At 41.2% G+C, this 144,179-nt stretch overlaps 3 protein-coding genes and 1 long non-coding RNA gene across 7 annotated transcripts in view; 2 read left to right on the plus strand and 2 right to left on the minus strand.

Moving 5' to 3' along the window:
• The first annotated feature begins 1,480 nt into the window (after nucleotides 1–1,480).
• LOC108639485 lies at nucleotides 1,481–114,607 on the plus strand. Of its 3 annotated transcripts, XR_003915776.1 has the most exons (6): nucleotides 1,481–1,706; nucleotides 4,729–4,887; nucleotides 7,094–7,162; nucleotides 11,063–11,155; nucleotides 12,074–12,170; nucleotides 114,319–114,607. It is a non-coding gene; the product is annotated as an uncharacterized LOC108639485 (long non-coding RNA). The 3 variants fall into 3 exon arrangements; XR_003915775.1 differs by lacking the exon at nucleotides 7,094–7,162; XR_001920540.2 differs by lacking the exons at nucleotides 7,094–7,162; nucleotides 114,319–114,607 and adding an exon at nucleotides 13,185–13,319.
• Nucleotides 13,490–17,704, minus strand: CTLA4 (cytotoxic T-lymphocyte associated protein 4). 2 transcript variants are annotated; one of them, XM_008931082.1, is made up of 4 exons: nucleotides 17,520–17,704; nucleotides 15,993–16,343; nucleotides 15,410–15,519; nucleotides 13,490–14,479 (listed from the first exon to the last, which is right to left on the minus strand). In XM_008931082.1, the coding sequence occupies exons 1-4, from the start codon at nucleotides 17,575–17,577 to the stop codon at nucleotides 14,309–14,311; spliced, it is 690 nt and encodes a 229-aa protein (XP_008929330.1). In that variant the 5' UTR covers nucleotides 17,578–17,704; the 3' UTR covers nucleotides 13,490–14,308. The 2 variants fall into 2 exon arrangements, with proteins under 2 accessions (XP_008929330.1, XP_008929331.1); XM_008931083.1 differs by lacking the exon at nucleotides 15,410–15,519 and having other exon boundaries at nucleotides 14,389–14,479; nucleotides 17,520–17,577.
• CD28 (CD28 molecule) lies at nucleotides 49,648–59,508 on the minus strand. The gene is made up of 4 exons (XM_008931081.1): nucleotides 59,454–59,508; nucleotides 52,881–53,234; nucleotides 52,514–52,632; nucleotides 49,648–49,788 (listed from the first exon to the last, which is right to left on the minus strand). Exons 1-4 carry the CDS (start codon nucleotides 59,506–59,508, stop codon nucleotides 49,648–49,650), a joined length of 669 nt encoding a protein of 222 aa, XP_008929329.1.
• Nucleotides 114,608–143,152: 28,545 nt separating the features above from the next.
• RAPH1 (Ras association (RalGDS/AF-6) and pleckstrin homology domains 1) overlaps nucleotides 143,153–144,179 on the plus strand; it is a 47,933-nt gene continuing 46,906 nt past the window's right edge. The window contains exon 1 of the mRNA XM_029959516.1: nucleotides 143,153–143,191. Within this exon, the coding sequence (XP_029815376.1) occupies nucleotides 143,168–143,191 (24 nt within the window). The 5' untranslated portion in view covers nucleotides 143,153–143,167. The remainder of the gene's footprint in view (nucleotides 143,192–144,179) is intronic.

The following is a 144,179-nucleotide window of genomic DNA, read 5'->3' on the forward strand; positions in this document are numbered from 1 at the left end:
TAGGTGGCCAAAAGGGTGTGCTTTCTGAAGCCATTGCAGTTCCCTGTGGCCAACAGGCTGCAGTGTGGGACTTTGTTACGGGGCCGCTTATATCTAGGTTTGGAAGGGAGGTCTTCCAGAATGGATAGTGAATATGTAAAACCCAAATGAAGTGCAAACCTAGGGACCCATACAGGTATTGTCTGGCACATGGCAGCAGTGCATGTGAGATACATGCTGATGAGCTGGGTGACCATGGAAGTTATTTGGCTTCTGAATGTAAATTTAACCGTCTTTTAGGTGTGACAGTGATGAATTATACACATTTGTAAAATTTTCACACCCCAACTCTTTCAAAGCTTGTAGTAGGGTGGGGACTCCTGTTATGTGGTTATCTGGTCAGCTGCCTTGAAGGAGTTAGGATAGAAAGAGCCACATTCTGCGGTGCTACTTGGGGTTTGTGGTGTGATTTTTATCTCAGCATTGTTGTGATTACTTTTTAAAGGTAAACTCTTACTACCACCGTGTTGACAAAGAGGATCTTTCTCCAGCAGAAACAGTCCCCAAAGTTATGATGCATTCTTGTAGATAAATCAAAAGTTATGCTGAAAATTGCAAGGACAGGGGAAGCAGCACAACCCTGGTTTGGACTTCCAGAAACACTGAAGTGGCTGAGGACACACACATGCTACTGTCTGTTCCCAGGTGACTTAAAGCGCTTTTGAAACCTCTGTTTCTCAAGTGTTTTCAAGCCAGGCTTCACTGTTGTTGGTGGTTAACTGAAGCAAGGCTTAGACAGCTGAGGCCTTGGTGGATTTGAAGGAGTGAAAACAATGAAATCACAGATATGTAGCTAAGTCTCCTCCGTTTTGTGTCTGTCATTCAGAATCTCACTGCCTTGGGAACAAAGGCAGCCCCGCGGCGGGAAAGCCCTGCGGGGTCTCCCGTGACCGCACGGGGGCGCTGCCGGCACGGCTCCGGCACGGCCGGGCCTGCGGGGAGCGCTGAGGGCGGGGGGCGCGAGATCGGGTATAGCCAGCGCAGGGAACCCTTAGCACGGGCACACCCAGCACCGGGCAGCCCTGAGGGCGGGGGGGCGTGAGCTCGGGCATACCCAGCGCAGGGAGCCCTGAGCACGGGCACACCCAGCGCAGGGGAGCGCTGAGGACGGGGGGCCGTGAGCTCGGGCACACCCAGCACGGGGAGCCCTGAGCACGGGCATACCCAGCGCGGGGCAGCCCTGAGCGCAGGCCTGGGAGGCCGCGCCGCGGGGCTGCGTGAGCTTCAGGAGGTGTTTCTAATGCCACACTGGGGGCTGTCGCTCACCCTGACCCCGGCCCAGCGTAGTGCCCGGCTTGCGGTGCAGCCCTTCAGGTGACCCCGCACGGCCCGGCGCCTGCCCTCGCGAAGGTGTGGCTGCTCCCTGCGGTTTCCTGGAATCCCGCACGAGTCTCTGCAGGTGCACGTGGCTTTATGTTTAAAAAAGGGTGGTTCTTTTTCATCAGAAAGAAACGTAGCGAGCAGAGCAATGTTTGTGTCTGCGATGCCTGTGCTTGGAGGGACAGAGCAGGTTTCTTAGGGATCCGGGGGTTTTGAAAGACCGTAGCCAAGAGGGAGGTTTGGTCTTCTGTGTAGGTATTTAACACTGCTCATCTGTTCTTGGTAATTTGATGAGAAAGAACAAGCTGTAAAAACAATCCTTCCAGCAGGCCAGGAAAGAGCAAGAGGTAATGGCATTTGAATAGAAGTCACGTCTCTGTGTCACTGTGTTTCGTTCTGGCTGTAGCACCCCCTCCTCAGGAGAGCAGGTGAGGATTGCTGATTCCAGACAAAGCCTGGGTTACCTTGTTAGTAAAATTGTGATTACACATATCCAGAGTAGAGAGGCTTCAGGTTGGAAGGTATCCCTTACTGTACAATCAGTAAAAATTTTTAGTTTAATTGCACTGGGTTGAAATAGGAGCAGTTCATAGATAAGGTTAAATATATGCTTATGATCAGCGCAGCTTGTGTGGCCATACAGGGTCTGGAAACATCTATCATGCCAAACGTGTTAAAGAAAGTATGTGGCACTGGCCTGCGTGTGTTAAATTGGAAAAGAGGACAAATTTCTCACTTGAAGACACACATCTTCAAGAGAATAGGAGACTGGATCATGCTTACACCTTTTTCTGATGTTGATACCAAGTCCAGGATCCAAAAGAAATGGAGAACAAAATGAATTCTGTCACAGCAATGGCCCTGTAAGGGAGGGGTCTAGGCACACTTCTTGCAACCAGCTTGGACGCTGTCACCACATGAAAAAGAATTTGCAGTAATAATTAGAGTGACAATGAGCAAAAAATAGAAATCAGATATCTATATTCTAGAGAGCATGTGATTGAAATGACTACTCTAAATCATTACTTTAACCACATTGATCACATTACAGATCACTATAGGATATTCTGGTGAATTGGCCTTTGTCATGTAAAGACTCCAGATTTCCTCACTGAAGTTCCCAGCCTCCATCCATGCACCTTTGTGCTCCTGGGAAACACGGCACTCAGAGCAAAAAGAACAAGCTCTGCAGCTGCCCAGCTGCAGTCTCAATTAGCTGTCCTGTGTCTCTAGTGCACTCTCAGTACAGTTCAGGGGGAACGTATCCAAATCAGCTCTTACCTAGATCACAGTGTCAGCCTGAATGCAGGAAGTATCCAGTTACCTTCGGGCAAGCTCCACAGTAGCTCATAGACCCCTGTGTTCAGAATAAAACCTCAGTAAGCTCTGCTCAGTCTAAACTGTTCCCAGCTACTATTAAGTTGGTCCAGGGAGATGTATATGCATTGTAAAGGAATCTGCAGTTCCCTGCTTGCCCATGACTGACTGAAAAAGAACATGCTTGGTCTCTTTGATCTCAGCTCTGTGGTTTCTGGTCATTAAAAGTGAATGTTGCTCAGGGGGCTTTTCTTGTCCTAGCCACACTGCTGCTTTGGTTTGGGTCTGTAGCCTTATGTGATCCTGACTGAACCACAGCAAAGCACACCCATACCCAGAGGAGAAGTCAGACAGCCTGCTGGAGCCTGCTGCAGCACAGTGAAGCTGGGGAAATAGAGGTGTCCATATTGTTTGTATTATGTTTGTATTATAGATACTACAGAATCCTGAATTTTCTGTCTTGTCATCAGAGTCAGCTGAGTTACGAAGACAAGTCCTCAACCTGCAAATTTCTGTAGGTTATGAGAGTCTTTCAGGATAGCATCACCCTGTTTTTCCTCTTGTTGCATTCCTCACTAAGCACCCGCTGTTGGGTAGCTATCTGTGAGGCAAGATACTTGACCTATGATTATTTTTTTTGTTCTCATCTGGTACAGCTCTTACATTTACACTCTCATGAACTTAGATAACTGTCAGAAAAGGTGAAAGTTGCTGTTCCTCTGTTCTCCCTGTGTTGGTACTGCTGCTAAACATTAATGTTGCATTAGCATCTGGGGCTAATGATAGCACTGTTCCTGAGCCTAACTTCAGAATTGCTCAGGAATCCCCCTCTGGCTGGAAGCTGCCTTGGTTTGCTGCCAGGCCAGGAATGGAACTATGTCTCATCAGATAGCCCTGGAAAATATGGTGTGGTAAATCTCAGTTTTCTCTCAGTAGATCTGTTTACAGATCAACTGCTTATTCTGCTGTTTCAGGTGACCACTGAAAAATCACATGCATATGTCCTATCTCTTTTTAAATCTTCTTGTTGCTTGCCCTGTTGGTTGCTTGAATTCTTTATCCTTTGTCTGCCTGCTGTACTCAGCAGAAGAGGCAAGGCATGGCCCTTGTGAAGCCATCAGCACTGAAGTTGTGCTCAGTACATACCATAGAGGTCAGCATCACAACTGATGCTTGTTTTTGTTAGCTGAACTAACCTCCCTTAGACAAAAGTGGTGCTGCTATGTAACTCTTCAGAGGTGCTGCTGGATGTGATTATTGGTTATATATATATAACTATTGGTTATCCCAGATGTTTTTTAAGACTTAGCTCTGTGCCTGATGTTAGGGGGTGTGTCCTGTGACCCAGGCATTTGTCAGCACTGTTTGTTTAGTTGGTGTTCACAGTATTGTGGTGAGGGTACCTGTGCTCCTTACACTGGGTGTCTTGCTGCACATGCAGTCAACAATATAGGGTTCTGTAGTTAGATCACTGATTCATGTTATGTAGATTTAAGCATGTACCTCTGCAGGCCATTGAGGTTTTTTCCTTCCGTGCTAGGTAAGAAAAAAGGTGTAAAAATAAAATAAAAAATAAAGTAAGCCAGTCATGCCAAGCTACTTCTCATTGGGTTGCTGTGGTTACACTGTGTTCTTAGTGACATCACTGAAAGCTCAGTAGTGTTTGCATGATGGACTGTTTTGGTGCTTCTTTTGCTTGAAGAAAAAAAATAGTTGAAGGGGGAAAAATTAATTTGGCCATTTGCATCTTTCCTTCTAGTTACATTTTTGTAACTAGGTCATTTACACTGGTGGTTTACAGAGGAGCAAGTGGTGACTTTATTATTAGCTTTATATCGTGCAGCTACATATTGTTCTAGTTGACATGGAAACATAACTAGTTTTCCGCTATGAAAAGAAACATTTAATTGTTTCCAAACTTTGAAAACTACCCCAGATATCCCCTTTGGTCTGTCTAGGTTTTCCCACTGTTTTCAAGGCTATTTGTGTTGTTTCGAGTTCTTCCATTTCTTCTGTAATACAGAACAGCTGATCATCCTTGTTTATCTGAAGTCCACAGGGTTTCAAAAAAGTGACAGGAAAAATCCATGGAAGAGAAATCTCTGAGGCTGTGAAATAGAAAGACACCACCCTCTGAAGCTCCTGAACTTTCATAGCATACTTTCCTTGATTTTTATGCTCTTCCCTGACATCTGCTCTTGGTCATTCTTGGTAAGTGCACAGGTGCTGCTGTGTCTTTTAGCATCATTCCTACCTTTTTTTTCTGTCTGGTCTTGAATGATGCCTCAGACACTGTAAAGCAGGTACTATTTTATTAGTGCTCATTTCTGTTGTACTCTTTCTGATCACTGTGAATAATAATATTACCATGTCTAACATAAAGAGTTACTGCTGCTGTGTTGTTCTGCTGCAGAACCGGGTGTCTTTGGGTGTTCCCACAGCCAGCGAGGTGACAGTGAGTGCAGCAGGGCTCAGAGCCAAGGACTATGTAGTTCACCAGTTTCAAAAAGAGGAGCTATGATATCTGATGCTTAAATAGCTACACACAGTACAAAAAAGAGGCATGACTGCAGCATGTGTGTGACTTGCAAAAAGGAAAAGAAAAATTAAACACAGTATTACCAGCACAATTCAAACTCCAGCTGGAGATGGATTCAAAAGGCTAATCCTTGGTAGGGGGCAGCACCTAAATTGTTGATAAGAGTCACAGATGAGTTTTTCATATTGGAGATCTTTCTTGCATATGAAAGAATGATACTTATTGTTTTTGAACCTTATACAACCTGTTCCTTCTGTCATAAAGATCTACTGGGTAAAGGATGTTTAAGTATCTGAAAATTGTTGAAAGCAGTGATTCCTAGTTCTGTTGTGAGACATGGACTCATAGACTCATTACTGAATCTGCTGCTGATCCATGCTGTAGCAGGACAGTGTTGGTAATAGCATATCCTCTTCTGCAATCTCCAAGACCTTTAATGCAACGAACAAATAAATCAGTACAATGTTTGGTATTAGACTTGTAAAGTTTCAAGATAAGAATTTCTCAGTCTTTATCAGTGCAAAATTGCCATCTCTCACAGATTTTTGAGTAGGAATCAGGAAGGCCTGCCAGCCCTCAAAGTTTCCACTGAAAGTGCAGAAGGTTAGGATAGTCAGTGGTCTAGGCAAGCTCCTGCCTGGTGTGGGGTTGAGCAGCAGCCATCTGTTGTCTCTCTTCCCAGCTGAGTACCACAGCCTTCAGGCAAGTGGCTCTGCCAGCGAATACAAAATGCTACTTTGACCCAAAGAATGTTTTGTCAAACATGGTTTAATTGCTGCATTCATGCATGTGCACACATGTACAGAGGCTTTTTAAATAAATGAGTGTTCTCTGTAGGAAATTTCTGGACAATTCTGGTTAAGCGAAGGTGACTAATTGGATCAATTCACCCACCACTGGAAAGTGTGAGCCTTGTACTTGTACTTACCCAAGTGAACAAATTAGTCCAGGAACTAAATGAACTCTGCATACCTTGTAAAATCTCTTGATTTGAGATTTTGCTGGGGTATTCTTTTTAACCACTTTATTACAAAAGTGACGTGGTATCTCTGGTGATCACATATCATCAGTGCATCAGTTTCGTGCTGAAAGAACTGAAAACAGCACTTCAGCAAAAAATGGAAATATTTTCTAGCAACAAGACAGAAACTGGCAACACTTCAATTTTCTGATAATTTATAGGTTTTATCTCAGAACAAAGTCAAGACAACATATTACTAAGTGACAGGTTTTGTTAAGGGTTTTTTATTATAATAAAGAGTGGGTTTAGGTACCATGGAAAGCCTTCAGGCATGCTCAGTATAGAGCAACGCATATTTCATATGCATGTTTTTATATTACTGTATTTCCTTGTATATATTTAACAGATTTAAATCCCAAGTCTACTTTCCCACACTACCTGTTTCACATGCAACAAGCTGTTTCCAGCTTCTTCTCCTCCAGTTCTGTTGCTGGGACAGCTTTCTGCAACCCCTAAACATATCACTAAACTTTACACTATTGTTACCATTACCTGATGAGTACGTTTTTGTGACTTAAAATCATATGGCTTAAAGCCACATGAACAACCTCTTTGTGCAAGTCTGATTAGTTAGCTACGGGTGTCAGTGCTTTTGTTCCATATACTGGCCTCCATTACAGTTAAATTAATAAAGTAAGGAAGGGATTAAGTTAAAAGGAAGTTGGGAAGACCCAGATAGGTGCAACTGACAGTTCTGTTTGTCATAATAATTAACTTAACTTGAATCACGTAATGGGAACTACCTATAGCATAACCAGAAAAACAAAAAGGCCGACTAGTTACTGAAAAATAATTGGATCTTCATTAGCCTCTGAAATGTCACAAATAACACAGAACACTTCTGGTTTTATTTTAAGGTGAGAAAGGAAGATCAAAAGAATAGTTTTCGCTACATTTGACCTCATCTGGATTTTGTGATATTAAAGGTTCGTTATCTTTTTTTCTTTGCGGGTTTGACACTCACATCCATTACTTCTGTTCTTTTGCAAAGATTAGATTTATGAGAATAAATAGTTTTAAATTCACTCCTAAACTGAAAATTTGAAATTTTAACAAACTAGGAAGTTGAGACAAAAATAATTTTATGCTTGACAAAAAGGACGTTTTTGTTATAAATTGGATAAAGTTAAATTTTTAGGTTAAACACTGTTCCAAAGCAGTCCAAGTATTTAATTTAAAAATACCAACAGATTTCATTTTTTCAGAATCTTTCTATACACAACAATTTGCCAAAGTAGACATATTTACTGTGAGTGGAAGAGGATATTAAATTCAAGTACTTCATTTCTCTAGAGCAGACCTAGGCACTGAGTGTTTCATGTTCTGCATGTCGAAAAGTAAGCCAAAACCAGCCATGTTGCCACATCTAAACCGACTTTTTAGGGAAAACCATTTCCCAAGGTGCCTGAATTAGAGCTGACATTCACACTGTGTGCAGCCAGGCTGACTTCCTCTCACCTCCCCCAGACTCCTCCCTTTGCCACCTGACTTCATCCAGGCGCTGTGCAGGTTGTTACCCTCCCCTGCGTGTCATCCACCAACTGAACAAGACATAGCCCATACTGCCTTCAAACTATTTCCCATATTTGTTGGATGAGACACGAGCAATCAGGTCCTCAGGAGCACCCAGCACTGACAAACACGTGTGCACAGTCAGCATCGTGCCTGCCCTCCTTCCAGGAGCCGGAAAGCAAGCGCAGAAGGTGCATTTCCAACCGAGGCATCTGAAACCTGAGAGTGAAGTGTCTTTGTCCACTCCCATGAAAGAACAACACCTTCCTTGTGATCAGTGATAGCAGAGCAATTGCTGTATTTAATGCAATATATGAAAGTCATAAAATAGGAAGTAAAAACATGAGAAACAATAATGGAAGTTAATCTGAAAATTGCAGTATAAATGATTACATTAATATGAGGAATTTTTACATCAGATGTGTGCCTGTGGCTTACGTATGGGAGGAGGAATAACACAAGTCTGGAATCTATTGGAGAAAATATTTTAATGATATTATATTATTGCAGAGAGATGACGAGAAAAAAGACCTTGAGATGTTTCATCTTAGTGAGAGAGTACTATAAAAAGAAGACTAGACCAATAGTCTAGTCATATAATAAAGTAAGATATAATGAATTAGTTTGGCATTGTAAGAGAAAGGAAAATATTATTAATTTGTGAAGCAGACAGTCATCTTTGCTGCAGAATTAAAAGTGAGAAAGCTTTTATAAATGCTACCCACACGATATAACACCTCAACAAAGCTCAGCTATGAAACCAACTTATTCTGCTGATTCTTGCTGTTCTAGCCATCTTTCCTGCATGTAAAACATTAAGTCAGCCAGTTATGAAGCTGTTGAATGTTTCCAGAGTGTCACTTACCAGAAGGATTTGATAACTTACAAAGAAATGAACTGTTTTGCTTTCTGGTCTAGATTAAGCACTGCTAAGGCACCACGCTTTGTGACAGTTTCAAATGTGCATTATTTTTGGTTCTTGTTTCCCCCTCCAAGTATTTTTACAATTTTTATCCAGCTCAATTCATCTACATTTTTAATCTGCATGATGCAAATCAATTAGACTGTAATACTGCCTAACACCTTTTGTAGCACAGAAGGCCTGTTTTTAATCACCGATTTGTTGTATTTGTTTGGGTTCAAACAAAGTAGAAAGATGACAGTTGCAAGAACTAGCAGCTCTGTCTAGCAGGTAAAAAGGCCAACTCTGAAAGCATACAAGACAAAAAGAAGTCTTATCAGAGTTTCTACAGAACTTCAAACACCTCAGCTTTCCTCACATACCAGCACATGGAGAGAGGTCTCTGGAGATCAGCTGAAGGCCAACAGGGTCCAACTTCAAAAAGAATTTTCACAGGGAGGAAGGAGGTTGAGATATTTCTTACAGTTGATGATGCTGCAAGTGCCCAGCACTAAGTGCTGTGGAAGGTAGGACATACCAATCCCTCACACCTTCTGGTTTGCAGAGGGAAGACTTCCTAGTTTGCACAAAAGTAAGCAGTGCTTCTGCTGACCCCTTTCATCACTAGTTCAAGGAAGCTAAAAATCCCCAAGGAGAAACTCTAAAAGGAGGACTAAGGTGTAGTAAATTAACAACAACACATTTAATGTAGAGCAAGATTCATTTATTGCCTGTCTATACTGAACTCTAGGAGTCTTTGGGGTCTGGTTACTCAGTTTCTAGTTTGAAAGAAACACAGACTATTTGCTCAGTGTAGGTGTTTTTATTCTTATAAAACCAGTGATCCTACATTTTTCATGTCAATGGCAATCTTGGTCCGAACATTAACGTTCATTTCCTGTGGAAAACCCACATCCTGGGCACTGATCCTGTCTAGGAAGAACAGAGCACCCTGGTGCTTGTTCCAGCTTTCAACACAAGTTGCTGCATCACAGGGAAGAGCATGAACGTGGATAAATCTCACCCAGAACATGTCAAAGTCCAGCCAAATGTTACCTAGTGTTTCATGTTTCCTGATTGTGTCACATTTCCCTTTACAGGAGGTGGTCATCTAAAAGTACTACCTAATGGAATCATATAATTGTGTGAGATATTCCATTTGCCTTAAAAACAAGGACTTGCATTTTGTTTAATGAAGCAGTTCAAACAGAAGTCAGAAAAGAATGAAGAAGAAAAACCAGCAATGAAGAAACAGAGAACTTTTTGTTCAACTGTAACTTCATAACCACTAAAAAATGTTCATTAAAATATAGAAACATGATTGTGGTTAAGACAGCTCACTATGGAAATAGAAGAAAAGCTACATTTGAAAAATTGAAAAAGAAAAGAATAGTGAAATTTTGACTAGTTAATAATCTCTTACGTCATGGAGGCATCTGCCACGTCACCTCAGCTGCAATTACTAATGATTCCCAATGAAGTTTTGTCCCTTGAACTCTTCCTTGCTCTGTCCCTCTAGTAAACAACAAAAACTTTTGAAATGGCTTCAGTGACAATTTTTACAGTGCTCCTCACCCCACCCCTGGTCTCTAAGATCTTTTATCAGTAACTGTTATTTGCTCAAACATACCACAGTTCCTCACCATTCCTTTTTTTCTACAGAATAGAAAAGTGCCCTCAAGTCAGACTGTTCTCTTATCAGTCACAAAAACATTCACAGAAAATGATAACAAAGTCATGTAAGTGCTGACTGTCTGTGTGTAGAAGTGCCCAGGTGATGCTCAGGAATCTGCAGGATCAACAGAGTGTGGTGCTGTGTATTTCTAATTATTTTCTCATTCCCTGCAGCTCAAAAATTTCCTGAATTTCACCTCTACCCCACACCTCCCTCCCAGCCATAAACCTGCATTCAAAATATACATTAACCTTCCTGGGAGTGCAGAGGCCTCACAGCCTAGCTGTGATAGAAGTTATCTCAAAGTATCTTTCACATGATCAAGCAAACATACAGTTTGCAAATGACAACAGTAGATTGGTTTTTGTAATGCATAAATCCATCTGCTATACACCGGCCTGCTTTGGTTTGGATTTCATGTTACAGCCCTTGGATATGTCATCTGATCCCTGTTTGTGCCTCTCCTAGAGGCAAAGCTATTTAGTCATGGTCCAGACTCTTCCCACCCCAGGGAAAATTGGTGCATTTTCTGGTTCATTTTTCAGAACTCACTCCCCATCACATTCCCAGCTTTTGTCTAGTGAAAGGAAGAAGCCTGCCATGTCTTACCTTCCAATGTACTTTGCCTCCAAATCTCCTCAGCCCCTCACACACATTCCTACACTTTAATGCAGACAAGTGCACCTGTGAATGCCCACTTGTGCAGCCAGAAACTCACCATCTCTGTTTCACAAACAGGCTGCCAGATCTCCTGACTGGGTGAAGAGAACATCAGAAGAGACTCTTCCTGAACCTCACCAAGCAGTGTGGCCTCATAATTTGGCTGTCCAGGTAACATACTCAGTCATGTTTTTAAACTCTCCATTCTAATGAGCAGAGTTCTGAAACCAAATCCTTTTGCCTTTGCTTTTTCCATTCTTCCCAGAAAGTGGCACAATTTCCTCTTTATTGCATTTTCTGGGTTGTACAGTGACTTAGAGTTTGCATCTTTCATTTTGGTACTGCTGTGATCTGACAGAACACTATAGTTGACTTGTATGGGTAAAATTTTTTGGAGTGCTGATCATGTAAAGGTGCTCTCCCAGTATCAGGGAAAAGCACAGACCTCAAGGTTCTGGAGGGCAGCACAGGACAATGGAAATTCCCTGAGGTCTGGGCTCTGCACTCATCAGAACTAGCTGCTATATGGACCATATGGAGATAGGTATAAATGCCATCTCTGCAGGCATTTAGTCTCCACTCCTCTCTGTAGTGCCAGATATAAATTATGAGAATATCATTGTCAGTAAAATCTGTACTGAAATCTCACTTTGGTCTTCACTGTATCACTATATCTGCTGATTTGAGTGCACCTATTACCCTGCCAGAAAATTCAAAAGGGGAATCTGGCTTAGAACAAAAAATGAAAAAGCATATTTATGTAACATTTAGCTCAGGAAAGGCTGCTACCTTGTTAAGGAAAGCCAGAGAAAATGAAGCACTGCACAAGTAAAAGAAGGTATGAAAAAGTAACTACTGAGAATTAAGAGAAGTTCATAATAGCCAGATAGTTTGGGCAAAATAATTTCTAATAGGATAATTAATAAACATCATACCAAGAATTACTTAAGTGTGGGAGCAAACACAAAATATTGCTATTTCCATACGTGAGATGATCGTTTCTGCTCTGCTCTCCCATAACCTTCACTACTCAGCTATTTTAGCAACTTGCTACTAATTTATGGCAGAATTCTGCTCTGGTCATTACAGGCTGAATGTCTCAAGGAAAGGCTCGTGTGCTAAGAGGAAATAGTCCAGGTAGATGCAGAAGGCCTAATTATGGTCAACCTAACTGCCAGAAATGGAGGTGAGTTGGAATGTCCACAGTGCAATGTTCTATGGTGACACAGATTCACAGCCAACTGTGGCCAGAGGTTGTTGATACAGGTCTAAAGCATCTCTTCACCCAGGAGGGATAAACTTGAGGAATAATTTACTTGAGCTGCTTTTAGATTGCTTAAGAAAAGTGAGTTCTTGGTCCCAGTATATAGGAATTGTCAAGGAAAGGAAAAAGGAGAAACAATTGATTCCTGATTAGGAGTCAGACATGTGATTCACAGGATATCTGAACTACTACTTACTATGGTGGAAAAAATTGCCCTGTATGATTATTCATGCTTTGTACAGCTTGTACAAGTGGATGTGTGGGTCAAATCTATTTTTCATCATGGAATCATGGAACATATTTCTCTGATCAGGCTGCACTTGATGGGCAGAAATTGGGTCATTTTGCAGTGACACCAGATGTGATCTTTGACCATTTTTTATCCCCAAAACACCAAGTAGTGAAAAATTAGGGGAAAAATCCTAGACAGATGTCTGAATACTAAAAACACCTTCAGAAAAAGGATATGTCATCAGATGCTACTTTTACTTAATGCAGTACAATTTTATGTCAACAAAGAGCAGTTAGAACCTGCAAACATTAGCAAACTGAGAATGGGAATATTTCTTTGCACCAGAAGAATGGGCAAGAGGGCAAAAGGTAACTAAAAGAGCTATGAGATTTGGTGTACTGGGAGCTGCTGCCACTGCAGGAACATGGATTAAAGGGCTGTGGGGTTTGACTTCACATCTGTGTAGCCCAGAAGATGGATTCACAGCTGTGAACCAGAGACACATGCTGCCAGGTGTTTGAGTTGCAAAGCGAAATTTTGATAGCAAAGAGTCAAAGTAGTAGGTAGTAGCTGAGAATGCTGAAATAGCTTTAATCTCCAGCAGCTTTGTGTGTTGACTAGCATTTAGTGAGTGAGAGTGTCGAAGTGGTGCAAAGAAAACAGGATTTGAAACTAGGACGAGTTTTTTGTTTAAACATGTACAGGAGATGCTGTCAAAGTCGTTACAGCTACCTTCTGCAAGTAAGTAACTTTGCTGGAAGTGAAAAAGTGATTGGCAGTGTCTCTGAGCGGCACCACAGCAGCTCTAACTAGAGAAACAGAAGAACTGTCAGACTGTGATGGTGGCCAGTGAGGAGCAGAGCTGCAAACGTAAGTGTTGGCGTGAGCACACAGGCTGTTTCTCAAGGGCAAAACACAGGGTCAGAGGGGAAGGGTTCATGTTGTCTTCACTGCTTTCTAACATGTAGCCACTTCCTGTTTCTTCTGAGAACAGTGAATAAGAAATGAATTTGGGCAAAGCTTCAAGGTTTTTATTGACTGGTACATAACTAATAAACAAGATTATACACTGTCAATATTTTCATGGAAAATAGAGTCAGTTAAACACAGCAACATACATCTGCCTTTTGGATAGATGCTAATTTAGCATTTGTAAAACACAAGGCCCCAGCAGAGCTGGAACATCCTCCCAGCACAGCGTAAGAGGGTTCCTGCTGGAGCCTCTTTTCCAACCAAACTGTCAGCACTGGCTTAGATATCATCAATGTCAGCTCCAGCACGGCACTGCTGGGACACAGTGCCAGTGAAGGGAGCTAAGATCAGGCTTTTAGAGCAGCAGTGTCATCAGTGCCAGCCTGTGGTGATGTCTCTGTGGAGTGCAGAGCACTAACGCCAGAAGTGGAACCAATAAATATCAATGCAGGGAAACAAGTCAACATTCCTTTGTACATTAGTGTGCTCTTCTGCCTCTGCCCCCCACACCTGTGGGATCAGCCTTGCAATGACACACAAGCCTCTGTCATAATAGTGTTTGGATTTCAGTTGATCAGTAGGCATGGTGAAATGTGACAGTAAGATGCTCAACTGGAACAGCAATAGCTCTTAATGCTATATATATATATATATATGTATATATATATATATGTATATATACTACATATTGGTACAATACATCTCAAAGATTCAATGGCCTAATGTAGCCATTTTTATGTGACAGGGTTAATCTTCTAATACTAGTGCATACAATAATTATTCTCCTCCAAACCATTGACGTTACAGGGAATATTCTCTCTCCTTCCCATACACCTTTGTAATAAGACAATTAATTTTATTTCTTTAACTTAAGTGAATTAGCAGACTCTCCATCCCAGCTAGGAAATGGTTTCTCTCCTTCCTTGTTACAGTTACCAGTGATGTGGAATGGAATCACTTTTTTCTCTAGCTTTTCAGAAGGCATTTTCACATAGACTCCAGTAGTAAGACATCGTCTTCTCTTTATCTGTCAAATATGGGAAGACAATAAAATAAACAAATGATAACGGCACAATCATTGACCAGCACATTTTAGAGAAAACTGATGGATGTTCTGCCTTTACTGAGTAGAAGGTGTTCGAGACCCCTTTCCCTGACATACCTCTTTATAGGAGATCTGTTGAGACCATTTGAGGGAGGATCAGGAGGTACAGAGGCTATTTAGATATACATATATATATATATTAAAGAGTTCTGCCCTTCATTTAGCCCTCTGAAGGTACTCCTGCTTCAGAGTTCAGTGTTGCTGCAAAACTAGGAGTGTTCACACCAAACAGCTTAATTTAGTCTCTAGGGACAAGGGCTAATTGAAAAATATGGGGCAGAGGTACTGTTTGGTTTTAAGCTTTGCCATCAGGTTCATTTCTGTGAGTACTACAGACTCCCATGGAAAGAGGCAACACAGGCTTACATTTTGCATGCCTTTGTGCAGAGATTTCTAGTTGTGAAGTTAAAAATTCTTTCAGTTACGATTCCCCACTATCCAAGGAGAAGCCTCTTTAAATTTGCTTTGCACGGAGGTGAATGGTGAGAAAAGGAAAAAACCAAATCCTGTGATTTTGTGTGAATCAGTTAAGAAATCAACAGATCTCCTGTTGCCTTTGATCCCCGAAGTGTCCAGGACTCTGACCCATTTCAAGCATCCAAGTCTAAGCCAGGCTCAGTCCAGCTGCTGAAAGCTGACTGCTTCCTAGTACTCTGGCAACACAAATGAGCTATAAACAAATATAAGTGGCAGCTCCAGGAAGTTCTCTTATCTTACAGTACTGTAATAGCATTGCACTAGTAAAATGGAACATCCCAGTGCGTTTGTTCCTGGTGTTCTCCTTTCTTTCTCCTTGTCCTCATCACACAAAGGGCATTATTAGCAGAATGAGGCTGAATTGATGGCACTTACCGCTTTGGCCACAAGAACAGCTGAGATGATGATACTGTAAAGAAAAAATCCTGAGGCAGTAGCTCCTAATACCCAGAGATATATGGCAGTGTCTGGACAAGGTTCTGGATCTAAAACATAGGATATCACACAAGTCATGTCACACATGAGCCTCCTAAGGATGGCCCTATAGTCAGTAAATCAGCCTCCACTCTGTTTTTCTCTAGCATGTGCTATTCCAGGATACTACCAGGACTGACCTCTGAGTCCCTGCCCACTCAACCTCCAGTGAAAATAGGCTTTGTCTGTAGAAGAACATACATCTTACTCTGCTATTTACTTCTGTATCTAACTGTCCAGATATACATGGTGTTGCTTATGCTATCAAACATCCCTAAGTTGCTAAATAGATTGCATGACTCTGACTATGCTTGCTTTAGGTGTGTGGAGGGAGGCATGAAAGGAGTAAGAGCTAATCATGATTTTCAGAGCTCAAACCAGTATTCGCCCTCACTTCTTACAAACAGAACTCTAAAGACCTTTGAGACATAATAGCAACTCCCTTAGCTTGGAAATATCACGGTGCTGTAAAGCTGTGGCTTACCAATGACATAGAGATGTGTCCCCTTTCCCATGTTCGTGAAGTAGGGAGGGGGGTACATCCGCTCCATCTTGCAGACGTACAGGCCGGTGTCGTTGGCCTGCAGGCCAGCGAGGGTGAGGGTCACGTTGTTTCGGCCGGGGCTGACGCGGCACTGAATGACCGCTTGCACACGGAACGTTCGGAACTCCGAGGTGTAGGTTGAGGCACAGATTTCAGTGAGCCCGTCCCCCGTCTGTTTGAGCAGCGTCACTCGAATTTCCTGTGCGTTCCCGATGTGCTTGTATTTACACACCAAGCTGGCAACTCCTTGCCTGTTGGCCAACACCATTGCTGGCTGAGTCACTTCCATTACTGTAAGGAAGTAAAGAGCATGATGGTAAGTGAACTGTCAAGAAATGATCTGCAGTCATTTACTTGAAACCTGCATTGTAGGAAGGGAGTCCTACCACCTCCTATTATCCATGGGTACTTCCTAGAAATGCTGCTTTCAAAAAAAGGACTCCAAGGCCACAATTCCCATTAGCATTGCACTTAATATTCTATCTTCTTTAAAAAGCTCAAGAAATACTTTGATTACTAAAAATTATATTATGAATCTCAGCAATTACTTGCTACTTAAATAATAGGTTGTTTGGCCCACTTACTGGAGCAATGAATGACCTGTATGCTTTGGTTTCCCTCAACAGAAATTTTTTAATATATATAAGAAAACGGAAAAAAATAGACTTCAGATGGTAAGACTGAAAATTTAATTTTAAAATTGGGCATGTAAACCACAATTTCTGCATAGTAGAAGTAAGCATGTTCACATTTAGAAACAACCTGTATGGAACATGGAACAGAACCATTAGGGTTACAGTAAAACAGAATGGAAAACCCGTTTGCAAATTTTTGTTTCTGAACTTTTTTCTCCTTATTTTTAACCAGCTATTCCCAAGCCACAATATAGCAGCACACAGCAAAGCCTGATAAACATACTGTAAAAAAGACATTATAAATCTTAAGGGGAAATTAGTGTATCATGTACATCCCCACTGACAGTTTTCTACAACTTGTATGCTCTATCCTGCTACACAATGAGAAGGCTCTGACTTTTGCTCTAATAAGCTGTGAAGACTCAGTGTTATTTGTTCAATCTCATTTTGTATCAGTCCATAATGGGGCAGGGCTTATCTTCTTCAATTCTGCAGTGCAAGAATTTGAGATGAAGAAGAGTAGAATTTTTCCATCCATTCAAACCTCTATACCCATGTTATCAGCTGCCATAACTTCACTTGCAGGGCCTGGTTTGTCAAAATCTGTCTTCCTTCTTGAGGTGCTCTGAATCCTGCCCAGCGTCCCCGCAGATGGTACTGCTCTAAAGTCTCTATGTGGTTTTCCAGATACCTTGCAGTGCCCCAAGACCTTGCTCCCATCCGGTCCTGTGTCACCTCCCTCTCCCTGTTGTACCAAATCCATCACCTGCAAAGATGTGAAACTGAAAAGAGGCAGACTCCCCCAGATACCTTGCCTCCTTCATCTACCCACCTTCAGCACTGGCAGTGGCTGTGTAGAGAAAGCCCATGGTGACCAATATTGAGAGCATTCCTGTGCTGGGACAGATGCTGGAGGGGCTGAAGGTATCTGATGCCTTGAGACGTTAAGACAGACTGGAACTCTCAGGACTGGAAAAGAGATGACACCTTTCAGGATACTGAATCTTCGAAATGTTTGAACCCACACAGAGCCAGTGTGTATATATAGCTTTGATCCAAGATGCTGTACCTGAAAGTAATATGAAGCTTTGTTTTGGTTTTACGAGAAAGGAAGTAGTGGGTTTGATTAGTACGTGCACAGTTAACCTCAAACAGCACGAACAAAAACAACTATTCAGCAGATGGAAAATATATATTCAATCTGAAACTGCCGTCCATTCTGCTTGAAGAATTGTGGGAGGAAAGGTAATCATCCACTAGAGCAATTCAGCCCTTTGGTGCTGCCAGCTTGCAGAATCATAGCACTTAATATTTTAGAAATAATCAGGTATTTCCTTCTAGGACAACACAGAGAGAACTATACTTCTGCCTAATGTGGCACAGTGAATCACTGCAAGCTGGTTTTTTTGTGAAGGACTTTCCTCCACCCCCAATATCTTTGCTTGCTTTAATGTTAGTGCTTTTGATGTTAAAAAATTGCTGCCCCCTCCAAAATACTGACTACACTTGCAATTACTTAATTTTTTCATATCAGCAATGTGACTTGAATCATAAGGGTTAAACCTCTTTAAGCTTTCCTGTTCCCAAGAAAAAATTATCTAGGTTTATAGCTAATGACTTCCACATCTGTACAGAATTTTCCCTACCGACGGACTTTACTGTCTAACTACCTTGACATCAACAGATGAAAAACGCTGCAGGAGCTTTGATTATTGCAATCTCTGCTTAGAGCACCTGTGTCATTTCAAATCTCAGTGAAACACTTTTCACCCATGGGCCTTTTGGAAGTCATGTAAGGTCTGAAAATCATTTTGCTTTTTTTGTATGTTAGGCTGTCATATCCATGAATCATTGCCTAAAGAATTCCATAAAAATGGTTCACTTCAGTTATACTGAAGGTCAGCACTCTTTTTTTTTACACAGACTTTGAGAAGTTCTTTTAGAAGGTGCTTCATCACTTATATATGTAGATATAGTAAATTGCAAAGACCTGCTTTTGGACTGTGACCTAGAAAAACTAACAGCATTAGCTCTTGAACAGTAGCCTGCCCAATCCGAAGATCCAGGATAAGAATCTGATCTTGAAATCACATAAATACCTAATGATATAAATAAGTTTACTGCTTCCATACTTAAGCGATGCAACAATTGTTTGTAATTACAGATTCACATTCAGTTTAATCTCAACTAGCATTCAAAACAGAACTGATAAATAAAAATACAGCTATGGGAAAATGAAATGCACCCTAATAATGAGTCAGGCACATATTGTATTACTGGTTAGACAAGCTTAAATCAATTTTAATATTAAATATAATCTTAAATAAATGCTATTGCAACATCACATACCAGAATATCTGTGAGATTTATGACATGAAATTACCAGGTTATGACTGGCATTTTCATATCCAGAGTAGTAACTAAATTATCTGTCCTTTGTATCTTTTGGGCTTGGGTTTGGTATGCAGTTAAACAAATGATGCATTTGACCCTCGTCAACTATAATATCACCTGATAATTGATTGAGACCCCAAATTGATGGTGCAATTAGCCATGAAACACTGGCAAAGGATTGCCAGGCAAAACTCCATGCTCGTGCCCCACATATTCACAGCATCTTATACACCAAGAGTGAGAGTGCTCTGGCACTCCTCTCTCTGGTGTTTGAGACTGCTTTGGCAAGCATTGTTTCCAGTGGCACTCATTTCATTTCCTGGATATTTTTTCTCAGTGTACCTTTTCAGCTCCACAAGTTTTTAATTCTTTCCTTTGTTCCTCCTTAAAAGTCCCATGTTATGATAATTGCTCTTTTAGGTAAAGCACAATGTGTTTTCCTCTGGAGTCTGGAAGTCATGTCTGTCTTCACAGCCAGGGCAGCCTGAGGTGAGCCCAGGCTGCCCTGGGTTATCCCTTCTAATTATTAGAGCACCTTGCTATGGTGCCCTCTATCCTTGCTAATCAGGCTTTGGATCTTGAGTTAATGTATGCAGATAGCAGATGGATGATGCAGTAAAAGAGATCTTGTTCCAAATAAGATCTCACCTTCAGTGTTCCCATCCTTCCTAGCTGTTGTAGCATGGAACAAGGTATTGGTAACTGAACGAGTTTTCCCCTAAAATAAAATCCATAAGAGTTTCTGGGGACACCTTTTCTCTCTGCTGTGCCCCTTTTCTAACTACTCTTCAGCTGATCAAGAATCTCTGGACTTCTGCTTGATCCACCTGTGTATCACAGCCATGCTGTGTGGGCTACAGCCATAGGATCTATCTTACCTACTTACTGCACCTTCTTGTCTGTATAGTCTGGTATCTTCCTGCCCTGACTATCTTATCTTGAGAACTCTTTTTCTTTTACCTTTTTCCATAAATGGAACTTTACACGTGGCCTAGGGCCAGAGCAAGGTAATGGGTGAAAGAAGAGCCCTACTTTTGAGATTCAGGTTATTCCTCAGGCTGTTTGAAACACCCTGTGCTTTGTGCTTGCTGTGTCCAAAAGCTCGGTGCACATACTTACACTATAGTACTCTTTTTCCTAAGGGGTGATATTAATTCCCAGATCACAGGAAACCTTTATCCTCTACATATGCTACCATAGCAAAGGGTCAGAGCACGGGAGAGGACTGAGGGCCTCACAGAGCTAAACTGCAGAGCCTTGAAGAGAGGGATCAGCTTAGGAGTGGTTTGGGTCTCACGGCCTCCTTGAACTTAACTGAGGGAGGGACATGTGATTTACCCTGAACGCTGGACGGCACTCCAGTGATTAGTCACATTGTTAGGAAGTTAAATAACCAGGTTTCTCATGTAAGTTTCTTGCTCAGTTGGGGTTAGTCTCTTGCATTCTAGTGATTTGCTTTTCTTCATTGAATGCTTGTTAGGGCAAAACTTCCTCCTGACACCCTGTCAGAATTCCCATTGTAAAATGTTATTATTCACAAAATTATTTTCAGACTTTAAAGCCTGTCTCATGCTGCCCGTGTTTTTTTCTTCTGTGACAGGAACTTACTTGGTGAATTACTTGAGATGTAATGGAGAGAAGAGATTCTTATAATTTGCATAAGTATCTAGTTTCAGGATATTTTGTTAAACTCAAAATGTGAGATCATGTCTTATGTTAAACAGTTCACGTTTTTACCATGTTAGTTTGCCACAAACCTATTGGGGTTTTGAAATGCATTGTCATTTGAAAAAAATCCAGACCTCTAAGTGGCATGGCTGAAAAAATCTTTTCTACAAAACAATAGGTAAAGAGAAAAGGAAATAACACAGTGACTGGAAAAATATTGTTTCATTACCATGAAAGGACTAAAACCTGATTAGTGTAAGTAAAGGCCTAGATATGACCAAGTTTGGTGGATCAGTCTTAGTCTCTAAAGGGACCTCAATTCATATCACAAAAACACTGATTTTTAAGTCTCTCAGAAATGTTGCCTTTTTGTCAGCTTCTAACCTGGTTTTGTAGATGCTGCTCTCCAGTCCTAAGGCTGTGCCCTCAGTTCAGCCTCAGCAGAAGTGAGGACAGCAGTAGTTGAGGAGTTCTCCTTTCACTGCTTCTCAGAGCACATTTCTTGTGCAGTTTTGCTGACCAGCAGATTGTCCAGAAGGATTTGAGGTGTGGGTGGATGTGTGAGCTTTTCTTTGTGCTACAATTATTGGCATTTCTTTTTAGAATGTAGGCTTTGTTTGCCCTACTGTAAAGCTAATTATATCTAACAAACTTTCCTGATATTCAGGGCATCTATAGTTATCCAATACAGAGGGCAAATTGCCTCTCAACTGTTCATGCTACCAGTTCTAAATTAGCCTGGTAGGTCTGCATTGTAGCCCTTACCCAGCTGGGTTTGCTATATGTTCTTTGTCACAGTCCATATGTGCCCCAGCAGCAACCAGGCCCCCTGCCCATGGGACTGTATTGCCCCCACCCTGTGCCCCATGCAGCTTGCAGTCAAAATGTAAGACCTGAGCTGTATGGAAAGAGATACAGAAATAAAGAGACAGGGCTGAAAAGGTCTATACACACAGACTTCCTTGCTCTTCTTCAGGGTTGTGGCAAGGGAGAGATTTTAGAAGGAATTTGAATAGAGATCCTGAAGTACATTGGCAGATGTTTAAGGACCTTCCTTTACTGGAAGGAACTTTCCAAAGCAGGGCTCCACATATCTGTTGTTCCTAGACCAGTCACTTGTGAGTGGACACAGAGTAAAGCAGACATGTTCACCCCGGAGTGAACACTGAAAGCTGCTCTGTTTTCATGAATAAGCAAAGAACCAAAGGAACCCCCCCAAATTTAAAATGAAACAGTTAAGTAGACCCTGTGACTGGAGAAATAGTGGAGAAATGTTTTACTTCCACTTTCTTTAATTTCTTAAAGCATTGTAAAAGAAAAAAACAACAAAAGGTAGCTGTGTTCTTAGAGTCCCTGGCTCTGACAGTACAGAAGTTTGCATTTCATGAGGGACACAAGAATAAATCATAAAGCTTTGCTGAAAACGTATGAGGAGTGACGTTCTAATTAAAAATGAGATGTGTAAGAAATACTTTTAAAGGGTACAGATGGAGAGCATAATTAAGAGCCTACTTCCAGTTTGCACAGAGCTAATTTAGTTTCTGATTAAAAAAAATAAAAATTATGGCATTTCAAATTTCAGATCAAAGCAGGACTCATGGAAAACCTAGAATTAATCCTTTAAAAAGCAGAAGACTCAATGAAGTTTACATAAAGGAGAGAGTGCTCCAGCTCAGTAGATATACAGAGAATGCAAATATTTGAAAGACAGGAGACCTGACAAGGAAAGGCATTTTCCTAAGCTCACAGTGGGAAGTTCATCCAAGGAAAGGCACAGAGCACATTCTAAAGTACCTCTTTGAGTAATGAAGATCAGCTTTGTTTGCCAAAGTCTGGAGGCCATTTCTGAAGAGTGAATTTGAGCTGATAGAATGGGAAGGGCTGGGAAATGAAATGAAATTAAATTAAATGAAGGAAGGAAATGGTAATATAGCAGAAGGGGGAAATCACCAGACATGCACAAAAAGAATGACAAGGGGTTCAAACTGATGGATTCACACAAACATTTTGAATGGAGAGCAGTGAGCCAACCTTTGTCAAGACCAGCAAAGAGAGTGTTTCAGCAGTTGAGGTGAATAGTGATCATGGGCTAAGGCTTCTGAAGGTATTTTGTCACATTCAACCACATCCACATTTTGTCTGATTTGCCTTTGCAGGGACTAGATCTCAGAAGCACAGCACAGGTATATATCTCTTCCCAGGGGCACACCGAGTTTGGGAACACAAGCCACAAGCCTTGGACATCTTGGGGAAACAGTTTCTGTGTGAAAATCTCAGAGGGCTTGTCATGAGATAGAGATGAAATGAGAATACCAAAAGTGGAAAGGATGTTTGGATGACTGGGAAGAAATATGAGTGGCTGCATCAGTGATGGTTATATGTAGCTTTTCGGTGCTTTCAGATGTCACTGTTAGGCTGTGAGTGAAATATATTCCCAGACAAAACCTGCCCAGAAGCCTCTTGTGAATGAAAAAAAAACATTTTATTGAAGACCAGATAATGCACCACCTGCATCCCTGTCAGTAATGCTCTTTAAATTTTGCATGACAGAGCAAGGTGGTATGGAAACACAGCACTGAGGGATGGGGATCACTTCAGAATCCCTCCTTGATATAACCTCACCTCACTTTTCTGCTTCCCACACCTTCTCCTTGCCTCTTTCCCTGCAGTTTTACTTACAGAAAGCATAGAATGCACAGTGGCTATATCACAGATTGTTCTTTCAGGGCTTGTCAGAGAATCTGTTCCTGGGAATTATGTCTAAGATCTGTTGGGTTTATGCCCTGATGTAAGGAAGTTATATGCTCGATCTGTTTGCCTTTGGTCCATGCCACCACAGGTTACTAAAAGTTTACAGTGATGTATGCAAGGATTGGGAGTTTCCATTAGAATATGTATTAAATCATAGGCCAGAGGCTCTGGAAAACAATGATAAGGAATTTCTAGCAGAGGATTATAGAATAAATCCCAGACTTTGCAGGAATCTGTCTGGTTTTGAAGCGTAGCAGTTGCAAAAAAAATAGTTACCCCATAAAGCAGACCTCTCTGCAAATGGGATACTATAGCCAAGCGCTGGGTTTGTGGCTGGTATCAGGTGAGTCAGCAAAATAAAAGCAGGGCCTATGCCTTCCAAAATGTCTCAGCTGCAGGATTTGTTGTTCAGCCCACTCTTCACCACAGAACCTGATCTCATGTACAAAGCCTTACCCTTGCATTAGTGATAACTCAAACTTCCTTTGTCTTCCCTAGTTTACAAAGTATTTGAAACCACATTTCTAGGACTCAGCTATTCCCCTTTCCCACAGTGCCTACCAGGGCTAAGTATGAAAACAAAACCCTGAAATGTCAGAAAGGCCAGATGTGCAAGGAGGGGATGAAGTTTTTCATTAGTCAAAGTGACAGCTTGAAAAAGCTGACAAGGCTCTACCTCTGCTTGGAAGCTCTTTCTTACTATACTTGTTTGCTGACAGATATTAACGCTCCCTACAAGCTTTATCTTTCTCATATTCTTAAACAGTCACATCTATAGCAACTCTAAGAATATTAACTTGAATGTGTGAGTGTGACCAGTTTGCTCTCCTGGTTATTTAAGCTGAGCACTGATTAATGCCTGCTTTAAAGCCTCTGACTGCAGTGAGCATCCAACTTAAGTGCTTCTTCACAGCTCTAGCTGGCTCTTGCCACTATCACCACCTGAAAACCCAGCTAGGAAATCCTGCATTTTAAAATTCAGATCCATCCTCCAAAAGAATTCCTAATGTTTTGGCCACAGGGATAACAGATACTAAAAAGTATGGCAGTGAGCAGTTTGGTTGGCCTATATACTAGGGATGAAGAGGAGAATCAAGTTTTGTAAATGTGTTTCTAGAGGGGAAAGAGATTATGAAATAAGGCTGCAAAATCAGTAAGAGGGGTTATAAAAAGAAGGACAGGCTTGTGGGTAACACATCACTTGGGGAAATTTTTCTTTTACAGATCAGTGAGATTAACATCTGGTACATACAAAGAAAACAAATGTGTTGGATGGGGTCCAATAAAAAATCAAGTTCTATGCAAAATGGGAGGAAATGTTTTGAATTTTACAATTTTGATGAAATGTTGAAGGAAAAGGGGAAATTTTTCAGAAAATGCATGTACATATTTTCCTAAAACTTTTTTCAAGTTCCCAACAACAATTTTCCTTTTTAAATCATTAGCTCTTTTGCAAAGAAGACCCAAGGGTGTCTTACACACTTCCAACATACAATTTTGTCTTTTTTTCTATCTATAAGCAATAATGGGTGAAATGAGAAAAATGTGAAGGGAACCTTTTGCAGCAAGAGCAAGTGCTGTTACGCAAAACTTTCTTGAGAAAGTTTCACTTCCTAAGGTTTTTTGCTATGTTTGCTCATTTAAATGGCCATTGTATTAACCCACTTCTTATGATTTTCAAATGTCAGCGCCTAACTTATGTCTTTTAAAAGAAGTAGTATAAAGCAGACTGCCTGGTTCTCAGTACTCTAAAGACCTAACTTCATCAACAAATTTGGCTGCCACGGCCTTGTAAGCGGTATTGCTGCAGTACTGCCTGCCTGATATGTCAGCCTGTGTTGAGTTATTGCCAGGAGTCAAGATTCAGTGAAAATACATGGTATCTCTGTACCAAGGGCTTTGGGCTAGAGGTCCTGGGCAGGATTTGGTCTCTCGTCATTGCCATTCCTCCATTCCTTAACAGCTACCAAACTACAGCACCACCCATGCCTGACTTGAAGGGACTTGACTACGAAAGTTCTATAAGAGTGCTTTTGTTGTTGCTCTTTTAATACTGCGTCCAGAAACAGAGTAATTTAATTTCCAAGCTATGTCATGGTAGACTGTGTGTTATGTCATAACACACTGAGCTGGCAAATGCAGGCTCTGTAGAGAGTGCGGCTATAATTTCTCTCTGTGACTTTGCAGTTGCTGGTTAACTTTTAGTTAGAGTCCCTAGGCCCCTGAGGAGCTGGAGACACATGGACCTGCAGGCTCTGGAGTCTTGAGGAATCTGGATTTGCATGATGAACTGTCGAACCTTGGAATGGGGCTTTTGTTTTTGAAATTAACTTCTGCAGCCAAAAGTTCAGGACAGGAGATAGTAATACGTTTCAAGAGCTCGGCCAGTACAATCATATGCTTTAATATCAAGAAAAAAAACCCTCAGAATTTCCAATGCAATTCCTCTCAGTGTTTTTTCAAATTAAAGTGTTTGGTTTTTCTTTCAAAGCATCTTTTTTTTCTTTTCAAAAATCTCTGTATTTTGAAATATTCAAACAATATTTAAATAGCCACCATCAAAATCAAGCATTGAAATTTTTAGGAACAAATGTCTGAGTCGAAGGCTCCAAATTATTATTTGTTTTACTTCTCAGCTCACAAAAAAAATATCATTTTTTTCCCTTTCGGTCTGACTGAAATGAATCCTCTTGACTTTCCAAATTTGCCAATGAAACACAAAAAAATAATTATTCATTGAGTTCCAATGAATACCCTTCATAAAACTTCCAAATTATGCAAACTAATCACCTTCTGGGAAATAGGTAGAGATCGTTTTATAGTACAAGCTTGCAATGTGATTCAAATGCCTCTTCACTTGCACACTATAACCTTCCTCTCTCATCTGACTATTCAGACTTTTGCTTTGTCTATGGTTTTGAGCTCATTCCCCCCCACACCCCCAGTACCACCATGAATCTTCTCTAGCTTTTCCTTTGCTTACAACAAAATATTCTTTATCTTTTGAGATATCAAATGCTGCCATCCTGTGAGGCAAATGCAGCTGGGAGGACAGAACTGGTTACATGACTTGGCTCTTGAAGTTGTAAAGCTTGTTGCTACTCTGATGGTGTCAGCAGAAAGGGCGAGGAGCAACCACCTGCCCCTGTCCCAGATACAGGGACAGCAGGGATGGCAGGGATAGCAGGGATAGCAGGGATAGCAAGCCTGGCCTGCCAGCTGCTGTTGCTCAGGATCTCTAGCAGAGCAGGAGTTCTTTTTTGGCACAGTGTGGAAGGGATTCTCTTCACAGAGGTCTGCCCTTGCAGGTGAACCTCTAGGGAAAACAAACACCAAGAAACACAACAGAAATAAGACACAGAAGTTCAAACTGAGGGTCCAGAAGCAGAGGAGGGAAAGGAAGAAGCTTTGATCTCCCCCTCTACTTGCAGCCACCCCTATCTCTTCATTTCCCCCTTTTCTGTGCCCTGTGACTGCAGGCACTGCACCAGTGAGTGTGGTGGGAAGCAAAGGATACCAGCCTCCTCCTCACCATCAACCAACGCTCTCCTGAAGTGAATCACAGTCAGTTCCTCCCCAACAGCCTCTCTGAAGCAGGACCCTGGCCTCATTCACCCACATACTACCAGACTTTTCAGCTAGTTAAAGAGGAACACACCTGCCTCTTGGTTTTAGTATTATTGCTTGCAATTTTTGCACGAGAAATGTTCTCTTTCCTGCACTTTTCACTCATGCATGGGGCCGGTGGGGCCCCAGGGTGGTACTGTGGGTGCCCCAGGTGAGCACTGGTACTTCTCTTTGTGCTGAAATGGACAGCAGAACCGTGCATACCATGTGCATGGTAATCCATTTGCTCTGCATTTTCAGGGATTGCCTACATTTTTATTTAACTTGCATTTGCTGATATGGAGATCCACTTGATTAAGTGCTGCGGGTTTCTTCAAGGCTTTTGCTCGATTCCCTGGTTTAATAGCAAATGGCATAAAGGCCACAGTTAGCTTGTACACTCCAAACTGTGTAAATGCCTAACACAGTTGTCTGCATAATTTTGGGACATTTTTTCCCCTTGATAGCTGAAAGCTTTCTACAAGAGTGTGTGTTTACAGCAACCATCATTCATTTAGCAGGAAAGGGAAGGCAGATGCCAGGGTATTTTGTGATCAAAGACAGGTCAGTTCTTTAATCCCAATGCCACCAAGAGCTCCAGTCCTTGAAGATTGGGCAAGAGCAGTGCTTAGCTGATGGCACCTTATCTTTTAAGCTGCTTGTGTTCATTTCAGGGACATTGAAGCCCAGACAATCAACACGTTTTAGTGGCGAATCATGTTTCATGTGTCTTCTGGTGAAGACATGACGAAAAGTTTATCCTTGTGCTCCTAAAGCTCCAGGCTGCAGGCACCTCTACTTTGCATTGGCAATCATCAACCTTCAAGAGGAAATTCTCCTCAGGGAGCGGCACTGTTTACCAACAAACTGGGCCACCTTTGCTGTTACACTGTGGGCACTGTTGTGCTGCTTTTGAGGTGCCAAAACATTCTTCTTGTGACAGCAACCTTACACAAGGCAGCACTAAACCTTTCCCACCAAAAGAGGATTGGCTTGCAGTTAGTTCATGCTACTGCCAAGTATCAGCTCTTATCTCTTAAGCTAAAGTAGCTGTCAACCTTCCACCTCAGCATTTCTCTCAGGTAGGCCAAAACTGCCATCTTTTAATGATTAAACTGGTGGGGTTTTACTGTATAAATTACTGTGATCCGAGTGAGAAGACATTGCACAATGTCTGAATTGTCTCATCACATAGAGAAGAAGGAAGGGCCCCTGTCCTGCAAGTGTGGTTTCACTGACAGCCTGACCTCACCTAAGAGCAATTTCTACCCAAATGGGCAGGATCATTCCCTGCCCCCTATATCCCTATCCCCAGCCCAGTGTCTCTCTCTTCCTTGTAGCAGCACTAGCCCTTGTGCAACTGTGCAACCTAAATCCTATCTTTGTTCCAGTTCATCCCATAGCCAAAATAATCTCAGTACCACCACAACAGGGTGGGGTGGTGCAGCTGGAGGCCAAAGGGGCATTATGGATGGCGATGTCTTTTCTTGATGATGCTGATTGAGATCAGGTAAAACGGATCATGAAAACATGTCCTAAAATACTAACTAGCCCAAAACACTCCCAACAGTCAAGACAGGGCTGGAGAATTCCTCAAGGCTTTTTCCTCAACCACATACATTTTGTTTTTGTTTAAATCTTTCTGAGTCTTGACTCTCCAGTAGACCATATATAGTACCTCTAACATATAGTGAAGATAACTAAATCCTAATACAGTTGAGCAGTGTCAGACTGGAGGGTAAATTGGTGAAATGAAATTTATTTGAAATTTATTTCTGCACAGTTCCTGGTGAGGCACTTGAGGTTTTCTCACCTTTGACCTCAAAGGCCTCCTAAGCAGTGACTGCAGTAGCAAAATCCGTGAAAATGGCACAAAAAGGCTGAAGGAGGGCCTGATTTGAATGATGGCTGTGAGAAATAGAACAGACATTTAATTTGGGCAGGTGACTATCTTCCAGAAACACACAGTTCACTCCAGAGTCTAACAGACATGGCAAGTGAATGTTAAGGGCTTAAAGCAGGGCTGAGCTCTCCCTCCAAAGGATAAGGCGAATCTGGGCATATTAGGAACCTCAAGAGGGAGCTCAGGGAATAGGAGTTCTGGGTGCCCAGAATTTTACTGCAGTTCTCTGTATTTATAAGGTAAATCCTGTTGGATCAGCCACAGCCATAGGAATGATGCAGATGTGAGGAACCCTGCACGTATCTGTGTGAACAGCAGATGCTGCTCTGGGTGTTTGCCATAAGGTACTTTCTTCTGGAATGAAGAGCTCTGGGCTTCAGGAATACTCTGGCTGCTGCCATACTGTTCTCCCGCAGCTGTGCTTGAGTGTTGTAAGGTATTTAAACTCAAAGACCAAGTGTTAGTTACCAGCTCATGGTGCTGGCAAGAGAAGAGCCAACCCTTACCCCGGGGCAGCCAGCAGGTGCTGTCGCTGAAGGGCCCCACACATGTGGAGTGGGGATGTTCCAGTACCAGCTCCAGATAAGCAGTTTGGGTACAGTCACTCAGCTTTGCAGGGAGAGAGGTTTCCCCAGTAATTGTCACTGATTTACTAATAGACACAAGTCATACAGTCTAAAGCAAGATTTAGCTGCAGGAAAATGGTGCAAAGGGAACATTTTTGCAAGCTTTCTGAGCCGAAGTTCCTGTAACTCTGGAGGCTGGCACCCTGAGGCTTTATAAGTAACTCACAACGTTCCCCTTCTAGGAAGAACCTAAATTTTACATTAAAGAGTGGGCCTCAAATCTTAAAAACATTGTTAGTTTTACCCCTCCTCTGCCCTAAAATATGCCCACACCTTCAAGGAGCATTTGGACAACATTCTCAGGCACATGGTATGATGCTTGCTGTTGTCCTGTGCAGGGCCAGAAGTTGGACTTCGTTGATCCTTGTGGGTCCCTTCCAACTCAGGATATTCTGTGATTCTGTGATATACATGTTTAGCATTTATGGTGGGGTCATCCTCACCTTAGAGTCAGGTTTTGTAATTTTGTACCTAGTCCTTGCAAATAGGGGTGTGATTGTCATTTTAACAAGACATGACAGCTGCTGACTGCTGTAATTTGCCAGCCCCCCAAAAAAGAGGAAGAGAAAAAAGATGGGGAATCTCAGCTTAATTTTTCTATAATTCAGCATCCCTCCAAAGTATTCAAGCATAGACAATTAGGTAAAGACTCTGGTGTAAACAGATAATGAAAAAAATAACTTAAAAAGAAGTAAAAAATGAGCTGAGTATGCATTAATGTTCTTATCAGACCTCCTTGATAGATGGGCAGGGCAATATATATCCTTTGGCCTTTCCCCTTTGGCAAGTGTTGTGTGTTATCATGCAGTATATTCTTAGAAAAGCATCTGCCATACCTTTCAGAGGAATTCATTTCTCGCAAACCCTCCCCCTTTTCATTTTGAGAGCTGTGGGTTGGTACGAAGTGTCATTGTAAAATAGGTCTACCACAGCCAAATGTCACTTGACATGCTGTGTTCTCAGAACCAGCAATACCGTGCCCTCAGCACGAATGACGAAATACCGAGGGTAACTATGAAACACATGTGAGCCAGCAGGTCTTTCCTTTTGCATCCTCCTCAGCACTGCTGGTCTTTCCTTTGGCATCCTCCTCAGCACCGCTGGTCTTTGCTTTCACACTGAATGGCTGTCTAGCTGGTCCCCCCTCTCAGATGTCCTCAAGAAGGGAATGTGCTCCCTGCTTTTTCTACTTGGCATTGCTCGCAGTCGTGCTGGGTGGACACAGCTGAGAGCTCAGTGCCCTTCTGCAGGTGACAGACCATTCGTACTGAGGTCCAGCTGCAGAGATTCACATGGCCCCAGACAAGGCCCACAAGGCACATTGTGGCAGGTGCTGCATGAGCTAGGGAAAAGGCACTATCAGTATCACAGGGGTACAGCCCAAAGCTTGAACAAATCCAGTCCTTCAAGTTCATTTTTCACTGCACGGTCACTACGCCATTCCCCAGTCAGCAGGTGAAGCATTGCAGGTATAGCATCCTGGCAGTTGTTCTGGTGGGAACCACCACACAGGAAAAAAAATAGTGAAAGTCCTTTAGCCAAGTTTGTGCAGAGCCCAAATCTCCTGCTGGGAAATGTTTCATCATCACCCCACATTGCTCAGTGCTGCTGTCTTCTTAATTTACAAGCCTATAGGAATATTACCGCATGAGGATATCAGGCAAGAAGCCCAAAGTTTATCAGTAGTTTGGGAGCTCATGAGAAATGTAGGGAATATTTCCTGCTGCTCTGGGATGGAGTCATACTTTGTCTTGCACATATTTAAACTAGGAAGCACAAGCTTAAACCTGGAATAGTTGACTAGATCAAGTAAAGCTTATTCCTGGGGTTTGTATTATGAGGCTTTGTTTACCAAGTGAGACAAGTGAGCACTATGAAATGAACAGCGTAGTGAGAGCTGTGGTGAGCCTTCTGGAGCCTCCAGTTCCCTCATTTTGTTTTTCATTTGCTGAAATAATCAGCAAGCAGACCCCTGACCTCTTTCTTCCCTCCCCACATCCTCTCATGTGGGAATTGTCCAAGCCTGTCCTGGGAGACCTCTAGTACTCAGCACTGAATGTCACCACTTTCAAGAACATTCATTACTTTCGGAAATGCATCAAATTCCTCTGGACCCTGGGGAGAGGCTGAATGGAATCTCAGCAGAAGAGGCACCTCCAAGCTCCTTTTCCCACATGCAGTTTTCCTTGGCCCAGCTCACAAACAGTGTTGAACAGAGGACTGCAGCCCCTTGCGTGCAGCAGCCCATTGCAGTAGGTAGTTTCCAAGAAGAAACACGCGGCTTTCCCACCAGTTACCTAACTTAGCCTCTTCTGCTTGCAGCAGTTCAGTCAGATGCATGCAAAGCTGAGGTGAAGCACATCCCAAAATCTGTGGGGTGCTGAGAGTTAGCTCCCTGTAGGCCTTTAAAGGCAGAAGGAGAATTTTGGTCCGGATGGATCAGCAGGTAGAGAAACACTGCTTCTTGAGATACCAGGAACTGCCCCCTTTCCTCTCTGCCCTCCCGTTCCCAAGTGCGTGTGGCAGAAGGGCTGTGGGTCAGTGTGAATGTGAAGAGAGCCAGAGTGCAGCCCGCGGCTGAGCAGGGGGGAAGGTGGCTGCCGGCGGTTCGCAGACACTTGGTGCAGAAGAGCAGCTCGTGGCTTCCTCCAGCGGGCCTGGAGCGGGGAGCGGCGGGAGGGGACGCGGGACCGGGGCAGTCCATGGCCGCCGGCAGGACCCCCGCACCCCACACCCCTCCACCCTCGACCCCCGCCGCTCCTCCTGTGCTGCCCCCCTGCCGCCCAGAACGGGCCCCGGTGCGTGAACGCTGTGCCCGCGCACGGGGAATGACCGGCGGGGAGGAGGGTGCGCCTGTGTGCGGGAGAGGAGGAATGCGCGGGGCTTGGCGAGTGTGAGCTTCAGGGCAGCGCATGTCTCAGCCTGCTGTCACTGAGTGAGACCACAGCACGGGAACAGGAGATGACAGCGTGAATGCAGCTTTCTGGAAATTGTGGATGCTGCTGAAGCCCAGTGCTTTTCCATCAGCACACCCACAAGTAGACCTACAGCAAACAGGGGCAATGCTGAACCCACTTACTGGAGATCTCAGAGAAGTAAAATATGATCTCAACCACATTTGAGCTTTTCTTGTTTAATATCCATGACTCAGAGGCTCCTGTGCAAGAATGAAGCCTTTTTTTTTTTTTTTTTCAGTCCAGGGACAGCATTGATGTGCTGTACAAACGCTATAGGTTTAAAGGCAGGGAAATAGTTTGAAGAATTTTTTAATATCATTTAAGTAATTTAAAATCATTCTGCCTTGCACACTTGTATCACTTACAGTTAGTAAAGCAGTTGAATTTCCAAGTGTTGGGCACACACAATGATCTATTTCATATTATAATTGTTGCAATTTTATTCCGAAAGTAATAAAGCATAGGTGAGCATTAAATGTCCGGATCATATTCTGTATTTCCTCATTTCCTCTTTTAATGTTAGATGCTATTTTTAATTCTTGATTCATTTATTTCCTTCTCTTTTATTTATTTATCTCCTTCTAACTCAAAGGCTGCCCATGTCTTCAAGGGGAAAAGCTGAATTTCTTTGCAACCAAGTAAAAATTGAAAGAGCAAATAGAGCTGTTGCTCGTGCCTTTCCCGCTGTGAGACATGATTACTTCAGGCAGCACCTCAGGCCCATTTGACTATTGTAGCTCTTAGAAGGTGGCTGGGCTTAGATGAGCAGTGTACTCCCATTCCCCAGATCACCATGTACCACTAACATGGTTTGCTGAGCAGTCATGGTACAGAGTTTTGTGAGGTCACTTGAGCTAAGTAGCTCTTTTGCAGCTGTCTGCTTCTGTGAAGCTCTGGACATTACAGAGCCTTTTAATTCTTTTCCTCCTAGCAAGCACACAAGCCTACAGAGTTTTGCTTCTTAAATTCCCTTAACTGTGTCAAAGAATAAAAAAATCTGCACATGAAGGATTTTTCTTCTAATCTGAATTTTCTGCACCAGCTTGAGCAGTCTTGTTTGGAGGACTAGCAAGCAGTTTTCTACCCACCTGTGAGTGAACACCTGAGCTTCTACAGAGGGATTCCAGCGGTGATATCTTGCTACTCCCTGCCCAGATCACTTTTCCTTTCCAACTGATGTTTGTGGACTAGGCCAATGATATTATTCTCTTAGGATTTCTGGCAGAGTACCCAGCTCAAGCAGAAGATGAACCAAACAGAAGGTAGAGTGAAGTGCAAGAGGTGGGAAGTTTTTTTTCTGGGAACTGCCTAAGACAGGCTGCTAGCCAATGCAGGTGTCTGCACCTAAGGTAGTTCTCCAGAGCCCCTTCAATCAGCTTATTACTGATGTCAGATGTTAGATGAGATGAACTCTGTTTCTTTAGGCTCTGTCATTGGCCATGAATGGACTCACTGTAGTGTCAAGTATGGACCTACATAAAATGACCAAAATGACTGCAATACAGGTTATTTCAACCATGTGGTCTACCAACTTGTAGTCATGCCATTTTTGTGAATAAACAGCTAGGAAAATGGGGAAATGGGTCTCTACATAGTCCTGATAAGAAACAAAATCAACCTGATAGGAATAAAAGAACTGAGTTCAGAGAAAATCACAGAATCATAAAGTAGTTTGGGTTGGAAGGTACTCTAAAGGTCTCTCTAAAAGTCCCTGCAATGAGAAGGGACATCCTCAACAACAACAGGTTGCCCAGACCCTCTCCAACCTGACCTTGGATGTTTCCAGGGATGAGGCATCCTCTCTGGACAGCTTGTTCCAGTGTTTCACCACTCTTATTGTAAATAATTTCTTCCTTATATCTAGTCTAAATCTATTTAGTTTAAAACCATTGCCCCTTGTCCTATTGCATCAGGCCCTGCTAAAAAGTCTGTCCCCAGCTTTCTTATAGGCCCCCTTTAAGTACTGAGAGGGTGCAATACGGTTTCCCTGGAACCTCCTCTTCTCCAGGCTGAACAACCCCAATTTTCTCAGCTTTTCCTCATAAGGAGAAATGTTTATCCTTCTGATCATTTTTGTGGCCCTCCTCTGGACCCTCTCCCATAGGTACATGTGTTTCCTGTGCTGAGGATGCAGTACTCCAGGTGGAGTCCCATGTGAACAAAGTAGAGGGGCAGAATCCCCTCCCTTGACCCACTGCCCAGGCTGCTTTGGATGCAGCCCAGGACACGTTTGGCTTTCTGAGCTGTGAGTGCACTTTGCCAGCTCATGTCCAGCCTCTCATCCACCAGCATACCCAAGTCCCTCTCCCCAGGCTGCTTACTGTCTCTTCATCCTCCAGTCTATGTTGGTAACAAGGGTTGCCCTGACCCAGATGGATACAATGCTGCAGCCAAAACCTTGTACTTGGTTTTATTAAACCACTTGAGATTCCCATGGACCCACTTCCCAAGCTTGTCCAGGTCCCTCTGGATGGCATCCCATCCCTCAGTGTGCCAACTGCACTGCTCAGCTTGTTGGCTTCTGCAAACTTGCTGAGGGTGCGCTCAGTTCCACTGTCTGTGTAACCAGTGAAGATATGTACAGGTTCCAGCACAGACCTCTGAGGGACACCATTTCTCACTGCAGTCCACCCACTTGAGAGGTGTAGGAAAAGGAGTTTACACTGAAGACTCAGGCAATAAAAGTTGCTGAGTACCTCAGCCTTCTCCTCATCCATTGTTACTAGTTTGACAGCCCTGATTATTGGAGGCGGGTGGGCCGGGGGACAGTGTGCATTTTCTTTGACCTCCATGGAGATTTGGCAACAAATCAGGGCAGAACTATTTTTAGGGCAAACTATTCATGAATACAAAGTTCCCATGCTATTATGTAATATGACAATAGTATAATGAAATTGAGAAAAAAAGTAAATACATTATCTCCCATGAGTTTTATCAAGTGTTTGAGCTCCTTTACTGAGGACTCTTTCCCCATTTTCTTTTTTTTTTCCACATCAAATCTCTCAAATCTTCCACTAGGGTGTTACTTTATTCTGCACCAGAGGAGGGAGATACATATCCACAAACCTTCTGAGAAACACATTTACAGGAAATAAAACCCAACCAAGCAAGTCTTTCTGCCCCATTCTCTATGTGAAGAGAGTTCACTCTCACACATGCTAAATAGCTTAGTTCAGGATTAAATTAGAGCTAAGTACTGAAAATGTAGTGGGCTACATAGTGATCATCACATGGTCTTCAGGTGCTGGAATGCATGAGTATTATCTGAGGGAATCATAGCCCACTGAGTGTCACACACAAATGACAATCACTGTTGTTCTAAGAAGTCCATCTTTCTAATTGCTTTGCTGGCAGATGGATTCTGCAGAGGATCTCATTTTCTCACTGCAGGCTGCCTTTGTTTTTTCTCACTTTCTAATCAGATAATTCAATATGGTTTTGCAGACACATTATACTGTAGAGACATATACAGCACTAGAAAGTTCTCATGGGTTTTTTTCTACAGCACTGGAGTTGCTCCATACCAGTGATTTAACCCTTCAGAACCTGAAAAATCTCGATAGAAAAGGAAATAGAATTTACACAGGTAAGGGTTGCCATTTTAGTTTTGAGATAATGGAGCAATTTTTACTTTCTCTCCATCCTTCTTGCCATGCAAAATAAATAAAAGGTTGACAGTCAGGCCCTCCATTTAGATTCAAGCTTCAAGCTGTCTCTTGAAATACTTTTTCAGTAAGAGCATCCACAAAGTTTTTGAAAAATTGTTTGCTTTATTCACCAAGGAAAAGATAAAATAATCTGACATTTTGACTCATTCCTAGCATAAAAAGAACTCTAAGGCTTTAAAAAAAATCTATGTCCTAAAAACTTAATGGATTACTTAGGTGGCATGCATAGTTCAGCCTGAAATGGTTTCTGTACATCTGCTGGCTCAGGAGTTCCTGGTTTATTTAAACTACGTTCAGGTACTTGTCCATGGGGAATAGAGATCTCATATGGATTTGTGATTTTGTTCCTTCAGAGTATCTGATTCCTTGAAGAAGAGCTTCTCTTTGTCCTTCTTTTCCTAGTAACAACAGAAGGTTGTTCTGAATGTGCAGCTGTTCTTTGTCTCACTCTTCACAGCGAGACTTCACCTTCTCACGATCCAGGCTGTTGCCCAGTGAGTGGATGGCTGAATTTCTTCTGAGGTTTTGAAGGAATCCCTCTTCACATTGCTGTGCTCTCTGTGCACAGGACTCTCCAAGTCACATCAAGAGGTCTCTGCTTCAGTAGAGGGCAAAAGAACCATTAGATAGCCTCTGTGTATTCTTGTATTAGTTCTTCAAACCAGCTTATGTGCTACCATACTATTCCCCTAGGGTACAAGGTTCCTGCTCTACTGTAGACTTGCCTCTTCCTACAGTTGATGTCATCAGTGAGATTCAGTATTTGCTAAAGAAATACCAGTACATGCTGACACTGCAAAGGGGACAACAATGCTTTTGCTTTCATTCAGCATCATTGTAACCAATTTTCCTGTCCTATCGGTTAATATTTGCAAGTGCAGCTGGAACCTGGAGGCCAATGGGCTGCAGATGACAAATTGGTTTTGATGCAAGGAAGGAACAGTTCTTTTGAAATCAAAGTCATTGGTGTTGAAATTTAAATTAACATGACCCAATTGCCAAAGCTTCCTTGATGCAGAAGGAGGTTAATTAAGCAGCAATCTCTTCTCCTGAGCAGTGTCTGCTTTGGGAGAATGAATAACAACATGAACTGGAGTCTACACTACATAATACCATTAGGTTTATTACTCCGCTTTTACAGCTTGCAGTAAAGAGGACTGTAGCTATTAATGAATGAAGGGGATACAATGCTGCAGCCAAGGTCAGGGTGAGGCATAAAATACAGAACCCAGTTCTGCCAGAGTCACATGATGGCAGGAGTAAGCACCATAGTTTGTCAGGATAATGGGATCAGCTCGCCCTTTCAGTGCAAAGAAATCTCTCCCTCACATGTATTTGACAGCATCCTACGAAAACTCTCCAGGAATGATACATGAGAGCAGAGAGGAAGTTAATGAAGGCCTCAGAGCACAAAAAGAGAGAGATGATTCAACCAGTTAGCCAGAAACTGGAGACCCTGCGCTGCAGATTGCTGGCTGTGGCAGGCAGGTTATGTGGTTGGTTATGAAGAAAAAAGTGGCTCCAGTTCCAAATTCACCCTCTTACACCAGTGTAAATCCCAAACAGTCACCCCTGACAGTTCAGTGTTGTGTAGCATAGAGATGTAGATTGTGTTCCTCTTCTCAAGCATGAGAACTGGTGCTTGAGTAAAAACAAAGCCAGCTAAGCCTGAAAGGCAGTAACAATATATATTCCTCTCTTTTCATTCCTTATACACCCAGTTTAAAAGCAAACAGCCACACATGCCAATCACATTATAATTCCTTACATTTTCTTGTGTTCTATTTCCCAGGCAATGAGCTCTCACCTATTTTGCCTTTACTCTCTAAACTCTTCAGGGCACGGAATATCACTTTTCAGCTTGTACAGTATGAAAAAAATAAGTCTTTGATTAATGCTGTAATATAACTGCATATCTGTGATCACAATGATTGCAATTGCATAAAATGGGAATCATAAAGATTGTTTCTCAAAGCTCCTGTTAAAGGCCATGAGATGATTGCTAGCTAATGATAGAAACACATTTCTTTTAGGGCAAGCTAGGCTATCATGAAGGCTTAATATCTTCCACTGGTGCAGCTATTTTACTGGAAACAGGACACCATTGCCAGATGGAACATAGGTCTGTGTTTATGTTCTGATGCAAAAAGCCTCATGAGTTCTGGGTCCCCCAGGATGAGGGAAGAGGGTTAGTATAATATAGTTTGCAAAAGGACCAACTGATGCATTCAAATAGCAAGTTTCTTCAGGAATTTTTTTTTTTTCCATTAGAAAGGGCCACACTTTGCCAACCAGAGAACAGGGCAAGCAGCAGTCACTGAACAGTGTGGACTGTTGGTGCAAGGAGACCTTACATTGACCAGAGCTGGGGAAATAGTAACCCATGCTGGCATAACTGTAAAAGAAACGTTATATTCTCATAGAACTGAATAGATGTGTAAACGTTTACCCCCTCTCAACCATATACACATGTTCCACTTGTAATAAAGCATTTTCAACATGTTCTAATGGGGAAGAGGGGGTAGTAGAGAGGGGGCAAAGGGGATGTGAGGTGGGTATAGAGCTTCTTTCTACCCTTTGAAAAACATTCATTTGTCTTCTGGCTTGTGTATGTGCGCTTGAAATGCACTCTCTTCTTCCTCCTTGTGTGCCCCTAGTACTGTGATGTTGCAAATTTGTTGCAAGTCAAGCATCCGCAATTCTCTCCCTCTATGGAACTGCTTCAGAGCAGTGCTGTGCTTGAATTCAGTGTGAGGGGATCACCTGTGGTTTCTGGGTTGTGAAATGAGAGATAACACTTAAAGAACTCTCTGCTGATATTGTTTTCTTGGCTTCCCTTTGATGTTGATGTGTAGCCACATAAATAAGTGATAAAGTGAAAAATAAGCTCTGGAAAGACCACAGCTCTGATGGCCAGATGTGTTCCAAGTACATAAGAGAGGTGCCAGAAAGGAAGTTAAATGTGTGGGAGGAAGAAAAAGAAAGAACATTTTTGTGTTTCTGTCCCAGCCCCTGCGACTTTGCAGGTTTGTTTTTATAGTACTTTCTCCTCCATGGTTTTTAGTGATGACATTTGCTGTAGAAGGGATGAGGATCTGATATAACACCTTGTAAAGTTATCACTGTCATTTGTACAACAATATGAAGACCTTGACCAAGACTTGGAGTCCCAGGTACTGTACAAAAATGCACTAGTAGTCACTAGTAAAAATAACCCAAAGAGCTTGCAGTCTCAGTAAGGAATACGCATGGGAAGTGCCAATGAAAGCTCAGAGGCAGTGCTGACAGTGAAGCTTATCTGTGTGCTTCTCTGGGTCAGAGTCTAATGTAATCTCTACAGTACTCTGCTTCTGCCAAGTCTTTCTGATGAGCTCTCAGTCCAGTTGATCTTGGCCACCAAATTGTTGAACTGTGGGGAGAGCAGCTACCCAGAGCTTGAGGGCTTCTGTAGGAATAGATGCAGGAATAGATTTCAGTCTTTATTCTTGTTGTACATGAATATGCTCGCAATCTGCTCAAGAATATATTGCAGACTAACTTATCCTTGGTATGCAAAGCAAGTTCCACAGTTTGCAGAGAGAATGTATGCTGTGGATGCCTTGTCAATACCCTGACAATCTTCCTGAGGAATAGAAAATGTGAGTTAGTCTGAACCTCCTGCTCCCGTCAGACTCGTCACCTTCACTTACCGTCTTGCTGTGTAATGAGGTATATTCCTGATCTTTCCTGAAGAGCAGTGGATCAGATGACCTTCACAAGGCTCCAGCCTGGTGGCACAGACAAATTCTGACACAGAGCTTTGACTTTCTGCTGTCTTCAATTTGCTATACTCCATTACTACAGTGTACTGCCATGCCACTTTACCCCTTTACTCCCACAGCAGCCGATAGGCTGCCTCCTTTCTAAATGGACCTAAATGTTCCCCAGCCCTGTCTTCTGGTAACCAAAGGTTGTCATCTTCTGTCTGTAAGTAATAGGGGACGTGTTGGGTTATGGAAAGCCTGTGAGAGATGGGCAACTCTGTGACTACAGGAAAATAGGTGATCCCACAGCTTACAAATGATCAGCCACTAGCTCCTCTAGTTCCTGTGGAGCAGAGTCCTCCACAAGATACACATGCACACTTGGTGTGTGCAGTGGGTAGAGTTTACAAGTGGTGTGAAGAATGTCCTGGTTGTGCTTTCTGCCCTCATAACTGCTGAGCTTTGTACTTGTGCATGAGCACCCTGCCTCTGCTTCTCCCTTCACTTCCTTTTTTCATTTTTCATCTCCTCAAGCAGGGACTGGCACATCACTTCCGTGTGTGTCACATGTATATTCTGTATATCTCACAAGTACCATGTCTAGCCCATCATTGTGCCAGCCCAAGTGCTTTCCAGATGATACCCTAGCAGAGAAGAAACACAGAGCAACCAGGCAGGATGAGCCAGCTGGCTTCAGCTGGGGGAGGAGGGACATTTGAGTTCAAGGCAGCATCACAATGATGATGAGTCACCCAGGTATGCACAGTACTACAGTGGTGGCTCTTCCAACACCCGCAACATCCTTCGCACTGTCTCTTGGTTTCCTGTTCCCAGCACAAAAACATTTTGCCTTTAGCAAGTAAAATCTTTTGTTCCTCTGTATTTTCCCCTGTCTGGGATCCTTTAGGTTTTTGCTGTCTCTTTGCAATCTATATGTGTATATGAGATGTTAAAATTGTTACAGTGTGAACTCAGCCCTAACTGATCCGAGAATGCTACTCAGCTGCTAGTGCTCACGCCATTCAGCAAGAGGCAGCACTGCATTGATCAGTCCCTTAGATTTCACATTTTTACTTCTGATATTTTTCTTGTTCTCTTCAATAGTCAAAAGTGTGAAACATTAGTTTGCTGACCCAGATTGTAGCCCAGCATTTACATGAGGGAAGAAGACACTCCCACAGCGAGTTGCACAGATATGCAACTTCCTCACACAGCTAATGATACATCAGATGGATTCTTCCCCTCAGTAAATGGACACAAGAACTTGTTGTTTGCAAGAACAAGGAATTAATCTTTATTCACCAAACATTCATTATGGCAGCTATCAAGAAAAAGTGAGTTTAATTTTTGTGAAGAGGTCTGTTTAGTGGGTAAGGTGAATGTCATATTCTGCACCTGGGCAAGAAGGGTTAGTCAGGTCCTTGGTTTTCCTGGACTGTAGCTGGGGCATTGGAAGAGTGCAACAAGCACTCTTGATAATTAGAACAGCTAAAGCAGAGCCATAGGGAATCCACTCTCTGATCTGCAGCCAAAAAGGGATGGTCATCAGTGTTCTCACTGGGCTTAAGGATAAAAGTCTTATGAATATATCTCAAGTCCAGGACTACAGCAAATTACAGCAAATTTGGAGGTGTAGGAAAGTCTTACTTTTAAATACAGACAGTCTGAATTTAAAATTTTTCCAATACTTCTTATATTTCAGGGGCTGGTAGGCTGACCCAGACAAGTCAGCACACAGCCACATCAAACATCATTAGTCTAAAGATACCTCAGACGCAATGAGCATACTGTGCTTGATGTGCAATCCAAGACATATGTTCACTGGGTTTTTATTTTATTTTATTTTTATATATTTACATAATGATGGGGAGAAAAGACTAAAGGTGGCATCCGTGTTTGTACGGTTGTTTGCATGTCCATACATACAGTATCCCTCAGTAGTTCCAATGTATGAGATGCCTTTGCTTTAAGTCTCTTTTTTAAATAGTGATTTCTATGCAATGTATGCAGCAAGCAGTGTTTAACTGGGTGCAGAGATTCATTCTGTCACAGACACAAACGTGCAAGGACAGAAGAACCACATTTTCTACATCTACATAGACACTAACACTTGTGAGTTGGTTGGCGACCCAGGACTTCTAGTTTCTGTCAGCTTCCCTCAATAGCGGCCCAAACAAACTGTTATTCTGTAAATTGATCGCACAGCAGATAGCTTTTCTTGTTGCAAATCTCCATAGTTCAGCAGATGGGAGGAAGGGGGAGGGAAATCAAACTCCTTGCCTGGGAGCCAGGCTATCTTAGTGATTTACAAATGACCTCAGTGATTGCAGTCATTCTGGGCACTTAATATTGCTCAAGTCTCTCTGTCTCCCTCTCTCTTGCATTCTCTCCCAGCATAATAAAGCTGAGGAAATCCAGGAGACTAAATTCAGTGCTGCAGATTAGTGACAGGAAGGAAACTGGATATGCATGAATTAAACAAGACCATTTGCCTTTTCTGATCTGCAGATGTTTTTCTCGCAGAAATGCAGCTTCTCTTTTTTTTCTTTGCAGGTGACACCCACATGTCTCCTTCACTTACTGGCGATGATAAAAAAGGAGATAAACAACTGGAGTTCGTGCAGTTAGGCTTAATCTTTGTATGTCATCATCGCCGAGCAAAGCCACAGCAGTAGGAAAACAGAGCTGGTTTCTGCTGCTCGTTTCTAACTGACATTTTTTCGCCAGGTTGCTCATGTAACCTGTGGACTCTTTGAACTTCCCTTTGTACCTACTGTCTTTCACAGTGCGTGGGTGCTGCCACGCAGTACTGAGCTGCAGTACATATGTTCTTTGCCTGTACCCCAGTCCTCATTTTGCCTCTCTCCCTCGGCAGTTTGAAATCAGATTTCAAAACTATAACATTAATACAAAATATAAAAATTGAAAATTAAAAAAAAAAAGAGTAGCAACAAAGGAATGCTGGTTTTAAAAACCTTTAAAAACCTTTTTACTGTACAATTTGTAACTAATCCTATAGTACAGAAAGGAGAAAAGGAAGAAATAAGGGTATTTTTAAATCTTTTTTGTATATGTATGGTTATTTGGGCTTAAATCTTGTGAAATAACCACAGAACCTTCATCCTTCCAAAAGCAACTTTTATTGAAGGAAATTCATCAGAGCTGCAGTTCAAACCAATGCATCTCTAGCTGCTGGAAAAAAGCTCTGGAGTTGCTTAACTCCACTTTTTCTGCAGTCAGCCATTCAGCCATCCTTCCTTTCCAGCCAGTTTGCTTGTCCACTGCCCTTTGAATATAATTTGTGCTTTATCCCAAGGGTTTCTTGGGAGTTGACAGTGCACCCAAGTCCACACACAGGACCTAACCTGACTTTCACCATCAATGCAGTTTATTTCTCAATGATGCAGAGCAGCCTAAGCAGTAAAAAGTACTTCTTGAGGCAAGAAGGGCTAGGATGTTTTTAATAGTTGTTTCTAGTAGTTGGCTAGGGAGAGGCAGAAGTCTGGGTTGTGTAGTGAATCCTGCAGCTGGTTTGTTCATTTCCATTCCCTGAGGGACTGTTCCCGAGCTTCACTGAAGTGGTTTCAGAGTGGTTTCTCGTTTAACCCCTTTTGCTTCTCCCGTCCTTACTTGTGGATTGCTCCGTCACAGAACTGGACTTGAAAGAAGTGTCAACAGTGTGTGTCTGCAGCAGGGAGAGAGTTTATTCCCCTGCTGTCCAGTTCTGTATCTTCATAGTCTTATATTTTATTGTTGTTGTTAAGAAAAAGATTGGCATTACTTCAACATTCTTCTGAGAGAAAAGAGGTACAAGGAATAATGCTCCCAAAGGTGACATTCCACTCTGGATTTCAGCCTCTGTCCCTGAATATTAGGACCTAATGAGCTATGCAAAGACAGAAACAATTTCCTTTCTGCAGCCAGTTTTGATTTGTCTAGGGAAGCTTGAGAAGCTCAGGAAGAAATGCGAGCAACCTACTTCATCATTTTCATGAGAAAAAAAATTAATCGGCTCTTGACCACTGGTGTTTGAAGATTAAAGTAGCCCAAGGGCTGTCACAGGCAGCGAGCGTAGCACGAAAATTAGTTCGTTCTGACTCACGACAGAGTGATCTAATTTAATGGGGCACTGACAAGGCTATCGGGCATTAATTTAGCTGTTATCTAAGCCAGCCTGATTGCTGGTCGTGTCCTGCTGCAGCTCTCCACACGGGGGGCTCGAGCTGTCACTCCCAATCTGTAGCTGCAGCGTGGCCGGCCGAGCGCCTGCTCCGGCCGTGCCCGGAGCCTTCCTGAGCGGCGAGACAGCGGGGCCGGGCCCGCTCAGCGTGTGCTCGGATTTAAGGGGAAAATGCAGCTGTAATTAAAGAGCCACTCTGGTCACACAAGGGGGCAGAAGGGAGGCTGGAAAGGAAAGCTTCCTTCTGGCATTTCCTGCCTTTGATTTCTTAATTTTGCAACCTGATCTCTTGTCTTCTAAGGTACTTCAGTATGTAATTTCTTAAGCTTCTTTATTTTAGAGCAAAAGGATATTGTAAAAAGGCCATTTGATCCTCCTCCCAGACTGAAACCACTACGTTAATTTCCACGGAGCTGTATTGTTACTAATTTCTTGTTTGCGTCTTTGATTTTGCTGTTTAAGTAGTAATCTTTCCTGTCTGAAAAACTAGAGTTGTTCCAACCCATGAGAACATTTCAACCTAATCCAGAATAGTTCCCTTGAAGGAATAAAAAGTCAGTGAGGAAAAGGAATGATGTGGCCACATAGTGATGTAATGGCTAGGGAAATTGTGACATTTTAAAATTCCTCGTAATTTCGATGGTCAGCTGAATGGTCAGCTCCCCAAAAGTGAAGAGCTCCTGATAAGTTTATGGGACCTGAAAATAAAGTTACATTTCATTTTTATTTTTAAAAAGGGCCAAGGGTGGGAGGGTGGTGCAGAGGGGGGTGAAATTAGAAGCAGTGCCTTGATCGGTGGAGATCCACTGAGGAAAAAAAAAGGCAAACAAACAAACAAACAAAAAAACACCATGAATTTGAGACCATTCAACTTTCTGTTTCTTTGCAAATGGGTTTATATGAAATTGGCAGCCTCCTAATACTTTGTCAGCCAAATTGGCCACATCAGACTATCTGCATGCCCTTGAGGCTGGAATAGTAACATACTGTAATGTGATGCTCTAACAAAAGCACCTAATTGTGAAGAACAATCCATTTGCATCAAGATAAGCAGCTAGTTTCCCTCTCATAGCCACTTAAAGACACTGACTTGGGCTACAAATTACTGCCTATTGCTGTTTTCAGCATTTCCCCATCTTTACTGGACCTTAAAAAAGCTGATGCTGTACTCATCACCCCAACCTGTTTTCTGGTTAGTATGAGTGACTAACAAAATTATGTCTTGGTCTGTGATTCATCTTGAATAACATATTTTCCAGTCACCCAGCAAAAGCCTTGCTGAAAGTGGAAAGGTTTGATCTTTAGCACTGAAGCCGTTGCCTGTGTGCTCCTAAAACTCAAGCCTTTTGTACCATGTTTTTATTAGTCAAACATACCATCAGTAGCCAAAGTTGCTTCTGCTGTCAGGGCATGTCTGCAGGCATAATGACTTGGCAATAGTCAAAAGCCTGCTATGCACAGGAAATGAAATGTGCGGAAATTAAATGCACTGTTGGAAGCACGTGGTGTGTGGGATTCCCACGTGGCTGTTTGGCCCAACTGGAAATCTGAAGATGATGGGAAAAATCAAAGGGATGAAAGACCTCAAATCCTTCAAACAGAAAACAAGTACCTATCCAATCACCACATGGCTTCAATCTCCTGTGGCAACTCCTTACCCCAAACTGAGAAGGAATGTGGCATACAAGACAGTCTTTGTGAAGCAAATAACTAGGCAGGCAGGGGCACATATGGAAGGCTGCACAGTGGTGTTAGAGATTAGCAAACAGGATGGGTTCCTGAACTGCTGAATCTGGCATAGAAACCAAAGGAAAAAGACGAGTAAAAAAGCAGAGAAAGAAGATGGGATATTGTTTGGCAGAGATGCAGGGTTCACATTTAGAGCTGCAGAAGAAATGAGAGGCATTTGGAAAAAAATGTGATAGGGGAGAAGGATATTCAAACTAGAAGGAACATCTAAGACTTTTGGCTTTAGTAAACCTGACAACCCCAAGGGGGTCAGGACACTCCAAAGATAACACAGGCTACCTCCTCAGCATTTGTCTTCTAGGGGCTTGGTTCCTGGAAGCACAGAAGAGCCAGGCTGTTGTTTCGTGCTGTGCTGGAGACGTGCAGAACAGGAATCAGCATGCAGGGGGCTGGAGCTGCACAACCCTTGGTTGACCCCTTGCAACATATGTTGATTGCTGTTCAGATATGATGACTGTAGATCAGATGTTCACTTGACACTGAGATCCAAAAGTGGGGGAAAGGAGAATGAGAAATTAAATCACTCTTCAGCAGGATTTTATTTGCATTTGAATGAAAACCTGCGTGTAAGACAGAAAACCCTATTGCTCTACTGCTGCCCTCCATGAGGGCCAGTTTCCAAGTTCAGAGCAGCAGCAGAGGGAGGTTCCTCTTTACATCATCCCCTAAACAGCATATAGACCTCAAAGGCAGGGCCAGGAAGGGCCAGGGCTGTCCTGGCATGTTGCATTGCCTAAAACCAGATGGAATAAGTTAGAATTGCTGTTTGTCAAATATGCTAATCCACATACCAAGAGCCAGACTCCAGCCTTAACTGGGTTGTTTCTCTGCAAACATTTTATTTTAGTCCCTTACAGTGGTGGATAAAAGGTACTTACTGGTATCCCATCTCCAACAGTCTGTAATTCATGTCCCTACAGAGCTTTAATATGACAGCAATGTCCATTTTAACCCATGGCTGGGGCTTCTCCTGTCCTGATTGTCCCCATTTTCTCATTTTATGTCTAGGATGCTTCCCTGTATCTCCCTTTTTGGTCAGTCAAATGAATTAATACTTGTTCCAGATGCTCCAGGACTTACGTTCCAGTATCATGTCCTGGGAGCTATCAGTATGTTTTAAACATGGAAAGTAGAAAAATGTTAGGGGAAGGAAAGCAAATTATACCAACATTTGCTTTAGAAAGTAATACTTTCCTCTGACTAGCCTCAGGCCTAATACATTATTCAGGGTTTAATTAACCGTATCTATTTAATAATTTTAAAAGGAGATTGCAAAAAGTATGATAAAATTCTAAGGAATATAGGTATAATGAAATAGATACATCTATATCTAAAAATATATGTATGCAGTTTACACAAGGAATGTTTATCCTGTTTTGTGCTTTTGATACACTTTTGCCATCTCACCTTATATTTGCACTGTGAATTTTCACAGAGCATTGTAATTGGAGCACTCGTTAATGTTGTGTCACACAATGACAACACTGGAGCACGGCAAGACAGTGCCACACCCTGACAGGGGACTGTGCTCAGCCTGCTGCTCTCCAGTGGGAGTGGCTGGATGCCCCTGCACAGGATCATTCATATCTCCCTCCAAGTGAGGAGGGAGGTGACAAGGCGTTAGTGTCCCCCCAGTCAGTGCCAGCAAGGAGGACCAGGCTGGGACTGTGCAGGGACTGCCATGTGTCCACATGGCTCCCTCCCCTCTGCCCCCTGCACGAGTTCCTCGCTGCCTCAGCTGCAGTACAAAGGTGCAGTGAGGGGCTTTTCAGGAAGAGAGTAAAATCTGTATGTGGAAAAATGTCAGCCTTTGGGTGTTCGTGCATGTGATGAGGGGAAAGGAGAAGAAATAAATAATACTTCGTTTTTAATTTCTTCAGCCCAATCATAAGCTTTTGGGTTTGCTGAACTGAGCCAGAGCAAGGCTCTCAAGGCCTGCTGGGTCCATGGCTGCACTCCCATGCCAAACTCACAGCACTGCCTCTTGGATCTCTTGGGCCTCCCTTGCCATCGCCATCGGGGGCTCTGCGCCCAGAGCTGGGGCCCCACCTGTCCCTGGTCGGGGGGACAGCAGGCACCTCACCACTGCTCAGAGGTGGCACAGCACCCTCCAGGAACATGGTTCATGACGATATGACTCAGAATGAAAGGTTTGAGGCCCAGTCAGCAAGCTCAAATAAAACTTGCAATTTGGAAGAGCCAAAATTTTTTCTTTGATTAAGACATCAAAGCAGGTTGTTGCCATACTTCCACATCTCCACTTTTATTCTGTCCCCTCAAAGAGAGAAAGAATCTTCTTGTCCCAATTTGGAGGAAATTAAATGTTGTACAATCCCAATTTTATTTCAATGTGGGAATATGGATTTTTTTCTTTTAATTTTTTATTCAGTAGTCTCTATAAAATAAACCTTGTCTCCTCAGTATGAAAAGGGATTTTATGCCAAGACAACCCTAATTACAATTTTGGATGTCCTGTTATTGTAAATGTGCTAAATTGAAAGAATTAATCAGGTTTTGCTGAAGACTTTGTCCTACTCCAGCATGGAGCAGTCCTGAAGAACATCTTTAGATAGAAATGTAACCTCCAGTTAACACAAAGTGCACAGAGCACACCCAGAGCACTTGCAGGTCCAATTCACAATACTGGGAATGAAGAACCCTCTCACATCCCAAAAATTGGGTGCTGATGGGAAAAAAAATTCAAATGATCTTTAGTTTCTCATAAGTGGACCCAGAGTTTTGAAAGAGCTTTGGTACAACCTAGGTGCCAGAAGATGTGCATAAATTTTCAGGAGCACTCAGCAGAACACCTTTTGAATAGAAACAAAAATTCAAAAATGAAAGTAAAAATCTTCTCAAAATCTGACCTCTGTGTCTTCTAATGCTTCATGTATGACTTTGTGTTCTTTTGCTGTAGGCAAACAAAACCAAATTGGAGTTCTTCATGTCAAAGACAGATCTTTCTTCCTCTCCTGCTTGTCTTGCTTTTGTGTTCAGGTTGATTGCTTTCTCACTCTGTGAAGTTGGTTGGTCATGACTGCAGATGGCCTTATGAACGTTTACAAGTGTCCAACCTAAGGACTCGCATGACGGAGGTTCACTAGTTTTGTGTCAGCTTGATTTGTCCTGGTGGATCATTTGTGCCATAGCCGAATAGCTTGGAAGCCTTCTTACTGACCTTTCCCTCTTTCTTTTAAGCATGTGTTTTGAACTTCAAATTATGTCTTGTAGAGAAGAAAATATTTTTTTTTTACATTTTACTGGGTTTAACAGCAACAAGGGTTTCTGAGGATTAGACACACAGGAAAGGAGATTTAGGGTTACATCTAAGGCAGCAGTTATGGGAAAAGAACAGAAGTTCTGCTTCTCCCAAGAGCTGAGCAAGACCACAAGTGTCAGAAAGAGACCAGCTCTGAGGTCTGATGCCATCATCTTACCCACTGACAACCCTCAACACAAGTTGGGCCTCATTTTCAGCCATCATGGAGAACGATTCTTTTTTTACTTCCCCCCACCCCCCTTTTTATGTTTGTTTGTTGGTTTGTTTTTTTCTTTTAGTATATGATATCAAAGTTTAGCCAATATTTGCTATTGTGTAGGTGTCCATGATCAATAGCAACAAACATAATGAGAAAATGAGAGGCTATCCTTCCATGTCCAAGAGCAGGTGACTGCCTAGAAGTGCACAAGGCTACCGTGGGTCAGCTGGTGTGTCTTACGGCTGCCAGGACCGATAGGCAGTGTAGTCTCGTGTTGGGGCATAGGATGGGTAACCCTTGTTCTTCTGGTATGGTGGGTGCCGGGGAGTCATGTTCATGTAGTCACTCTGATGGTACATATTCCTTCTGGATTTTTGCTGTAGGAGAAGGGTGAAGAGAATCGTGAAAACTCTCATTTTAACTGCTGATGGTTCTGGCCTTAGGCCCTCCTTCAGGGAAGCAGGCATATTCATAAGGCAGCTTCAGGTTTAAATATATTTACAAAAGAATTAGAATACGTGTTCTCATAAAAGAATCTGTGGAATTTGCCCAACCTGAATGTAAGTCTCCATCTTATCTGCTGAGAGATTTACAGTGTAGTTCTCCAGGTAAAGGAATGCTACAAACCAAGGATACGAACTGATGCCTCTAACCATCACTTCTCATCTGTGGAATGATTCAGCAGAAATAATACAATCTGAGCTGTGAAGGCTGTCCTCATTTATTAGGAGGAAAAAAGAAATTAGCTTAACTCAAACATAATAAGAGCAGGAAAAATCAGCTCAGACTATGTGTACCATGGTTTGCCTACCATTTACACCAGTAACACGCAATGCATATGTTGTTCTGAACCTTCCTTCAAAGGGCAAAAGAATCAGAGCTGATGTCAGTCATTTATGTCTCCCTATCTGGGCCTCAAAAATCTCATTTCCACCATTGAATTCCTGCTTATAATGCCCTCGTGAGACATGGGAAGCATCAGTTCTTCGAGAAATAAGAGTACCAGAACACAGGTGAAATTTGCTTAAAATCACAGAGGATGTTTGTGGTTACAGCAGCACTTCAGCCTCTGACTGCTGCAGGCTGTGCACAAGGCTGGTGTTTTTTACATAGCTTATGGCTTTATTGATCAGGGGTAGGTAAAGTGCTTCCATGCTTTTTCCTTAATACTGATCATACCTTCTTTTGCAATCTCCTTGTTACTGAAATTTCCTTCCAATGTACAGAAATAGTTGCATATGCTGCAGTATACATGTGATACTGTGGAATTGGAGGAGGTTTGCATTAGAAAATCTGATGGCTGAGTTATGTTGTACTTGCAGAGTGGGGCAGTTACTATGAAATATGGTAAGCTTTTTATATTAATGTTATATATATGCAAAGTGTTGAATGTAAGTTACATACTGCTTAAGCCATGTAGTGCAGCCAATGCATATAAAGCATTAGATAGAAAAGCTTTATCTATGTGTGTTCATCTCCACAATACACATTACCTCACCTGAGAAGTAATTTTGCTTAAGAGAAAGGCATTTTGCTAGTATGAGTGAATGTTGGCCTGTTACAGGACCAAGGACTGCTACTCTTGGAGAAAGCGGTTTTCCTTCAGGGAAGGCAGAACAGTACAAAAACAGACAAATCTTTAGCTGCTTTCAGGAGCTCAAGTGATCAGGCTTAACATGTCTGTCAATTATCACATTTAGGACCTGTTTTTTCACAATTCATAATGTCTTTTAGGCAGCTGTGTTTACATTCAGCAACACTCTAAATGCATCCACAATCAGAGTACATATTATCCAAAGAATACAACCAGCAGTAATAACAGCAAGTAAAAACTGATGCAGCAAACAACACACAAGGCAATGCAGCCTTGTCACTCTTGCTGGGGGCAGACATGTTAGTAGCAAAGTGTGTAGCCATTAGGTACCAGCACAGAGAAAATGGTTCAGATGTAAATGATGGATTTGAAGCTATACTATCTCATCAGGCACAGACACAGTAGCACAGCACTGTAACACCAGCAGCTGTTCGCTCTAATCCTCTCAGCTCTCCTTGGAATCAGCCTCTACAATAGGGCACAAAGAAGGAGCACTTAACCTGCCTTTGCCTTTTCCTAGGCAATGCCCCCTTTGATTGTTTCCCGTTAGAAATAGCCATAGATTGAGAACGTGTATTTTTGTGAAACACTTAACAGATCTCAAGCTTCAGCTAGCAATGACAGTGGCTTTCTGTATACGTGCAAAATTCAACCGGTGAGGGACTCTGTACCCTTTATACAGGCTACCTCATAATGTTTGAAAATCGCTGTTCAACAAAATAGAGGGGCAAGTCAGAGTGCAAGGAATAGAGTTCTCTACGTTCAAGTCTTCCTCACATGGAGTACTCCATTGGCTCTGGAGATCACGGTCCTAAGGTTTGTCAAGGAAGATGTCCTGCTGCTGCCTCTGCACCATGCCTCACTCTCTCTTTACTCCAGCAGGCAGAACTGGACGTGACTTGGGCCAGCCAACTCTCCAGAGAGATTAGAAAGCAAAAATAATGAGCCATAAGGCTGTCTCAGCTTTCTTAGCAATAATGTACAGACAAGGGTACTGAGATCCAGGTGCTCCTATTCCCTTATGCTCAAGCTGCCAGAAATACTGGTTACTCAAGGGAATTTCTGGATAGGCACAAGTCACCAGTGCAGATGGTCTTGGGTCAACTGAGGGCTGTTTCATTGTGGGTGAGCTCCTGTCACTATAGCCTCAAAGGATTTTGCCAGAAATGCTTGTAGTTCTACACTTCCCTGACAGGGACAACTGGCAGAGGGTAGCGACAATGTCCCAGTATTTCTGGTGTGCAGGGCACTGCCAACACTATGGCATTACTGTTTGCTTTAGGACTCAGTGGCAGAGGCCTGACTGCCCCCCTGGAGTGCAGCTGGTGTTTCAGCTCTTTGGGGGTACATGTGGTAGTGTGGGTGTATATACATAGCTGGAGTGAAGAAACACTGTCATCCTGAACTGAAGAGCTATCAGTGAGTTCGGGGTAAACCTGGCAAGTGTAGCCTGAGAAATGAGCTAGGGACAAAGAGCATATAGAGCAAAGGGAAACAGAGTTTCTTACCCAGTAGTTAATAAAAACTGCGGTTATTAGCATGCTGTAGAAAGCAAGAACTCCAGTCACTGTTGCCATAATCCACAAAGGAATTGCAGACAGAGGCTCCTGTGTTCGGGTGGGTGTCTCTTTAAGGAGGAAAGAGCAAAGGAAACTTTAGATACATGAAAACAAAACCATCAATCTCTGCTTATTTACTCGTTGTTCCAATGTGTCATTTTTATTAATTATCATTTTAAGATGTCTTCTTCAGGACATCAGGAGCAGGAATGTAATTTTATTAGGCAATCCAACTTTTTTTTTTTAAGGGAACATACTGCCTCAAGCCATTATATAGGGAGTGTGTCTAGGGAGGATACTGGCCCTCAGAGCTTACCTTGCACATGAATGACAGTCCCATTGCTCTTCTCATTGTAGACATATGGGGGTGGATACATGACCTCAATTTTGCAGAAGTAGATGTCAGTTTGGCTGGCACTCATATTCCAAAGATTGAAGATGACTTTGTCTTTATCATGAGCCCCCTGGCAGTTGAATTGTTTATTTGAAGTACTGCTACTTTTGCTTGTGTTCCATGAAATAAAGCAAACTTCAATTGCACTGCCGGTTCCTTTGTGCAGTGAAGCTCGAAATTCCTTCCCCGTTCCATTGTATGTGTAGTTGCAAATTAGAGTTGCAGTCTTGTTATCTACCTTGAGCAAAGGACTCTGAGCCACTAAAATCTTGTTTTCTGGAAGGGAGGGGAGAAAAGTGAGAAAAGCACTTGTTTATGAAATACAGCATGAGACTTCAGAACCACACATCCTCCTGAGCAACTCTTCTCCATACCTCCTCTCCCCTGCTGACACTCCCTACTAGGGAGTACGTAACCAACAATCTGCAGAAGAAGCTTCTCACAGGAGCTGTTGTTGCAGCAATCCACCTCTATACAAATAATTACATAGTCACTAGGGGAGACTGTGCGGTCAAGAGTGTTTTTCTGCAGTCAGAACACTAGCACAGGGAGTGGCCCATGCGATTAAGATTTAACATCAGGGCTCAGAAGGCTGGTCTGCATCTGTGTGTATGTGTGAATATATATAAGGCCACCTAAGTCTAGCCTTTACTTAGCAAGCAGTTTCCCAGGGTACATTATGGAGTGAAAATACTATGAATTGAATGCTTAGTTTAGCAGTCAGATAAGAGATTATTTATACATTTGCTTTTTAATTCAAGGACTCCTGAAGAGTTTGCAGCTAGATTTGTAGAACCATTTCAAGGGTTTGGACCTTGAGCAATAAACACTAAAAGCATGAACTGCTATCATTTTAATGTAAAGTAAGTAATTTCTCTAGCTGGCAGCTGTAGCAGATTCTTAATTTCTCTAAGGACTCAGGAGCTGACTGATTTGACACTGCATTGGCACTTAGCACTTGAATGGCCTGCAAAAAAACATGTCACATTAAAGCATAATTCAATTTGAATTGACCAGACTGATACATAAACAGGAAATGTTTTCTGACATGTAGACCTCTGTGCTACCATCTGCCAAACAATGAAACACTGCAAGGACTATACAGGAAGAAAACTTCTTCCAAGAAAAGTCATCTCCTACAAATGACGCCCTACTTTTCAAAATATGACCCCTAAGAAATATGAGGGGAGTTTTGGCTTTTAAGCTAGGAACTTGCCAGCCCTTTTGTGTGTGTGTATGACTGTGTAAATTTTCATGCAAGCTCAGTTTATAAGAGGTTTGGATAGTCTTTTGTAGATCCCTGAGAATCGCTGTGGCTGTGAGAATGACAGTTGTACCTCTTGCCCTCAACATGTACTGCAAACCTATGTTCTTTCTACTTAATCCATGTGGTGAGACTTCGAAAGGGCTAGTAATGGAAATGAAGTAGGAAGGAGGCCAGATTCAGAATGCCCAGAAAATTAGCATTTCATCGTATTTAACAATGTTTAGGATCAAAAGACTCCATTTAGTGTGTTCACACCTGCACAAGAATATGGAGTACCCCAGCCTCTTGAGCAGGATGCTCCTTTGGGATAAATGTGGTCCAGGGAGTGAACACAAAGATTTGTGAGATGGACAAAGACTAGTAATAGGGTGTGGGCAGTAAAAACAATCCATTGGTAGCAGGTTCTCCAGTTACCAGCAGAACCCACAAAACTGCTGAAGTTGTTAATTTTCTCGTTGGAAGTCTCATTTACTAGCCCTTGCTTCTAATGAGAGCAGGAAGATGTGAGACAGGGAGTGCTCTGCTGCCTCAGCTTTAGCAAAGAAATATTGTGGTCCATCCTCTGTGTGTCTCTCTGTTCCATATCGTTAGCATGGAGGGTGGAGGACAGCTCATCACAGCTCTGAAATCTCATGTTTGCAGGGAATCCAAACACTGTGAAATTTTGGATGAAGGATGAGCATTTCCAGGCTTTCCAGCAGAAAGAGGCATGGACCTTGGAATCCTGGGACTGAGTGGCAAAGAGAGAACAGACAAGTCAAGTTTTTAAGCGAGGTGGTGCCTGTGGTGAATTTTCATCTAAATGAAGACATTTCAGCAAAACATTTCAGTTTCATCGAATCAGCATTTTCCGACAAAAGCTCTCACATAGGCTTATAAGGCATTCTAGTGAGGGGTGAGGTTTGGATTCCACCTCTTTAGACAAGCTATTTGATCATATTTTTGTTGGCCAGAAAAATTGAAACTTTGGCCTAAGTGGCAATTTGCAAGTCTGTGGTAGAATTGCTTTACCTTTAGCACAGCGGAATTCTACGCATCTCACTTGAGACAGAGTTATTCTTCTGATTTGTGCTGTAGGAGTTGCCCACCACTAAAACCCTGACTGTCACAGGGACTGAATACACCTTCAGAAGAGACCTCTTCTGTCTCACCTATTGACAACCAAAACAGGCGTCCCAGAACAGACCCCTGCAGAAGCATTACACTTCAGAGAAGTGCTCACCTGTTTTCATGCAAGTACTTACAGAAAACGAATGGATATTTATTGCTCAGCCTGATTGGATTTTCACTATGGCCAGAGGAAAGTCAAAGAACACTGAAAATCTTATCACTGAGGGACTACATTCAGGTGTTATTTAGACTCATCTGCAGACCCCTGTGACTTAACCCCACCTTTTGCTGTTGTCAGCTCATCTGGATTCCTGACATTTAGTATCTCACTTCATGCCTTGAGCTCTACTATTTAACTACAGCTTTGGACTATTTATGTCCCTGCCATGATATTGTGCTAATTGGCAACCAGTCTCTTTTGATACACCAGCCTAAAAGGAGAAGTTCCTTCAATTTATTTCCACCTCTTGGATTTATAGTCTGGTCTGTTTGCCCTGGTTTGCAGGCTGGGTGTGATAACCCAGCCCCATGCTGCTGATGCTGAGATGCAGGCTGGATGAGCAGTGGGAAAAAGTCATTGGTGGATCATTAATGAAGAATGCTCCTACGTGATTTAAGCTAAGCAACCAAATCCATTTTCACAAAATGGATTCTACTACCTCAAATCTAAGTTGAGGGAGATATTTTTGGCTTCATTTATAGGAACTAATTAGCACTGCATGAATTGGTTGGGTTTCAATGCCAACAGGGGCAAAGCAAGCTTACCCCACCAGTGTGTTAGGCAAGCCCTGCTGTCATCATCCTCCTCTGCACTTGAGGGTTTTTTTGGATCGAAGAAAGTCAATCATGCTGAAATGTGTATTAATTTCATGGGGAAAACAGAGTAACGCCAAACATCCCTCTCTTTGCTTGTGATCTGAATAGGATTTGACTACATTCTTAGTAGGATCGGGACCATTCTGAGAAAACATGGGCTAAGACTTCTTTTGCCTTCACAGAGCCAGTTTTTCTTATAAGTGTCACTTTGGGTTTGTTAAAATGGGGAAACTCGGAAACATTTAGTAGGTGTTTTCATTCCTCTAAATAGGGTTATGACTGCCACTTCTAGAGCTGTGCTCAGTCATATTGTATAGTAATAAATATCTATATCTTGGCCTTACCCAGACAGAAAAATGGCAGTTATGAAAAATTATTGTTTACAGTTTCAAAAAGCCATGATGTTTAAAAATGTAAAATCATTTAAGTCAGTGTGCACATGCTGAAAGCCTTAGGATCTTAGGATTTATATGCAATGGTGTGTAAGATGTCTGAATGTTTGTTAAAGCGTTTTGATAAACTTGTCACTCTAAACATTTCTTATAATCACATGTGAGGGGGTTTTGCATAATGAAAGAAAATACCATCCATATATAATATCTATAAAATACTGCCTCTCTGATCATGGACCCCTGATGTAAGCAAAACTTCACTGAAGGTTTTTTTTTCTTTCTTATTTGCCAAGAAAGTGGAGTCAACAAAGTACAGAAAATAACTGTTCTGAGGTGTTTTATTTTTTTTCCCAGAACTTTCCATGAATCATCATCAGCTATTTGAAAAAAATATTCTCCTAAAAATATTTAGTACTCTCCTTTCTTTCTTTTTCATGCCAGTTGACTTTCAAGGAGCTATTTTTCAGTGCAAGGAGTCTGAGATAAGTTGGTATTTCTGTAAGGAAAGAAACGGCCCACTTAATTCCCAGGGGGGAATAGGGAAAATCCTGAAATGAGTTTGTTTAACTCACAAACAGAATGTGATAAACAAAGCTATTCCACTTTTGCTGCTGTGGGTCCGTTCAGTTACATTTACTCTTCTTTTCTAGGTGCAAGAGTCTTTGGTTTGAGGCCACCCAGCTGTGTGTCTAATGTGCAGCTGGAGGGATCTGCCCATCCTGGCCATTACAGACTCGCTTTCTGCTCAACTTTCCTACTTTGCTGCCATGAGTACTGCAGGCAGCATAGTACTCCTGCTTTAACCAAACCCAGTGTGAGCACAGGGGTTTTTCTTGGCAGTTTGTGATTATTTTTTTTTAAACAAGAACTTGTTGATGTCATCCTAATCTCAGCTAACCTTGTCTCACCCATCTTCTGCATTTTGGTAACCTCAGTGGGTTAGAGGTTGATTTTAACCCCCAGAGACCATAAGCCAGAAGGTTATGTGGGTAGTAAGAAGATGAGGTCAGTTGTGGTACACTGCAGTGGGAACCTGCTTATATTACATATTTCATAAAATACCAGACACTCGATCTAACTGCCTCTGTGACAGACCACAGCAAGGTAATTATTTAGCCAACAAAAAGAGGAGGAGGACAAACTTAGTAAACATTAGTGTTTCTGCAGAAGAAAAAGGACCAAACTAATATTCTAAGTCCCTTTCTATGATTCAAACTCAACCTGCAGCAATTGTTGGGACATCTAACAACAGCAGAACACAACAAATTCTGCTGTTTTCCTCAAACCAAAATACCTTAGGCCTATAATACACTTTGTGGCTGGAGGAAGTCCTGCAGGGTTTTGACCTGCCTTAATATTTTCCAAGTACTAAGGATCACTCATCTTGATGAAAATGAAGAGAAGAGGTGGAGAAAATAGATGGGGAAAAAAGAAGGGAGCCCTGAGAAGCAAATGACCTCATGTGCTTCCCTTTAAGAAGTGGAACAGTCTTGGTGAGGCTGTCGGAGAAACTCAAGTTCTTCATGCAAAGCAAGTGTATAAATGTCTATAGTGTCATGGCATAACCCCTGTGTCTGATAACCAAACACTGTATTTTATTTTGTTGCAATTCAAAAGAGTTGCTTAAAAGCTGTTCACACCTGTTAACCCACTGCTGATACTTTTCCCCTCCTGGAATTAGTGTCTTCTCTGACAACCCAGGGGCCTGCTGTGGAAATAATTATGATATTGCAAACACAGAATTATAAAAATGGGAAAGGACAAGGACGAAAAAAACCTATGACATCTGAAAGAAATGTAGATCATGGTGTCATGCAAATTATAATGCCTTCACTGAGGAAAAGAGCTATGGAAAAAATAAGGCAGAAATAAGGGAAAAGTAGATTCAATTGTACCTCATACTAGAAAGAACAGTTTTTTAAAGATGTTCTATATGTTAAAAGTTTCATACTGGAAAACAGATTTTTATTCCTATCTATTACTTCCCTGTAAAATACAAAACACTGATATTTGGAGAAGACTCAATAACAACAGTTCTCAGGCAGAGGTTTGAAAAATTGTCTGTCTCAGGATTATCCTAGGAAAACCTAGCATCCCTTGCCTTGCTTTGCATTTTAATGTTCTTATTGGAAAGACATGTTAGCTCTGAACATACGAACAGTGGGTATCAGCAAGACAACACCAAGAAAAATACCCTCAGCCACAACAACTGAAGAGTCAGAAAGATTCACTAAGACTCAGGATTTCAAAATCACAAATAGACATATTTTTTTTGCTGAAGAAAGAAACTAGGTATCTAGTAAGTACAGTAATACACTTACCAATGCAAAAATCAGAAACTTGGCAATTCCATCCTCCCATCTTTGAGCTCAGTAAGCAACTCTGCAGTTGACCCTTTTATTTGCTAGTCCTGTGAGGATGTTGGTGGGCTCAGCTCTGAGCCCATCACACCAAGCCAGGCCATGAAGGGACCTGAAGCTTCACACAGGAGACTTGGAGGTGGTGGAGAGGCTGCCCCAAGAGAGGCACTGGCACCGGGTCTGCTCAGACCCGCTGCCGCCCAAGAGAAGGCACTTGTGAGCAAAACTTGTAAAGCCCAGGGGGAAGGTGAAATAAACCCCCCTCTACCTACACATGCAATTTCCAATTGGATCTAAAGAGAACTCAAATTAAAAGAAAGCGCTTGGGTCTTATCTCAGAGGGGTACTTGTGGCAGGAGAGCAATGGGTCTCTTGGCTATATCAAGTTGATCCATGTGCAGTCCTAGCAGCATGCTGTCTCTCCGCTTTCATCCAAACACAGAACAATTTGTGCAAAATTAATTCAAAGCTATACTAGACCTTCTACCCCTTGATGATCAAAGTGAGGAAAAATAGTGGAAAGGATTGAAATATGGGGGGTTTTTGTTACCTGTTACATCAGCAGTGGGGATGAAGCAGAGCACCACGAGGATCCCCAGGAGCATGGTGGTAATGGTGGGCCCTATGCCTTGTCCCCACCCCCTGCAGGCACTGCCACGTCTCCCAGGGTCCCACGCCAACAGCCTTCCTTCCCTGTGGGGCCAGTCTGCACCCTCGGTTGCTCACACAACTTCTCTCCTCCTCCCTCTGCAGCACATGATACACTGCCAGGTGAAACCACTGCAATTGCAATGCTTGAACAGGAAGTTAATTTGTTTGATGATTTTAGTCTTTGGAAGTTGCGTCTGCACAGCTCAGTAATGCTTAAAAGGTAATGGAAGTCTGCCTTTCAAAATAGGGACTATCGGCCCTGTATCGAGAGATGTGCTTGTGTTTGTGGCTCTGCAAGGCTGCTCCTGTTGGGGAGGAATGGACAGCCCTGGAGACGCAGTGCTCTTTCTCTACCAAGAGGACATACAGACTGTTTCCATCTGGTTCCATCACCATGGTAGAAGCAAACACCAGTGGCCGGACCTGACCCTTCAGGAAGTTGTGTGCTCAGAAAGCTCCATCTTTTCTCACTCTTAGGAGCAGAAATCTTCTTCTCTTGGCCTGCTGGCTTGCTTCTGCCTGCCTTCCCAGCCCCTGGGAACGCTGACGTATTTTGGCAGTAGTTTGTTCACATTCATTTTTCTGCATCTGGTTGCTGTCTGAGTGCAGAGCAAATAGTGCAAGAAACAGTGATCTGGTATACCTTCACATTTGAAAAATGTTATGAATTAGTGCAACTGTAATCCAATTAACATCTAAGTAGGGGCAGCATGCAGCAAACACACTTCTCAGTCAGTGCTTTCATAGAGGTCTTATTATGTGAAGTTTTTCTCTTCAACTTACTGGGTAAATGCTCACTCTTCTTCTTTGCCTTGCAAACTCGATGTCACCTCTTCCCTTGCAAGAGCAGGGTTGTGAGAGCCAGTTGATGTAATTTATAACTGGGAGGAGCTCAGGTTATTAACTATTTATTTTGGTCCACCAAAATAGAAATATTTAATGGTATCAATGCTATCATTATCTGAGATTTATTTGAGAGAAAAGGGAAGGTGTATAGCAGGAAGACTTTCAAGAAAATTGGACTGTTTTAAAAAGGGATGAAGAGCCATGCACTGTTCTTTCATTTCCCTTAGTATCTGAGGTCTTTAGGCCATGTTTTGTCAGAAATTACAAAAACAATTTAAAAGCAGCTTTAGCTGGTATATCCATTTGCAGTCTAGGAATTTTAACAATATTCTTTTGTTTTGTAACCTGTGTAAGTTGCCTGCAGTACTGAAAGTTTTGGAATTTCCTTGTGCTTAAAAAATAGAGAAAAAAGTCAGATTCTCTCTTTCTTAGCCCACTCTTGTGGCTTCTATATAAATGTCCTAACACATTTTTTGAGTCACATGAGTGTACCTGCAGTTATCAATGAGATAGTCTCAGCTTAACTTGAAGTGAGAACCCTTCAACAAAGTTACAAAATTCAGTATCTTTTTGCTGAACTGTCCTGTGTCAGATATGAAAACTCAGTGTTGTTACATCTTCTGGCTCAAGTAACTCAGCTTACACAGTCTGGATTCTGGCTGTCAGATCCTTTCCGTATTTGGGATATGGACTAGAAATGCACAAGGAGTACATTTTACCCTCACCACAGAATTAGCAGAATATATCGCAGAGACAGACCTACTGCCATTAATTTCACTGGCACATGTTGGCAAAGGGGCACCATTCACATGGAAACCTGATTATGGAAACAGTTGTGTAGGAGGAGATTCTGCCCTAAGAATACCACTAAGAAAGACCATGAGGAACAGTGTGCACTCCCTGAGTGAGGACCCATTTATTCCCTTCCCTCTCTTACTACTCCTCATGTGCCTCTCCCATCATGAGGACAGACCAAGGCACTGACTGAGAACAGGGACTGGACTGGTAGAATAAAGGAGAGGGAAAAGGAGCCACTGAGCAATTATCCAGTGTGACTCTAGAGACCAAGCTGTCATGTATCATTGCTCTCTGTGAATAGAGGTACCAGTATTGCCCTTTTCAGAGCCTCTTTTTTTCAATAGCGATTTCAGTTTTGCCTTTTTTCCCCCCAAAATAGCTCTTGGGTCGTCTGCATTTCTTGATTTTCTAGCATTTTAAAAGGGTACAAACCATCATTTTGTTTCTGAGGGTATGGCTCCATTCCTTCTCCAAACTGCAGCTCTTTCTCTCATTTAAACAGTTCATTTCCAATTACTTAGACACTTGACTTTGTCAGCTCACATGTATGATCTTTTTCTTTTACCAAAGCTATCATGGGGGTATGGGACGAGATATTATAGCTTTCAGCAAACCATCTTGCACTTAGGACAAACCACATAAAAGTTTATCTAAGATAAAAAGCATGAGAAAATTCCCCTCAGTATGTCCTCGCTCTTAAATTTTCATTATTCTCCTACCTCTCTAAGTGTCTCTCTTTCCATATGCTGAGCATTACCCAAGGGTATTCTGCCGGAACATTAATTCAGGCACTATTGACTTCTATTCTTACCCCATTTTGCATTAAGATTTCACTCTGTTGAGCCTATATGCATGCTGGCAGACAGGATCTGCTTGCTGTCACAGCAATGGAAATCCCAACTAACATTATAATTTCAGTGGAGCTAGAGATGTGAGAGCACTGCACGAGCTAAAAATGCAATTTGGCCATGTTTGGGAAAAAGGATGTTTCCATCCCATCACAAAATGGCTGAAATTGCAGTCCAAGAAAAGTAAAGTAAAAATTTGTAAATGAGTTTTCAGGGTGCACAAGAATCTAGACTACTGGGCTTGGGCTTTTTACTCATTGCGGTATGTAAATAAAACAACAGTCTAGGCATTTGATCACAGCTTTTCATGCTTACTATTAGAAAAACAAGCACTGACAGGAGCTATGACTGGAGTTTTAGAGAAATCTGACATGATCTAGAATAGTTTATCAAGGATTTTCTGGATATCTTTGAAAGAATCCCAAGAAATCCCAAGCAGGCTGCCAGGTTGCCTTCATGTTAAAGAATGAGGAAGTAATGACCTGCATATCCTGAGCCAAGTGCTCAGCTGTTAGTCAAGAAAGACATTCCAGATTTGTTATGATTAAACAAGTGAATAGTTTAGAAGTTAACTATAAAATAAATGAAGTCTTCCTTAAGTCACTGGGAGTTGTGTAGTACCATGATTGTTCCTGTTCTTAAGCAAATAAAAGTATATATGCATACTAGAAGAGCAATTGCATTGATATATTGTCATTCACTTATTTCTGAGGACTCCAATCTAATGGGAGAACTGTAGGTCACTAAAATTCCCTGTAACTACTATAGACAATTAACTTTTAAGTCCCTGGACTATCCTGCAACTACATACTAAGGTTAAATTTAACAGTTGCCTGAGAGAACCTTCCTCTTTTTCCCCTGCCATAAAGAATCACGACACAGACCCTGAGCGAGTAGTCTCAGTAGGCGTTTTGCTTGTTCTGCATTCTGGTGTGTTGTCAACTGCTAAAGTAAATGCTCTCTTTCCTAGAACAGTAATTCTTAAAACATCTTTATTCTTCCATCACTGCTGCAAGTAATGATTTGTTTTGAATAGTGGTATGCATCCTTGGTACAGATGAAAGGTTGATGCTTTCACATCTTTCTTACAAGGAAAGTGTGCTTTAACTAGCTGCTGTAGAACTACAGAAGTGGGGTGAGAGAAAAGGTGTAACAAATGGACATGCTATTTTTAACTAGGGGAACAATGAATGATCTGTGTTATTTACCTCCTACTGCATCCAGTAAGTTGGCCCTAAGGAGTTACATTGCATTTGTCATCTGAAGCACTTCATAGAGATGCGTGTTGCTATCTTCACTTTACAGATGGGGAATGGAATCACAGAAAGGCAAGAGACATGCCCAAGGACATACCTTAGGTTAGAGTCAGAGATAAGAACCTCTACAAGTAGCCCCAGTAAGCTCTTTACCTTCCATGGTCTGATTGGTTTCCACTCTATAGTGTCATTTCCCTTGCATACTGATGACTTTTTGCCAATGTTGTGTATTTTCACATCCTTCTTTCTGTGAATCCAGGTGTGGTGTCCTCATACTACAAGTACCACCATCACACTTAGAAAGGAAAATCAGTATACTCCTTCAGAGGGAATTTTAAGTTGGTTTTCTGTAATTTTAAATGTTACAACTGATGTCTGGTACATAGGAACCTTCCAGGGTCAGAATTTAATAAGACATGTCACAGTGGAAAGAGAGCTTTCTCTTTTGGAAAGACGTTACATTTTTGTTTCCAGGCCTCAAGATAGCGGCCCATAAATGTGTCACTAATGTAGGGCTAAGTGCTACCATCAAACATGTATAAATTTGAGAGAGAGCTTGAGAGAAGCCTTCCCTATTTGGGGAAAGAAACATTTCCTTGACAGTCTGATTATTTTTAATGCCAATAGCTGGAAGCTGTTCGTTAGTGTTTGTTGGGAAAGGGGCAGAAGTTCACACATATGTACATTCCTGGCTCTTTTCAAGTTAAAAAATCTCATCCAAGTTTCAAAGTTGTAACTGTTTCTTCTGGCTGTACCTATTCCTGGTTTGGACTGTTAGAACAAGTCTCAGAGGAGGTGGATTAATGGGTAGAGGGAGAATAGCTCAAAGCTGCGTGATTAACTCCATCTGTCAGACCTGCCTGTAATCTGACACATAGCTGCTGCTTCATTAGAGGCCACGTGTTTAGGTAGGAACACCTGAAATAAAGCCCACAGGTGAGTGCATATATGCTAAATGTACTGTGATACAAAAGTTTTCAGATTAAAGTTTAAAGAAGAATGATTTCTGTTTACTGCACTGCCTGCTCCTCTTTTCTCTTGGGTAAAGAAGGTGGAGACTCCTGCATATTACCACTGAAGATGTGGCAACAAAGCAATGTTGTCCTGCATAGGAGGGAGTTCAGAATGCCTCATTTTTTCAGAGGGAGACAATTTATTTCCCTCTTCTTTGCCCTGCTGAAGAAAAAAGATATGAATAAGCACTGCAGGAATATTACAAGCCATTTTAGATAAGAGGAAGCATGTTTCAAAGAACTTAAGGCCTAGAAATCTTAAGCAGACAAATTCTAGAGTCAGCTTTGTGAAAAAAGACAGCTTCCAGACCTGCCTGTTTACAGCTTGTCCAGACAAGTAACGTAGATCCCTAAATATCAGTAAGAAGATTTCTGACACTGTGGAGTGTCATGGGAGGTCCTGCAAGGTTTGAAGGTCTGTAGAGGGCTGCTGAGAGAGGAAGGCTTTCTGGGACTGTGCTGAATGGCAGTCCCATAAAGCAGGAGTCCAAGCCTGGGAGGTACACATCCAACATGATCTGCCTGGAGCTGGCTTCTCTGCCAGCAGTGCCAGCATTTCCTTTTGGAGGGAAATGATTGGCCAAAATTACTGCTGCCAAAAGCAGAACATGAATAGTATGGATGATCAGAAACCATACTGAGCCCTGGGGTGAAATAAGAATGAAATCAAACTGGTGGTGTAGACACTTGAGTCACTTGGCAAATGTTACCTCTAGTAAGGGAATGCTGTAGCTGGGGTTTTCAGGGAATTACCTGCATTCCCTTTATTAGTAGAGAACCACCTGTATAGCCTGTATTTATGGGTAAATCCTTAGCTAGAGAAAACACTTCCACCTCCACTGGCTGCATCAGAACTAGGAGAGCCCCGGCTCAGCTCAGTATATTAGGTTTTAGAGCTGTCATGTTCAGGCTCATTTTTAAACCTTTAACTCTTTTGCTTCCTCATTGTTATATGACTTTTTTTCTTGCCCTGCATTTCTTAATGATGGTAGTAGTGCTGTCAGCATGGTGCATGGATGGTAAAGCATCACACATTTGCTTTTCTTCCCATTTGCACAAACTTGGAAGGAAGCATTACTCATGCTTATGAACAATTGAAACTAGAATAGGGTGCTCCTTTGCGGAAGTGTCAGAGGGCTGCCCAGCAACCTCGCTCATACAATGGAATGTATTCTTTGAGATGACTTCATTCTGAGTAGCCCTCACAGGAAATAATTATTTTGGTAGACACTAGCGCTCTCTAACTTGTAGGATAAGCATTTCCAAATTACTCCTTTTCCTGAAGACAGTGGCTTCTTTACGCCTAGGCAAACCTAGCTTATGTCCAAATTCAACAGCTTTCTGCCTGAGAAGTGCCCTATTCTTAGAATGTGGTGCTGCCAACACCAGCCCACAGAGTTGTTTTCTGCCAAAATACTATGAGAAACAGACTTTTCATTGTATTTCTGCTACTTCAAAAAAGTACTGAGTCATAGCACACTGGAAATGTTTGTGCAGGGCTGTATAGGAAAGCACCATAAATACATTAGAAAGAGTCTTAAATATTTCTACATAGGAACCAAGGAGCAAAATTTCTGGTTCTTAACTGCAAAAAGTGCCTACAGCAAGAGGAAGCCCTTTTCAAATCACAGTAGGAAGCATCAGCTTACTCATTGGACATGCATGTGAATTCTGATAAGTGCTTATTAATTTTATAATGGATCCTTTTCTTAGAAAATAAATCCTGATTTTATTCAACATGTCAGCATTCCCTTAAACTATTCCTTAAACAGGAAATTGGAAATATTCATTTTGTTGTTTACAAAGACCTTGTGGGGTTGAGAGGATAGAAATAGTTGTTAGTTTAAAGAGGAGGAGGAGAAGGGTGAGAAAAAAATTCATATGACAGTTTATTAGAAATCACATCCACACAAGAAGCAGAAAACATTTCCATACTTTATTTCAGATGTGTCCACTCTGTCTACTGGTGCAAGACACAGAGCCCATTAGGGAGGCCCCTGGGTGCTGAATGTTTAGGTGTCTTTCCTAATCTATCTTGTGACTTAGGACCAAGTATTAGTCCCTCACCACAGGAGCAAGAGTGGCACACACAGCCTGTTTGTGCCAATGGGCATTGGCTGTCCTCTGGCTGGAGTATCCCAGGGCTGAAGGGCTCCTGGCAGACAGCACAACTGCACACTGGCTGTGTTACTCTTGCAAGCTAAACCTTAAACCAGAGACCATCCCAAAACTGACCAACAACCAAACTCCATGTGCCAGAACTACCTAGGAAAGTTACATCTGAGCCCATAAGCAACTATTAGGATGAGAAAGCTGGGGTTCACGTGGCTCGTATGCATATGTATTCCTTTCTAATAAAACCAGAATAACCTCATCTTTTCCTATACACAAAGTTTGACCCTGAAGAGGTCCTGCTACATATTGCTTATTGCAGCTGTTGGATAATCTTTCAGATGATATTAAAGTCCAATCAAATTTTAATATCTCCCTAAGCTTTGGAGGTTATTAAAAGCAATGTAAAACCTCTGGTTTTGCTGATTTCAGGACAGTGAGAGTTTATAAAAATTGAAGTACATTTTTGTAGCCAACTCTATTAAGGTTTTATGATAAAATTAGAGTTCATGATTAAATTTCTGAGGTTTTAGTTTTATGCCTCAGAAACCTGAAGTTTTCTGGTGTTATTTTTCTATGGCTTCAGCAGATTATTTTATTAACCTTAATTCTACATTCTACTTGCACGTGTTTTTTTTTAAGAAATATTCTCACAAGCCTACGAAGTGTCCTTGTGGCATATATATAAAAAAATCATTAATTCAGTCCTCCTTTCATAACTGGAAATAATTTTGTAAATGTTTTTTACAAAACAAATTATTCTATATAACATTTTACCTTTTCAGCCAAATTTCCCTTAGTTAGTATTACTCAAATTTCCATGATTACTCAAATTCATGCATGATTACCCATGCATGTGGGTTTTGTATTGTATATAATATCCTTGGAGGTTTTTACAGAGCAGCCCTGCAGGATAATGGACAAATTAGTAAGTAGCAGAGCTTTTGGAACTAGAAGAAAGCAATTCATTACTGTTCTCATGATTGCATCTCACTCCTAGTTCCCAAGGGTCACGTTTATTTAAGCTGTTAGTTTAACAATTTATTTGTAACTCCTAAATATTTTGTAAACAATTTTTAATACAGATTAATATTAATCGTTATTATCTGTTCAGTAGCTGATATGCTTCCATCCTTATTCTCCTATTTTAAAAGTTTTAGTTACTCTGTCAGAAAGGATGGCACGTGAATTAGGCAACCAGCCACATACCCTTTGGGGTAAAAAATAATTTGGGTATTTTCAGAGACATTGGGCTTCAAACAGCTCATCAATTGAAACATATTATTGTAATCTGTTTGGCAAATATTTACAATTAATCCTACAAACATAGGAGTCAGGATTATGTGATGGTCAAGCCACAAATAGGAAAAAATGGACTAAATTAAATTAATCGCTTATTACCATAAACAATTCATCCAGCTTCAGGTCTGGAAAAATTGCACTGCATTAATAAAGCTAGTAGGAATAGATTACTCTTTTTCTGAATGCCTAGAGGGGATTAACAGTGTGAGGACAGTAAACCTTTATAAAGAAGGTAAATATCTTGGATTGTGTCAGGGAAACTACTGGGAAAAGCCCAATCTCTAGTAATATTGTAGTGATGGGAAGGAGAAGGAGTGTTTAACTCCTAATCTGACCTTTATTGGAGTAAAAGAGCAACCTTCCTTTTCAGTCTTTCCACTTGACTGTTTTGTAAAGAGGTTTAACTGACATCATCACTTTGATATTTCAGCATTTGCTCTTGGCTCTTCCTTTCTTTTTCCTTGGTAAAACCTGGGGATAGGTTTTACTGGTTTTCATTTGTTCATTAGCTGAAAATAATGCACTGAACTTAAGCTGATATCAGAGCACTAGAGCCAACCTTGGTTCTGGGCAGGCAGAAGCCTACAAAAGCGTGGAGAGCCAGAGACAGCACAGGAGCTCTTGCATCCTCGCTGCAGCCTGGCTGTGAACACTGGCAGGAAGTGTGAAGAGCACACTCCATACACGAGTCAGGCTTGAACAGGCAGTCTAAGGTGGAGTGTATTGTTCAGCTGTAAGCAGCTGAAGTGGTGAAGTATTGCTTTAAGTTTAAGACAGCAGTGTAGACTGTAATGCAGAAGGAACAACCCCACAGTCAAGATCCAGGTTGCAGTCGTGTTAGGAATGCCTGGTTGTTATTGTCCTGTGCACTGAAGAAGTGCAGTGAGCAGGGGCTGAGCAGCTGGGAGAGAGCAGCTCAGCCGGGCCCGGGTGCTGGCACGCTGGAGTTCCAGAATACCCGGCTCAGCTCTTGCAAACAGCGTGGGCCTCTGCTAACCTGCACAATGGAAGACCTCCTCTGTTGCTGAGTAGCATTTGAGTTCATTGCATCTTGCTGAGAATAATATAATTCTCATGGACTTAGGGAGTTATAGACTCTCACACCAAAATCCATAGCTCCATCGTGCACACTCCTTGGCTACTACCTGCCTGCACTGCAGTGTATTTCTTTGTCCAGGCTTTCACCTACAGTGTATATACAGGAACAATAGCCCATTTTGACCTGACAGCAAAGTCACCTATGTATATTTCCTTGCCTAAAAACATTCCAGTTTGTCTGAATATGAATATATTAATGTAGAAAACACTGCATGACATTTGCTGCTTTTTAAAAAAGGTCAGCTTTTGGACACGATTCAACCAGACTGAAATCCTGGCCCCAGAAAAATCAATGGGATTTTTGCCATGGTTTTAATTGGGCCAAGATTTCATACCCACTTATTTTTTGACCTATTGAATTGTGTTAAACTGGTAAGCTTGGACTGTGGACCATGTCAGAAGACTGTCTTCCCATACTTTGACATTTTGGTTTCTGCTATATTACATCCTGGCCAGAAATATTCTACAGATTTTATGCTTTTTTGTTGGGTTGTTTTTTGGCTTGTAATAACTAGCTAGTCCTGACGGAACATGAAAATAAGACAAGAAATGTGTGTGTTCTTCAGTTAAATATACAAATTTTAACTTTATGTCCCCCCTCCCTAATGTTTGCAGGTACTCAGGTTTTGTGTGAGAGATAGAAGCTGCACGCTGTGGTATTGTTATGTGGTTATATCACATTTTAGGAAGTGTGCTGGAAGGATGTAGATTAGCTTGTTGATTTGTTATTCGGTTTTGGTTGTTCCGTCAGCATTTCATTGTTCAAGTAAGACAGATATGGGCTGAATTTTGAAGACTCTTGGACATATCATCTCACATGTTGTTGATAGAGAAACCAGCTGAAAGGCTGGAGATCAGTTTCTAATCCAAACAGTTCAGAACTTGAAAATGGTGCTAAGTTTGGCTCTTGAAACCATAAGGCCTAAAGCCTTCTAAATGTGCCCTCTCACCACAGAGCACATGTACAAGTTTTCTCTAGTTTGTCATCTAAATTTTCAAAACCATCCTTGCTATTAGGTATCAGATGTGTTTAAATGGGATACAATTTCAGGAAGATACAATTGTGCTACCTTGTGGGCAGTTGGCTTTGGTGATTTATACTGGGGTAAATACACTTTATTGGGTGTAGCTAAAAACCCATGGAGACAGTGGTATGCCCCCCTGCAAGACCAATTGTGTTTGAAGGTGACATAGTCACCTGTCTCTGTAGCATTTGTGAAAACCCTGATGACATGAGGCTGTTTTCTGTGGTGGGAACCAGAAGCATAAGAGACTTTAGCAGCTGTAGATGCTGCCGGTTTTTGAAAATTTTCACGAATCTTTCTCTGCACCTTGCATCAGATACCATGCACAGATAAGAATGCTTGAGAGTCATCTGCACATTAGTGCTGTCTGATATCTCTACGTGCTGAAGAAAGAGGAGGCCTAGAGCTCTTCTTGCTGTGCAGTTAAAATGCTGGCCTTGTGATCAGAATAATAAAAACATAGTCAAAGTCTTATTTTCAGAGGAGCTAAGTGCTTCCAGCTTCCATGACCTTCTTTTGGAAGTTGAAAGAGAAGGAAGACAACAAAATAAAGAGTATAGACCTCAAGAACACATCTTTTAAAATGTTCAGAGATTTGGTTGGGAAGATCCTGCTCTGGGCAGATGTAAGGGAAAGGCTACTAAGAAAGAGAAGACAGTATTAAGAAAGTAGAGGATTACTGAAGATGAGTATACAAGCATGGTACTGGCATATAGGATTGAAACACAAAAGCAAGAGCGAAATGAAGTAATATGAACAACTTGCATAAAGACTAGTAAGAAACACTTCTGCAGGTAAACTCAGAGTAAAAGAAATCCCAGGGAAATGGCTCGTTACTGAACAGAAAGGGGAAATGTTTCTCAGAAAGCCATGTGCTGTTTTTGACCCAGAGGCTTCAGGAACCAGCTGCTGGTGGGTAACCAGAACAACAGACACCACAGCAAAGCAGTATGATCTGCACCTAGGATAAGAGGAGAAAGGGCTGCAAAGGGCATAAAGAAGCCAACTATATTCAGTTTAACTGGTCTTGAGGAATTATAGCCCAGAATACTTGGAGAATTATCTGATGTAATTTCAGAATCATTTATGGTTCTCTCAAGAAAGGTGAGGTATCAAAGAAGGGAAGAGGGCAAATATAATATTTCTTTTTCTCTCTTTTTAAAGAAGAGCCTGAGCATTATAGAGCTCAGCTTATTTCAGTTCCTAAAAAAATACTGGAAAAATTAGTCAAGCCATTATTCATAAGTACTGAGAGGAAAAAATCATGGCTCTCTGAAGAACAAGCTGTGTCAAACCATCTAATTTCATCATTTGATGAGGTAATTCTTACCACACTGACAGGAAGAAGCAGTAAATGCCATATATCTTGATTTTCATAGGCTTTTGGCAGAGCTTTATGTAAGCAAGAAAGAGAAATATGGTGAGATGAAAAGTGAGTCTCACACTGGTTGGCAACAAGGCTGAGTAGTTACATAAAATTTGCTGTCAAAATAGAAGGATAAACTGAGCTCCTTAATTCTGAGTTCCACAGGAGTCTGGTCTGGCCCAGCACTGTTCATTATTTTCATTAATGACTTGGATGATGAATAGAGTCTGCTTTTCAAACCTCCACACAGCCCTGAGTGTGAGGGACTGCAGGCGTGTTGGGGGATAGGATTTGGATGGTAGACACTGAACAAGCTGTAGAACTGGTCTTACACAAAACAAGTAAAGTACAAGCTTCACCAGCCATGCAGGAACAGTCTGCAGCACAAATACACAGTGAGGAACAGCAGGTGAGATAACAGCTCTGCAGTGGAAAAGAAAAGGTTTGTGAGGATCAGTAGTGCCTTTAGCTAGAGCAGTGTTTGGGGCACTGTGTAGCCAGAAAGCTGTCCCCAGCTGGAAGGAGATGAGAGGAGTGCAGTAAGATCAGTCAGAAGTCTGGAAAGGATTGAAGGGGGTGTGTTGACTCAGAGAAGAGGAGACTGGGGAGAGAATACCAGTCATTGAAAACACGAAGGTTTGCTGCAAAGAGGAAGGAAATCACATGTCCTTCAGATCTGTCATAGGCAAGGCAAGTACTGATGGGATTGCACTGCAGCAAGTCGGACTGCAGCATTAGGAAGAACCCTCTAAAGGCAAGAGTACCCCGGCAGAGCAGCAGACTGACCACAGGTTTCCATCTCTAGTGCTGGAGGCTTTTAATGGTGGTTAACTGGAGTGGTTTTTACAAGTCCTGTTGTACAAGTCCTGCTTCAAATCACAATCACCTCATACTCCTTTTTCTTTAGCCATTAGTAAGCATATAACACATCACAGTGAGCAGATACGGCACTTGTAAAGCCTTGTGAATCTTTTGTAGGTGAGGTCTGTTCACCTTATTGCAAGATCATAAATGTAGGGAGAATATTTGCACACAGCATCTTGTCACCCACGGAACAAATGACCTGGTTTTCTTTGAAAGACTTCACGTGAAAGGAGGATCCTTGACTGACAGGTAAAATGAACATATTACATATCATATCACGTGTAGTTTTGGGCATCATACCAGTTGTTCACTACCTTGTCGAACCCATTAAACTTATAGTAAGGACTGGTTTGGAATTTTTTATTCAAGAACAGTCTATCCAGGGAAGGAAACCCTGCTAAAATATGTGGTCAGGTTCATGGTGGCCCTTCAATGAAATTCTTCACACTTTACACTTTTACCACCAAAACATGTGTTAATGTTCTCATGAGTTACTGGTATTTGGAAAATTGTTACATATTATTATAAATCAAATGGCAAGGGGCAGACATCAAAAGGGCAAGCTCGCTAGCCAAACATTGCTTGTTCACAGACACTCATGGTTCACATATCTAGAAGTTTCTTTTATGGGAAAAAGCTTTATTTGAAGATTTCCTGTACTCCTGGGCTTCAGTTCCATAAAATCCAACAAAACAGCTGTTGTTGTGGTATTTTTGTGTTATTCCTGCTTGCAGTCTCAGCTGAGACTGGGATGTGTACATAATTACACAAGAATGGGAGCACACAGATGCAAGGCATCTGACACTATCACATTCAGCCAAGTCATCCAGGAGAAAAGGTTGGCCAATGGCCTCACAGTCACCGTGGGATCACAGAATGTCCCTTATGTACAGAACTTTGTTCCTGGAAAGGGAAGCACTATTTGAAGCAATATGTCTTATTATATGTAGTGCTTATTCAGAACAAAAAATGCCCAACCCAACCCAAGAGGCAGTCTTAATCTCTCACATATCCTGTGATAGGAAGCTTTAGGAATAGAAGCAAGAAGAGCCTTAGCAAAGCCAGACAACTCAGATATTTATGATTTAGTGACCTAGCAGGGTTTACTCTGCTTTTTTCTGCCCCCAGTGGTTTCCTAAATGAATTCCTAAAGATGTAGTATCTTCAATTTACAGCTCTGTGGTCCCTGCTTCTTTTGCAGCTGCTACTATCTTTCGGAAGAACCTGATGTTTTCCAGACCATGGGCCTGGAAACCTTCTGAGAGGTTCTCTGGGAAGTTGTCCATGATTGTGTGGTCACATGACACACAAGGCACTGCAGTTGCCATCTGCAATATAATATGCATCCTCTTCTTGGTGCATAGAGAACACCACTCTCTCTGGTCTCCTCCATTTACCTCTGTTTTCTAATTCCCTTCTACCTTTCTGCACTGTACTGGACTGTGCACTGTAGGACACTTTTTTCCAGCCACTCTCCCCTCTCTCTCTTCCTTCATGGATGTTTATTTGCCTCATACCCTTTCCTCTAGACTTTGCAGAGGCCTTAGAAAAGGGATGCATCTCTACCAGTTTCTGTGGTTTCTTTTGCAAAGGACAGCCTGTCCCCAAGTCCAGCCAGATCCTTGCAGATGTTTATTCAAACTGCCAAACCCCTAGAGGTTTGCCCACTTAATATCTAGCTAGTGTGCTGGAGCTGTTTGCAGAATGCCATGGTAACTGCTGTGTCATTTCATGGTAAGGAACAGTCTGAGGAGCTGGACTTGAAAGTCTCAGTGGTCCTCACTCTCTCTCTTCCATTTTTCACAGCCCTTCGGGTAAGGATATTTCTGTGTCAAGAACTGGCCAGTCCAGAGGAACACAATCTGTGCCAGGTCACCTGGACATAATTGCAATACAAGTAATAGGACATGTCAAGATAAGCATAGGTAGCAGATGTATTTTAGTTATTCTGCAATTTCTGGAAGCTATATGGAAACAATATTGCCCTACAGCAATGCCAAGGAAGATTTTCCTTAGTGACTAACGTGATGAAAATGATTCCTAAATCTGCAAGGCATAAATAAAATATAGTTCACTGGCTTTTATCTACAAAGTTAATTAATCAAATGTCTTTTAAAAGAATGGGATTGTGCTACTGAGGTGAAAAATTAAAATCCCACAGGAAATGAACCCTGTTCTTCCTGTCTTTTTAATACTGCACCAAACAACAGCAATAACTTTACCAGAGGAATGAATGCTTGTCAGAGTGCAGAGGAGATCTTCAGGGTACTATTTTCTACCAGTTTTGGTTTAGATACAGTGTGACCTTTTCTTACTATTTGAGTGTACTGCTGTGTCACGCTACAATATCATCAGTCTCATGGTGCAAGAACACCTTTTAACACCTTAGTGGTTTGAGTCACAGCACCACAACAGCAAAGAACATATCTTTTAGTGCTGTGAACATGTACCATTCTTCATATGTCTTTAGTGTATTGCTTATTGTCAGTTCAGGTTTGTTTCACCATAATGCATTTTGAAGCCACTGAATTTTGTCTGTAAGACAGAGACAAATATACACTGCTTAGAAAACCTGCCCTGTACTCTATTTCTCATAATTAAAAACAGATAACTTATGACATACAGCTTGTTTCAGGTTTGCAGTGGGTTTTGTACAAAGATTCAACCCCATGTTTATTTTGTCTGGACAGATGACTTCTCTGTTCAAATTGCCACTATCAGTTTCCTGTAACATCTTGTTAGTAAATCCAGTAATTCTTGTGGCCATTAGACTGCAAGGGATCCTAGTTTAGAGGTTCACCTGCTCTCAGGACTGTAATGGCCATCAAGCTTGAAGGTATTAATGATTTTTGAGCAGCAAAAAGGCACTGTTTTCTAATCTGTATCCCACAGAATAAGCACAACTAGAGTACAGCCCTCAAATCATGCAGTGTAGGATGGGACTTTGGAAAGGGATAGAATCTCAGAAGTCACTGTTCAGTTTCAGGAGTCAAGTTTTTATTTTATTTGCTGCTACCTGAATGTGTCTGAATGTGCATTTTCTCTTTAATATAAAATACCCTCAACTGCCTGTCTGCCTCGCACAGATTAGTTCTGATTGGAAAATGAATCTAACCCATTCCACAGCAAATCCCTAGACACTGTGTTCTTGTACAACTGGAAAACCCCAATGAAGCAATATAAACTTTGTAATGATAACAAGTAATGACCATGGCTTAATGAAGGGTGGCAATCCTGCTCTGGGGAGATATTTAGTGGATGTGATTGTTCTGGTAGCTTGATCTTGTGCTAATTCTCTTCCCTTCATGTTTGTTCATCCCTATCCTGTTGTATAGATAAAGCCAGGAACTGCTTCAGTGTGGGGAAGAAGGCCAGCATCCAGATATGCTTGGACTGGACTCCTGTGCCAGCCTGGCCTCAGTCTCCTTTCTTTTGGGATGAGACAAAAAGTAGGTCTTTACCCCTGTATCAAGAAATGAGCTTTTTTTCTGCATATCTCTGAGCTGGAGCACTGCTTTTGAAGTATTGGTGTCCTGTTTAATTTGATATTCCAATTGCTGAGTGCAATAGGCTGCTCACTAAGGGAGCTGAACAATTGAATCTCTTACGTGTTTTTTAAAGTACCACCATAAAACAGTGAGGCTAGAAATCAAAACCCAGAACACACATGCACTCAGACTAATAGGCCTAAATACCAGAGCTGGAAAACAGAACAAAACTGAAAAAAAGCAATTGGTCTCTCCTTTTCCTCTTCATTTTAACTTACTGTTACTTGTCCTCCCCCAAGAGTAATCATTTAGGGGAGGCAAATGTTTTCTGCCTCTCCTTGCTTTTGAGACTAGTGCCTTCCAACCAAATTAACAGTACTGGAGATGCAGCTGTCTTGGAATTCAAAGATATCTCAGTAAAGAGCACATACCAGCCTCTGTGAAGGGCCTTGTTTCAGACCAAAAGTAAATAGCCAGTGTCACACAAATCTGCATAGTGATCGAACGCTGGAAAACATAACTGGATTTTTTTTTCCTTAGTCATAAAAGGTTAGACTTGTCTAAAATTGCCTTCTTTGTATGATGTTTTAAGGTGGTGAATTGAACCCGGAAGACAGATTTTACGCATTAACCAGTGAAAACACAAGCAACTTTTCATTTTAGAAATCTTTCTTGAGAGTAGCCTTTCCTGCTTAATACTGAAGAATTACACTTCAGAAGTAGGTGATCTTTGCTGCCATGCCTCCATTCAAACATGATAATAAGCAACAATCTTTCCAGGCTTATTTATTATTTCTTTTGTTATAATGTAATACCTTTTATAAACCTTGCAGAAGTTTTTACTACAGATTTAAAAAGCTCATCCTTTGCTCCTTCATTCTCCTTGTAGCATCATCTTTATTAGAGTGCAAAACACGCATATTTATTTATTTGTCTTGTAAATATCTGATTTATTGACCTAAGAAAGGTCCAGGTCAACAAACATTCACTAAGTGTCCCCTCCCAACTCCATTTCCTGAAATCCTTTCCCAGCTGGGAACAAGAATGAACTTATGGAGTTCTACTCCAGCAACACACCAAGGAAGAAAACAAATTTGCCATTTATACTACGCTTACTATGTATTGCCTCAGGTAATTAATTATCTTTTCCTGTCTATGCATATACTATTTTAGATATATACTTGAAAATCTAAGGCAGGCATCATTCAGATCTTTGACTTGTTGATGCTGCGTAGATTTCAACTTCTTGAATATTTAAGGAAAGAAGGATGGCTTCGTGGTTAAAGTACAAGTCTAGGAGTCAAGAGGTCTGGATTCTATTTCTGTGCTATGCCACAGGCTTCCTGTACACCCTTGAACCACTCACATGACCCCTTTCCATTTTTATACCCATCTTTATACCCATTTTTCCCCCTCAACGAAATGGAAAATAATCATTTCTTCATACATGCTGCTACTGTGAGGCTTAATTCATGTTTCTCTGAAACTGTTTCAGGTTCCTCAGAAGAAAAGCACTTCAGAAATAGAACCTCATCACAGATTTAATATTGTTTGAACTGTCTGGCTTAAATGTAACCTCACCCAAAGGGGATGGTATTTGTAAATGTCATCCTTAAAATGAAAAATCTGTTCTCTTTTTTCTGCACCTCCATGCTTTCTCCATTTCCCTTCTTTCTCTTCCAACAAGCTGCAGCATGGTTAAAATACCTCCTTATCCCCAGGGATACTCAGCTGATCACAACCTGGGTATGGGGTTTGTTTTACATGGAGATGTGCGTGCACTTAGTTGTGACATTGTTTTCTCTGTCTCTGAGCAGGCAAACAACTCTGCAGAAAGAATAGAGCATATCTATATTTGATTTAAACAAGCACTTGGAACAAGCTGAGCGTTTCAGGGAAATGATTGGTCTTTAGTTTCGTTTAAAACAAAGTGATTCCTGGACTCCAAGATTTCTGTGGACTTGGGGCTCTTTAATCATCTCTAGAGGGTTTCTGAAGGTGCAGAAATGAGCTACTATGCTGCTGTTGGACATGAGTGTTTCAGTTAACGAATGATTACTGAATATTCCATTACTGAAACAGCATAATGCAAAATTTAGAATGTTTCCATGTGTAGAGGAGAAGAGAGTGCTTTGTGGGAGCTGCATGTGTTGTCTACATCTGATAAACTAACCAGCAGCTTTTATTATTGCTATAACTGTTTAGTTAGTGTCATCTTTGTGCCAAGGCCAGCTCAGTCAAAGTGTGACCCTGCCCAAAGGCTCCATCAGTTTTAAGGCTGGGAAAGGATTGCAGATCTGCATGAGTTGTGAAATCCAGACCCTGATTCCGAGTGTGGTGGCTTGTGTGTACTGCATGTCCCAAAGGCAGAGCTGTGTCACCCTCACAGCAACTGCTCAGGCTGACCTTATGGAGTAAAGGCTGATGGTGAGCAGGGTGATGCAAAAATAGCATCAGGAGTGTGTGGGAGAGGAAGGCCTTTGCACCCAAACACAAAGCACCCTGATTGCTCTGGACCACTTGAGTAGCCCAGAGGACTCATAACAGTGATGCACTGGTGAAGTCACGATATAGTTGCTCACTTGTTCCCCTGAAAGCCCCATTGTGCATGGCTCAGGAAGCGGGTCCTTGCATTTCATCTGCACAGATACAGCACTCAGTGCTTTAAAAAGGCAGATTCCCTGAGCTGTGTGAGATAACCACTGACTTTCAAATTTGTAAGATCCTTCTGTTAAATAACAGAATGACTATTGAGCCTCTCAGTGTATTTGGGAGGGGGCATAATTGTTGTAATTCTTTGTCAAAGATTGCATTTCAAGCATAGTAAGCATAAAGAAGAGGTAGAAGTTTGGCATGTGAAGAAGAGAGTAGGAGCAAGGTCCTACCAGTAGATGTAAACGCTGGTGCTAAAAAAGACTTGACAGTTGTTTGAAAGACTTGACAGTTGTTTGAAAGACCTGGAGGAGCCTTCATTGGGAATGAGAAAAGAAAAACAGAGGAGCAAGCTTTGAAACATTGAGAAGAATTTGGAGCTTGCTGCAAAAAGGAGAGGAAACAGGAGGGAGGGGAAGGAGGAAGCCAGGATTAAGAGAGGACACAAACTTACTGGGAGGTGCCAGGGTATGACAAGTTCAGGGTCCCATATTCCCATGCATTGGGTGCCAAGTATCAGCTATCAATGGTTTATGTGGGGGGAGGCCAGTTATCAGATGAAGAACCTTTGCTTACTGCCCACTCTCTCCTTTTCTCTGTCAATGAGCAAGAGGAGGTGTTGAGGCACTCTCATTATGCATGCTGTGGATAAAGCTGCCAGAGCTGCAGCCCTCTAACCATGCAGAGTTTTCAGGAGACACAGGGCTCCTTTATCAGTAACTTTAAGAAGTTGCATTGATCAGTCGATAATTTATTAAAAGGCAACAGGGGTAAATTTATGGTATTTGGCCTGCCATAAATTGTCTCATACCAAACATTTTCATTTTCCAGCCAGCGTTCTCCTGAGGGTTAAAACATACAGCTCTCAAAATGACAGACTTGGAAGAGCCTGGGAAAGCAGTGATATTGCAAAAACTATGTTCTCCTCCTACACCTTCAGTACATTCTCCTCATTGCCACAAACTGTCCCCAGGAACACTTGATCTGAATTAACTACAAGCTCTGCAATATTTTAAAGATCTCTCTTGGCTGTTTCCTGCCCTCCCCATGCTCCCTCACTTGGGCAGATATCCCAGTGTAGGTCCATGGGAGTTTTGCTTGAGACATCTGTTCAGATTTCTCTTCCTTCTTTCTTTTTATCAGCCAGTATTTTGCTCCTTTCCTCTTACTCCTTTTTATTCTCCCCTTGCTCCTTAGTGCCAAGTGAGGAGAGGAAATGACTAGATTATACAAAGAGAAGAGACAAAGAAACCTGTCAGAAAGGAACAGTAAGGGCTAGGAATAATGGGAAAGACTGGAAACCGGTAAAAATTCATTTCCTAATACCTCCCAGCAATACTGGAGGCAGATGGTTTGCTGCAGACAGTTTGAGTTTGTCTATCCAATTTTTGTCCCAAAAAACACAACCCTTTTGTTTGTAAATGTAATTACCAGGCCAAAACTAGCTTAATTAAGTGTGATGGAAAAGGCAATCTGTTGACTGGGCACCTGCCCCTTGCATTATTTCAGGTCTAGGAAGGTTTGGTCTTAAAGCAACACTAGGCAGGGATTAGATTTCTGAAAGTCTGAAGTACCTCTTTAGTGTCCTCCCAGAAGGCCTTTGTGTATCACTGACTCACTGCATCAACTGAGTGGGGTAAATAGTCACTCAAAAAGAAGTGGCAGACAAAATAAAAATACAGTTAATTCTTCTCGATGATTTGAACCACCCAGAAAAACTTGCTTTCCTTTCCTCATCAGAAGAGACATGTTGCAGCTCTTCTGCCAGAAAGCAGCTGAAAGTCAGAGATGTAGTTATGCTTATTTCTTTTTTCTGTGTTGAATTACATGTCTTTGTGTAGACATGAAAGTGGATGTGCACAATTTTTTTCTCATTTAAACATATCTAGCAGCCACTTGGTTTTATTTTCCAAGATGGATCTGGTTTTATTTCCTCTTTCAATTTCAACATGAAAAATTCCAAACTAGCTTCTCGTGGCAAGTATTCTACTTCATGTTTGTCCTGCAGAGTAAGTGTTGCTTAAATATTTTAGGGATTCAATTGCCTCACTTAGGAATTTCTGTCTCCATGACAACCCTTCTGTGCTTTGTAATACCTTTGGTGAACACAGTGGAACTGACTATTATTTATTCCAAACTATGTTACATTTAGCAGTGGAGACACAGAAGGAAATTGAATAAAAAGCAAAATACCAAAAGAGCTAATTCACACCATTTTCTTTACAAGGAATGTTCAAAATGACCACATCATCTACAGTATTGGAAGCCCAGTAATGTTAAAAATGCCTAATTTCTGTCTCAAAAAAATCTGTTCTTGTTCTTATCTCTCTGCTGTGTCCTGATACAGACATGCTGCAGAGTCTGGCCTTTAGGGTTGTTCCCACCATCATTATTCTGTGAAAGAAAGTTAACTTCCTATTGGAAGTGCTTCACAAGTGTTATATAATATTTTTTTCCCCAGGCATCCAAACCAACTGCTCCCACACTACAAAAAACCAGAAGTCTGTTTCTGCCTGGGATGATGGATCTGCAACATCATGGAAGCTGTGGCAGGGTCACACAGTTCTTGTGAATCTCAAAAAAGATCCCATACTTCCATCATTTGGAAACTTCAGTTATACAAATAATATCATGTGTATGGAATTTCATTTCTCTGATTTCTAGCTGTGTTGGCATTCTAATAATAAGACACCACTTAAAGTAATTTGGCTAGATTTTTTTCCACTCCATTCTTAGGCACATTTTTGCCTTTCTTTTTCTTCCTGATGCTGTCCTGTATCCACCTCAATTTTCTAGTTTATAACTGCTTCATATGTGGAGTGGTTCACCTGCATATCTGCCAGATGTCAGACTTCTGACAGTTGCACTTTGCATAAGCTCTTTGTGAATAAAGCTCTTGTGAGTAGTGAATTGACTTCTGGATGCACCTGGAGATGCATCAAAAGAAGGCCTTATTTTCATGCACTGTTAAATGCCAGGGCGGTTTTAAATCAGACCACACAAGAGGGCTTAAAGTTGGCCATGCCATGACGAGGGGTTTGCTGTGCAGTGTCTTAGTGCTTTTACACCTTTGAAGAGCAGCAATAATGGGCAAAGACTGTTGCTGACCTGCTGCTCTGTCATACTGGAACCTTCTCAGAGAAATTAGGAGCCAGGAACTACATGTGGTCGAGCCATTTTGATGAGATATCCATATAGCTATGTTTGATATTAAAAGTATCATCTATCTGAGAAATCTTTCCCTTTTTTTCCCCCTCTATTTTGAAAACGAAGGCACATTTGAAGCTTAAAACTTCATGCTGAGTCCAAAAAACAGAAACACTGTGTATGTGGATGTTTTCTGTTGTCTAATCCACCCTCTTATTCTTAATGCATAATGTTGTTTCATAAAACCCACTAAGATGGAGCCCCAGAAGTCTCTTATGCTCTTCTGAGTCCTTCTGTCTTGATTCTAAAGCCACTCAGCTCTGTCTCCTCTTATTCATCAAGCACTGTAGTGCTCTGTCATGAGAAAACTACTATGATTTATAGTATTAATGACTCCAGGTGGTGCTACCTTGAATATAAAAGCAATCTAATTAGGCCACCTTCTGGCTGAATCTGCTTTAGTTTTTGACTCCAGAGAGACAAGGAAGACAAGTGAGCATGTGTATACAATACTGACTAAAAGAGCAGACGTTGCTGAACCCATCCTTTTAGGTTCCACTGCCTCCTTTCTCTTTTGTTTTTGTTGTTTCCTTGTTGTGCTTGAAGCATCTATTGAAAATCTTGGTGTAATATGATACAGCACTTAGGGCAAGCAGGATGATTATAAATGGCTCCTGCCTCACTTCTGGATTCAACAGATGTTACTACATGAGATTTGGTTCTCCCTGATTCTATAATTTGATTTTAATGGCTAGATACCATTGGAGCATGCAAGTCCTACAGACAATAGTGTCCTTTTACATTCAGAAACATCTGTTAGCTAACTGCTCTCAGAGAGCCTGAACTCTAAATGAGCAGATTTGTGTTTGAACACCAGCATTTATAACCTGGCAGACAGCATTCTCAGGAGAAACAAAGTCTAATATGTCTTTTCTCGTTTGGTAGAGCTCTTTTCATTTCACTGTCCTTCATGCTTCTCCTTGTATCATCCACTACTTTAAGAGATATGAAGTTTGAGTGCCTTTTCTAAGGGCTTAATGCAGCCTGAGGACCAAATGTGCAATTCAAATAATGGTGCTTTGCTGTTCCTTGAAGCACGGGATAGAACTGGCGCCACTCCGAGTAGTATTTTGGGCTGTCACTAGTCGATCAAAGACCTTGGACTGGATCTGCCAGTGCTAATGCTTTTAGGATGGATGACTCCTTTACTTTAGAAGGAGTTTCCAGTAACCGAGGGCAACACATAACATCTTTGAAATTTCTGTATTTGCAGAGTAGTGAACTCTCCATGGTAGTGCATTTCAAGGCCCCTCCAGGGAAGAAACAGGTTACAGAGCTCATTGGCACATCCCTCCTTTTCCTTTTCTAATTTGTGCTTCTTCCAGTTTGGTCTTGTTTCTGTAGATGTTATAGCTTTCCATAGCATGCAGCTTTGGGAACAAGCCTGAACTCAAACCCAGTGAACAAAGGCAGTTTACTCATAGCCATAGGCTATAAGGAAGAAGTTTTAGAGATGCCTGAGTTCTTCGGGGTTGGAACCACAGCACTGCTTTGGCAGTTGTGTACATGTTATACCCTAAGTGCTGCACAATAAGTGGTCTTTATAAAACAGCGTATCACATGTACTGCTAATGCCTGCAGATTAAAACAGCTGCCAGGCAGCAAAAATGTTGCATGGAGAAAAATCAGGCAGACATTCAAATCTGAAACTTGAATTAATTCCCTATTTGGGGGCTGCGAATCTTAAGGCAACTTCAAACAAAAAATCTTACAGGGATTTGGAAATTAAAATCACAGTGATTCTTCCTAACCTGTGTGTTGCTTAGAGGGCAGCTGCTTTTATTCTAGACTTGAGGAAAACTTGCCTGATTTTCCAATTATATTGGTCTAATAAAAGTCATTACTTCTCCTTAAAAACACTGCCTCATGTAATATGTAGTTAGGTCATAATAAAGCCACTACCACGTGTGCTTGGAACATAGCCATTTAACACTTTGTTCTTTGTATTCAGAGTATCTCACTGAGAAACAGCAGCAGTTACAGCTTTCCAGGGAAGTTAGCAAATACTGGGAAGGATCATTTGCTTCTGATAAACCAGCCAGATGCCCACTTACTTTTCAAGTAATTCACTGCATTCATTTGCCAGATTTCAAGCCTATTTAGGGTATCTATAAAGAGAATAATTGGACTTATTAACTTTATAAATTATCTATTTAACCATTAGTTAATGTAATTATACTGACTGAAATTTATGTTCCAAAGAGAAGTATATGTTCCCTGGAGCTAATTCTGAAAAACATATGTAAAAGTTTGCACAAAGATCTAACAAATTTAACTTCTCTGTCATCATGCTCAGAATCATTTCTTAGTATCACCTGCCCTCTGTATTGACAAAAAAAATATTGCTTCTCACTGGGCAATATATAGGTACATTTGGCAAACAAAATACACTACAAACTCTACAAAGTATAAAACACAAAAAAAACCCCAAAACAAACAAACAAACAAAAAAGTTAGTTCTCCAGAAGAACTAACCTCTTTGCAAAACTTCATTTCCATTTATGTCACATATGAGTGTGTTGCCATTATACATTGTTTTGCCTCTGATTCTCACTGTCACATAGGCAGTTCCCACAGTATCAATATTCAGTGTTTCTCCCTTGCTTCTCAACATATTAAATCAATCTGCTCCTACTCACCTTCCTGAGGCAGAAGTTATTTAATCTGTGGCTAACATACATTTCCCAGATAACATTTTAATGTAGACTCACTGGTCATGACTTTCATAAACTTGATTTACTGCTTGGTTTATTGACCTCACTTTGCAAAGCTTTGCCTCCCTTCATAACAGCTGTGAATACATTGCCATAAGAGGAGTTTGCCTTCTGTACACCAGCAATTTGCCTTTTCATGTTCTGAAATCTCCAGGGAAACCCTGGGGATGTTAATCTTTAATTCTTGGGAGCCTACCTCATACTTAAGACATTGGACATCTTAATAAAAATGTAACTAAGGAAATAATTTAGGATAAGTGAGCAGTGTTCACTAAACCACCAAGAATACAAATTATATTTTCCAAGTAAATTGTTTCTTGAGAGTAATATCCTTGGTCTCCAAATGAGTAGGGATTTAAAGTAGACAAGAGTATATTTGAGGACATACAGGGCATGTGCGATGCCACCTTTGACTAGTTTGCTTATGCCAATCTCAACCTTCGTATTCTCCCATGTCAGTAGGTTTCTATTCCACATGCCCATTGGAATAAAGAGGTACTGAAATTTCTGCCACTCAAGATCTCATTGAATATATATATATATACACACATATATATTTGTAAGCTCCCACTGTATATGTGGAAATAGCAGTAGGAGTCTACTGCATATGCAGGAAAATAGAGAGCTGGCAGCTAGGGATGAAGGGAAATGGGATTGCAAGGGGCAGGAGGAAATGACTAAGAACTGTAGCAGAGGTGAGATCACAGTAGTACACAAGCTGAGCAGTAGAAGCACAGAAAGGCAAATCAAAGGTATAGAGGATGTGGGAAGATAAGGAGAAGTCCAAAGGATATACAGAAGTAGAAGGCAGAGAAAATTCTTGTAGCTTAAATAGCTTTTATTTTTGAAAAGCACTTCTGCTTGTTGAAAGTTTTAGGAAAAGGAAGCCAAGGTAAAGCTGCAAAAATGCAAAGACAAAGGGAAAAAGTGGGCTGGAAATCGTCTCTTGTAATGCCAGTAGACAGTGGAACTAAGTAGCTTCTGTTTAAAAAAGAAAGATAAGACTGGATATCAGGAGCAATTTCACATCCAATGGTGTCCCTGGTAAGATCTCCTTTTCTGGAGAAAGGCCATGATTTGGTCCTAGATGACCAAACAAAACAAGGAATCAAACCAAGGAAAGTTACAGACATGGGTGTTATTGATTTGGAATGAGTATGAAGAAGCTTGCAAACAGGGGTTTAGTGCCAGACACAGTGGAAGAGAGGTTGAGTGTCAGGGGCAGAGCAAGGGGGAGACACCACCGAGGCAGCAGCTTCACAAACTGCAGTTTCCTGCCTACTGCTCACTCCATTCACCAGCAGACTGAGAAGCCCTTTAGCAGAAGTTCCCAAACTTCTTTTCTGTTGCTTCTTTATCAGCATTTTGATAAGCTGGTTTATTGGCACTCCTGACCTGAGGAGTGTTTCCGTGAAGTGCCTCTTTCCATGTAACTAAAAGTTACAGCCTTCCCCTGCTGTGGAATTAGCAGATGGACTTTCAAAACCCAATTAAAAGAAATATCTTGGAAGCATAGGAGGCCACTTCTTATCCAAGCCCTTATCCCAGCCCTACTGTTCTGTCACATGTGCTTAGCTGGACTACTCATGCAGAGCACAATGTCTCTTAGTTTGGTTTGCAGGGTAATACATTCTAAGGTGATAATATTTAACTGGGTCATGGCAAAAGGTTTGTGGTTGAAAAAAAAATCTTCAATTATTCATATTCTATCAGGGAAGAAAAAGCCATATAATATTGGATTATGCATATTTAATCATCAAGTTGTACAAGTGAGCTATTAAACTACATACAGTTCATGCAATTCTTTGTTTTATAGATTAGTTTTACAAAGCATTTTGTGTTCCTGCTGAACATAAACAGCCTCTCATATCTCCACCTACTACACCAAGTATTCTCCTGATTAATTCATGAAGTGTATAAAATTCAAAAGGAACTAGGGAGAAGAAGTATGTTTTTAAGCCCTGTCCTAGCTTTGGCAGAGCAAACTACCTGCGTTCAAGTCAGGAAAGCAGATTCCTCAATCATATTTCTTCAACACAGTGTGCATTGTTCTTTCATTAACATCACGTCTGGTCCTTGTCTCTGCAGCACACAGTAGTTCTGCAGCTACACAGGGGCCATGGTGGTGGCTCTCAGAGGTTATCATCATCTGGGCTAATGCTAGAAATGGAGGAAGCATCAGGACAAAATCACCCTCACTTGAACCTTCATGCACAACTAGGTGAAATCCCAAACCTCTTCTCTTCCCAGCTGGCACCCAGTGGTCCCAGCTGGGCCACTGGCACCCCTCAGTGCTCTGGTTCCCAAGAACCAGCCCAGGTATTGTGCTGAGGCAAGTTCTGTAGGAACTCTCATGGCCACTACTACAGTCACCTACAGCCACACCATGGCAGAGGGGAAGGACATTCAGTGAGGACACTGATAGTCTCCCTCCTAGGCAGGTGGGTAGAGTGCCATAGCAGACTGAGCTTCCTGAGTGCTCATTGCTCTGTCCTCTCTGGGGCTTTTGCCTCAGAGTCCCTCCACCTTGGAGCATGTTGGATGGCTGTAAGTTAATGCCCAGGCACAGAAAATAGTCCTGAAACTTCAAGGATGGGAAGGCAGAAACCGAAAACTTCCCTGGGAGAAATTATAGCTGCTTCACAACCACTTTATGACTAAATATAATATAATCTCAAATAGGTGTTCTCTTATCCATGGATGTCTTCCAGGGCCCAGAGCAAGGGATGCTCCATATGTAGTGCATTGTTTTTACAAAACAAATTAGCACTGGCTGAGCCTGGCGACCACAGGAATTCAACAGCCAGAACAGTAATCCCAGTATTTCTGACCAACCCACTGAAGGGAAGTACCAGCAGAAATGAGGGGAAAGCCCACTCTCCTGAGGCTTTGCAGGCTCCAAATTGCTGGCTGTCTCACAAAAGGCTGAGTATTGCACTCAGCCAAACAAACTCTCCTTGAAATTTCACTGCTTATTGGACAGCTCTCAGAAAACCTCTGTCTGAAGAAGAAGATGGAAAAACAGTCCCCAAAAGAGTTTTTGTGTGTACCTCATCCTGTATGTCTGTTTTTCTGATAGGCTGTATGTATAGTGCAACAGCAGGGCATCAAGGTAAACAGTATTGCTTTGGAAAGTGTCTGGGCAACAATGTTGGGATGTTTATACTGTCTATAGTCTGGCAGGAATGAGAAGGAGACAAGGAAAGGTTGGTTCAAGCTGTTTTACCCTCACCTACACATTGATTTCTGTAATGAACTAGGTATCTATGCTCTTGCACTAATGATTAGCTGGGCTTACTGAATGTTTTCAGAGCTCAGTTCAAAGCAGATGTCATTCTGCTAAAGTAAGGAGGCATTTAAAAAGAAATCACATGATGGTATTATTGATATTGTTATCCTTTGCCCCCGGAGGCTCCAGGTGCTCTCGATTCTCACTGGAGTGCTAAATAATCAATTCTTTCAGAAAAAAACCAAACCTGACAAATAAAGGTTAAGTATATTCGACTCATCATTTTTGGCAATGTCCCTTTAACCCAGGTGTCAGCTGGAGAGGTTCTTGCCACTGTTTCTTCTGTTACTCTCTTAAAATCCCACTAGATACCATAGCAACAGCTGGATCACATGCTCCTCAGTGTGCTCTCTGTAAGCAGATGTGAACAATGCTGGCTAATAAAGTCTCAGCAAGTGTTGGACAGGAAAAGGACTGAATTCAGCCTCTACATTTTTTTTAATAACTCTCAGAAAGGCTTTCCATCATTTCTTATGACACAGGTAAATCCAGATCTGGATGAAAACCAGATTCAAGTTACTTCCTCACTTAATAAAAAGACCATCAAGGTGGCCAGTATTTTACAGCCATTTTTTCCCCATCCTATGTAAGGAATTCATGGAAGTCTGAGGCTGAAATACATTTCCATATTCAAATATGTTTGCAGTGCCTGGATAAATACTATGTCTGCTTTGTTAATGGGTTAGTCCTGCTCCTAAATTAATTACATTTTTGATATTTTTTTAATCTTCATCCAAAGAGGGAAATCAGAGCTATTCATATATCAATTAATGATCCATATTCAATTATGCTCTAATTATTTTCTGTACATGTGACATTTCAAGTAACACAGGTCAGTTTTTAAATCACAGAATAAAGCTTCTCACATGTCAAATGAACATTTAATAATGCCATCGCTTAGAGGAAGTGTTCATAATCCTTTTCCTGTACTAATGCGGAAAATCTATGTACAGCCTTATTTATGTTCATATTTAGGCAAGCAAAAAATGATAATTCTCTCCTTTAATCTGATTTCTGCTTCCAAGTATCTCCCATAAATTCCTCCCATATAGCACCAAACCATATGCAGTCTCAGCTGTGTCATACTCCCTAGGTTCAAAACCAAATTGCAATGCACAGAGTCTGTAGCTATGTCAGACATTGTGTAATCGATCTGTACTTTAATTATGGGTTCTTACAAGGACAAATAAATCATACCTCCTTGCAGCATGATGGAAGGGCTAAAATCCAGAACAGGGGAAGAGAATATTAAATTTATTTTGTTATACAACTAGATTGAGGTTTAGTAAGAAATCAATGCTAATACTTCTAATGAAAATCTAGAGTAGATTCTGTGATTTGTAAAATTTGAAGTGTCTCTGAAATTGTAGGTGCCTGTGGAGTTCTTAGGCTAATACTTGTTTATAGTGTCTGCATCAATTTAGTTGCAAAAACTGAAGGGATCTAATTATTTTCCTTCTGTTTTACAAAGTCGCTTTTCATTACATACCATCAAGTTAGAAATCCAGGGAGGAAATCTTAAGCAGTAATGTCTGATGATGATTTTAGCTCTCTTTTGTATATGAAGACTAATGAAAATGTGTATGTGTGCCTTACAGAGGGTCAGCTTCTACCATCCCCTTGCAGGTGATGTAGGAAATTTTGCTGATTACTGGATGTGTTCACTGGTAAGGTCAGAATAAGGGAAACAGTCTCCAGTCAGGTAAAATGACATCCCCTGCTCCAAAGCCTGAGATCATCACACAGCACACTGCCTGACAGGCACCTGCATGCATGGCTTCCATGGGTCTGGAACAGGCTCTGAGCTCTGTAAAAAGGCACTGGTGCTTAAACAGGGTGGGCACGAAGGGTGGAAGGAACACAGGATATTAATAGCATCATAATGTTTACTTGGTTGGGCAGATGAAGATTTAGATGGGATTGTATCTGGCATTCACAGGGTCTGTGTCTGAGCCTCTCCCACATGTGTCCCTGGGAGAACATAAACGGGGGCATAAATGGAAAGGACCTTCCTAACAGGCAAAGAGGATAAACCGAAGTCAGAGAGTATCCTCATGCTCAGAGCAGCTCAGGTGTACTGCCAGTCTCCTCCTGAACTGCCTGATACTACCATAGGCTGCCGTGCAGCTCCTTACAGCAAGCAGTCTGGAGGGTGATCCACAGTGCCAGGTGGGCTAAGGGTGTTTGTCCTGCTGCTGGGAGGAGATGCAAGTGTTTGGTCCCCAGACTGTTGGTTCAGCATTTCTCACAGGAACAGCAGAGGAAGTTGGAACAGGGACGGTGCTCTATGAAAAACTAGAGCAGTTCAGGCTAGGAAGATGGGCTGTTTCATACAAGCTGGAGCAGCTGTTAGCCCCTGCCCTGCCATCAGGGACTGGTCTTCCCTGCCAAATCACCCAGCTCCAGGGAGGACGCAGGCGCAGGCCTGTAAATTGATACTGCACTTAAATGATTACAGGCTCTTCACCTTCAGCCCAACTGCAGCTGACTTGAGGAAAAGCAAGTCCAGAAATCTAGTTCTGTCTGTCTAAGGGTTGCTGAATAACTGGGCTAGTTAAACCAGGCTAAATAAGAAATTAACAGGCATTGCCCTGGGGATGGTCTTATAAGCCATGAGTGAAGGAAATAGGCAAGTAATCATCAGCGAGTCCTAGGAGGATGAATTGCATGCAGATAGATTTAAACTCAGGAATAACAATTGTGTTTATAAATGGAAGCAATTTACTTTATTGTTCTATCTATAGTCATTTACACAAGCATTTTTGCTCAAAACTCCTAGACAGACCATGTTTGTTAGGTTTGTGGAAGGACAAAATCATTCTTAAGCCATAACCATAATCACAAAGAGATTGTTTCATCTCGGATCTGTTTACTGACCTTTCACCACCATAAAATGCTTTTTTACTGCAGTCTGTGGCGAGAGAAATTCCCGAGAATTGTAATGTGTGCAATTAACGGAGGGTCAGCATTGTAGCTAGTATAAATCAGGGTGGCTACAGCTTGCAGATATAGCTGCTTACATCAACTGAGTGTCTGGCCCCAAGAATGTAAAATAAGATCTGCTCTGCAGAATGAGACCACTGTTACTGAGGACCCCATGACTAGCCTTTGTATGGTGAGAAAATGCATAGTTAATAGGATTTTGCTATTAGTGAATTTGATCTGATACTTATTTTATTCCAGAGCAGCCTGGCAGATATTTAGCATCAACAAATCCAAGACTGTTAAGAGCATTTCTTACCTATTGCGAGCATTGTCCTAAGCACACTGTTACACCTCAGAGATCAGGAGCTCCGGGCACAGGAGCCTACGAGCAGCTGGGCACAGGGTGGCCCTGGGCAGCCTCACCCAGTCAAGGGTGCCCTGGAGTTGAGGCTGCCACTTCAGCTCTGGCACCATCACACTCCTCACAAATGTGAAATGCAACCCAGAAAAAACAAGGTGCACCTCTTCATTTCTTGACAAGTACTTAAAATAGAAATACTCTGACCTATTTTTTTTAGCGCTACTCCTGTCTTGATGTTCCCGTGTAGAAAAAATCCGTGTGTCACTCTTTGCAGCAGCTTCTCAAAGACTTAGGGCTGGATTCAGCTGGGCAGCCTTGTACTGGGGAATAGCCACCCAGCCGCACTGAAAGCAGGGGTTATTTGACAATGGCTCAGAGCAACCCTTTTCAAGCCTTGAAGAGCATAACAACTCAAATAATAGTCACTACTTGCTTTGCTCTTTTCATGCTCTCTCCTAGCTTGGCACTGTAAGAATAAAAAGCCTCTTTCAGAAGATAATGCACACTCTGTGTTGCTCACCCTTCGTGTAGTTTACAGGAGTTAAGGACACCAGTAAGGTCCAAGAATAACAGGCATTCAAAGATACCTTGGCAAAGTCTTCCGATAGATTAGAAGAAAAAGTAAACAATTTTAATGCAATCCCTGGGCACCATCACCCACGTCTGGCTTAGAATGTCAATGAAGCCAATCTTGAAGAGGGCTTTGCTTGTACAGTGGCCAGTGCCTCTGTGCCTCAGGTCAGAGAAAGGAAACCCCATGGGGGCAAATGCCCAAGGGTCAGTGCTTAGCTGGCAAGAGCCTGTCCCAGGAGCACCCTCGATGCTGGCTGTGCGTGGGCAGAGCTCTCTCCTCATGTAATGGCCTGAGGACTGGACACAGCATCCAGCACAGCATCTCTCATGTTTTATGGAGACTCTGTTCTTGCTTCCCACCAGCTGCTGCATTCCCTCACACACAGTGCTTTCCTTGTTTCTCTGAAGCAAGGACAAGCCTTTCCTCTCACTAGTGTTGGGAAATCCATAGGCCAACACTGTAACACTCGTCATTACAAAATGGAAGCTTTTCTCCTGACTGAACTTCTTTACCTCTCTCTCATCTCAGAGATAGAAAGAAAGCTCTCTTTTCCCGATACCTTATCTGATGATGTGACAACCTGGACTATCATCACAGGGCAGATGTTTTCTGCAGCAGCTGGGGAAAAATAATTAGTACAGCAGAGCAATCCTGCATTGTCTGTTCCTCAGCAACAGAGGCCTTAGGCTTTGGTTGCCTGAGCAGCAACATGAAAAAGTGGTGTAGTCTGAGGGATCTATTACACTAACCTGAATTTATCTTGCAGCACAGTTTTATCATTCAGCTGATTGAGAACACCCATCTTTGACCTCACTTGCTTCTCAGTTAATGCCTTCTGCTTCTCCTTGGTACCAGCATGGGTAAAACAGAAGCCTTCTGGAGGGGAAAACAGAGATTCTTCATCTGCTGTGCAGACTGTAGTAGCTGGACTCAGAGGGCAGCTCCTTCACAGAATGGAATGGATTTTATTTTGATTTTCTTGGGCTACAGCTGCTACTGAGTAAACTTTTCTCTCCTTCTCTTGTTTGCATAGCAGATTGCAAACTTTTCAGGCTGCTTCAAGTAGCAGTCTGGTTGAACATGAAATCCTTGCCACCAAGTGGTCTGTCATTTGGCACATGAATAGCATAATTGCTAAAGTTTTAAAAGGAATAATAAATCTTCCACCCTCTGTGTCTTGCGGAGCTATCCTGAGTCTGTGGAGCTCACAGCTGTTTTTCAGGAGGGAGACAGATTTATGTAGAGAACTAATGTGCATGTAAATCTCTCCCCCATACATGCTGCCTCTGTCTGTGTTGAATCTTGGCCTTGGTATGAACTGTTATAATACTGAAAACTTTTTAGCACTGACTGAAGTGACTGCCCACTGTGAAGCCAGTCCTCTGTTGGGTCTCTCTGAATTGGGAAAGGAATAAAAACTAATTCAGTGATAGCATGACAATCAATAACAGATTCATACTGATCAGATTCAGGGACATTCATACTGAAAGTCTGCAGACTGTTACTCTCTCTTCATAACTCCTATTACATACAATGACAGAAGAGGACTTCTGTATCTGTGTGGGATCTTCCAGAGGTCCTTGTAATTCTACCAGACTCTCATCTCACTTATTTGAATATTGCCCCTTCTCTTGAGAAGCAGCATAAACCTGACATTGTTGTAAAAACTTATTTCTACCCCGTAGAGAAATTCCACTATATGTGATACAGAAGCTGCTCCAGGTTTACACACAGGGTTTCAAGATTCTAGAACAGATTGTAAGTACCACAAGAAGCAACTTCATGATAGAGCACAGCTCTAGGAAAAAAAAGGAATTACTGAGCCACATAAGGGTATAAATGCAGAGACTGAGGCAAACTGTCTGAATCTGGTGGTTACTTTCAGCCTGAATGTGGTCCTGTATGGTATCACCCTGTCCACGAGGTTTGCCTTGGAGGGGCTGCCACTCCCTGCTTCTGTAAAAGCAGAGAGGGGAAGGACTGAATCTGTCTCCTACTGCCCATCAGTGTCCAGCTTCTCAAATCAGGGGCTGCTGGCACTGCAGCAGAGCTCACGAGTGGATGAAACAGGATGCACTTGGAAGCATGTGCATCTTCTAGGAAGACCATGGAAATCTAGGACTCAGTGACTTTAGTTTTGGGTGTCTGGGAAGGATGGCAGAAGATGAGATTTGTAGTGCAGTGTGGCTTCAATTTCTCCAGCCATGCAGAAGCTGTCCCTTCACAGGACAGCACCATTCCTCTCTCATGAGTGCCGATTCAGGCCATGAAATTTCTTCCAGTACAAAAGGACCTGTTGTCTATTTACTTTTTCCCAGAGAGTTTCCTTCTGTGCTGAATGAATCCAGATGCAGTGCTCACTCAGACTAATACCTTGAATGTAAGCTTCATTTCATTTTCAAGAAAGCCATCACTATGGGCAGCCTATTTTCCAGTATCAGCACATCCCAAGAATGGCAAATACTTGCAGCTGGCTCACCAGTCTCTAGCACTGCCAAGTCAGAAACTATGCCCAACTCTAAATACACTGCAAATTACTCTGGACCTGAGGCCACAAGTATTCACTGTCTCAAACACCAAAGCAAGAAAGCTACTCCACCCTTCAAAAACAGTTTAGCCTGCTATGATGTGCATACTGAAAAGTGTCCTTTGGCATTGGCATGCTCATTTCAACATGGCAAGGCAAAGAAGCTGGCAACTAAAATTAAGATGTGTAGGGCACAGAGGAGTCCTGCTCTGCTTCTTTCTTCCTACTGGACCAAAAAAAGAGAGGGAGTAGATGACTTTTGTCTTTTTTGTTTGTTTGTTTGCTTGTTTTGGCTTTTTGTTATCACAGAATTGCATAGAAAAAACTAATCCCTTTCATTTAGCAAATCCATTTTGTTTCTTGGAGGGTTAAATCCTGCTTGCTGCAAACAAGTGAGTAATCCAATTGGCTTCAATGTGACAACTCCCAAAAGGCAAACAGGATTTGACTCCCTCCAGTATGTAGTACACAGAATGTAGATTTTTTGAATGAGCTATTTGAAATGCCAGATCCTCTGTGTGCTAGCTTGGGTGCTGCCCTATAAACCCATGATAACTCTGTCAGCCAGGTTTTCTTCTGTTGAAGGTTTAAATGGCTTCCTATGGCTCTAAATTTAAAAAACAGACTCTAGTTAGAAATCATAAATTTGACCATGTTGGTTTTGTAAGATGGAGAGAAGAGGGAGGAGAAGAAAGCAGTCTCTGAAAGCAGTAGTTAGGACTAATTTACTGGATGTTTTAATTTCTTGAGAACTACATAATCTCCTGGGATTCTTGCAAAACTGTAAGCTCTGTATCTATAACATGAGAGACCAAGAGTGATTGAGCCATATTGCATAAACTTTCCTAGTTTGCTGACACCAGGGGCTTTCTCAGCTCCTCGCTGACTGAATTTCTATGTACTTACTAAGCCCTTTCACAAGAAAGCAGACATCTGAGCTTACATTTGCTACTGACAGCGCAGGCTGTTTTCAGAGTAACCTGAATTTCTTTTCTTTGACACCTCCAGTGTGAAAGAAATGTTAACAAAAGACAATTAGACACCTCCCAGCACCCACCTGCAATGCCTGCACCACTACAGGAGTGAGCTCCCTTGACAAAAATATTCACACTGGCAGGAGACCAGATCAAGAAGGTAGTCAACAGTCCCTATGCATGAAACCCATCCAAGGAAAATAGCTTCAGTGATATGAGAGCTGAAAAAATGTGGAAAATCACCCATTGGCTACTTAAAAACAGTGAGCTGTGTGGAGGCACTGAGTCCAAACAGGAAGAAAAAGGAGAGAAAATCGCAACAAGTACTGTGCCAAACACATATTATGTTGATTTTACTATGCCAAAATACTGACTTAGTGCCATCAGACAGAACTTATATGCCCTAAGGTCCTCTTTACTTGCCCTGATTGGTCAAATTGCTGTCTCTCACTGACCCATATCCCTTAACAGGTAGCAGAGCTCAGACAACTTGAATTTTTAGAAGAATATTTGCAGTCTCTCTCTCTCTTTTTTTTTTTTTTTCTTTTTTTTTTTATGTTGTTAAAATAAAGCCTACAGAAGGAGAGGGGGAGAAGAGAAAGTTGTTATATAAGGAGTGAGGATAGGGAGTTCTGATTAGGCTTGTACTCTGGGCTGCAAAATAAATAATCAAAGAAAATGAGGATGTTAGTGCTTACACCAGGACGGAATACAGCTCAAGGTTTTGTTTCCTGGGCACTTCTTCCCTGATGATAGAGACAGTGTCATGGGGCTCATCTGTTCCATGGTAATCAATCTATATAACACCACTGTGTGCTGTACATCTCACTGGGAGGGAGGGGATTGCAAACCGGCTTTGTCATTTTTAACACGTGCTGTTCATTACTAAATTCGAGCATCGTATTTTAAAGAAAAGTCTTAGGATGGGCCTCAAACCAAAATGCTGGATGTGAATACCTCCTGTCTGCTTTACAAAGTTTGATTTAGGATCACTTTGGAGCAAGGGACTCTCTATTCCAGTGCTCTGCCCAGGCCGTGAGGCTGACAGCAACTATAGCCCTATGGCAGGAGGAGGGCACTGTGGCCAATCTTGTATCCTGCCCTTGGCAGAATGAAATGCTGGAAATTTAGGGCAAGTTTGCAGGCTGTGCTGGTCTCTCCAGAGAAATTTCACAGGCAGAACCATGCAATCCATGATTATTTGAAGAAAACTGTTGCACACCTTCTTAAATTACTTTCACGTACTTTGATTTCAGTAATGAACGTCTTTATTTTGGTAAATATGAAACAGACTCCCAAGCCTTCAAAGAGCAAATATCATTGGAAAAGAAGACAGAAGTCATCCATGAGCTAATTTGCTCTTTTGCCCAACTAAGATGAGCCTATTTTCCTAAGATTTTTTTTCCTCTGGTCTAGTCAAATGTCCTAATTAAAAGATCCCAGTAGAAAAACCCCCACAATATTAAAATAATCCAAATCTCATGGTATGATCTGAAGTGCTTTCCAGTTCCACTGTGTGAAATTTGCCTCCCAACAGCATGTGGAAGCCCTAAGAGCTTGGCTCCTGCAGGGGCTATATCAGCATAGAGGTGGACTGGGAAAGGTGAAGCTGTACAAAGCTGTACAAACCTTATCCATGTGAGTCTCCCAGATTTGGGGGGGCTCTGTGTCACATGGAGGACATTTCCAAACCACCTTCTGGGAAACTACTGCCTCAAATCTTGTTCATTGGAACTAGGTATTCCAAATCCCCTACTTATCCCTACAAATCTTTTTCTTTAATCTTATAAAAACATTTAAAATTTTTGTCTTAAAGGCCATAAGAGACAAAACTCAACTTCCTTCTCCTGAAATCCTGGTGATGTAAAGTGGAGTGAGATACCAGGCTGAGGGTGAGGGGAAGGGTCAAGGCAGGAGATTTACAGTTACAACCAAGATTGCTTTAAGGTTAAAAACTGCTTTGAGAACTTGCAGTGTAACATAGGAAGAGTGAAACAGTTGTAACCGCAAACCCAGCTAGTCAACCAGACTGCACTTAGAGAAATTTCAATTCAGTAGAAAACTGTTGATTTCTTTTCTGTGAAAGACAAATGTTTCTGTAAAAACTTCTCTCTTTTCAATAAATACAAGTCTAGATGTGTGGGTTTTTTCCAATGTCAACTATCAGTATGTGCTATAAACACATACAAGAACAAATACAGTTAGAGGAACAAAAAGCAATCTTTTTTCTGGGAGATACCATGAGTTCAGCCTAGATGTCTGAGCACATTTGATGGCCAGTGGTGCTGCTGAATTCATAATCCTTTCCAGATAACTCTTTGAAGAAAGAAAGCTTAACCCCGTTTGACCTATGCTTACTCAGGGTGTTTCTTCCACTTCAGCAGCTTGAGCCACATACAAAGGGCCTTGTTTTTGCAATGATTTTGATAGATTTTCAGGGAAACAAATGTGCCTGATACTGAGAGAGGGCTGATGTGGTTTGTGCCTCTGGAAGCCGACTTGCAGTTCGTTAACCCTAGTTGCAGCTGTTGAAATCTGTTGTGCCAAAATAATGAAATGCAGCCCTGATTTCCTTTCTTCTGGGTCAGGTCTTGACAGCGAGTGACGTTCTCAGCTCTGAGAGCAGCTGGGGTCACTGGCTCTCAGAGAATTAGGCTCTCTGTCTCCTATGAAAAGTCTTTGGTCTGTTGTGGTTGTTGCTTTGATTTTCTAGTGATGTGCATTTTTATACATGTCTGTAAAAACAAACACAGTTTACCCTACTGCCACAAAGATCCCTTGCGATCCTTTGTCAACAATGTCAAGCCAATGTTACACTCAAGCCCAGGAATGACTCATTTTTTACAACTGTGGTCTTCTGAGAACATTACAAAGGCTACAGCGGAATGGTTTAATTCAGAAGTATTTCCTGCATCACCATCAGTGGCTTATTTTTCCTGGGTCTCCATTTCCTCTGCTTTTCTAATAGTTTGGGTGTTCCATATTTAGCCAGTTCACTGAAGCACATGTGGGTAACTGAACTAAGTGCTTATACAAAAGCTTTTTGCCTTGAATTTCTGCCTTCATAGTAGAACCCCCTGTAATTTTACTGTCTTGTTACTCCCACTCATCCCTGCTGAATACAGCTGTATAAGATTTAGCAGTGCACATTGCATTTTTAATTTACTGTGTGCCTCTCCCTCAAACGAGAAGCAGATGACATGTGCTGCCAGGGTGACTCAGCATGAGAAGAACTGCAGTCGCAACTACCAGCCTGTGCTAAATAACCCGACCCATTTACACTTCGAAAGTCAGTCAAATCTAAATGCCAGGTACTAGATTAGGGTGCAGGTGGGTGGGGATTGGAATGAGCCTGGGAGAGGTGAGGGAAGGGACAGACGGTGTCCTTGAACTACATGGGCAAGCACCCATATAGGGACTGATGTGGCGATGGTGCCTGGACCCCTCCCCTGCCTCCTGGACAGGGGGTGTGCTGATTTGTAGCCCACCCAAACAAAAATAACAGGCAAAGGTATTACTGCAGTTGAAGGGGGAGAGAGAGAGATACGCAGGAGCAGACCAGGGGAGCCTGTATGAACCTGCCTTCTGCTGCAGGAAGTATAAGAGAAGGTAAAATGACTGGTTTCACAGGTGGCTCAGACAGTATGGCCTGAGGGCAGGAGAAGCTCACAGAAAGCAGTTGCTTCCTTTATCGCCAGCAGTATTTTGAGAGGGAGAAGAGAGGGCACAATCCTGCACAGGCTTTGGCATATGAACAAAAGACGTTAGGTAGCCAGCAGTTAATCCAGTGAAAAGGTGCTTCCCTGCCTTTTAACAATGGGGCTTCATTTCCAAGTGGACAAAATCTTTGAAGGGATAAGAAATTAACAATCTCATGGGTCTTGGTCTGCCTGATCAGGTGTAATTTTCCAGTAGTGCTTATCAGTGTCCAGGCTTGTTTTTCATAGGAATCTAAGCCTCAAAAGGACCTGTATGTGTGAAGATGTCATTGATTTTCGCAATCCAGTGGAAGGCGCTGATTGTTTAGAAGGCTGTTACAGGGGAGTTAGTGCTGCTTTTTTTGTGTGTATGACAACATTGTCATATACTTGTCATATTTTCCTTCAGAGTAGAAAGAGCTTTCCATGGATCTCTAAGCTAAGCCTCTCTCTGCAAAAGATTTCCTTATTCAGAGATGTGGAAACTAAAGCAAGAAATGATTCAGTGGTTTTCCCAAGTTCTCAGAATGATCTGGAACCTATTTCATGTCTCTGGTGGAAGATGGCAGGTTTTGTGGCTGAACCTAGTGCAGGAGTTCTTTACCCTTTCTGTGACCTAGATGTTATGTTACAGCTATGTATTTCCATGTCCTCATCTTTCTGTTTAAAGCAATCAGGATAAGTTCTAAATTTACAGTGATGGTGTTTGGAAGAATTAATGGCTGAGGTGAAATGCCCAGGAGCTCCTGCAGGAGTGAAAGCATAAAGAATTTTCAGGTTCTGTTCTTCAGTCAAAAGACACTTTGTCCTGTAGTAATGTGAATCCAGTTTCAGGGGACTCTTTTTTTAGGAGCAAAGGATTCTAGATGACTTTCCCCTGAGATCATTTGCAGAGCTCTCTGCAAGTCCTCGTGGCTTTGACTGTACAGCATTCAATGTGTGAGTGAGAAGATGTGGAGGCAGCTGGCATTCATTCCAGAAATACATGGGCACTGGACTTAGCCAGGGCCACGCCTGGGAATGTCTCAGCTCTTCCGCTGCAGGGATGCAAAAACACAGACGGTTTCTTCCTTAGAACTTGTTAGTTCAATCTGGCAAACTTACCTAACTTTCTTCTTGGAAAACAGTTTTGTGCTTTAAAGGTCCTTACCTTTCAAAGGTGTCTGAGTCTTTGTGCAGACTCAGTCAGAGAATGCTCTGGAAAAGGTGGGCTCTTGGCCACGATGTACGTGACAAAAAGACAGCCACAAAGAGAGTTTTAATTTCAAAATGCCACATCGCATGCATCATGAAATGATATAAAAAGCTACAGCTGCTCTGCTAATAATTCTCTACATGCTTTAAAATGAAACACTTTATGAACTTGCTATCTTTCTAAGACATCCTTTATCGCAATCTCTGAGCAGCCTCAAGCTAGCTACATTATCACATCAATAAACCAAGTGTCCATCTCGCTGTCTCTTCCATACAGACAGCCTTTATGAACACTAGCAGCCCCTCTGAAGTCAACTAAGCCACTTGCATGCATAATTATGTTTGCAGTGAAATTTCAAGGGTTAGTCCCAACTTTCATTTTGTTTGATTGTGTTCCATGGACAATATGCATTCAGCCATTTCCCACTCCTTATCTGTCAAGCATCCACCGCTCTAGTTACATGGGAAGAAATAAAGAAAAGAGCAAACTACAACATGAGGGTACTTCAAAGGCAGGGAACAGTGCTATCTGCAGAGAAACACATACACACAGCCTGCTGCCCATAAGGAGCAGGATGAAAAGACTAAAGCAGCACAGAGGGAAAAAATAACACAGAGAAGACCAGCTGTGTCTTGAGGCATGGTTTCGGTTGTCATGTCTACTGTAGTATAGATGATGCACCTTATTTTCATTAGGATGAAGCGAAGCTGAGCTGCCAGACAGTGCCTTTAGATCCTGAGTGCACTCTCCAAACACAACACAAATGCAGAATAACAGTTTTACTTGAATGGTGCAGCCATTCAAAGTGTACGGTGTGAGTACCCTGTGGTTTCATTGCCTGCTCTGATGCAGCTCTAATGTCTGAGCCCATGTCATCAGGGACTGGAAGGGATGTTCGCCACTGCCCGGACCTTCCAAACAGTATATAAGGATGACTGAGGACAAGAAGTGTGTAAGAACTCTAAGGTGAAACTTGAGATCTTTAAAGAAGAGCAGAGTAAAAATACAAAGTGTGTTAATTCAGTCGTATACCACAAAAACACTGTGCGAGCTCTGTTGTAAGTGATCAATACTTAATGTCACAGTCAGCGCTTCATGGTTTCAGAAATATCATCTTAAAGGTACAAAGCACTCAAAGGATTAAAAATAATCTTTACATGTCCTGCTAAGATAAATGGGGGATGTTTGCTGTGGGTTGATCCTGTTCTGTTACTCTCAGGGTGTAACACACAATACAGTGCTCAATTGTCTTATATTTCAAAAACCATCTTCTCCTCCACCAAAACAGGAATAATTCTCATTTGAAATGAGCAACCCCATCACCCTTTTAAGGTGGGAAAAAAAAGGAGTCATGCCACACATTCCTTTTTCTTCAAATAACAACTTCTTGTATTTATCTCTTAAGAAGTTGTTCTGCTGGGCAATAAACTGTACATCAGCACTGGAAGGCCAGTCATTAGGCACACATGAACTGATCACATTAACACATAATTAGCACATAATTTTCTGGAAAACCCATGTGGCTTCAATCATATCATTGCCAACAACAACACATCATATCATCCAAAAAGAGCAGGTCAAGCCCTGACCTTTTCCTAGCATACATGTCCTGATAATAATAGATATTATTTTTTGCTAGAAATAGATTTATGGTGTAATTTATGACTCGGCTTATTCTTTTTTTTCTTCTGAAGAGTGAGTGTTCTCTTTGATGATCTCGGTGGTGATGTCTGCTATCTTGCTGCTGTGGCCGACAGTAACATAACAAAGCCAACTAGATCACCAGTTCAGCCTTACAACTGAGTAAGAGTCTGGCATTTTACCAGCTCAAACAGTGCTGCACTGGCTGCAGGGCCCAGGAAAAAAATGCAAATATTTCAGCTGTGTAGACGGCTATACAAATAGCAGGGCAGACAAGGCAGCCTCATCTGGGAAGACAAAAGATGTGTGTGATGACCTCCTTCCTTGAAGTTAAACAAGTAAAATCTTATCCTGGGTCATTGTCGCAAGTTCCTCTCCCCTGTGAACGTGCACAAAGGGCAATGCACTATATTTGCAACTTGGCAGCATGACAGGAGCCCAGAGAGGATGTTCTGTGGTCAGGTCTCTCTGTGTGCCTGCTGTGTGTGTGTGGTCAAGGTGCCTGAGGCTGACTGAGGACACAAGACAGCAAACGCCAGTTCAAGCTGCCACGTTTTCTTCCAGTTTGTCACTGCTCCTCCACCAGCATCTTTGGTGCTGACATTCCATGTTGCCCTTCCACCATTTGCTCTACCTCCCTGTGGTGCCCTGCCTTTCTTGCACTCTGTTTTTTCTTGAGGGAGCACTGAAGTTTGTCAGGAAAACTGGAAGCTGCCTCCTCTCTGCTGAATGTCCAGCATCTTGGTCATTCTCCCTTTTTGGCACAATAGACTTGGATGTTGGGGTGTGACAGAGGTTTCTTTGCCCATTTCTGTCTATCAAGTCTGGCACAATGAGCAGTCTGAGCTGAGATATTTTTGGCTGATGGTGTCCCAACATGCAGTGCATGGCGCAATTTACTTGGCTTTGCTTCTTTCCACAGAAAGTAACCAAATCCATGTGATGCTTCTTGCCTGTCAGGAAGCTATACTCTGCATTAATCTCTCATTTTGGGAGACAGCCTGTGTGACTGACAAGATTAATCTTAGCCACAGATAACACTTCCTGTCTTTAAATAGTTTCGGTAGATAAATAACTTCTATAATGAAACACTATCCCACAGTGGGGTTTTAGTCTAAGCCAGGAACTTTTGAGTTTTAATTCTGGCCTTCAGACAAAATCTCTTTGTGGATAAAAGTAAGTAAAAGCCTGGTTTTGGTTTGGTTTGTTTTTTGTTGGTTTTTTTTCACAGAGAAGGTATACCATCAGCTTTTTTCACGCTCCTCAAGAGTTCCAGCTCTTCAGCACCTACAAATGCATCCCTGCTTCTCTTGCCACTTCTTTTCCTATAACACAGTCATAGAATTTTCCCTACAGTTGTATTGAAAGGATAAATTACTCAATGTCAGAAAGATTTCTGAAGATGCAGGTCATGGCTTGAGGCAGATTCAGTCATGCACAGTGCTCAGAGGTTGCTCTAGGGAGCCTGCATTGTCATCATGGTCCCCACCAGTACTCAGTCTTTACCTGGAAAATTTACCCAGCAGACCTCCTTCTTGAATCTGGGTCACATAGACATTCACGACTGCTCACAGGTAAGATCTGGTCCAAAGCCCATTAAAATCAGCAAGAGTCTTTCCTAAGTTGGAGTCAGGGCTTTGCAGGATACATGAACACCAGCCTTTCCCACCTCTGGATAGCATAGTGGTGATCTAACACACAGCTGCCTTCTGAGAGCCTCTTTACACAACTGGGTAAGTCTTGGCCTCTAGAACATAAAAGACTTTACCATGGGCACTATCCAAATGATATTTAAAAAATAGTGTTCAGACTCCTGCAATCTCTCTGCAGTACTTGCTACTTCAGTCCTTTTTCAAACCACACAAATAGAGCACGCATTGTAGGGATTTTCCTGCCTTTCCTTCCAACAGTCAAATCAGGGTGAGGGAGCTGTGACCACCATGTCTTGGGGCTGGGGCAGAAATAACTGGAAACAGCAAGTGCTGTGTGTAGGAATCTCATGCTTGCCAGGACATTTCAAAATATGGACTGCAATGAGATAAATTCTTTGAAAGAACTTGAATTTTTCTAAGGGATCTTTTCTTTCTACCATGCAAAATAAATGGGCTACATGCTGGAAGTTCATACTAAAGATAGCTGTGCAGATGCAAGAGCATTACTGAGACTCTAGAAAAGCTGTGACTGCAATTTTAACTTGAAATTATCTACAGATGACAACCTCCACATCCCCATGGCCGTGCTCCTGCTGCTGCTAGGCCCTGAGCTGGCTACACAGCACTGCAGAGACTTGCTCGTGATTTTACTGGTACCTACAGTATCATACTAAGCACAGGACAAAGTATTAAGCAAAAATTGGGTTTCTGCATCCATAAAGGCTGGCAGCTGTGAGCAGAGCTGTGTGTGAGCTCTGATCAGTGTTTGAAGTAATAACCCATTACTCTTCCCTAATGGTGGGAGAAGTGGTGACTGGCAAAGGAGTGCTGTGGCCACTAGCACTGTCTTTTAATGCCCCATGTGAGAAACACAAAGATGAAACCAGGTTCCACCCTGTGGCATAATGATTTTTCCTGGTGCAAATGCAGACACAAGGATCTCAAGGACTTAAGGGAAGTGACCCTTGATCTTTTTTTCAGAGAAAAGTGGGAAATCAGAACCAGGACTTTCCCTCTGTTCTTTCAAGAGGAGCCAGTCACTGTAGTAAATGGCCATACCTGTTGCTAAGAAATACTGTCATACTTTGTCGTGACTCCTGTTTAGCTCACCTGTTTAGCCTCCCAGGCCAAGCAGTGAGAAGCAAATAAAGTTTCTATTTCATGGATTAGACATAGGGAAAGTCTTTTACCTGTTTTTACTATTGGCTAGGCATTTACTGGAAAAGGACTTGAGCAATGTGACTGAATGACTGTGCCAGTTCAGTTCTACCTGTGAGCAGCTGTTAGAGGTGCTTTCCCCCACACCCTCAGCCTTCCCTCACTTGGAAGTCCAGACAACAGGTCTTCAGGGCACTGGGGCTCCAGGCACCCATCTCTTCTCAGAGGACAATGGTACCTCTGCCCAGGATGGAAACTACACAGCTAACTTTTCTGTCTTTTTGTTTTGTTTTAATCCAAATAGACCAGATAGCAAAATCTTCATTTTGTTAACAATTGCATTCAAATTGAATGAAAATGCTGACTGTTAGGGCTAGTGTGCATGAAGAACATTATTGTCAGAAGAGTTTCCAAGCAGAGTTCTCAAACCAAGTTTCTCTGCTAGTAGTCTAGGCTACAGCTAAGGTATCTCAGTATATGGGTAATGTTTTTGGAGGCAGTGGGAGGTCAGCACAGGAATCATTTATCTTAGTTAACTGTAACCTATATTATTAGATCAGACATCCTACTTAAAAACAGGCTTTAGATACTCTCAGTTAATATTTTAACCTTAGTCGATGAAATTTAAGCTCCAAATGTCATATTTAAACTCCTAAATATAAATGGCCTGATTTTCCAGGGTGTCAAGAGCATGCAATGCCTATTGATTTCAGTGAGAAATGTGTGTGCCTGTCAACCATTTTGGAAAACCAGGCCATTGTGTTTAGTCATTGATTCATAGATTCTTAACTCTAAGCAGCCAGGTTTGAGACCTTTTCTAGCTTCATGCAGTTCTGCTTCAGAGTTAGTAGAAACTCACTTCCATGAAGTGGAATCCTTAAGTACCCTTGGCTTACTTCCTTCCAGCCCTATCTTGCATGCTGTGTTAAGTATTCATTTAAGGCTGATTTTGAAGAAGCAAACAACAAAACCACATAAATTTAAAATATTATATTTTTTTAAATGTAGAATAAATAATTTCATAAACATTTTTAAAAAAAATGTTCCTTACAGAGAGTGACCTTATTTTTATACAACAATTACTACTGAGACAGAAGGGAATTTGTCCTGCAAAACTTTCTCTTTAGTATAGATGACACATTTCAGTGGGAAAGGCAAACTTAAATACATAGCAAAGCTGAATACAAACACTGGGTTCCAGCCACATTTGGACTGTATCACAAACTAAATAACATTAGAAAATTAAAAATGAGCACTGCTTCTCCTCTCTAGTCTAGATTTATTGCACTCAGCCTACCTGATGCATGATCCGAAAGGACCAGGAATGCATGTCGCAGGAGACTATGTGCCAAGTCTGTGCTAGATTGAATGTACCAACTGTTCAAACACAGTCCTACTGGAGGGACAACTAATACAAAGCAAAACAAATATGCTTCAACCCATATAGCTTACACTAGCTCAGCCATTAAATACAGTGACCAAAATACTTACCTCCTTGGACACTCACTTATACGTTAGAGCTATAAACGCTGCCAAAATTTCCTTTCTCTGATTGATACTCATATGATGGCACAGGCTTTTAGTGGACTTAAACTTAATCTTAGACTTTCAGAGAGAATTAGCAGCATGTGTTGCTTGCATACATCTCCTTGCCATCTGTGGATTCTTTAGGTTCAAAGGAGGCAGCAAGTATATCAACACTTAGGGAACCATTTGGATCTTGAAATCTTAAAGTGGGAAGCATTTATAGAAAGTTGCAAATAGTCTGAACCTTCACACTGTGGTTGATGCAGATTAATATGTCCAAAAAACAGGTCAACAGAAAACATGAAATTAATTAGACATACCTTTCAGAGAGCAAGGGTAAGATAGGGAGGGAGCAGGTGGGGTTAGGGAAATTTTGGAGACCTAAGGATGTAGCAGGGGGAGAATTGTCTGTTTTGAAAGATGGAGGCCATTTGTTTCCAAGGGATAGGTCTGAGCTTCAATAGGTTCAATACATAAACTGTTCTGCACACAACTTCCTGACCAGCAGCAATTCAGGCTCTGGGTACATTGCTGTGTGTAAGAGAAGTTATACTTCTTCCCTCAGTATGCCCCAGGGTTCTTGCGAGTCCCCTGTCACACACTGAAAGGTGGAACTGCACAGGAGCAGTCAGGTGATCAGGGAGCAGGTAACAGCAGTCCTGCTGTCAGCTGCTTAACTTGTGCAGTACCAGGTTACTCAGGGAAGTCTAGAACTACAGTGATGTGGGCTTAGCATGCTGAGAATCTGGTTGCAATTTGACACTTGTATTTAGTGGCAGGGTTTCTATTTAGCTAGCTAAAATTGTTTACAATGGTGTAAGAATAGCTCAGAACAGATCATACGCCCACTTTTCTGACTTTCCAGACACAACCATAATGTTTTAAACACAGGTGTTGGGCTCAGTCTCCCATCTTTGACAATGTACACAACAAACCCCATGACATAGTCATAGCTGGATCCTAAGTAAACCTGTACAATAAACATGACCAGGCAAACAAAAGACAAGGACCATATGGGGTGCTGCTGGGGCTGATTTCTGGTTGATTGTAAAACAAAAACCAAAGTGAGCACCACTCATAAACTATTTAAAGGAGATACAGCTGCAGTCATCCCCAGCCTGGTGCAGCTGCACTGCCCAGTCGCCACCATTTTTTGGCTGTGGTAGAGGAGAGTTCCTCAGGAAGCAGCCAGTGCATTAAGAGCCTTGCCACATCCAGTGCACTATGAACCCTGCCACATCCTCCTGCAGCTGCAAAGAGCCTGGCACTCCCCTGATGCTCAAGGTCCCATTTCTGGCTAAGACTGGAGCACAGCCCATCACTTTGAATGTTCTCCAATGCATTTTGCAAGTCACCAGGAGTAATTCCCTGAAAGAACAGACTTCTTTTGTACCATTTATTGTTTGTACTGCTGCAGAACTCAGGCTCCTGTCCAAAAATTTTGTCCTGGTGGAGAAAGATGGATGAGCTACTTGTCTGTAGCTGCTGACACAGCCCTGTGTGGTAACTGTCACTCTGTCCAGGTACCTCAACAGCTGAGGGTCTCCAGGCTGGCCACTTTAACCAGACCTGCTGTTCCCTGTGTCCAAGGGCACCAGGTGTGCTGCGTGCACACCAGCTGTTAGGGCAGCCAGTCTGTCGTACAGCTGAAGCAGCCTGGATCCGTGGGATTTGCTGCCTGCTGCCCGAGTCAGAATTGGCACCACAGGCAGCACTATAGGTGTGGTAAACCAGGTCCTACCTCTGCTCTCAGTGCTCTTTATTCACACATATGTGACAGGGAACATATGTTTTACTAAAGAGCTGACATGAGTTTTGACACAATACAAAAAGTGGAAGAATATCCTGTAGAGGAAACGGGAAAGGAAGGACAAGAATAGCAAAAATAAAAACAAGCAGTTGCACACGTAGATTTTGTGAACTGTAAGCATTGCCAGATTGCTACTTTGGACATTTGAGTTCTTACCGGTTGCTTTGGTGCTGTTATCAGTTTCACAGATGTCAAAATGGAGTGCATATGAAAGAGGTTTGTAAGGGACCATGCAGTGCTTCATATGTTTGTCCAGAGAGTTTATTTGAGGCCACAAAGGAGAAGATAGCTAGTAGTTATAGAGGGCAACTGATCACTAGAAGAGGAAGAGATGGTTCGACTTCAATGAGCTTTAAAAGGATTTGAAACTTATGTGAAGAGTGAGTACTGGGCTGGGCAAATTGCTTAACTCGAACGGACTTCTGGGAGGATCTGGAAGACGGCGCAGGACAAGGGAATAACCCAGTATATGTACAGGCTGAGAAAGAGGCTGTTAAGGTGGTTCCAAGGTGACTGAAAGAACTCACTGAGATTGCTAAACATGACTGGCTACACTAACTAAATGCAAAAGCATTGAGTTGCTGGGGGACAATGGGCTCTATCCTTTGAAGCTATTTTCACACCCTGATATCCAGTTTTTTACTGGTTGGTATATACAATAGATGTTGCAAGTTTTTTTGCAGCTGTTTCTAGCTTAGTTGTCAGGTAAATAATCAGGAAAGTCATGGGTTTTAAATCTAATTTCACAAATAACTTTTAAAAATGAATGTATAGATTTTTTCTGATTTAAAATCTGTCAATTTAGTGTAGGGTTATGAGCTTTCCAGTTACATTTATAAAAAGGCATTTAACAAGAAGGCAGCATCCAGTTATAACTGTAGTATGATTTACAGAAAACATACCTGAGACAATATGATAACATCTCAAAAGAATCCACTAGGTTCTCTCTTTCTCTACATGTACAGTACAAATGAAAAATGAGTTTCAAGATTCAAACAGAAGACAAAGTACCTTTCACCAAGACAGTATAATTTTGCAGGATTTCCCTCATAACCAGTACCAACCTGTGAAACTTTATGCCTGTCAGTTCCTTCCTCAGAAAGCTTGTCCACGCAGACCCAGAAATAATCCTCTAATGAGCAATATAAGTGTGGTAGAGTAAGATGGAGGGGGATTTTATTTTCAGCTTTCTTAACACCATATGTTCACTTAATCCCACTCTTCTTTTAGTTAAAGGTAATCCCTGAGTACTTGAGAACAAATTACATGCAAACATACATTATGTGTATGGGTGCATCTGCATATAACACTGCACATGTGTCTAAGACTAACAGAAATAACACTGATAACCAAGGCAGTTGAATTTTCCTGTATGGATGCTCCCACATCGTCTATCTCAAAAGTACATATTAAGATTCAAGAAGGAAATTTTCTCTGAAAGAATTACTATTGAGTATTGCTTGGATTTTAGCTCATCAAATCTTGAATAAAAATCTTCAGAGTTATTTTGAAGTGCCATTTAACCTTTCCTACCTCTTCACTAAATTTAATCAAAAAATCATCACAGCTCTTTCTGATAAGTCCAGTAACATCATACAGACCACACTAAACATGCCAAAATATTTATTTTCCACTTTTCACTTCAAAGTGGGAGTTTTAAAATAAATTGTAAAAGTTTCAAAGTACAATGATAAAAATGCTGAAAATTACTGTTCAAAAATCTACTGTCCAGTTATCTACAGCTGTTCAAAAAAAGAATCTGAAACTTCCCACAACTATTTTCAGTCGCTCACTGGAAGAACAACTGCACCAGTTCAAACTACTTCTTTTAAAAAATGTGAAAAGTCCAGCCAATGTCACTTTGCAGTCAAGACAGAAATTCCAGGAAATCCTAATGTATGATTTACAAGATACATGTCAAATATTTCACATATGCACGAAAATGACAGGAAGAAAATAGTTCTGCTCTGTAAACATTAGGTACAGTTAAATAACACAGAACTTCTGGAGAAAGCTGTACTTTCTAGCTGGTCTTGCAACTTGATTAGTGCCAGCTGGCTCCTGAAATGAAAAAAAGAGTCCACTTGAGCAGGTCACTTTCCAGAATGAGATCTGAGGACAAGACGTGGCTGCAGATACTTGGGAAAGAAGCGTTAATAGTAACTGGAAGAACAAACTCAGTACCATCACTGAGTATACCAGAGATGTGTCTATCCCTGCTGCTCCAGAAAATGTGACATTGCTGCAGTACATATACACAAAGCTCTCCCCTGCAATTATGGCCAGTGAATATATGGGTTTGACTGAATTTCCCTCTGTAAAAAAAAAAAAAGGGAATAAATGCAATCTTTTGGATTTTCACAGTGCAGCAGCAGAAGATTCAAAATTCAGTTCTCTCTCAGGCAGCAACTTGACTGATAACTCTATTTTTTTGCATACTGATAAAATCTCCTACACTTTAAGAATTATTAAATCATATCTAGCAGGTAATTATTCTATAATGAGCATTAACTGCATATAAGGTGTTTGGTCTGGAAGGACCTTTCAACATCTTCAATATTTACATTGAAATTCTCTTTTTCTAACTCAGTAACAAAAGACTTCAGAAGTGATGTGAGATGAAAGAACATTTTCAGTGTAAAATGAGAAATGTTGTCATAGAGGAAGTGAAAATAGGTTAAAAGCAATCTGAAAGGTAAATGACTAGTTATTGCTTCTTCTATGCCTTAGTCTGTAATGTTAACATAAATAACATGAAATCCAAAGACCTTCTGAGAAGTGTTTTCCAGCTTGACCCAGAGAAATGCCTAAGGCTGGCCCCTGGATTGTCCTGAGGCTCTTCCAGTTTGGTATCAGGCACAGCCTTTATACGTAAAGACTCAGTGAGTCATATCAAGAAGGTCATTGTAAAAAGAGAAGAACTTTTCAGGACAAATTTCAGTCACAAAGTAGAAGTACCAAGTAGAATCCAACCCAATTTCTTTTCCAACTCCGCTCTGCCACTCACCTCCTGCAGTATTTCAAACATATTGTGGAACTGATTTTTTTATGTAAAACAATGGTTCTCAAGACTGCAAAACTGGTAGACTTCTGTCATTTCCCTGTGATGTTCATAACCAAACCTCTGCCATTTCATTGTCGCAAATGGTATCTTTTAATGTTTTTGGAGTGCTGTGTGATGTTTGCTCCTATGCTTCAAATTCTAGTGTTGTTTGATTTAATGCGTGGAAAAGAATCACTGTGTATTTTAAGTGAATTATGTACCAGAACATCATAATTTTTATGAATGAGTGACCTCATAATTTTCAGAGACATCACTCGAAGAAATCAAAGATAAAGGCTGTATTTATTTGCAGAGTTGTTTGCAAAATTGTTGCCATAGCTTTGGCCTCTTTTTTAGACCACACTAAACCCCTGCAGTGACTTCTCCAGAAACTGATGTCCTCCACATTAGCATTTATTTACATTTGTTTACCTTGCTGTTGTTGGCACCTCATTCCGGTTCACGTCACCTTTTTTTTTCCTATGTTAATGGCCATTTTTCAATTCACCTTCAGCACTGAGATTTCTTTTCTTGGTTTTAAAGGTATGATCAAGTATGAGAAGTATTGGTTTCTCCTGTCTTCAAGAAGATGATGAAAAACCTTGCTTTATGAATGGCCAGTGCAACTGCTGTGATTGGGACCCACAGTGACATTATTTTCCCTCATAATCATATTAAGTCAGATGTAGGAAAAAGAAGGGCAGCTGGAGAGTATTAATAGATCTTGGGGGTGTTATAGATCTTAAGGCCTGTAACTGTGCTGCAGAAAATCACTAATTTATTTGCCTTTCAGTAAGAATCTCTAGAAATAGAAGTGTTTTATGTTATTTTTTTCCTAAAGAAATAAAAATACATACATGCTAATTGCACTTTGGAGAAGGAAAATTAATAAAGACAACTGCGCCATTCCCCATTAGTGGAAATGCCTGCAGTTAACCTGCCTCGAGCACTTTCAATATCACTGAATCCCTTGGGTGGGATTTTCCAAAGTGCCAGCATTAGCTCAGCCTTGCTCCCATTAAAATCAATTACTGACTTCAGCCTGGGAGGGGAGTCCAGAGAGTCCCTGTGGTGCCCTGTGTGTTGGAAGATCCTAATCTTTGTGTGTGCTCTTCCTTCCCTATTTTTACGTGCATGGCTGCACAGGTGCTCAGATACATTCGTGAGGGCCAGGATTTTCCTCAGAGGACCTAAAAAGGAGCCAGAAAATCAGCTGTGCGGAACAAAGAGTAATGGAGGGTAATACAGATCATGGAGGCAAGGGGAGCTTCACATGAGATGAAGCTTCATCAAGTGCCTAGTGAAGTCAGCTAACTGCAGCCTCTATGCCCCAATTCATAGAGCAAAACCTCCCAGAATATGTTTTCAATACTACTTCACACAGTATATTTTCTGTCTATGGAATCCAATTGTCATGGGCAGTCACCAAGGCAAAGAGTTTAGTAGAATTAAAAAAGGATTTAAGAAGCTTTGTGAGCAAAGACAACATTTGCAGCTGTATGCACTAGATTACAACAATGCAGGGGACAAACAAGCTTCCTGCTTCAGCAGCATAAGCCGAATGCTTTGAGGGTCAAGAAAAAATGGTTTTTTTGGCATATGTTAGCCATGCTGATTTATTGAGATGTGTGATGGGATGGTTTGAGTCTTCACTAAAAGGAGTGATAATGATAATGAATGCTATAGGTAGATTACTTGCTAGTCTGTAGTGCTGGTACTTCCACAAAAAGGGTATCAGTAATAATTTTGTGATGAAGTCTCCTCCCAAGCAAGGGACTGATTTGGCACTGATGAGAGCAGAATTCAGATCTTAGCTATGAATAAGGTTTCCTTTCTGACTCTGGGGGTGGCTTATTCTCTCATCACCTGAGAAATGGGAAGACAATGAATGCTTCTCTATTTCTTAGAGGTGGAATGAAGGGAAGGTGCATAAAGAAGAGAGTGTGCATAGTTTTATCCACAGCCTTTATGTGCTTTTAATTCAAAGCTGTCATCCCACTGTAATTCAGGAGTACTTTAGCTGGAATTAGCCAAGATTTTTCTGATTTACACTGATTAAATGAGTTCAGAAAATGGTGTTTTCACTCCACCATTCGTGGTGCTCCTCTGCACTTGTTCCTACACACAAATAGTAGCAGTCTTCCGTAAGAACAGTAGCCCTGGGAAAACTTAGTGGCCCTAACCCAGAACATGAGCAGTTTCTGCAATGGATTATGGATCATGCTGGCTGGCTTGAAACCCCAGGAGCTCCTGTCCAAGTCTGCATTCCTATTACGGGCTACTGTTGTCATTACACCACTTGCTGCAAGGTCAGATTCCCCTTCAAGACATTCTTGTTTATGAACAGTAGATAAGATCTGAGAAAAGACATTTTGAATGTATAGGCTGGATGAGCTGAATTATTTATGTTAATGGCTATGGGTGCTATACCTGTTGCTAAGAAATACTGTAATACTTTGTTGTGACCCCCATTTGGAAATGCCATTATAGTGAGCTGAGCAGCAATAGATACAGTATAGGCTGAGCAAGCTATTGATGAACAGAAAAAGGTTTTTAACGATTTTGTACCTTGAACACTGTAGTTGGCAAAAAAATTGATAAAGAAGCAGGTGAAAAGAGTCAGACTGCTCTGTTAGAGCTTGCAGGGGTCACAGGCGCTCCAGGTTCCATCAAACTATGATGGGATAGCTGCATATACAGAGAGATGTACCTATACATATATGCACATATATGTAGTTTTGACTGATAGGTCTTCACCAAAATACGAAATTTCCACTGCACAAGTAAGTGAGCTTTCTTAGGTCTAACAAAGCAATCAAAATGGGAGGTTTGTTTTGTCTTTTTTTAATTTTGAACTCTCATATTTCCAGCCTTTGCCTGGTGTGTCCTTTATGGAAATTGGCACAAATGTCTAATGATCAATATAACCTTTGTTTGTTTATGTTTTCTTATTCAGAATTATTTCAATACAAAAAATAAAACATTTAGGTATTCAAAATTAAGCTCTGCTGCCAACAGCGCCTAGCTATACTTAAAATTGAGATTCATAGACAGTATTTAGGGAGACGGTAGGGCCATGGAATTACTGCCTTGATTAAAAACAATGATTCATTTTATCCTTTCTTATTTGGATGCAGATATACATTTAAACCGACCTTTTAACCTACTCAGAAGGCTGCACTATTTTTATTAATTCATTAGCTATTAATTTTATTGGTAGATGTATGACTAAATCCCCTGTACTACTTTGAAAACCTTACACAATGTCTGCTGCAGGTATGTACTATTTCCCTGGCCTGGGGGATGATTTTACATTAGTAACTTATGTATATAATTGGATCGTGGTTCTGTAGGATGCACACAGATCCAATCTGGTCCTCAAGCTTAAAATGGTCTGACTCTGACTCTCCCCTACATTAAATTAACTGTGTTGACTATTGTCTGCTCAGACTCAGCAACTTAGCAAGTTCGATATAAAGGAACAACATTTCTAGCTGCCAAAAGCAGAGTTTGCCTCAGTCAGCTGCAGGGTCTTCTTCCTTTTGATAGAATTTTGTAGTTGAGGGTAAGAAGCTTTGCACACTTCATGGCAGTGCAGTTCCTGAGCTGCAGTGGTGCAGAACGTGACTTGGCAGTGCTTCTGTGCTGGGTTAGACGTAGCTGGAGCTGCCACAGAGCTACAGAAGGAACTTGGCCATGGCACACCCAAGTTGCTCCTTGTATTGCCCGTACACTCACTGTGATTTCTCCGTTCATCTTGAGTCTGCTTCTCAGGAGGTGTTGTCATTCTAATCCCTTCAGGGTCATGGAGGATCAGTAGGAAAGCATGGTGGGATTAATACAACCTGGAGACACGGCCTAAACCTGCTGATAACATAGATTCGTAGTCACTGCCAGCTCACTCTCACTGCTGATATGCAGCAAGTGCAGAACAGCACTGAAAATTGAAGTACTTATTACTTTTATTAAATAATGTGAGTCCAGACATTTTTTTAATTGTGCACCACTTGCACAAATTATGAAGCAATGTATCAATAATAGTCTACTATTTGGAATAGTTGGATTAAAAATATTTTATTTGCAACTCCATAAGGCTACTGTTGTTTCTTAGTGATTAATGCATGTATTTTTAGTCCACATTGAGAATTTATATACTTCTGCATCTGAAACTTTGATCTCAGCTTCTCTGGGGAGTTGTTAATTGGCAACATTTCATTATGTTGCCCAGAATTTGGAAGTGATTATGTGCTAAGGTGAATATATATAGCAAAGACTTTTTGCTAAATATGTTAGAATTATACATGTGAACTTTGTCTTTAAAATTACTTAATTGTATGCACACATGAAAATCCTATTTTAAAAGCTTCCTCTTCATGTTGCCGGTGACCTAGCATGTAACCTCGTCACTAAATTAGTATTTACAGAAATACAACAACTAGCGTCACTTTGCATAATTGTTCTCATTTATGGAAAACGCTGTGCTTTAGCCGACTGAAGTTTTCTCCCCGTCAGATGCTGACAGATAAAACCTGATGCAAACAAACATGCCTGTGTTCTGTCACGACACAGCAGCGGTTCCAGCACAGGGAGAGGCACGTTCCCGGCGGGAGGCAGCGTGGATGGCACCTCTCCTGCGCTGGAGCTTGGAGCCCCAGCAGCCCACGCAATGAACTGTATTTAAGCGAATCTCCTCTCCTATAGCCTTACTTGCAGTAGCGAGCAATGCGTTTTATTCCATTTTGTGAACAATTTAAAGAATGGCGATCTCGGCCCTGAAGCTGTGGTAGGATGAGAAACAGGGGCCAACTCCCGGCCGGGGCACAGCGGGGACGAGGCGGCGCGGTCCGGGGCTGGCCCGGGGACAGCGGGACACACCACCGAGGATTTCGGCAGGATTCCCAGGATTCGGTAACTGGCTGCCTACAGAACCCCTCGGTGACCGGAATGGGCAGCGTCACCGGCGCCTGCAGCTGCGGACGGACCGCCAGCCGCAACTGCCTGGGGCGGCGGCCACCGGCCCGCCCGATAGGCGCGCTGGCCGCCGCCCGGTGGCGGGCGGAGCCAGGGGATCGGCTTCCCCAGGGATCGGCTCACCCAGGGACGGACTCCCCCCAGGGATCGGCCCCACAGGCCCGATCGGCCCGGCCCTGCGCCCCCGCGCGCCCGCCGGTCCCGCGCGCCCTCGCTGCTCGCGGCGCTGCCCGCCCGGCTGGCGGCGGTCCGGGACGGCGGCGGGGGCGAGGCGCCCGCGCGCCGGAAGTGGCGAAGCGCGGGGGGCCGGGCAGGCGGCGCTGGGGCGCAGCGGCGCGCGGGGGCCGGGGTGTCTTCCCTCCGGCTCCGGGCAGGTACGCGCCTCGCCACCGGGGGAGGCGGGCTCCGGCTCGCGGAACAAGAGCGTTTGAAAGGATAGGGAGCGGCGGAGGGAAACCGGTATCGGCGGCCACCATTAGTGGCCGCGGGACGAGCAGCTACAGCAGAAGCGTGGAGGCCGTCGCTGCACGCCGCGGGGGTTGGCGGGCGGAGCGGGCCGGGCGCCGCCGCCGCCGGCAGCGAGCGGGAGCGAGCCCGCCGCCTCGCCCCTCTGTTCTTGCGGGGCGGTGCAGCTGCCCGCGGGGGCTGCCCGGAGCCGGGGCGAGGTGAGTGAGCGGAGGCCGCGTTCGCGTTCGAGTCTTGTCTGGTGAGAGGCTGGGCGGTCTGGCGAGCCGGCGGCGGCGTTTCCTTGCCAGGGCACCGCCGGGGGCTGGGCGAGAGACCGGCTGCGAAGGGGCTGCGTTCACCGGTCCCGCGCTAGTGCCCGGCAACCCCATGCAACGCCAGCGTGGTTTTTTTGCAGAGAGCTCGCGCTGTGCCGGTGTGATGACTGGTGGAGTTTGTGTGCCCTCGCGTTTTCCCCGGGAGAGGCATGGCTCGGGAGAGGCTGGGGAGCCAGCCGGGGATGCGCGAGGGATGTAGTGTGTGGCATGCAGACAATGTCAGCCTGGCTGAGTCTCCACCCTGTGGAGCCGCAGGCAGCGGGTCCCCGCACGGGCACCGCCGAGCCCAGCGCTCCCACCGCGGAACAAAACGCGCAAATCCTCCATCCTGCTGCCAGAAGGAAACATTTGTTTGGACTGCTCGTTACAACGTTTTGTTTTTATCACAAAAACCCGAACACGGAAACATCAAAGCTGAAGTCTTTTGAGCGCTTTAGCCGCACGGCTTGCTGAGGGCAGGCTGGTTTGTGAGGAGCCTCCCAAGCAAGGCTGGTTTCTGCATTGGGTTTCATGAAGGTGGGAGAGTGGGATATTATTTTTTCTTCATGGGGAAAATCACTGATGGTGGGAGGGAAAGGAGGAGTGTCTGTATACGTGAGTGTCACATGACCTTGTAAAATTCATACAGCTATACTTATTTTTCTCCTGCATTAATGCCGATCGTCTTAAGAAGCCAATGACTTACCTGTTCATTATAGAAGGTTTTATTTCTTCTGGATTTTTTTGTCTTGTGAGGCAGAAAATAGTCACCTGTGTGGACACTGTCTGTGTGTTTTATCATGCATTTTATAATTTTTACTAGTATTTTAAGGCTTCTTTTATTTTTAGTGGGTTATAGGTGTTCGGAAGGGAACAAACAGCGGTATGTGTAACATAATTTCTTTTTTACTGGAAGAGTACAGATACACTTCATCTGGCACAAGTATAGTGTTTCATATGGCTAATACCTTTACATTGCCATTCACGTGGTAGATGAATGTTTTGTGAGACTGTAGAATCACACCCACTCCATTTTGAACAAATTGCCTCTTTTTTATCTCTTCCCCTTCACTTCACTGTTCTCCAGACATCAGCTTGTAAAACACCTTTGAGCAGAAAAATTAATTTATGTTTATTGATGAACAAATTTAGATGTTTACTGAAACAGTTTGTCTAAACCAGCAAATTTTCCAATTTTATTGTCTTAAATCAGCTTTTCTCTGCTGAGAAGTTTCCTATTACAATAGAGGAACAGAAAAATTACTTGCTAAATCATCTTGAAGAACAAAAGCATAGGTCATAATCTAAGGAATACTTTACATATAAGTTATATAAAGATCTAGACACATCCGTGTTTAATATGCTGATATCCTCCTTGGGTGGATGTGGTGGATAGTGGAACATGGACTGGTTTTCTGCACCTAAGTTAGTATGTGGTTTTTCATATCACTGGATGATGCTCATATTACCTTACAGAAATCCATGTTACAGAAGCTTTTTGCTTTTATAGAACAAGAAGGTAAGTGGCACTCAGGAATTTATTTGTTACCCTCCTACAGATCTCATTTTTGGATAGATATTTTCCTAAAATGGCTTCGTTTTTAAACTCATATGACATGCAATGAAGTGTCCATCTACCACTGCTTCTCTGACTCAGCATGTGGTGACAGAGAAAAGTATTGCTAAGAGATAAACCACAGTTCAAGAAAGCAGTATAGTGTACCAGCTGTTAGTCTCTTGAAAGAATATAAAAAATAATGAAAAAAGGGACACTGACAAATTTTATATGATCTTCAATCTGCCTTCCTTGCATAGTGTCTTGAGACAGGTTTGAATTTAAAATAGTTTTGACATAAACTGTTTTGAACATCCTGTGTGTTGCAGCCTGTTCCTTTCTTAGGATGGTAAGCCATGGTGCAGGGAACACCTGTTGGTTTAAAGGAGTGTATGAGATTGCTGGGATACCTTTTGTAGGCAATGGTTGATGATTGATTTTAAGAGGCTTTATTTTTCAAAAATAAAATGACTTCTCGTAGTTATTTCGGTTGTTGTCTTCTTAGCTCTTCCAGTAGGAAGGAACAGTTTGCTCCCCAAAGAAAAGCTCCTAGTAGAGCTTGTTTTTTTCCAGGGATACATGGGTAGGCTTCATCTTGATGTGAATTCATTTGTTACACTTTTCTGCTTTAAGAGCAGGCATCATTAGCCCAGAAAAGGTAGTTAATTCATTCTATGTGATCGTAGTCTTAATGTCTGAACTTGGTTATAGACTCCTGGTAAAATTGCTCCCCCAAAATAAAACTGTGCGAAATTATACTTTATTTTCTGAAATCCAGTTGGTCATTGCAAGAGAAAAAATGTTTTCAGAAGTGTCCAAAAGACTTAATTGCTGACCTTACTGAAATTGTAATTGACAAATTTGCATCATCTACTTGTAAAATTGGGTTTTGAAGACTGTATCACTGAATAGTGTTAGAAGGGCAAATGGATATCTATCAAGCATTGATGATAAAATAGTCCTGTCTCAAGTTCTTATTCTGACATTACCTTTGCAATTAAATCCCTTCAATATGTGTAATAAAATTGTCTCCTAAGTGCAACGTTAAAAGGTGAGTGAGTTACTGCATACTGTGAAAAGTGCTACCTTAACAGCATAGAATTCATAACACGGTTTTTTGCATGGAATTTCATTCTTCTTGAAACTTATAGATGATGCTAAGACAGTTTTGCCCAACTACTGCTTCAATCAGTGATGAAAAAACCCTAGTGCTTTTTTGATGTCTGTGGATTTCCTTTAAGTAGTTCCATTGATTATTAAGGTGAAATATCTCTGTCTCAAATACTGATTTGATTGGTATTGGAAAAGTACACTGAAACTGTGTTTGGCAGATTTTTCTCTCTGTCAAGGGGCTTGTAGATTTGTAGTGGTGCTCTTATGTTTAACTATAAAGTTGCTGAATTGATCCTTGTGATACACCATTAGTGAAAAGGCGTCTCTTCATGATGAGGTGTCACTTATAGACTTTGACTTGCTAGAGGAGACAGCATTAGCAAAACAAATACACAGGTTCTTTGAAAGAAGTAAAGTTGCTCCACATGTTGTTTGTATACAGTCATTAATCTCTGTACAGATGCGTTTGCTGTGCCTGGAATAGCCACAAGTCCCTGCTTGCATCTCCGACAGTGCTGACCCAGTCTCAAGAACTGTATGTTCTGCTCTGTTGTTTGTTTTTTTTCTTGTAGGTCCCTTAATGAGGTGGTGTTAGTTAGAGCAGAAGAGAAGCAGTTGAGATCAGAGACAACTTTTTTCCCCTTTTTTCTTACGTAGCTTTAGAGATCACTGAACTATTGTGGATTAAAAATACTCAGAAAGAGATGGTGAGATTAAATCCATGTAAGTTCTGTGATCCAGTTTGCAGCATAATCCACAGCATCCAAATTGGTGAAATCAAAGGGGTGATGAGTGGGGAGCTGCTGAGAGGAGAGAAGCTACATCCTTATATACATCTTCCTAGATCATGATTATATAGTTTTGCAAAATTAAAGGTTCTTTTGCTTTTGGGATGTAAAAGGCATTTTTAAAAATAAAGACAAACTCCCAGGTTGCTGTTTGCATCTTATGAGTAGTAAAAGGCATCTCTCCAGAGTTTCAGAATCTGTTGTAGGAAATTCTTTGCCCCGTGATCTTGCAAATAATTTCATTTTTGTATCTAGATGACTAATGTTATCTATACTTATTCAGACAAGCTGCTTTGCAAAACTGGGTTGGGTTCTAGCTCAGTATTGAAAAAAGTAAGTTTTCAGCATGTTTTCAATCATGTCATGAATGGGACTGATTTTTGCAGCTTAATGATGATCTTCTGAAGGTGAGATTGGCATGGGAGGCTTATTAGTTTTGCAGAAATACTGATCTTGAATGCTAATTTCCTTAATTTTAATCCCATGGGGTTTTTTCCACTTTGTATCTGAACTCATTACTTGTTACTCTTTCATGGGTTAGAACAAGAAACATTGTATTAGGTGGGAAGAGAAGTACTCTAACAAATGTGAAGCCATTTCATTACGGCTATAACAGTGTTCCCTCAGGTTTTCTCACATATTGTTGACTGGGAATACACAAAGATCTGAAGTTCTTAAATTCGTGTTAGCTCTCAGACTGTGTCTACAAGAGCAAGGTGCCCTATGTACAGTGCAATATCTTCCCTAGCTTCCTTTAGAAGCAAGGACAGTGTTCACAGCCCTGGGAGGTTTCTCACAATTGTTCTATGAGAGGTACATTACTTATGGATTTTGTCTGGACTTAAAATAAAGCCTCAGTCTTTGGTATTGCACTGTTGGCTATTTCTAGGCAGTTTCTTGCTTGTGTATGATTGTTTTTGATTTCATCCTGACTTGCCTAGTTCATGCCTAGTATAGTGATGAGGCATCTTGCATAGGATTTTTGATTCTGTGCCAGAAGCCAAGCATTCCAAGCTATCTTTATTTATAGAATTATAGAATCGTTTAGGTTGGAAAAGACCTCTAATATCGTAGAGTCCAACTGTTAACCTTCCACTGCCAAGTCCATCACTAAACCATGCTTGAGTTTATTTTGTATATATAAAGGTCACTGGAATAAAATAGTATCTAGTTGTAAGAAAAATACAGGCAAAACCCAAGCACACATACTAAACGTTTATTTGTTTTTTTCTTTAGTAATTTTGCTTCCTGCTCTTCTCTCAGATAGATCTGTGATCTTGTTGCTCCATTTAAAATTGAGTTAATCATTGTTGGAATCTGTTTTAATGTACCATTGCAAGTTTGGACTTCCCAGGTGTCTGTAATCATTCTTCGTCACAGGTGACTAAAGACTTACCACAAATGTGGTTTATAGTGCATTTAAAAGCAATATTCTTACTGTGAAAAAACTGCTTAGGTTGTTCTGAGACTATAAAGAAAAATGCCTTACAGACCTCTGTTCTCCAAGGAAGTTGTCACTTCTGTCTTTAATGCATGACTTAAGGAAATGACTGTTTACTTGGACATGTAGTTCTGAGTGTAGTTTTGATAGAAGGACGGGTGATTGCGTGCTGTTCCTGGAAAAGCATGCTGCAAGTTTGTCGTGTGCATCAGTGCACAGCATTTCTAGTAGGCTGGATTTTAGTTAGCAGTAGTTGTGTCTGAGAGCTCAAGAGAAGCACTTGTATCTATTAAATAGTGACATTTTATTTAGGGGTGAAGGGGGGAAGCCAGCAGTTTTTGGTCTCTAGTAACTTTGCAAGGTGGCAGTGCTGGCTAGAACTTGGACTGTCTCTGAGCATGTCACAGGTCAGGAGAACAACTCTACCTGAAGCTGCATAAGAGAAGATAACTTTGTCTTTCACCTCTACTCAGTTATGTCTGTTAATATGTAACTTAGTGATATCTTATGATCAGTTCTGTGAAACTGAAAGGCTGTTTGTCAGATTGATGTGAGTGCCAACACTAAATTCCTGCCCAGGGTAGAAGGAAAGAATTAATTTAATGAAGAAATGTTTAGTTGTGCTGGAGACCTTAGAGATTATTTCTAAGAAACACAGCAGAAGTGAGGAGTCTCATTTTCAGCAATTTTATGGAAGGAGAAGGAGAGTTCCACAGAAAAGTGTGAATGTTGCCTTCCCTTCTGGGAAGAGTGGCAGAGTGGAAAATGGAAGCAATGGGGAAATGAATGAAATTTTCAGGAGGAACCACATATTCACGTCACAGTTGTTGAAGTGAGACGTACTGTGTCTTTAGGAAGAATGCTCTGCATTAACTACTGTGCAGTTGATAGTACAGCATACAGCTTAACCTTTTGTGCTTGGTGTCCTCAGAGACTTTCTCATTAAAAATAGGAGGGGAAGAAAAAAACCCCCAAAACCTGCAATCTAAGTCCTTGGGATTAGCTTGAATGAAACTTTGTATTTTGATATTGTTTACCTCTATTTAGCTTGAAAGTGTACAAAACTTCAGGAGGTTCTCAAAAGCAACAACAAGTTTAAAAAAAGTTTAAAAAAACAAGTTTAAAAACCCTTGGGATTAGTTATTGCTACTTGGCAATGAAAAATCTTGAATTATCTTTTATCAGCTGGAATGGAATATTCCTGGAATGACGAGCGTGCGTTGTGGGGTTGAAAGTCCAAGCACAGAGTAAACAAAGTATTTTCAGACTATGCACTTTCAACGTCAGTGGTGTTTCATTTGTGAAATGTGATGACTTGGTTGTCTTTCTTTTTGCAAAGAGACGTCAATCTTCATTCTGCTGAAGGACCAGGTAGTTACTATATTTACAGGTATCATGTAGGAAGCTAGCTTGGCTGGACTGTGAGGCCCAGAAGTTTAGGGAATGATTTTACGTGTCTTTTTTTCCCTAGATCCTTTAAAGTACATTAGGTTTGTGTGACCTTTAAATTTAAAATGCACACAGTGTAAGAAAAAAACATTGTCACTTGACGCAAATTACTTTGATTTAATGTTCAGGTTATCTGCTGTCAGTGCCATGAAGAGTTTAAATTGAACTGCTGTTGCTTTAGGGCGTAAAGACTGATCTGAGTGCAGTACAAAAGGCACGTTATGGCATTATCTTTCACTTTTTAAATTATTCCTTATTGTTTAGTACTTCTGATGATTGTTTTCCACTAATTCTTGTGAAGTGCATACTTATTTTGAAGATGGCAGCACAAATTGTTATGGTCTGTATAATGTGACCATGGGCCAACCTCATGTTCTTTTTACACTGTAAAGTAAAAGATACATTAACTAGTAATAAAATAGGCCTATGTCTGTAGAACAGGAGAGTGAATTTTAAAGCAATGCCTTCCTAAATATTTATTTAGTTTCTTGGTTTTGTAGAGTTTACTATAACCCCTTCTGAGCTTGAATTTCACCTCCAATTTTTTTTTTTCCAATCTTGAAAGTACACTGTCTTCCTTTAGTTTAAAATGTACATCACTTGAAACTAGGAAGTCAGAACTTTTTAGTTTTATGTATTTATGCTCATGATTAACTTTCTTAGGTACGATTAGTCTGGCATACTCTTTGATACAACTCTTGACAGGCTCTGAGCTTTTGAGAACAACATTTCTGTACACCTGATCTGATGAAACATGATAAAGTGTTACAAGATATTGATGTGTCTTGTATAATACATTGTTCTAGTTGAAGCTGCCTAAATCTTTTTTTTTCTACTTTAGAGTGAGTTGAAAGGCAAGATAAAGGGCCAGTTGTTCTCTTATGAAAATGTAAAAATCGCAGCTGGCCTTATGTTGTCTGCATTCTTTTTGCCTTCCAGTGTGGATTTAAATATTTGGATTTACAACTGCGCGTGCTTTTACTGTGTTATGATGTGCCATAAGAGTTGAGAAGGCATAGCCTACTGATAAATTCAGCAGCTGCTGCTTCATTCCTAAAATGATTTTTGCTGGATTGCTGTCGTTGAAATGTTGGTATTTTAGCATGATTCAGGCAGTATGGTTGACAGGAATAGTGAACTAACATATATTCTTTCTTGGTTTTGCAATATGTCTAAGTATCTGGTTTTGTATCTGGATACATCATAAATCATTACCCTTTATCATGTCTGTTCATTCCAAGACACTCAGAGTGAAGTATCAAACTTTTTGGAGTATAGTGACAGCCACTGTTCAAAACAGTGGTGTATAGGATATGAAGTTGTTTGGGTTTTTTAGTAGAATTTGGAATATATAGATGGCTAAAATGTTATATTATTAGTTCACTTCTTGAAAAGAAAATTTAAAATTTCACTTGACATGGCTCATTGTGGATAGCTATAGTGCTGTGATGGAGTCATCTATTAAACTGCAGAACACAACTTCATGGGGTAATTGAAGGTCCAGTGAAAAAAGCCCTTTGTTTACTAAATATTTCTTTCTAATTTCTGAAGTTCTGCTTGCATCTATGATGTGATGAGCAGCATTTCACTGGGGAGGGCTGCAGCAATCTGGTCCTGTGTGCATCAGGAATCATGTGTAGTTGTATGGAACTAGTTTGAACGTATGGTTTGAGGCTTGTATTTCAACAGTAGTGAATAGTGATGATCTTACTATCATTAGGTGTGCATGCAGTAGCCTGGTATTCAATGGAATACAGATAGATAACTGTGTAGTTTTCATATTTTTATTGCCATTACACTGCCAATATATCTTATAGATCATATTTAGAAAATATGTTTGTAACTAACTCTGATCTTTTGCTTTCCAAAGATGAGCAAAATAAGCACTGAAACAATATCCATGGCTCTGCAGTCTGTAAAAAATTGATTTGTGCCCTCTCTGTATATTGCTGAGCTTTTATAGTGTCTTGAGGAATAAGACATTACTTTAAAAGAGGAATTTAGGTCTGCCACAGAGGAAGCATTATATTATGGATTAAATGCTGTCCTTGTCATCATTGAAACACACTTTTTCTGCCATCTTGTTACATTCATAGATTTTTTTCTTCATACAGTGTTCTATTTCTCTATTTGAGTTGCAGAAAATGAGTACTTTTGAAAGTTGTATGTGTAGCTCTCTTGTCCTCTTTTTGGGAATTAGTCTTGGAATGTTTTCTTCTGAAATGCTTTTTGATTTGAAACTGGATAGGTAGAAAAATCTTTTTTCTGTGCTCAGTTCCTTCCTGTACTTGGGTTTATGTTGTGTGTGTTCTCTTAGATTCTGTTGTCTAGAATTGTTCCACAAGGAGATATTATGTCCATTGAGAACTGGACAGAATATTGTTCTTGGTGTTCCCTATCTCAAAATGCACACGGTGGGATATTGGATAATATTATTAGCTGTGCTAGTCCTGTGCTTCGTGCATATTCTCCTCAGGTGGCATAAATTCTTAGATGATGCAGAAGAACTGAAAAAGGGGCTGAGAGCTTGCTGTCTGTGACTTGATTAAATTTTAAAAAACAGTTTTTAAAACTGTCATGAATAGTAGAGCTGGAAAGAGCTACTGTTAGAATTGACCTTACTAATTAGCACAAAGGCTGTGAATGATTGCACAGATGATATTGCTCTTTGAATTGTTTTCTTCTGAGAGAAGGTTGTGACATCAGATGACAGCTTGAGAGCAGGAATAAACAAGGTCTTAGGATGCATTATGTTAGTTTTTTTACAGGTATTGCTTCGTGAATGATGCTGTGGGACACAGTCTGGCTTGTGATTGAGCTGTTTCATTTCCAGATCTGATAAATGGTTGCACTGAAAGGAAAGAGACAGTGCCTTTGAAACAGTGCTAACAGCCAGGCATGGGTTCCTGGTAGGAATTCTCCGGGATATTGCCATGGGACCATAGCCAGTCAGTTCCCTTAATAAGCATGAGGGTCCCCTGGCAGCTGTGACAGAGCAGCTGCAGCTGATGTTACAGCATGCTGACACCTGGAGTCATGCACTGCTGATTGGTCCAGCTGCTGGCCATTACATAATGACTTTGGGCTAGTTTCTTCACTAAAATTTCCACAGGCACATTTATGACCAGTCTTTCAAAGAGTGGTTATTGCTCTAACTTTGCACTGATTACAGTTTTGTCAGGCTTTTGCTGCACTGCTGTGTAATCAGACAGTATCAGAATGTGAGGTTAACATTGTAGAACGCTGTTGAACAATAAAAGGAGAGCAAAACAGCACGACCCATATCTTTCTCTAAGTTCAGTAAGACAGAATTGTTTTTAAGACTTCCTTCAATATTATGGGAAAATTGCCCAGGTAATTGCTTCCTTATTTATTCTATTTATATGTATCATCCCTCAAAGTGTGCTGCAGGATTTCTGTTATGCAAAAGAGCATTTGCAGCTGACTGCCAAAGCCAGCTGTATGAAAACAGAAGTTGCTTCAGCTTCACCAGCACAGTTGAAAACCTATCTTGTGTATGAGTAGTTTCATTAAAAAAAACAAAACCAAAAAACCAACCCTAAGATGTAACTATGTTCCATGTGGAAATGTTCTAAAGACTAATAACGTTGGTAATACTGCTTGCCTCTTCACTAGTGCTTTTTATGAGCAAGTGTGCAAAAAGTATACTGGTGTAAATAAAAGTTTTTTTCCTTTCTAACTTTCTGAACTCTTTAATGCATTTGCAGCTAGAAGGTGACAGCAGTGAGTATGAGTGCTAGGAATACATTCTTGATCCATGTGGCCAGTGGTGTTTAGCACTGCAACAACAGCAGTGTGTGGAAATCTTTCCCAAGTTTCTTCCAGTGATTTTTGGCCACGTTTTTGTTTTTCATACAGAAGGTGGACTTTTCTCATCTGCTTCCCTTTACTTGCAAAGGGGTGGAGAGTCTTGTGGTTGAGATTTTTAGGTGATTCTTTGTGAGGTTTTTGGTTTTTTTTAAGAAAAAGCTCTTGAGGTTTTCCTCCCGGTCTTTGACTTGTAAAATTAATTTTTAAATGGTACACTGTCTTTTGCCTGTGTGTAATGTTGTCCAGTCCCAAATACACTAATATTTCTTGACTTTTTAACAGTCTTTCTTCTTTCTGCTGTCACTTCCCCTTGCAAAAAGGAGACCTAATTTGCTTTACATGAATCAGAAGACTTATATAGAGAAACTTGGATTTTCTGGCTTTGCATATACAAATTGCTTGTGTTGTTTGCTGTGCCCTGCAGATAGTTTAGTCTTAGCTTTTTCTTATGCTGGGAAGGAGAAGTCTGCAGGCTCCCTTCAGTACTTAATTATGAGAGGGAGTGATGCTGTGTTTGTACTTATGTAGGAGGTTTGAATCAAGGAATCTCCAGTACCATCATGAAGAGATTGCAATTAGTCACTTCAGCAGTTGTAAGGGCTGTTGCAGGACTTGGTAATGGAAAAATTCTAGTTTATGAAATTTAATTTTATTCATGATAAAATTTTGTAAAATTTTTAAACTGCTTTGTTGGTGTCTTTCGTGTGATGCTTACACAGCATGAACTGAACTTGTGGATGATTTCTGTGTTTAGACATAACATTGTTGACTATCTTTTGTTTGTTGGTTTTTACTTATATCCTGCGGTTATTTTGGATGCAACATCTAAAATATTTTGCATAGTGGTGTCAACAAGCACAGGGGATTTTTCTAAGCTTTTCCTTTTCGCTCTATTAAAAGTTTGGGTTGTCCTTGATCTGATTTAAGTCTGATTTTTATCTCACTCTAACCTGCAAAATCAATTTGGCAATTAATGTCTCAATCTTCCATTCTATAAAAAATAAGGCTACATGCACTAGAAATGCTCAGGGATTCTTGAGCCTATATGTCTAACTGAGACATTGGTGGATGCTTTTATGAAATGGCTCATGTTCATTTGACCTAAAAAACTGTTGCTTTGAGTTATGTCAAATCCTTTCAGCCACCAAGTCACAAATAATATTCAGTCTCTTTTTTCCTAATACATCCATGTGCTATGAAAATTCTGATGTCTTCTCTGCTTCAGGGTGGACACTATTATGGCCCTTTATTACTTTATCTTAAAAGCCCAAAATTAATGTCCCTCATTTATGCTAAAAACAACCAACCTGTCTTTTATCAGGCTGCGGTATGTAAAACCATTTTTCTCATTAAAAATTTACATCTGAAGGCTAATGTAGTGCAGTCTCTGTCACATTGCTAGGACTATTCCTGAAAAGCGTTGAGGGAGGTGTTCCTGGGTGCTTAGAATCAAAAAGCACTGATCATGTTTTACTGAACTTAGACTACCTGTTTTAAAATTAGCCTTCATTGTTTTTTGGCTTTATTGATGTGTCGTGCCAGTTGAAGACCTGAAGTTCCACCTTGCCCTAGTTTCCCAGCTTTTAAGAAGATCCTTATCTGTCAGGAACCAAATGGTTTTCTTACAGTGTTAGGTCTACTTTTACTATTGAGTAGAAGGAGAGAGGGGTTGAATGTCATGGGATACCTTGACAAAAGAGCTTCATTTTTAGCTGCAGGACTGTGTTCTCTACCCACCTCTCTTGCCCACGCTTTAGAGTTATTAGAGAACTGCTTGCTGTGTTGTAAATGGATGGTGAGATGCCCTGACCTGTGTGAATGCACTTTAACACGCTGCCTGTGAAGGAAAAGGAGAAAGAAAAAGATGTGGTGATTTATTGGTAGGAGCTGTAATACCTCATTTTTATGATGGAAAGATATCTCCAATTGTGAGGGGTGAAGATGGATGAGTCCATCACCTGTGGAGATTTCAGGACCTCCAGAGAAGCAGTTCCACTTCATTCCAGTGTTCCCCTCCTGCTGAAGGAAGCAGATGTGTGGCACTATCAAATGCAATATTCTGTTACAGTCTGGACTTGGACCCTGGCATAAGTAATTCATAAATAAGGGATTTAATTTTATGTTTTATTAGCTATAAGCTACCTTTACTGCAGAGATGTGTTGGGTTGCAGAGAGAATGTGCAGAAAGGTCCTTGTGGAATTTATAACTCTGCAAAAACAGTTTTCTTTTTTGGCTTGTAAACCTGTTCTGATTTGTTACAAACTGGCCCTTTAGAGTATGCTAGCCTGTAGCTCCTATCAGCAAAACTTTATAAATCCCTTGGAAAGATAATGGGAAGAAGTTGCCAGCAAGACTTAGACCTGAATGGGCATTTAAAGGTCTGAAGGAAGATAAAAAAACCAATAAAAGCCGTGAAATAATTTTTTTAAGCTTCATTGTAAATCCTTCCATGGTGGTGCTGCTTTAATTTGATTCAGCTTGAGATAGAGATCTAAGTCTCAAGCATAAAAATATTTTCTGCAAAAAATGAAACTAAAAAAATCTTCAGCCAGTTCACGCCTCACTGTTAGCAATCCAAGGAAATGAGACTGGAGGCTAATGGAACATGCCACAAACTTCTGCATCTGCAGAAACTTTTTCACAGTGCAGTAGACAAACACAACTTGGAAATTATTTTCATTTTGAATGTTGAAACGGTAAGGAATTAAGAGACTCATTGTAATGAGGCTTTTCGACTGGTCACAGTCACCTATATTTTAAATAGCTACTTTTGCTGCTTTGTGCTTCATTTTGTCTGCAGCAAATTAATGCAGATCAGTTCTTTCTTGCCAACCCTTGTCCTTAACAAGATGTGAATGTGGTCCAAATAATTAGCATTTCTAGTGTCACAAATGACATTTCTTATACAGTGTGGTCAACTCAGCTGCTTTAGCAGGAAAAATAGTCATTGTGGTACACATTATACTTTCAGTGTTGTGTTCTGTAGTTTATTCATCTGGCTCAGTCCTTAGAGAGGTCTTTATACCAAAGAAGATATGTTTCAGGAAACAAAAATAATTGTTCTTTTTTCAGAAAAAGCTTTACTCAGAGGCTTGCCAAATTTTTACACAGCTGTTAAGATGATATAATGCTTTTTTTGGTTTGACTAAGGTTGCAAATATGAACTTCCTTCCTCCTGCATTTATAATTATTCTAGCAGTGTGCAGAATTTATTATAAATCTCTTCCAAATTTCTGCAGAGGGAGAGTATCTATGAAATGCTTACAGACTTCAGCATGCAGTTTATATTTGCTTATGAAATGGGTGACCTAATTTTCTGTGAGTTACATACAACCTCTTCCCCTAGTCCTGCCAAAAGAATGTATGTCTAGAATAAGAGTTTGTCTTGGTTTCATATGGTTGGAAAATCATCAGTTGTGAGAACTCTTGACCAGAGTACCCTTAGTCCTGGGAGGAGTTCACCGTGGTTAAGTTGCAACAGAGCACACTTGGTCAGGCTTCAAAAATGGGCTCAGAGTGGACAGTAGGTTCTGTTCTGTTTGTATGTGTCAGGTATTCCTGTATTTGTTGTGAGCTGTATTTCCTGCTGCTTTCCAAAGTATGCTGAAGGAAATGACAGCACTGGTGATCAGCCTTGTGGACACAGGCTGGAGTATTTTGGAAAGGACCTGAGCAGCAATACTGTAAACTGAGGTTATAATTTGCCTTGGGAAGGGCATGGCTCTTTGAGCATGATGCAAACTCAGTTTGGAATATGGAATTAAGCTTGTTTTTAGCCCTGATTTTCTAACTAAATTTTAATGCTTAGAAATTGTATCTAATTTTTTTCATACAAAGATTTGAATTTTTATGTTCTGTAGAAAAAACTATGATTGTGTTAATAATAATGTAGCACTTCTATAAAAGTTTTGTGTTTTTTAGACAATATTGTAGTATCAATATGTCTGTAAAAGGTGTTCTTACATTTTGTTGTTTTTTGATGTTTAAACAATATCTTGGTAGTGTCATTAGACTTGTATCAGGGAAAGGTGAAGGAATTTAAAATATCTGACTAGTTAAGAAAAATAGTCTATAAATTAGTCTTCTAAAGATTGAGCCTTGGTGGCTTCTGGTATTAAGCTGTGATGGCAAAAAAAACCAGGAACATTTGTTTCTTGATGAACAGGTACTTACTGGAAGTTTTCTAGAATTTGTGTTGGACTCTCAGTGATATAACAAATAATAATAAATGCAGTATATAAGTTTCATGATGCTCTTTAGACCCAGGTGATTTCAACAGCAACAAGCTGTTTGTGCAGAATGCTACTCCTCTAGCCACAGCCAGGAGTATAGTTGGCTGGTACCCTTATTTGAGTACAATTCTTATAACCAAAAATTTCCAAGACATCATTTGTGTTAGGGAAACCTTAAGAGTGTCCTAGAGAGATATGTCTGTGTTGAACAAGGACAATGGGAAGTGGTCATTCTCCAGAAAACAGAATACAGGGTCCTTTTCCATCCTTTTCCATAAGAGAAAAATAATTACAAACACTGAAAAAATGAAGATTTGGTGTAGTTGCAATCAGGGTTCCATTTAAAAACTTAGAACTAAGGTATTCAGGGATGTACAGCAGAGTTCTTGTGAATACTTTTGTCACCAAGTAAAGGTGTAGCAGAACAGATTTTGAAAGTGTCACTCCAAAGGAATTCTGCAGTCTTGACTCTGGCAACGTGGTGAAAAGATTAAAAAATTTGCCTGAGTTACTCCAGACTTAGCTGGGCACTGTTACTTTCTGGTCATTACATAGAATTTTGTGAACCCTTATTATTCCTTGCTTGGAATTACGAGTGATTTTTTTTTTTAAAATTTTTTTTTTTTTTTAGGTATTAAGTTATGTCCCAGTGTTCTTGTGAAAGAAGTTGAATTTGGGTATTTCTGAAAGTATTATGGTATGACATTAACCATTCATGCTCTTCTGCACAAACTCCCACTGGCCTGCCCAAAGAGAAAGTGCAAAACACAGATGTAGTTTTATTAGCATGTAAGGGTTTCTAATGTGCATACTGTAGTCTGGAAGGCTGTAAATAATGTAGGAGGAAGGTGCTCTGTTGCCTGAAGCTGGTCCCCCCATTTCTCTGTCCCGTGGTTCACACCAGTCAGGGGCTCAGCTGTGTGCTGGTGGTGCTGGCAATTGTGCATTCTCATCTGAATGAAGCTGTGTGCAAACTTTAGACCAAATGTGAACTTGTGTGTCATGACTTAATTTTTGTTTGAAGGCAGCAGAGTATTTCTTACACCAACAGGAAAGGCAGCCTATATCAGCTAGCTAATGTATGGTTCAGAAAAATTGAAGTGACTTGAACTTCATGGAATTGGTAGTAAACTGCACAGTTGCAGCTGTACCCAATGAAACATTGATGGACTAAAGCATTAAATGCTTGTAATAAAAAGTACAAGCTTTGAATATGCTTGTAGATAAAGTAATTTATTAAGTCTTGTCATTTTACTAATTTGGTAAAAACTGATCCAGTTTTAACATAAATGCAAATTCAGCAAAATTATAACTATTTTTCAATGTCATACATATGTGTTTACATATGCTCTACAGTAGGTAGCATTTGGAAATATCTCTGAGCTAATGGGAAAGGTGGCATTTTCTGTTTCTTGTTGAACTTAAGAACATAAGCAAAATGCTTGAATCTTTTACAGCACATTCAGAGCTAGAAATGGAGTCACAGGTACAGTGTACCTGTCACAGGTGAAGTTGCTGCTGCCAAAAAGGGGAAGTCTCACTTGTTTCTTTCTCCATCCCATCTCCCAGCTCTCTGGTGTGAACTCAGAAGAGTGTGTTGGCTCTAATATTTGTCCAGTCACAGGGTAATCTATTTCTACTTACTAACTCAGCAGAAAGGCTGCTTTGCTGTTTGGAGTGTTGAGTGAATTTTCTGATGGTTTAGAAGGTTGACAAGGCTCAGTTGTGTTCAGGAGCAAAGTGCTAATGGATGGAGGGTTGGGGACTTCTTCCATTTCATGACAGCAATGAGGTATTAGGCTGGCTCAAGCTTTAATGTCTAAGTTGTTATTTTAAACTGTGGCATTGGGAGCTTAAAAGAAAAAGACATCAGGAAAGCTTGTAGAGACATTTTTCCAAAAACTCCTTTGAAAAGAACAGTTGACCCTGGAATAGAGAGAACGATTAGTTTACATACCATAAAATTTTAGTGCTTCTGAGTGAGTCGTCTCAGTGTTTTTTAAATGCAAAGGAAACCTCCATCTGAAATGCGTTGTGGTTTTTTTAATACCCTGCAGCACTTAAATGCCAATAACAATAATAAATTGACTGCGTTTCTCAAATGCTTTGCTAAAAATAAATGTGTGTAGCTTTACCCAGGTGATAATAGCTGTAGGTGTATTTGATGAATGTGCTGACCACGCAGACCGTGCAGGTAGGAGGTGGGCTGCCCCTTTGCCAGTGCCATGTTTCTGAGAATAGGTCAAGGTGAAGGATTTGGTGTTGGAAGTACCGTAACATTTTGGTGCTCAGCTTCTTCCTCTGAACAGGCAGTATATTTATCCCAGGAGAGGATAGGGAGGAAGAAGGAGGAAGTGTGTGCTGCAGCCCCTCCTTTCCTATGTGACTGGGACTGTTGGGTGTGCACAGCCCAGTGTGTGCTTCTGGGTGAATTTGTTTCTGAAGGGGCAAGCGCAGATGGTCACCACCTTCAGTGTGTCACATAGCCTGCTCCCAGCTTTGCTTTTCATGGGAAACTTGAATGTGATCTGTGGGAATTATTTTGAAAGTTATTCCCCTGTCTATCTTGAGAAATAGGCAGGCTGTGTTCACCTCTGACTTTTTACTAAGTAGCATGTTCCAAATAAATCCACTGTGATGGAGGAGAGCCTCTGTGGCTGTCAGAGTGGCAGTCAAAGAGTAGCTGCTATCAAAAGAAATAATCCTGCCTTTTGCTGCTGAGGATTCTGTGGGAAGGTGCTCTGCACTAAAGCCCATGAGCCATCCTGTAGAGATCCATTCTTAATTTCTTGAAGGCTGCCAGGACTCTTGATGTTTACAATTCAGTTGTGATAGGAGGGTGTCTGTCCCCAGGTTGATTAATTCCACAGAGTATCTGATTCTTGTCCCTGCTGTGTTTCTCAGCATGGAAATGAGACTAGTGTATAGCATTTTTCAGTCAGTGTGACCCTTGCTAAGTAGTCCTGATGTTTAAAGGAGCTCATTCATTTTTCTTGTATTTAAAAAAAAAGCTGCATGGAAAACAAGTACCGTGTTAATTTAAGATGGCTTTATCTTAATCCGATCTAAAAAGCATTACTATTAAAAGCTTTTTTGTAAACTTTAAAGTTATTTGTCAGCCTTTGCTATTCATTTTTATTTTCATCTAAATCTGCCTTACCTTTATCACAGCATCAAATTTGGATGAAAGACAAGAATAATTGAATACTGAGTGACAGAATTTCCAAGCCTATTTGTAAGCAAAATGTAAAGTGAAACATAATGCACAGCATATATGTGACTGTCTGTATAGTAACTGCTCTCAGCCACCTGCTTAGGATTATCCATCACTGAATTAAAAATCTCATTTGTTTAAAAGTTTGGGGGAAGATAATTTCTGGAGGAAAAATTTGAAACTTACATTCACAGTTGCAATAGCAAAACACTGTATTGTCTTTAGTTTTGATATGCAAGAAGAGTTCCATTTGTGAAGCTACCAAGTGTGGTGGCAGCAGACTTAACAGTAGTTGTTTATGTGACTCAGTTGCTGAGCCGCTTAGACAAGGCCTCTGCAGCTTAGGATCTGAACAGCATTTCTTAGGAATGCTAGCCTAATCCCATGAATTTAAATACTTCTGTTTAAAGTCCTCCTTTAACAAGACCCAGCTGTCAGCCCCATCTTCCATGGTTGTTCTACTGTATAGAAATTTCATGTTCGCTTCCTCAGTGGCCTAACTTACACTTTCTTTTTTCCTTTTTGCTGTGGAAGCTGATTTCCTTACTTTTTCAGGACTGTGTGCTTTAAAACATTGATTCTGTTTTAAATATTTACATTTGGTCTTACTCTCAAGGCAATTAAATTCTAGATAAAGTCCTTTGGTATGCATCAGTTGGTGTTAACTGGCTTTTGGACTTCCCTAACCTTTGACACAGCAAAACATTGTGGGTTTTTTATGTTGAGACTGCTTTCTTGCTGTAAGTGCTTTTTCTCCCATGGTGTAGTATCCAGAACTAGTGTTTTTCCCCCCATCCCTCCCTCCCTCTCTGCTGCCAAGATTTATTTAGAAACCTAAGTAATGCAGCTTTTCAGTACATCTTTAGAGCACATCTTGAGTATACAAAATTAATTTAAAAAAAATTTTAATTAGTTTCAGGAGGCTTATAAACTAGAGATTAAGGTCAGTGCTCAGTAGGCAATGTGTAGATTCCTGTTAGCAGTCCATGACAAATTTCATAACTTTATACCTCCAATTGCTGATACTGATTTGAGTTATTATGTGGACTTCTTTGTTTAAGATCATTAAACCACCCTTCCAGAGAAGAGGTGTTGAATTGACAGTAGAAGCAAAATACCAAGTGAAGAAAGTATTAAAAAGAAAAAAATGCAGTGAGAAGTATTGTCACTTTTCTCTGTTGTTTTTTTGAGGTGTGGTTGATGTGGTTAGGTTTGGTTTTTTAGGGGTTGGGATTTTTTGGTGGAGTTTTTTTGTTTGTTTTGTTTTGTTTATTTTATTTTATTTTTTGGTAGGGGATTTTTGTATTTTAGAAACTTGATAGAGAATTTTTCAGTGACATTCTACTAAAATGGCAAATAAGAATTAAGTTGTGTTCTCAGCCTTTATCAGTGATGAGCATATCTTTCTGGATCTGCTCAAGACTTTCTCCTCTTCAGCAATTTGTACAGGCTTTACTAGAGAATAGTGGTGATGAAATTGTTAGACTTTGCATCCAGCACAACCAGGTGTCTCTCAAAAGTTGCCCTGTGGATTGAGTTCACTTCTGGAACAACTTCTCTTACTTTTTGAGGAGGAAAAAGAGAAGAAGGGTTGAGCAAGTGTAGGACTTGCTTGAAGTGATTTTTATTATTTTTTCCTCACCTGCTGGAGTTCTCAAAATACAACTTGAATTCTTACAGTATCAACAAGGAAAACAGTGAATTGCAGTTTACACAGCAGGAGGTTGGCTTTCTGTCTTCTTGTTGCATGTGAGGTTTATGGGGATCTGAAGTTGTGCTTAATCACCTGCAAGACCCCAGGGAAGATGCTGATAAACTACTCTCTTGGAGCTGTGATTCTCCTGCAGTTTTGAGATTCATAAACCTGTTTTTCCACCCCTATATCCCCATAGTGCAGAACTTGTCTGTACTTTCTCCTTTTCATGCTACATAGTTGCTCCCAAACTTCACTGTGTGTCAAGGACCCCTTCAACCTAGGTGCCTCACATCACTGCCTAGTGAGCAGTGTTGTTTTACTGCCAAGCAATCCCCTCCCTTTTCCTTTCATAGAAAACTGCCCCGTTCATGCTAACTTCCAGTCTTGACTGCTGGGACTCGTCTCTGTCCAGAGCCCCACATCAGCCTTTCTTCTGGATTCACAGGGCTCTCTGGAGCCCTGCTCTCTCTGCTCTGCTCTCTTGAGACAGCCCTTCAAAGCCTCCCACAACACAGCTTTTCCATGGAAAAATCTCTCCTTACATACTATTCCTTTCTTTGTTAATACCATGGCGCAGTACTGTACATCCCTTTCCCCCCCTTCACCTGCCTCTCACACTCAATAGAGACACATCCTTTTGTGCAGAGGTTGGTGATGAAGCAAAAGGTGATTCTTACAGTCTGCAATGAAGTCAGAGGATAAAAGTTGACTGCTAATTGTAATACTTAATCTGATCTCACTAGTGGCTTAGAATATAGAATATAAAATTAATTGAGCCAGGTAGTCTGTTGTTTAGATATCTTTATTTTTTGTTTAAGGCAGTGTTGTTCTTTTGCTCAATTTGTTAGAAGTGGGTTTGAAGTAAATCAGGTGTCTTCTAAATCGAATATACTTTTTCCTTCTAAGATAATGTTTCAACCAAAAGATTATTTTGCTATTCATTCTCTAAACATTTTTTTCCGTGTAGTGTCTCTTAAAAGAATGCTATTTTGTAATGGCTAGCTATAAACAACAGAATGTGTTGATTCATAAATGCTAAGAAGGAAACACCTATGTACTTTAGATGTATCAAACATTCATTTGTGGGTTTTCTGAAAAATACAGTTGTGGGGTCTGATTTTATTTTTTTTTTGTTTTTTTCTGGAGAAGGTACTTCTAGCTATAGTGAAATGCAGCTCTTCACAGTGTAATCTTAATTCTTAGCAGGAATCCTAAATCCACTTCCAGCCTACTGCAGCTGTGGTTAGTGTAAAGAATATATACCCTGATACAGAAGTTCGTAGAAGCAACCTGTGAAGAACGTTGGTTATTTATCATAGCTGAAGCATTACTTGTCCAGTTTTTGAGCTGTAGTTCATAGGCTGTCACCAGGTCCTTGCTGAAAGGGATTTGGCAACTGCTTCTGAGTGCAGAGTACCCCCATCCTACAGCCTGCCAGCATCTGCTGTGCTATCTTAAGTGAGCATTGGCATAATGATTATTTTTAACCTTCGAGAGAGTCCGTTGAGCAAAAATTAGTTTTTAACTATACCAAAGCATAGAGTAGCTCAGAGTCTTATGAGGAAATACTCTCACCTGCATTGTAATTTGACCTGTGATCTAGGTGATTTAGGTCATTCATTTATACCATCTTCTGTAAGCACTGTTAAGATGTCCAGCTATTACAGCTAGTTGACAGTTACTTGCTTTATTTTGCTTTCTTATAGTTGAAAGACAGCCTAGTGTATGTGTAAAAATTAGGAAGTTTTGAGTATTTATTCCTGGTGGAAAAAGACCCTGTACAGGCATAATAGACTGGTCTATAAAGGGATGTGATTTTTATAGTGATTGCTTGGCTAGTGCTTCTTCTCAAGTGCAGGGTGAGCCTGGAAGTGCTGTTGTTAGCCTGGTGATAGTTATTATTGGTCCACAGCTACAATAATATTTAAATATTAGCTGGAATCTTTGCATAAGACCAAATATTATAACAAAATTCATAATTAATCTGCTGATGGAGAAGAGAGACTACATGATCTTTTCTGGAATGGATGAAATTGCAAGAGGCAAGTAAGCTCATAAAAATCAATTTATACTGTGCCTTCTAGTGCTTTTGTGGATTGAAGAGGAGATCCCCAGGGCAGTATGGTAGATAAGTTCCTTGTGGAGCTATCTTTCAGGGCGTGGCCAGAATGGCATCACTGTACAGCACCTGTGTATAGGCTCGTCCCACGTACCTCTGGCTTACTAAATTAGTGCTTATTTTAGTGTTGGCAGTGAAGTGGTTTCCTTTAAATGCAGCTGTGTTTGAGTGTTTTTCACTGCCCATGAAGTTTAACTATGGCTATATATGAAGCCATTCTTTCATGTTTTGTCTCACATACTGCACACCTACAGCCCCTTCATGCAGTTTCTCGCATGTTGGTTCAGTCTCCTGCTGATCCTGAATGGAGAAGTTTCCCATTCACCGTGTTTCCTTACCAATTGCACTGGCATAGAAGTACCTCTTGTTGCATTGTTTGCAAATAGAATGGTTAATGCAACCTGCATTTTGAACAAGGACAGGGATGGAACTGTATACTGCCCGAGAGGGAAGAAATTAGATCTGTATCATTAAAAGATGTTTTGCTCACATCTCAATTGAATCCTTCTTTTGAAGGCTGTTGTGTGGCCCTCCCACAGAATAAGACAGTCTTCTTTTTCTTCTGTGTTATTGCTTGGTTTTGATTTTTTTTTCCTTCTATAATAATTCAGTCAACATTGACAGCTACATAAGAAAGAGAGGACCAAATAAGATATAGCAGAATTAGGTGCCATTCTATTTGAAAAATGTGTTAGACCTTTTGAATCATCATTTAGACTGTTGCTAGTAATATGTCTGAAAATGTCTTCATTGCAAAATAAAATCATTTAGCTGGTTATGTAAAATGCAACACATGTTTCTGTCCTTTTTTAGTCAGCTTTTATGTTCTGTTGTTACACGCAGAATGTTGCTGAAAGTACAGTTATGGATGTAGCACTTTTCCTTGTTCTGTATTCCCAAACCATGAGCATTTTGCTTTATATTCTTTTTCTTGGCCCTTACTAAGAAAATGGAGATCTTGCTTCCTTCATTCTTTCTACATATCTGGTGCAGTTTTGCATACAAAGATGTTCAAGGGTTGTCTTTTTCCTTCGGTCATTAAGTCCTTGAGAATCTTCAGTAAAAGTTCAGGCATTCAAGTTCTTCATTTCCTTTTCTAGAGGTTTTATATAAGCTTTAGTGAAGCTTCAGACTGGCTGATTGGTATGTGTATCTACCATGTCATTAGGAGATGTGCACTTCTGGATCTCCTATCCACGTTCTTTGTGTCCTGTGGGGACAAAAGGATTGCCTTTAGTGTTCTCGTAGGGACTCCTTCCATCAGCCTTCAGGCTGGGGCAGTTTAATGGCCTCCAGTGTATAGGAAAGGTAATCTGGTGGACATATGGGAAGGATTCTTCTGAAAGAAGAACTCAGGGCTGAAATAGCAGAACTTTGTGAGTCATTTGTGGTTCTTCCGTGAGTAAGAAAGGGACACTTTTTAACGATCATTTACTTGAGCAAAATTTGCCATTGGCCTAAAAACCTCCAAGACATATTGACCTGATTGTGTATTTATGCCCTCTTCAGATACTGTTGTGAGCATTTTCAAAGTGTGTGTTGTCTGGAGTCAAGCATACATAACCCCCTTAGAGCTTTGAATTTGTACGTTCTCAACTTGTGTTATAAAGCTTAACTTGAGTATGAAACCTTTTATGGACTTCTGGCTGCCTTTTGTCGAGGTTGCAGATTCTCTAAGATATTTGTATTTTATTTATAATAAAAATGCATCCTTTGTCTACTTGCCACTAATATTTTAAAAATATTATTTATGTAAAAAACAATTATTTACAGATACACACTTCTTGAAGTTACTAAGGTAGTTCTTGAAGACTAAGTAACTTAGTTCTGCTTCTCCTTCTGCATCAACTTGTTTATGTTTGTTATTCTTTTTTTGGACATCATTCCAAAGCTAAAACTGAGTGCAAAGAGATGCTGCAATAGTGTTTGTGTTATGATAACCACATAATGAAGATTCTGGAAAATTGGAGCTAATGTAGTTTCTAAGTGCATATCTACCTACTGAAGACAGACTGTACAATGAAAAATCTTTAGTCTTAGCTGGTAAGACTGAGATGTTGACTCCTACAACTAATGAATGTCATTGTTTTACAGAACACTTATATTTTATCCTCTGTTCAAAAAATATTTCAGCTAAAGCAACTTTTGTTTTTATGAACTAAGTACTTTTTTATAGCTGTCTTCAGGTTGTCTTCATAAAGAGTGTTCAGTGAGACATAAGGATACTCTTTCTATGGGAATTAATTTACTGTCCACTTGGGCACTCTGGCTGGAATCTTGGTTCAGGAAATGGGATACAATTATTGATAAAGCCCCTTCTTTTCAAGGGAGCATCTGTTTGGCTAGATATGAGTCAGGCACTGAAATATATTGGAGGGAATAAAGGTTTTACTGTGTGCCTTCTCAACAGTGCAAATTTCAAATAGAGTTAAATTCTTCTGTAGACATTTTGGTAATTTTGGTGCATCCTTTATCTCACAGGAAACAACATTTTATAACTGTATTTCAATATACAAGGAGACACCCTTTGGAGACTAATTTAAAATTTCAGGCTGCAATTATGGAAAACTAGAGTCAATATAAATAGTAATAATAGTACAAAGACAGCTTAAAACCAGAAACCAACCCTGTGGAATACAGGGTATTCTGCTTGATGCACTTTGCATGTTACATCTCTCTTAAAGCTTTCAAACAAAGAAGGGGTGGATGGGTAGGTGTTTTGTGGGTGGTTTTGCTGTGGCACATCAGAGTCATTTCCCATTGTTAGAAATCAAGATGATGAAGTAAACATTCTGGTATCTTCAGTTTGTTTATTTTGGGAAATTGTGGGTGCTCGTGTCAACTAAAGTTAGAGGGGGAATGTATAAGTTCTGATTAAATACAAAGGGAGCTGCAGAGGATATGAATATGGAGAATAATATTTTTCTATTTCTTCATGCTGCTAGCCAAGAAGAGCTTTATACTTTCACATTTGTATTGTCTGTGAATAACACTGTGTTGTCAGATCCCTGTTTAACACAGTCTGCTTCCTTCTAAAGATCTGGTGCTGAATCTGTGGAAGACTAGGGAGCAACTGTGGGATGTTTGACTTTCCTGGTTAGAATCTCCAGGGGTAGTTGTTGAACAGCCTCTTAGAACCTGACAGGGATAACAGTGCTCTCATGACCAGCACCAAGTTTAAAAAACCTGTATTTACTGTATACAGCATTGATGTATTTTGGGGGATTCCAGAAGCAGTGAGACAACTTGCTTTGATGTTACCATCTGATAACTGATTGAGACTTTTTTCTTCTTCCAGTTGCTTTTTCAAACAATCGTTTCATTAGCAGTTGCTAAAATGTAAGTTATGTGTTCCCTTGTGTTGCAATAAATATTTATATTACAAACTTACAAACAATGGAAAGAAAAATATTTTTATGAGCTTAGTGAAAAGGTTGTTGTTTGACTGGACTTAAAATACAGCTACAGGCAAAAGCAAGTTCTTGTACAGGCATGTGCTTAATTTTAAGAGTGGAGTTAGAAATGCTGTGTGTGTTTTTGACTGAATAACTGTTACTTTCAGCAGCCGTTAGTTGATCTTTTAATAAAACTCTGGCCTGTCTGCAATTCAAAACATGCATATTCAGACACGAATGTTTCTCTTCTGTGGTTTCAAAGATGCATTCTTGCATCTTGCACAGATCGGTGGGTAAGGGAGGGAATATTGTGGGCTGTCCAGTTTTGCATCTCTCAGCTAAACCTGAAAATAAGACCATACAGTGAGGATGCCTGGTTTTCATACTTGCTGGATTTCTGCAATCTAGACCAGCTGCCTGATATAAAGTAAAAGTCTTAAAAAAACCCCAAATATGCGCAAACTGCACGTTGCTTTTAAAACTCTTTCAGTGTATTCTGGAATTGTTTTCCTTCTCCCATTTGCTCTGAATAAGTTTTGTGTGTTTCATGGTCTGCTCTTGACTTCCTCTGTTTGAAGAACAGTATTTATTGCTAAAGTACAATGCCTTATTTCAGTTTGGAAGAACAACTTAAAGAACCCATGTGTGTAAATATTTGTTCCTTTTTTTGCCAGCCCTATTCCCAAGTTGCTACTAATTAGTTTATTTTAAAAAATAAGTATGAAATTAAATAAAAACAATTTTCCAGAGCAATGCTGAGTCCCTTACTTCCTGAATAGTTGGAATGCAGTTGAGATGGACAGGACAGATCAATTGAATTGTGACAGATAATGCACTGATGTAAGGAAAACATCCTTCATGAGTTGGGGAGTAAGGGAGAGAAGGGCTGGAAACAGAGAGTAGACTTGAATCCAATCTAGTGACCCAGTACTGAGATGCATTAGTAATAATGAATGCTTCACACACCGTAAATGTGTCTTCAGTCTATTGATGTGTGACTATTTTTTCCTGGGTCTTACATTGCTGTCCAGGATCTCAAGAGGTCACCCACAGTATTTCAGTGTATTGGTTATAAAAGGTCTCTTTGCTTTTAATGAAGTGTGTTTTCACCTTGTTTTGTGACTACAAGTCTGGAAAACTATTGCCTGAAGCATGGTTAAAAAAAAACCAAACTCAAAGTTGGCTCAAAATAGTATATTGAAGCAGGCTTTCACTTGACATAAGATTTTTTGATTTGGGACATTTTGAATTTGAATTTTTTGGCTGACAGATTTGTATCAGTTTTTGAATTTGAGAGGCATTGGAATGTTTGTGTGCTGCAGGAGCCTTGGGATGTATTACCTCTGCTATTTGAAGCTCAAAGAAAACAAATGCTCTTTTGTTCAGCTTTTCATCTAGATTACTCTTAATGTAAACTGGGTTATAGAACATTGGATAATGCACAAAGAGTTTCCCATAACTTTCTAATCCCCCTCCAAATATCTTTTTCTAGAGTAGTTACTTTCAGAATACTTTATACTTATTAAGAAGAAAGATGGACATACTAAAGCAAATGATCTGCACTGTGTCACTGGCTTAGTGTGCTGCTTATTAAATTCAAAGGAGAAATGCTGGTGCCAGTTATACCATAAGACTCTTATTTTTAATGAAAAATGCACTAGAATTGACTGGTCCCTGTCATGTGGACAGAGTAGTAATATGAAACAAATAATGTATGTGCTCAAACTACCTTTCATTATTTACTGTGACTTTAATAAAATGTATAGAAACATGGAATATGGGTGCAGGCTTTGGCTGTCATTTTTGTGAAAGCATTTCAATTTTTTTTTTCTGTTTAAGAAACCTTTTTCTTTAAGCAGTCAGGTGAATAAATATTAGACAAGAAAAACTGCTAGAATCTTACTCTTGAAATTATGTGTGCACACTGTGCCTAGGTGCTTGTACAGTATATTACTGCAGTGTTCTGTCACATACAACTTCTTAAATGGATACGGTCACAATGACACAGGAATGACCACAAACGAGGGAACTTTGATTTCCAGATGAGGTGCAGACAGAGTATGTTTCCCAAACCAGAATATGCAATGCAGTTCCTTTTGGTTCCTGAGGTTAGCTTTTAAAATGCAGAAAACCAGTTACTTCTTGAGATGGTGTTTTGAACATTTGTGTATTGTCTGCTGCATCCTTATAATAGCTTTGTAACAAATTCCATAATTGTTTTTAGGAAGCAAGTCCTTAGTTCAGGAATAAGCATGAGCTTGTAGAAGCTTGTATTTAAATAATAAGAAAAGTTGGGGGTGAACACATCAGTTGCCTGAAAGATGGTATGTTTTCATTTTAGGGTTTTATACTGTCAGTTGTTTTTGAACACACTAAAGCATCTCTAGTTCAAAGTTCTAATTACAGTGCTTCTGCAATTATAGTGAATAGACACATTCTTGTAGCTGACCCTTTAAGCACATTGGTGTTGCCACTTGGACACAGAATTCTATTATTATTTCTCTTATGATCTTTCCATAATTAATTACTTGTGGTATAGACAAATCCTGCAGTTTGATTCTTTTATATCTGGAGTTCTTTCAGTGCAGAGTGTTTTTATTAGAAGGAGATATTGTTAATGTAATAAAGATTTCTGCTGTCTTGAACTGGGTTGATTTGAGGTAGGAACTACTGTCTTAACATGCAAGTGTGCAGAATGGGGTCTCGGCGAGTAAAGTTTGGATTATAACTTAACTCTGTCCCAAAGCTGTTGCTTTCTGATGACAGCTGTTTCTTAGTGTCAGAGTTCTGCAGTGGTTTGAAATGAAAATGTCAAAATGGTCTATTTGAAGCATCGTTCTTGGGCTTTCCATCTTTCCTCATGTTTTTTAACATGACATGATCTAATGATTGTCCTAGTGTACTAAAAGCTACAATGGCTTCTATAAGAATCAGCTTGAAAGAGTAAATTTTTCTTTTTTTTCTCCCTGAATTATTGGTGAGGGGTTTTTTTAAAGTGTAATTTAACATAGTAGGTTATGATTAAATATTGCAATGGGTAACTTCTAATGAAAGCCTTAACAGTTTTTCATAAATAAAATAGACTATACTGTGCTT

This window comes from Manacus vitellinus, unplaced genomic scaffold (genome assembly GCF_001715985.3).
Source record: "Manacus vitellinus isolate BGI_N305 unplaced genomic scaffold, ASM171598v3 scaffold_20_pilon, whole genome shotgun sequence".
Classification (NCBI taxonomy): Eukaryota; Metazoa; Chordata; class Aves; order Passeriformes; family Pipridae; genus Manacus; species Manacus vitellinus.

Bases quoted from the DNA above. Each gene is read 5' to 3' on its own strand.
- CTLA4 (XM_008931082.1), bottom strand. From the start codon at position 17,577: ATGCTCTCAATATTGGTCACCATGGGCTTTCTCTACACAGCCACTGCC. The intron at 15,520-15,992 runs GTAAGCCACAGC...CCTATGTTTTAG, and splicing joins GACACATCTCTATGTCATTG to ATCCAGAACCTTGTCCAGAC. The intron at 14,480-15,409 runs GTAAGTGCCATC...CATATTTGACAG, and splicing joins CTGTTCTTGTGGCCAAAGCG to ATAAAGAGAAGACGATGTCT.
- CD28 (XM_008931081.1), bottom strand. From the start codon at position 59,508: ATGCTCCTGGGGATCCTCGTGGTGCTCTGCTTCATCCCCACTGCTGAT. The intron at 53,235-59,453 runs GTAACAAAAACC...CCTCCCTTCCAG, and splicing joins CCCCACTGCTGATGTAACAG to AAAACAAGATTTTAGTGGCT. The intron at 52,633-52,880 runs GTAAGCTCTGAG...TCCTCCTTAAAG, and splicing joins GACTGTCATTCATGTGCAAG to AGACACCCACCCGAACACAG.